At 42.1% G+C, this 144179-nt stretch overlaps 7 protein-coding genes across 7 annotated transcripts; 2 read left to right on the forward strand and 5 right to left on the reverse strand.

Moving 5' to 3' along the window:
- The first annotated feature begins 1425 nt into the window (after positions 1–1425).
- zbtb34 (zinc finger and BTB domain containing 34) lies at positions 1426–15690 on the forward strand. Its single transcript, XM_079161381.1, has 2 exons — positions 1426–1508; positions 9047–15690. The coding sequence occupies exons 1-2, from the start codon at positions 1491–1493 to the stop codon at positions 10607–10609; spliced, it is 1581 nt and encodes a 526-aa protein (XP_079017507.1). The 5' UTR covers positions 1426–1490; the 3' UTR covers positions 10610–15690.
- A 9885-nt stretch (positions 15691–25575) lies between these two features.
- angptl2b (angiopoietin-like 2b) lies at positions 25576–36385 on the reverse strand. The gene is made up of 5 exons (XM_079161816.1): positions 35824–36385; positions 30413–31309; positions 28062–28255; positions 26836–27106; positions 25576–26720 (listed from the first exon to the last, which is right to left on the reverse strand). Exons 2-5 carry the CDS (start codon positions 31287–31289, stop codon positions 26521–26523), a joined length of 1542 nt encoding a protein of 513 aa, XP_079017942.1. The 5' UTR covers positions 31290–31309; positions 35824–36385; the 3' UTR covers positions 25576–26520.
- A 22547-nt stretch (positions 36386–58932) lies between these two features.
- hmcn2 (hemicentin 2) lies at positions 58933–103198 on the reverse strand (the record flags this gene model as incomplete). Its single annotated transcript, XM_079162055.1, has 81 exons — positions 58933–60686; positions 60821–60947; positions 61036–61155; positions 61248–61541; positions 61629–61757; positions 62427–62552; positions 62782–62901; positions 63138–63272; positions 63380–63499; positions 63603–63662; positions 63773–64013; positions 64138–64259; positions 64650–64787; positions 65223–65375; positions 66175–66345; positions 66676–66757; positions 67438–67628; positions 68037–68171; positions 68350–68563; positions 68655–68845; positions 68934–69203; positions 69314–69448; positions 69683–69817; positions 69938–70045; positions 70162–70326; positions 70415–70536; positions 70639–70795; positions 71023–71150; positions 71283–71427; positions 71534–71675; positions 71764–71900; positions 72559–72640; positions 73139–73329; positions 73425–73703; positions 73800–73897; positions 74004–74187; positions 74274–74398; positions 74900–75059; positions 75177–75320; positions 75405–75536; positions 75619–75700; positions 75884–76080; positions 76274–76387; positions 76508–76669; positions 76828–76924; positions 77020–77207; positions 77311–77424; positions 77540–77755; positions 77976–78126; positions 78677–78819; positions 78901–79179; positions 79639–79796; positions 79888–80014; positions 80379–80523; positions 80686–80816; positions 80925–81116; positions 82888–82971; positions 84207–84458; positions 84647–84774; positions 87373–87532; positions 87714–87873; positions 89648–89760; positions 90262–90406; positions 90505–90632; positions 90766–90861; positions 91889–92083; positions 92168–92326; positions 92418–92531; positions 93177–93304; positions 93596–93737; positions 94169–94441; positions 94697–94818; positions 95278–95422; positions 95540–95803; positions 95899–96019; positions 96108–96214; positions 96331–96502; positions 100044–100166; positions 100686–100844; positions 101250–101320; positions 102940–103198. 81 exons carry the CDS (start codon positions 103196–103198, stop codon positions 60308–60310), a joined length of 12603 nt encoding a protein of 4200 aa, XP_079018181.1. The 3' UTR covers positions 58933–60307.
- Positions 103199–104645: 1447 nt separating this feature from the next.
- Positions 104646–119526, reverse strand: LOC306697625 (neuronal calcium sensor 1). The gene is made up of 10 exons (XM_079161632.1): positions 119413–119526; positions 118664–118784; positions 117555–117689; positions 114478–114502; positions 110544–110682; positions 107818–107896; positions 107387–107475; positions 107233–107310; positions 106353–106460; positions 104646–105883 (listed from the first exon to the last, which is right to left on the reverse strand). The coding sequence occupies exons 3-9, from the start codon at positions 117616–117618 to the stop codon at positions 106362–106364; spliced, it is 573 nt and encodes a 190-aa protein (XP_079017758.1). The 5' UTR covers positions 117619–117689; positions 118664–118784; positions 119413–119526; the 3' UTR covers positions 104646–105883; positions 106353–106361.
- A 5254-nt stretch (positions 119527–124780) lies between these two features.
- On the forward strand, positions 124781–135107 carry adamts13 (ADAM metallopeptidase with thrombospondin type 1 motif, 13; the record flags this gene model as incomplete). Its single annotated transcript, XM_079160916.1, has 29 exons — positions 124781–124858; positions 125172–125226; positions 125352–125485; positions 126723–126806; positions 126991–127115; positions 127203–127349; positions 127822–127956; positions 128103–128253; positions 128361–128465; positions 128572–128723; positions 128860–128923; positions 129228–129354; positions 129438–129586; positions 129697–129817; positions 129929–130009; positions 130097–130278; positions 130364–130520; positions 130999–131128; positions 131211–131390; positions 131503–131701; positions 131775–131877; positions 131957–132086; positions 132251–132427; positions 132511–132715; positions 133398–133668; positions 133751–133894; positions 133994–134173; positions 134654–134829; positions 134918–135107. 29 exons carry the CDS (start codon positions 124781–124783, stop codon positions 135071–135073), a joined length of 4098 nt encoding a protein of 1365 aa, XP_079017042.1. The 3' UTR covers positions 135074–135107.
- A 154-nt stretch (positions 135108–135261) lies between these two features.
- Positions 135262–140865, reverse strand: LOC306697156 (carnitine O-acetyltransferase). The gene is made up of 14 exons (XM_079160917.1): positions 140736–140865; positions 139325–139594; positions 139062–139180; positions 138530–138583; positions 138248–138413; positions 137940–138114; positions 137614–137792; positions 137420–137520; positions 137213–137332; positions 137001–137123; positions 136334–136469; positions 136192–136254; positions 135958–136095; positions 135262–135852 (listed from the first exon to the last, which is right to left on the reverse strand). The coding sequence occupies exons 1-14, from the start codon at positions 140760–140762 to the stop codon at positions 135637–135639; spliced, it is 1887 nt and encodes a 628-aa protein (XP_079017043.1). The 5' UTR covers positions 140763–140865; the 3' UTR covers positions 135262–135636.
- A 475-nt stretch (positions 140866–141340) lies between these two features.
- Positions 141341–142774, reverse strand: LOC306697629 (immediate early response gene 5-like protein). The gene has a single exon (XM_079161637.1). The coding sequence runs from the start codon at positions 142645–142647 to the stop codon at positions 141769–141771; it is 879 nt and encodes a 292-aa protein (XP_079017763.1). The 5' UTR covers positions 142648–142774; the 3' UTR covers positions 141341–141768.
- Between the last annotated feature and the right edge of the window lie 1405 nt (positions 142775–144179).

Below are 144179 nucleotides of genomic sequence, written 5' to 3' on the forward strand. Positions count from 1 at the left end.
ATATGTGCAAAGTGCTTAAAAATAATTATAGTTGTAGTGCTTGATTATTATATTCAAACAACAGTCTGCAGTCTACAAGTGCTTACAACAATAAACACATCTCTTTGTCATTGGGTGATGGCCAAACAACATAAAGCTCAATTTAAGTTCCGTTTCCTTAGGATATCCTGCCTGAGGGTTACACTTGCAATCATTTCCCATTGTGTTATTTTTGCAGTTTATTCAATTAATGAAAAAACTATGCAGACGATCTAAAATATGTTTCCACTGTGTTGAGGAAATACCTTGGTCTTTCTCATGAAGTTCCTCATTAAACCTCATTAAACCCTGCTGTGTATCCAACGTTTTCCTCATTTACAAATACCTAATCAATCCCGATGCGCAAAGTTAGATAATACTTCATGACCAGTACCTGAAAACCCGCACAAGCGGGTATTCATTGTGGTAAAAAAATAAAAATAAACATAATTTGACAAAATAAACATAAACAAGTTGATATATATTGTATAACGCAATCGGATTGGTTGGATACCACAGTTTCCTTATAAAGCTGGTTCACCTCAACCTTCTGAGAAGAATGGGACGCAAAGTTTATGTTTCGTCATCAGTTTAGTCTCTGGCGCCCCTTTGTGGTTTAAATGCAGAACAGAATTAATTCATTTTCGGTTCAGAAAACCCGATTGTGCAACTAATTCCAAAAACTTTCATGAAACACTGTAAATGACTGAAAAACTATAATATGACGATCAAAGCTTGTCATGGGTGTAGACTTGACCAATGCCTCTGAGGTTGTAATAGTGACATGACTTCTCTCTCTCTCTCTCTCTTGTACGTGCACGCGTGCGTGCGTGCGTTGTGGTGTGGGCACAGCTGCACAGGTGCACAGCTGGATAGCTATAAACCAATGTCATCTCAGATTTTAATGAAGAAACTCAAGTGATAAAACCCTACAACCCTACAACATTTACAAAACAGGAGAACAGATGCACTAAATAGTTCAATTCAATACAATTTGGCTTTATTGGCATGCAAGTTTAAAACGTAAAACAATGTTGCCAAAGTAAATACACTTATATTTAGTGTCCCTCTTGCTGTCAGTGTAAAGTGGAAGCAGATGACCCATGTATGCTACCATAGCATGGGTGTAGTCAGTAGATAAGAGTACGAGTATACACCTTAGCCATGTTATCTGTAGAAAAACTATTTGGAAACAGACTGTAGGTTACATCGCATTTATGTTTGCGCGTGTATACGTTCTCCATCGCGACGTATATTCAGAACATTATGTCTTAGTACATAACGCTGACATGAGCAAGGGAGGGGCTGCCGCAAAACACACTGATAGAATGAATGCAAAGAGCCAAAAGAACACTTCCTGTTGATGCAAAAAAAATTGCAGCAGCAACTGTCTGACACATCTGGACTGGAGAGGGGGGGAGGCCTGGCTGTAGTGTAAGCGAACTACTGAGGGGAATGGACAAGGTTTATTGATGCTAATCTGCAAGACGGTGAGTTTAATGGACTTCAACTTCTGCTCACACCTATGGCCATAACGCGTTTGCAATGTAGGCACGTCTTTTGCTCTGACAATGAAAGCCACGGGGATATAAATTGTCTGCGATCGTACGCTAGCAACTGAAAGCTAGCGAGCGTTAGCCGCTACTTAGCACTGGCTGACATGGGATGGTTGCTCGCTAAACTAGCGCTAACTGTTAGCATAAGATAGCTATAGCATAGGAACGTCAGCTATTTCATGACAGCCGACATAGTTTGCACCCGCGTTCGACGTTACTTAGCTACTAGACCTTTACAATGTTGGCAAGCTTTATCACAATCCGAGAAAGCACGACCAACCCGTAGAAGAATCCACACTGCGTTAAAGTGTGGAGTCTGTCTGAAAGTTGGGCTTTCTTTTCTGAAATAATTGCTCGATGTTAATATAGCTAGCTATAGTTAGCCTTAGTTAGCTAGTGCTGGTGTGCTGCTTGATGTTCGGCCCTGTGAGCCGATGCAGTTTTTTTAACTGACGTTAATATATATAACAGTTACAAGTTACCCTACGAATTAAAAATGGTAGAAACAACATAAAAAAGTAGGTGGATGTGACTGTCAAGGTAACGTTAACCTTTGCTGCTCAGCTAGGTAGTATAGCTCACCCCCCCTCCACCGACCACCACCAATAGCTAACTAGCGTTAACTACTAACGAAATGGTTGGCAATAAAGTTTGAGACACCGCACATTTGCTCCCAAAGGTATCGGCACTGTATGCATGTACGATGGGATCAACCGTGCATGCTGATGCATATGAGTGTCCATGCACGATGAGGCTAAAACGGGTAAATGCGAGTCTTCGTGAATAAGTTGACGTAGCGTTTAGGGAAGACCTGGAAAAACATGTTTCAACCCACTGTACGTTAATGCGGCGGCATCAGGCCTGTTAATATGCAGTGTGTCATACACTTAACATGCAACGTTACCTACTATTATTTTGCAGGGCATTTGTTATGCTGAAAGATTAAATATGTCAGCATTCCTAATGCTGTCGGCCAACAATGAATGAGCCGGTAAAGTAATTGGAGGTGATGTTATGGCAGGGAAGGACAAAGTGCAGGGACCTGGCATTTTATTCTGTACACCGATACTATCATTATGTCTGTGACATTCATTTGCTCTGAAATCCAACAATCTTCTACGGTTAAAAGCCCAGTTTGAAACCAACAGCATGCATTTGTATTCCATGATTGCATCTGAAAACTAGCCTAAATATTTTAACTCCAAGGCATGTTAGAACACAGGAGCCAAACCAATTACTGCTTTCACATGAGCAAACATTAGGGCTTTGCACCCATTCAACTCTATTTTTTTACTGTCCCATTTCAGTTTGGGATCAGCAGTAAAACTGTATTGGTTTGAACCGCCTGCTGAAATGTGTAATTGTGCAATACAAGGCATACAGATGCTCGGTGCATACAGTAATCTCTGGTGAAAACACGACTCTTGTCAGAGTTCCCACACATCCTGGACAACAGTTGACCAATTTTACAGTCAGGAAAAACTCAAGGAAAATTACAGAAAGTTTCAACATGCTCCTATTTTCCAATGAACTACGACTCAATCTATCAGAGCTCTGCAAAACGGATGTTCAGGATCATATTAACTTTCAATTGATGAGACAGAGACACAAGCATTTTTTAATTGGCTGTTAAATTGTGGAAATGCTGTGAACACACCCCCAAGTCACGTCTGATGGTAGCACATACAGGTTGGATGACATCACTACTTATGTGGCTGAAACTCTGATTTATGTAAGTTACATTATCCTTCAAATATAAATATTAGTTACTGCTGGCTGGTAACTGTCGTAGTTGTTATATTGTTCTGTGATCAATTTGTTATAATTTCAAAGCATGTAAGAGATGATTTCATAGATATTAGTGTATGGCACGATCCCTGCTTGTCATACCAGCTATAGATTATCACTGGAACAGTCCTGTGATCTCTAGAAAAGAGTGGGGACCCCGCTCTGTGGTCTATCCTGGTAAAAGATGTCATGCCTATGATTTTGTGATATTTCTCACTTAATTATTGATATAGATGTTACTATATATACATTTTTCTAACTCAAGTGGAAAATAAGTCGTCTCCAAGTATTTACTCTCTAGTGTGATGTTCAGTATTTGCTATACGTTTTGGAATCGTAGGAAACGTACCCGAATAAGACAGTAAAACTGACACTCGGTGAAGACGTTTGCCGGGCTATTCCTGCATGTCAGCAGCAAACAAATTATTTTCTACCATTAGCAAAATCTGACCATTTGGCGGTAATAAAACCTGTTTTAAGGGCATTGCATCAAATGCATCACTGCCATCTGTAATTGCAAGATCTAAGTGCAAAAGGCAGGATGATATCTGAATAATTGGTGCTCGCCATCAAAAGCACTTTTGATGCTGCCAAGATGTTGTAAATTCGTCAAGGTTGATTGTCGACAAAATACAGGATAACTGCTGCTCGAGGGAAAGGGTGATTTAGTGCTGGGCGATATGTGATATACTGTATATTTATATTGTGATATGTCACAGAATCTTCCATCCCGTTTTAGGTCATTTCATATCTCGATGATGATATCATGATAAAGTACATTCACTGGTAATTCAATACATAAATGTGAAATAATCACATTTTATTATTATTTTTTGTGTTCTCTTGTGTGAATTTGATACGTGACAAATGAGAAGTACTGATTTAAGACTAAACATTTCTAAGAAACAGCAAATCTAATATGAATCAAAAACAGCTGATGAATGCATTTTACAGGACAGGTGGCAGACATTCAGGCCCATAATCATAATACTTCATACATACGGATCTTGGTCTGAATCAACTGCATGTACGATGCATATTCACCGTAACTTCACTGATTGTTATATCATTAGTTACAATAACCGAAGTTAGCTGTAGAGAGTAGTTTTATGTACTGATTATAGACCTACTTTGTGGTAATTTTGTGTTGTTGCAATGTATTTGGACATGTATGGTGAACATTTATACCAATTGGAAATTTCCGCTATATATTTAATTATTCATCAGTTATCTGGGGTGTGGTCAGCATAAATATTTTATTTATCTATTAACCGTTGTATGTCGTACAGCATAGATACTGTTCCCACAAACAAAACACTGTGCTAACACTTTTCGGTGTATCGTAGTCTGTTTAAGGTGAAGAGGAAAAAAAAGTCACGTTGTGTCGGTTAATAACAACAAACTGCCTGCACTCCAAATAGGCCTATCGTGAGGACCAGCAGGGGGTAATCTTTGCAGACTTGTCTGACTTTTTAGAGCCAAACCACTTCCAAAAGACAGAAGTAGCTGCTATTTAGGTTTAGTTTCTTTATTATAGTAAAGTTACAACAATGAACTTTCATTTTGTGTTGATTTTGGCATCCCCGTGGACAAAAGCAGTAGTGCTTCCAAAAACCAGATTCCTTTTAGAAAACTTCTCATTTTACTGCAGCAGAGTTTTTACACTGGTTCTGGTTCTCCCGGGCCTTTCTTCCCTCCATACGGCCTGGGCTTCTAGCAGAGCATGGTGTTGGTGTCAGAGGAGGAGCAGCTGCTGCCGGGCGCTGAGCTCTCCACCTCCCGCCGGAGCTCCGACTGTAGGGAAGTCGAATCTTTTAGAGGCATCAATATTACATATAGACGGTTTCGTAACCAGTGTAGCGTAAGTGAAATCAACATACGACATTAAAACGACAGAACAATCTTCTCTCCCGCCTGCCTCGTAATTCCAATCACAATAACATGCCGTCATATTTACACAAGGCGGATCCTTTCTTGCGATAACCGTATCGCACATAACGCAGTTCGGACACTGTTTTTTTGACACCATGATAGAAACTATATTGAAAAATGTAAACAATAGATTTTGACACTATATACTGTCATATTGGCCAGCCCTAGGGCGAACTATGGAGGGCAGGGTCAGACTACTATTTTGGATCAAGTTACTAGTTCTTCTCATTTTGGATGCATCAGTCGTTGCTTGTAGTGGATGCAGATGTTGTATGGAACATCTGGAAAGATGCGGTTTGCCCGTCCTTGTGGACAGTACTGTAATCTCTTTTTCTTCATCAAAATCCCAGAACATACACTCCACCATTTTGCCATCTCTTAGCCTGGAGCAACCCCTTACAGCCAGGAAAGACATGACTGTGGGATCGTGGCAAAGTTACGTCACTGCACTGTACAGCAGTGTGTAATGCTGTTGAGTATGAATACGTTGTTGGAAAAGTATAAATGAAACAAGGAGGGGCTCAAGTCTTCCACAGGCTGAAATGAAAGATGAGCATTTTTTGGTTTTCCATTTGTTTAAGAGAGTAAGAGGACACACCCGAAGGCTCAGCATCCAATATTTAGCTCTGCATACTGAACATTTTATTCTCACACCAGCAATGTTCCTCATGTCATACCTTTCCCCTTCGTATCAGAATTTACTCTATTTTTATCTCTTTCTTTACTATCTGTTTGAAATTGCTCTCCCAACCTTTGCTTGTTAAGCAGTTCTGTTCCGGGTCTGGCCTGCCCCACAAGCTGTTTTTCAAAGTATGTGAAATGCTGCTGATGTTGAAGAAAGCATACAATGCTTGCTGACTTTGATTTTTCTTCTTCTTCGTTTTTTTTTTTTTGAGTGACGTACCTTAGTTATCGGCTTTAGGTGATGTCTTACCGCCAGAGTTTTGCTGACCGTAACTATCATAATGTACTCCGCTTGTATGGAATCTTTGAGCTGAGTTTAAACATTTTCAGTTTTTCCCCGATGTGAGCCAAGCATGTGACCCTCACCCAGCATGTGCATCTCAACTACTGAGCATACATTCTTTGGCTGCCCTTCAACTTGGCTCCATTCAGTATGCATGCTGTTGGCAGCCATTACTGATGTGTTTAGTGTCTGAACAGGCTGTATTTGAAAAGGCTGGTAATGGGGAGGGGGGGGAGTGAAAATAATACACAGTACACCTTCTTGCGATTCTCTGTTTTGCTACATCTTTCCCTCTCCTGTGCCAGGATGAGAACATATGGTGTGTAAGACAGGTGTCTTGGCAAGCTTTGGCAACTGGTGAAAGTGTTTATGTAACCAGAGTGCTGATAGGGACTCTGCGCAGAAGATCATGCTGAATTGCCAGGCAGGCAGGGAGGGAGGCAGGGAGGGAGGTGCAGAGGGAGAGATGGGAGAAGGGCAGATGGAGTGGGGGGAGATAAGGGTTAAGCTGGAGAACTGACACATGGTTTTGCAACACGGGAGTATTTGCTCTAAACGCAGAATCACACAGTAGGTACAGTACAATATGATTTCACAGTCGCTGCTTGGGTTTAACTAGTTGTGCTGAGAAGGAACGGTCTATGTCTCATTATTTTAATGAACCAGCTCAAGTCAGCGTACTGTTGTTTTAGGGTGGTATGGCATCACTTGCGCAGCAATGCCTTTCATCATTTTGCCAAAATGCGATTCAGTCAAGGCGTGAATGTTATGACTTGTGTGCCATGAAATATCTTATCAGGGAGGGGCAGTTGTCAGTTGGAATGAGGAGATTGACGAGCATTATCCAATTACAAAACTGGTTGTATTAGTCTTGGCTGTCAAAATTGGCCAAAAAGGACGTATGTTAACAGAAAATACCTAAAAAAGGTGGCGGCTGGCTGGAGGGAGATTGTCAGGAGATCGCCTGAAGCTTCCTACTTGCTGTTGGCTGTATTATATGTTATTATAGTCATTTAATACGTGTTTTTACAAAGGGTTTGTTAAGATACTTTTTAACAAAAGGTTATGTACATGCTCAACTGCCAAGCAGAACCAGATTTTCTTCTTCCTCTGTCAAATTTGCATAGCTTCTACCTTTTTAAAGCTTCTTCACTCATATCTGGTACATTGTGTTCCACCAATCTCAATTGTTTGATCGACTTAGACTCTCAGTTTCCTGTTTCGTAAAAATGGTGGTGGATCAGTGGCGGCTGGTGACTTTTTTTTTTTTTTGGTGAAATTAGATAAGACGGGAGGAAAACCAACCCACAGCATCATATTATTTATCACTTATTATTTAGCTACTTCTCTCTACTTTCTTTTCCCCCCCAACAGAACACAGATACAGAATACAGTGGGTTGAGAGAGCCAGGGGTATATCACACCGGACAAAGATATTATAAAACATATAGATATTAAGCTAGAGTTAGAAAGTTAGAAAGTAACAGAGGACTAACTGTCCATTATTGCATTACAACTTCCATTTCAGATCGATACAATCCAATTGATATCTAATTTAATTTCAGATATCCTAAATGAAAAAACATTCTAAAGATCCATAATGAAATTTAGAATATTCAAAATATATTGTGACTAGTAAAAATGTCAGTACGGACAACCACAATGACTTGAAAAAATATTTCTGATATCTAAAATTAGATTAGATAACACAAGTGTACTGTAGATATCTGTTCTGGATATCGAAAAATATTTAAATTCTTTTTTTGAGGTACTTTAGTATATCCATTTTATGCAACTTCATACTTCTAGTCCACGACATCCCAGAGGGAAATAAGAACTCATTTAAAAAAAGCGTTTTGCGCTCGTTTATGATGTGTGGTGTTTCGTCACGCACAAGAAGTTCAGCGGAGTGGAAGACAGACGGACAGCAGGGGAACACTTGTTGTGTTGCTGTGTGACAGCTGATATAAAACACAGGATTAAATCTGGCTCAATATAGCCGATACCAATCAGTTAAAAATGCCTGATTGGACCTGATACTGATCTTGGAGATGGTATGCATTCATGTATCCTACTTTTGTTGTTCTACATTTATTGACTAAAGTTAGCTTTCTGATGTTATGATTTAAACCGCCTACATTAAGGGCAACACACATCGACATACATGTTACCGTCCGCATACCCAGCCAGAATAAAATGTTGGTGACAGTCAAGTTTGTTAGCGTAACAACACAGAGCGTAGCCGAGGCTATTTAGTTTGCTGAGGTCCAAAGTTATTCTACGTTTAATGATGTCTCTAGTAGAGCTAATATACATTTACAGTAACGTTAGCGCTGAGTGCATGTTAGCAAAGCTACAGGCTGGGCTTCTGTCTCCCAAGTAACCGTGACCAAGGATTGGACAACCTTCGCGGCAGCCGATCTGACCTCACAAATGGCTTTGTGGGTAATTTGATTGATTGAGTGTTAGCAAAATGGTAGGTTCATTAAGAATCTGTCAGCCGTGAAGTGCATTTGTGCGTGTTGAAGCCGGGACAAATTATGTGAACTCATTCAAATGTACCTCCAACAAAATATATCAAATTAGTTAAGGCTGCACTTTATAGGCTACTCAGATGTAGTCTATAAAACGCTTCGCATATAAATTGTCATATACAGTACTGTGAAAAATAACCCTGTCATCTTTAACAACCTACTTTCTCATCTGTCTTATTAGTACGGTATAACGTTTTTGCGTTGCAAATGTGAAAAAACCTAATGACTTTTTTTTTTCCTTTTCTCATCAGGCAGCCAGCAAACTGGAGAAACACATCCAAGAAATGGACGACGGCAGCTACATCGAGTTCGATGTGCCGGAGTTCAGTAACACTGTTCTGACCCAGCTCAACGAGCTGCGGCTGCAAGGGAAGCTGTGCGACATCATCGTTCACATTCAGGGCCAGCCGTTTCGAGCCCACAAGGCTGTGCTGGCAGCAAGCTCACCCTACTTTCGTGACCACTCGGCTCTCAGCACCATGAGTGGCCTTTCCATTTCGGTCATCAAAAGCCCTGAGGTTTTTGAGCAGCTCCTTTCGTTTTGCTACACAGGTCACATGTCCCTGCAGCTCAAGGATATTATCAGTTTCCTCACGGCTGCCAGCTTTCTGCAGATGCAGGCCATCATTGACAAGTGTACCCAAATCCTGGAGAGCATCCACTCCAAGATCAGCCTCCCAGTTGGCGCCTGTAGCCCAGAGAAGAATGACTCGCAGACCAGCGGCAATGGGGTCAACGACAGCAACCTCTTTGTAAACCCTACCCAGATCTCCCCCCCTTACTACTCCCGGCAGTCTCAGGCAGGACACGAAGCGCGCTTCGAGCTGGCAGGAAAAGGCCTGGGCCGGGGCCGACAGCAGCCAGAGGAAGGCCAGTCGGACCGAGGCAGTAGTGACAGTGTGTCAGAGCACGACGCTCCCATGGAGGCCGAAACGGAGCAAGTGGAACTGATCGGCAAAGACGGGCAAGTGACAGATGTGCATGTGAAGATAGAGAAGACCGACAGGCCCACTTACTCAGATAGCTCCTCAGCCGGTGATGATGGCTACCATACAGAGCTGGTAGATGGAGAGCAGGTGTTGGCTGTTAGTGTGGGTTCCTATGGTCCTGTCATCCAGTCTGCTTCCTATTCTTACTCAGGGCTGTCCTCCCCATGCTTTGTCAACCTTAGCAACTCCAGTCCTTCCCGCTCCATACTCAGTGGCTACAGAGGTGGACGAGCCCGGGCAAAGCGCCCCCTGGCCATGCCAGCAGGAGTGCTGAGTCATGTCAAACCGGTCTCGGACGACAGCGAATCAGCCGTGGGAGCCACGGGGTTGGAGAATGACGTGCGAGAGCGCAGCCTGCGGAGCCAGTGGTACCCCTACAATGAGAGACTCATTTGCATCTACTGTGGAAAGACCTTCAACCAGAAGGGGAGCCTGGATCGCCACATGCGCCTGCACATGGGAATCACCCCGTTTGTTTGTAAATTCTGCGGCAAGAAGTACACGAGGAAAGACCAGCTGGAGTACCACATCCGTGGCCACACGGACAACAAGCCCTTCCACTGTCAGATATGTGGCAAATGCTTCCCGTTTCAGGGCACCCTTAACCAGCACCTGAGGAAGAAGCACATGGGAGCGTCAGACGGCAGCAATCATATAGACTCTTCAGAGACGACGGAGGGAAGCTCGGGTCAGAAGGACCAGGGGGATACGGCCGAGGTGATGGCCTTTGAGGCGCAATATGCAGAAGAGGCACCCGCCCCGGATATGGAGGAGAGTTCAAAGTGCAGTCCAGAGGAGGCTCAAGCGTCAAGATGTGATTTTTAGCTCTTGCTTCAGCTTAAGGAAGCTTTAAAAAAATGTTTATCTTAACTCAACTTAAAGGACTTTTTTCTTTTCTTTTTGAAATCAGCTCCCTCTACTATAGACATTTCTTGGGTTCCTGTCAATTTTGTGAAAGCTAGATGTTGAATGCGGAGAGTAAATGGGTGCTTTATAGAAATTTGATTATTTCAAGCAAAGGGAGTAACAACTTACTATTTTTGAGGAGGTCCCAATAATCAAGACCCCCTAATTGATTTCTCTTTTTATCTTTCCATGTTTTTTAAAACATATTTACAGAGTTATATAGGCATGTTGCAATAATTGATAATGTGAAAGCTCTGGTAAGATGCTTGTCATATCACCTTTTTACCTGACCTGTTTTTGCACATGTGGCCACAGGAGGTCACTTACTCACAAGGAATGATTTTTTCTGCCAGTGCAAAGCTTCGTGTGACATATCCGTTCAATACCTCATGATGCAACTACATACTCATAACAGACAGTATTTTAACTTAACTCACCAGGTTCTACCTCATAGCCAAGAACCTACTAGGCACAGATGTGTTCACCGTTTAAAATCCGTTTTTAGGTTGTGTGTGCATTATCTTATTGCCAAACCCTGTAAAGAATATTCTCTCAACACAAAGCCTTGATACTTAGGGGAAATATTCCTTGCTGATTGTACGGATCAGGGACACAGTCCTTGAAAAATGTTTCATGGTCAGCCAGGAGTAAGAAGGTGCTATGTTTGGAGTTCATAACATTTGCTAGCTTCCGTTTTTTAGTAGTAAGAAAATGGCCCTGCATATTTTCAAGATATGATTTTGCTGTCTTATAACATTTGTTCTACTCAACACTTAAGAATTGTGTCTCTGATCACTACTGGAGATCTCGCTCTGTTGGCCAAAGTGTGGTTGTAGATCCTGTCGTCCATGTAATGGGTGAGTTACGTCCAACCGTGAAGTCGTTTGTATTCCTCTATACTCTGATGGCAGACTTATACTGAATTATTGTGTGTGTAGATTGTTTAGTCCTGAGGAAGGCTTTTAGGTTAATACTGTCGGGAGACGGGAGTACTCATTGTCAACTCAGCACAATAAGAGCAGCTCTGTATCTGTTCACATGAATCAATATAGTATACTAGTCTGAATAATATGCAAATAGAAAGAACAAAGGAATCTCAGCCATTTGGACATGGTTTTTCTTCCATCTTTTTTCTTTCTGTCCTACCTTTTCTGACGGGACGATTGATCTGTGAGCTTTTTTTTTCCTCTGCGGTCAAATGCAGACGTTGGAACAAGTTATCCTCATTTTGTCGAAGCAAAGCCTAGACTTAAAGGCTAATGGGTAAATGTTGTTAGAGGGTAGCTGGTGATCCAAAGTATTGATGCACTTTGCAGAGTTTAGTGGGCGGGATGGGTGTTGTGCCATTGAGAAAAATGTGCTATTTTCTGTCTTAACACCGATGCAGTAGTGTCAGGGTAGTACTAGCTTCACAGCAGTGATCTTTCCTCTGAGTAAAAACGTAGTGAACTTTGATGAGACTCTGCAATCACATGAATACTATTGGCTTCAAGTCGTGCATGTTGGAACGCATTTAATCGATACTGTTTGAACCATGGGGCTCAGGGACGGGGCTGTTGTTATTATATAGAGACTTGGGTTTAATTGCATTGGGATTTAATTAAAGAAATCTGCTTTCACAGTAAATACATAAGAGGCACTTAGAAGGCCTGAATGGTTATCTTGTCATATTTAAGGAATTTAAAGCTCAGCTGGGTGGTCCTCTTTGTGCTATCCTGCTTTCTTATCTGCCATCCAGCTGTTTAATACCTTTTTTTTTTTTTTTTGAAGAGCACCTGCTACATGCTTGTATTTTGTCCCACGTGGTCCATGCGGTATTTCTGTCAATGAATTGGATTTTTTTTTATCATTTTACATTTTACATATAATTTTCTACTTTGTGTGCGTTTGGCAGGTGAATATTGTATTTTGTTGCTTCTGTCGATTGTCAAGAGCGCAGTCCCTTTTTATTCCACTGAATGTGCGGTCATCGTCTTCACTCATTGACAGTTAAGAACGCAAACCAAAATGTAGGAATATTTAGCAAAAATCTGTATAGCTAGCTTTACTTTTATCTTTGTATGTCAGGATTTATCACACAAACACACCCACAGTCTGTCAACCTGTTCAGTACTGTACAGTCGAATGTTTCCTACCTTATTTTTATTTCTTCTGTCGACCGCTGACGTCGTGCGCAGGTTTGGCAGCTGATCGGACCTCACCAAAATCTCTAGCTGACTAATTTCAATCTACCGATGATGATTCTTGCCCCTCACCTGGAAAAAAAACGGAGGAAATGCGTACCTTCTTGTCCGTTATGTTTTGTGCGAAATGGGTACAAACTGCTAAAAGGACTTTGTGCCAAAGTTCACACCAAAGACTGATAGGTGATTTTAAACCGTACATTTTGACTGTATGGCATAATTGAATGCTCATTTGGAAGACTAGGCTCTTAATTTAATGTAGGACTAGTTCATTGCTATTTGTAAGGATTGTACGTTTCCCAGCTTTATAACAATCACTTGTGTAAAATTTTAACAATTTGCTAAGAAGACATTAAGTAGTGGAGTCGTAAATAATATAATATATTAAGCCATACAAAAGCTGACGATATAAAAAAAAAGGTGTGCAATAGGTATTGTAATTGTTTAAAGCCAATGTAAACAAAAGAGAGAAAATACTTTACAAAAAAAGTGGCATCTTGAACTTAGTGCCTTGCCACAAGCTTTACATTTTAGATTCTGGCACTTAGATTCCTGTGCCTCGTTCATTTTGTAATGGATTGAATAGAGAGATTATAATAGAATATGGCCACATCTTTTATTGTAAAGTGTTACTGAGAATGAATAGAAATTAATTCATGTCATTCTTGTCCATGTTGTTGTTTTTTTCAGCTCAAGTCCTGCTCCCTCGTTTTTTTGCTTTTTATCATTTGATGATGTTTTTTTAATTTTTTTATTGTCACAGAATGGATTTTAAGGTTTAACTGATTTTGTAGCAATTGATTACAATCAAATGAGGCCGACTTGTTTCCCGACGAGCCGTCGCCCCGTGTTCAGAGACTACACTGTATCCCTCCTCGCCAACCACTGAGGACAATCTCATCAATGTACGGTAGTTAAAAGCATTTCGATGTAGGAAGGAGATGCATGAGAAACACAAATCTACTTCCTCTCTGTTCTCTCGGAGCATCTGTCAAGGGAACGGCTGCTTGTGTGTTTAGCAGATGAGAAACTCAATATCTGTGGAGGAGAAACAGAAGAAGCGTATCCCCATATACTGTCGCTGAATTGCACGTTGCTCAATCACAAAATTGTATGAAATTGCCAATGGATAATTCTGTAACTTTATTTTTGTATTTGTGTCATCGAATGTGCACTTACAGGATATTTGTTTTGTTTGTTTTTTAATAGTTAATACCAATTCCATCCGGGAAGTTTATCTCTGTAGTTACCCTGAAGGGATCCAGCTATAACAGCCTCTTTGGTAGGGACCTCTTCCCCTTAAATGGTGCTTTTAGACTAGTCCGATTATTTTATTTTTTTTAAAACAAGTCCATGTAATCATCATCGGTGAATGGAGGCGGAATTGTTTTAATGCTTTTCATGAGCTATCGTTACTTATGTGAAACACACCTACGCAACCAACTGAACTTGACACACACTCGAATCGACTTTGTCACCTCTTTAGTTCCACACAGGAGATGCATTATGGGCCACAAGTAATCAAAAGGAAGTGTTTACAGGGAAGAGGCTGTCAGACTACTTTTTGAAATTGCAGCTCGTCCTATTCTTTTTATAATAAACTCACTTCAGGTAGTTTACAAACACTGATACAGGCTTAGAAAAAAAAAAAATCTTAAGTCTTCCATAGCTTTTCTGTCAGTTTCTGTCCACTGTGTATTATAAGAAAAAGCAATAACCTTTTTAAAAAGTGGTGTATTGGGATCATCAAGCCTATTGAAATATTGGCCTGTCATATATCAAACAAACTGAATGTCAGGGAGCCGTTGAATGGAAATAGGACCAGGACAATTTGATATTGATTTATTTTTTATATATTTTCTGAAACTTTGGACAAGTTGACTTTCCTCTTCAGAAAAAAAAAAAAGAAATATATATAAATGGAAAAAGGCGGTGTTGCTTGCTGGTGTTCTAAATGCTCATCAACATCCAGTGGTAGTCATTAAATGGCAACACAAGAACTGATCGTGTGGTTCAGTCATCAATCTCAGTGGCACTGTTCAGAGTTGCACCTCCAGCTGTGTCGAATAATGAAAGGGATTTTGGGCTGCATAGCCACTGTTTTGGGAGCGGGCTATCTGTGGTCATGTTGAGGTTCAGTGATTTCCTTTGGCTCCACGGGCGCGGAGACTGTAGTTGTAGTTGTTCAGGTCAAGGGGGACGTTTTCAGTCGAGCTATTGTTCCTTTTTACTTTCACAACTCCCCTAAACTCTGCACTATAATGTCTCTGGCTCATATGTATTTGGTGACGAGGCCAAAAAACAAAAGCTTAGAACTCAGGGTATATAGTGTTAAAAGTGGTCTCATTGGACACACTGCTTATGTCCATAGTATAATCGTGCACTTCTCTTCAGGTGGGGAAACAATTCCTCAGTCGGTGGTTCCCAAAACAATCTGCCTCAAGGTCTCAATGAGCCCATACGTTCCACAGAGCTGAAGCTTGAGGAGCACTGGAGACCGTGAACTGAGCCATGATAGCAGAAATGCCCCAACTCCTGTTTTGTCCACTCTACACACAACCTCACAACCCAACTGTGAACCTCAGAACTCTACTGTTTTGTACATCTATGAAGTAAATGAAGCTAGCTAGAGCTGATTTGTTGTATCTATTGCCATTTATGAATTTATTTTATAGCATGAAATAAAATATATTTATTCAAATTATATATTTTACTCATAATCATTCTGTGCTGCTTCGTTTTGGTTTTTAAGCTTGTAAATTGCTTTTTTATTATATAAAAAATGTCAATAGAATAATGCGTTTGTAAAATAAAGACGCTCATTTGGCTCCGATTTGTCTTTTGTGTTTCTCAAAAAAATGTATTTATTTACATGTGCATGCAAACTCAAATGAGCCGAAGCAAAAAACAAACAAACAGAAAAGGCTGTAAAATTCAGTTATTGTGTTTTTGTTTATAATGTGTTGAACAACAAGGCATCCAAAATATGGTCCAATGTGTTTCTGGCACGCTGTACACATGAATATGTGATGTATGTGCAGCTGTGGCCCTCCAGAGGGAGCTAGAGCTTAACAAATACACCGTGGAAAGGTTGCTCTTCTTTAGTGCCAGGAGAGCTGCAGTTTAACTTAAACAAGAGAATATCTCGGAATCAGTTGGCCTTTATGACTTAAAACATGCTGTTAAATTTCACTATTAACTGTTACAAAAACAAACGGCCTTAAATGATAGGTCACTTTGTACACGTTTTGTTATGATAATTAGCAACCAGATGTCTGAAAAGACCTTTTCCAATTGTAATTTCTCTTGAGACTTTGATGTTTGTTTTTTTGTTAGTAGTGCTTTTGGAAAATAGCCCATTCACAAAAATCATAGAAGCTAAGTAGTATAATAAAAAAAAAAAATGAAATGCTTAAGTCTCAGATGGCTGGTGTTTATGGCATTAATGTATCACTAAACAGGCTCGTTTCCCTGCTGGATCTACAGTCAGATTTTCTGCCCAATCCTCAGCACTTTTATTGCTCCGGTCCCAACTGTTTAAAAACAAATGCATTCAAAGGGAGAACTATATTCATAAAGTGGCACAGCCTCCCATAGTGTTACCACTGTCTGTAGGTTTTTCCAAAAAAGTAAGACCATCAGGGAGCCAAATGACTAAGAAACCACCAAATTATGCCTCACTGACATTTTCTTGAAATAGTTTCCAACTGTTCGTTCAGACTGCATTTTGCAGTTTGTCACCGAGTCTATTAAGAAATATTCCAATGATTAGACTTAGATAATTTGTCAAATATATTGTCACTTGCTGATCAGTAAACAACATAATACTTGGCAACATGCGATAGGAAATAAGCATCACTCTTTGCTGAAAATGGTAATGACATGACTGAATTGTTTAAACTTAAGCATTATAATCCTAAAATAATAGGCTAAATTGCCCTGTTCCATAGAGTTTGAGAATAAAAGGACCCACACAAATACAAGGCCAGGAAACCTGAGGTTATCACATTTCCACAAAGATTCTTAAACTGGATTCTATGGTTATGATGTATTGTGGCTCTCTAAAATAAACTTTACCAGTTGGACTGGAGTGAGTACGTGATAGATAAAGCTCTTTCACGCATGTGTTAATAAGATTTGTTATTGCAGTTTTGCAACTAGGATATGGCTGGTGGGTCCTTGGCTCAGTCTGTCTCATACAGCAATCAATGCAACCACAAAGTCCTTCTCACACATCTCAAAGTGTCATTTATGCCCAAACAGGTTCTCCTGCATTATTTGAGTGCTGCTGGACTTAAGTTTAAGTGCCTTAAATTCAAAAATAGTAGCTAGATGTTTGTCCATAGCTTACTGTCCCTATAGGATAATGTTGAATTAGATGGAGCCTTTAATATTAATATGTTATGTTATTTGTCATTATTGTGATAGGGCTGCTGTGGAAGCAATTCCTTCATCAAATTGTGTCTGACAAATTAAGGATAATCACAATCCACCATATCATATGACAATGGGGCATGATTGGCCTGCTTGGCTTATGCTATGTTTTGTATTTCTCTGCTCCCTGAATGAGGTAATGCTGCCACGTTACAAGGGATGTGGGAGTCAGGAGTGCAGCTCGTTTAGAAGAAGAGGAAAACAGGTGGAGGTTTCCCACCTACACAAGATGGAAATACAATCCTGTGGTTTTAAATTCGCTTATTCGTGGAGGAATTCCTTCTAGGTAAGAAGCCACTGGAAACTGGATCTCAACCAATAGTGTGTTAACGGAAACATTTCAGAAATAAGAGGAGACGGCACCGAGACTCAGTTTCCTGTTTATGTGCCACGTGGATAACACCACTGCCACGCCCCTTTTGGACTCCTACGGCAAGTCCTGAGTATATTAGCTCCAATGGGAGAAGTGAACGTGAACACAGATTATGGCCGATTATTTCACCCCCATGGTCACCAAAGTACATAATTTTATCTTCCGAACATTCTGAAAATAGAATTGGCATTTTCAAACAGATATATCCGGAGAAAATTAACTTTGTTGGAGACCTTCTGCCTCAGCAACAGACTCTCGCGAGATCTGTCAACTAACGTTCGTGAACGCCATTGCTAACTCATCTGTGAATGTAGCCGCTTGCTAGCTAACGTTAGCTGCTTGTTAGCTAACGTTAGCTTAATGATATTGACCAACTGTAACACAAGGTATGTTACTAACGTTAGCTAATGTAGACGTTATTGATAACTGCTAAAAAAGTAATTAAAATGCCATATACTATGTTATTAAAATATATCGTTGTATAAAATGCCATATTATAGTATGTTACAAAAAATGTCTTAGTAACATAGTATAGTATGTCATGAAAAACTAATAAATTGTTACAGTATTGTCACAAAAAAGTCATGAAGATGCCATAGTTTAGTATCCCATACAAAATGTCATTGTATATACATTTTCATAGAATAGTATGCCAAACAAATGCAAAATTTAAAAGTATAGTCTGCCGAAAAATAAGACGTAGTATATAACGCCATAAAAATAGCATGAAACAGTCATAGTATAGTATGCTATATAAAATGTCATATAATAGTGTGGCATGAAAAAAATCAGAAAGAATGTCACAGTAGAGTATGCCATCAAATGTAACAGTATAGTATGTCATAAAAATATCAGTGTGTCACGATGTTCCGATGTGAGGGTCCTGGGACAGAGGACGTCGTATGTGTACAGATTGTAAAGCCCTCTGAGGCAAATATGTGATTTGTGATTTTGGGCTTTACCAAATAAATTGATTTGAATTGAATAGTATGCCTAAAAGATGCCAAAGATATCAGTGTAGTCTGTCAAAAAACAAGTCATGAAAATGACATAGTATACCATGCCATGAAAATAGCATAAACAAGTAATTGTATAGTATTGTATAAAAATGCCATCAAATGTAACAGTACAATATTTAATCAAAATGTCATAGTAGCTATGAGTATGTCATAAAAAGTGTAGTGAAAATACCATAGTATAGTATGCTTGTTGTAGTAGTTATTAGTAGTCGTATGCATGTATGTATTTAAGTCTTATGACGTCCTCCTCTTCTTTTTCCCCCCAGATGAATGCAGAGTTTCCGTACCAAACCTGAGGATGTCCGAGTTTGTGGTTTTGTGTTCCATAACCGCCCTGCCCGTCTGTCCCTCCAGGAGATGCAGACTCATACTCTCGTGGTGGTGTTCTGGACACTGGTGTTCTCACAACGGGGAGGATTTTGAACCCAGCCCTGGTGCCTTTCAAACCGAGCTCTAACCAACAATGAACCCATAGAACTATTCTCTTCATGTATTTTGCGTGTTGGATCACTTCCACCCAACTCTCAATCACTCAGCCCTGGAAAAACTATTCATTTGCCACAACCTTTCAGCATGACAGATTGGTCTGCACATTGCAGATATAAAAATCCTCTGTCGAAGCCCACTGGTTTTTCCCTAAACAGAGCTGGGTTATGATCCTTTCACCTCAGGTTTTCAATAATTATATGTATATGATAATATATTGAACAAATTTACATCCTCAAAACTCTAGAGTAAGAAGACATTTTAGTATATAGTTTTTAAAGATAATTTGTTGTCCTCATTTTCTCTCCAAGCAACTAATTCATACAAAATCCAACAAAGATACAGACATTCAATTAATGTTTCTAACTTTATTAAATCAACACTGGATCACAACAGCAGTGTTACACCATGAAATGAAAGGAACCAATGCACTGAACAAAGACAACCATTTCAATTACAAATATGTTTTTAGACTTTAACATCAAATGAATGACTTTTGGAACATTTTCAGTACTTGAAGTGAAGAAACTTCATCTCCATCCTCGGATCGAAGCACTTCTCTGTTTAGTGAAGAAAAGGACAAAATAAGAATTTGCATCACATTCATGTGAGCCTACGACTATAACAGCTAAAACAACATGGGTTCACAAAGTATTGAGATCCAGCATATTATTTAGGACACAAGGAAAGAGTATATACAGTATATGTTCTGGCATATATATACTACGCAGTCTACTACTACTGTGACCTTTATTTCACTTGTTTTGGTCATGCTAGCTTTTTATGACATAATATACTATACTATGACCATTTTAATGACCTTTTTCGACATTCTATACTTTGACTTTTAACTACATTTTTCAACATCCTACACTATGACTCTTTTAAAACATGCTATACTATGACTTTTTTTCGCGATACTACATATATACTATAACTTTTTATGACTTTCTTTGACATACCCTACTATGACTTTTTGGTGACGTATTTGACTTTTTCATGACATTGACTTTGACATTCTTCAACTTTCTTCTATGACTTTTTTGTGACTTTTTATGACGTACTACTACGACTTCTTGGGGAGAGTTTCGAGATACTATAATATGACTTTTTTCGCCAAGCTACACTGTGACTCTTATGATTCTTTTCGACGTATTATACTATGACTTTTTCATGACACACGCAAGTATGACTTTTTTTCCACATACTTTATTACTTTTTTATGACTTTTTTAGAGATACTTTACCATGATTTTTTAATGAATTTGTTTTGGCATACTATACTATGACTCTTTCATGACTACATTTAACATACTATATTAAGACTCTTTTATGATATTTTTAACATACGATTCTATTACTTTTTTAGTGACAATTTCAACATACTAGGCGATGCAATCGTGCTGTTGACTCCAAAAGTTTGGTTGTAACGTGTTCTAGCATCCAGCAGGCCGCGGTCTGCCCGCAGCAGACTACCATAGACTGTGGCAGATGATCGGGTGTAAGCCCAGTGGAAGATCCTACGGTGGCCCTGAGGGTCAAAACTAAACAATTTTAGAAAACACTGACATTTCACAAAACATGTGATTTGTGAAATGTTTTTTTTTTTTTTGTGAAATGTCATTGTATTTTGACTCTCAGGGCCACCACACTTTCAATATTCACTAATATTGAAAGTGTCACGTGCACAAATGGCAGTAAAGTCAACACTGTACACCCTTGGGTCAGTCACCAGCAACATTCTTGTCATATCCAAAAGACATCCCGACAGACAGACAGACAGACAGACAGACAGAGAATCGTCTCTTTATAGTTAGCGTTAGATGCTGGTATTTGAGCAAATTATTAGCAATTCTTAGCATAGACAAATTAAATCAGTATTTTCCTAAGTGAATTACCTTCAACATTTAAAATGACAGGCACTCACCTGGATGAGGAAAACACTTTGTTGAGTGAGGGTAGTGTGCCTTGCTGAGTTGGCATGACATTTTACCAACCAGAACCAAGAAGAAGAGGAACATCTGTCAGATTCTTTTCTTAATATAAGCCTTTTCGTGTTGTTCATATTTTCCTTTATTAAAGCTGACTCAATCTTTTGTACTGGAGTTGATCAATGCTCCATGAGTAATTTTGACTCCCAGGCGAGTAGCGTGATGATTTAGAGGCTCTTGGTGTACAGCTGTTTCTGTGTCGAGCTGTTAGACCACAGCGTGTTTCTTATGCTGACGATGAAGTTTGTTTGTGAGACTTTGTGTCTGTGTTGATAGAGCTGAGGGATGAAAATGCAGAGAGTTCTTCAAGGTCACAGGCTAAGATTGTTGTCTAAGAGTAGCTTAGAACAAAAGCTTAGTACAGTGAAGTGTCATCACGTGATGGTGGTTCCTAGTTAGACTGAATCAATAAAGGCTGTCAATTTGAGAAGTTTGAAAAAGAAAACTACAATCCCTCGGAGAGTTTGAGGAGAAGATACCTCGCTAACAAAGTTGTGTTGATGAAGTGGAACACTGGAAGAGCCACAGTAATACTTTACAAAATGAAAATTTCCATTGTACTGGAAAAATTCCTCTCGTCCATCCTTTAGAGATTTCCTGCAAGTTCCCGGCAGAGTACTCACAGACGGTTTGGAAGAACATGAAACAATGGTCATGGCATGTGGCCGTAAAGTTACAAGCAAATCTGCACATCTCCACAGTTTGAAATCTGTTCAAATGCTGAGCTTTTGGAAAACGGAAAAATCCCACATTCAATAGTTCCACTATGTAAGCAATAAACAATGAAGTGACTATTCTCTCACAGAGAAGCCTCACCACATTATGTGTTTCTATTTTTAAGCATCTCTTAATAACTCCCACATGCATCACAATAATTTCACAGCAATAATGGGGAGTCATTTGAATAAATTACTCTGGAAAAGATGTTGGTTACCGTTTATTGTGCAACATTTAGCTGAATCTCACCATTTAGTATTCCATGGTGTTTAGAGTTGTGTTTCTGCTGACTTGCAGTGTGAGTGTGACAATGATAGGTTGTCACCTTAGTGGAATGTCAAGATGTGACAGAGACAGAGAAGATATCCAGACGCTGAAATGATTGCAGTGGTACATCAGTATGTCTTCAGTCTGCGGTTAGTTATGACATAACGATGCACGTGATCACATTGGAGAAGGGAATGGAGTGAGGAAAAGGAGATGAAAGAGATCGATGTGGATTCTCTTTGCAGACAGATCATGGTTACTGTCAAGAGTGACACGTGTTTTGAGGAGTGTTTCCTTACAAGAGGAGGGATTCTGTTTAAAAATTAGTGTTAGTATTATCATTTAATTTGATTTCAAAGGAGTATTGGCAACATGCATGAAAAGTTTGCAGCATGACCGTGGCTCATAACCACTGGAAAATTGGAAAAGAATACGGTGGAAAAGCCACCTCCCCCACACAGCCCTTTCATAGTACTAGATATGTAACAAATCCTGAACACATGCGCTGACCTTGGGGTAGATTACCCCAACTGATTTATCATATTTGGTTTTAAAAAATAATTAACAATATATTATAAGCTATGTGGTATGTGTCATCTCTTCAGGGATGACTGCATTTGGTTCTAACAGCATGAAATGTGCGCGGTTAAAGTCCCCAGTGAACCATTTGTCCAGTGGTTTCTCCTGTATGACTACATTTACTCAAAAGGTGGAGTGAAAACGATTCGTGGGAGTACAGGAAAATAAAAATGGTTCCATTAAAAGTACAAGGACATGGACTTTTACAGATGTGAAACAACAATACAGGCCAGTTTTGAAGGTTCAGGTTTGAAGGCCCAGGAAATGCGGTTGTTTTTGTGCTGAGGGAGCAATGTGTCAGCTCATGGTTTTCCATGTTGGTTGAGGAGTGGGGGCTGCACAGGCCACCCTTACTGTAGGTTTTCCATCGTGGTGAGTCCTCAGACATACACGGCATCCAAGGAGTCTGTCGTCTCTGTTTATGGAGACGATGAAACACAGTCCTCTGTTTTACCACAAGAAGGTTAATTGACAAAGCAGGCTTGAACCGGTTTTAAGATAATTGCTATAAAATAAGTATTGACCTATCTGGGAAGACAGAAGATCAATATAAAGTGCATTTACTGTCCCATCCATTGTTTAGTAAAAACACAGCTGACAAGAGTGACAGTCGCAATGATGAATGTCTTCCTTTGTCCATCCAAAGCCTCTTTGTTATGAAAGCTTTTTAGCTTTTGACTCCTGTGCCAGTTCTAGCAGCCAGTGTTTGTAGATTTAATGTAGGACAAGTGTTTTAGCTACCATCACATAAGCATCCATCTTTACTTTGGCAGGACATAATGCTAACATGGTGAGTTAGTTTTTGTGTGGAGCGAGGGCGTTTAAATACACATACGTCATGGTTTGCTCTGTTTATAAATGGTCTCTTCAGACAATCTGAAGAGTTGTCAGTCACAGCAATTTATACTAAATTGATTTCAAATGCTTTCTAAACTTTCTAAAACCTGCTCTGTTCAAGCCTGGTCACAAAATATGACATTAATGGAGCTTGGTTCATTGCAGTGAAAACTCACTTTTGCTTAATTTTCCAGCTGTCTTTGGAAATCCCATCGACACACAGTAAAATAAAAGGTGGTTTCTGCTGTCAGTGGAGGGGACTGCTGGATGCATTAGTTTTACAAGCCTGTCACCTTTCATTTGTCATTCCCTGGTGCACTGACGCTATACGCCAACACCGCCGGGCCTGATGGTGTTTAAGACAACATGCTTTTATGCGACCAGTTCTCTCAACTTGGTGTTTGTGACAGGAGACACACTTAATGTAGTTTTTCATAATGGCATGTTAATTGTTACTCTACTGTACAAAAATAATGTAATTCTATTTCTTTTTTGTTTCATTGCGAATTAAAAGAACAAATAAAGGTGTTGCTCAATAGAACATAATTAAAACCAAAGCTGTGGTTACCGCATGGTGGAGGCATGCACTGAAAGCTGTATGCTTTCCGTAATATTCACATTACTCTAAACTTTTTTAGAGATTTTTTTAATGTCTTAAAAATTGAAGTACTCCAATTAATATTCATACAGAATTTATATACAATTCTTTTTCTATATTTTATATTACAACACTACATTTTCCAGTTTGCTTGTTAAAGTTGAAAGTATATCTTTCTTTTACTCAATTAAGATTCCAAAGAATAATATACAATATAGCTTATTATGGGTTTATATTCTATGAGCTTTCCTCTGGCATGCTTCGATATATTGAAGGGCATGTAGGCTTTAGGGCAGGGGTCTCAAACTCAAGGCCCGCCACGTCATTCTATGTGGCCCGCGGATCCGCCAGCAAAAAAAATAAAAATACATTTAAAAAAAATAAAAATTAAAAGTTAGATTTGATAATAAAAATATCCCCATAGTCGAAATTCTGAGATAGAAAGTCTAAGTTATGAGATAGAAAGTCATAATTCTGAGATAGAAAGTCGAAGCTATGAGATACTTAAACACACATAGAAGCAGCTCTTCATAGGTTACATTTGACATGGAAATGTATTGTGAGTACATTGAAGTAGACTTTAAATGTGCCTTTACAACACATGAAATACTTCACTTGGGTTTGTGCAAACGCACCCTTGAAAGGATTTTAAGCTTTGAACAAAGTTATTGCAATAACTTGTGTTTGATATTTGTCTTTGCTATTTTCTTTAAAAGTTTGATCTTTGATAGAGTAATGTGGGTTTCTTAACCCTACATTAAGGATTTTGATATAATAACAGAAATGTGCTTAAATATATTTTTACATTTATATAACTGCATGTACAATATTTTAACACTTGAATAAACAATAATCAAATGCAGAGACAGTTATTTACCAATATGTTAGGAGTAGTTACATTTACACAGTCTTACATTTACAACCGGCTCTTTGAGGGCGACCATGATGCTGATGTGGCCCTGAGTGAAAATGAGTTTGAGACCCCTGCTTTAGGGGGATTAACCAAAACAAGATGAGCATTAAAATGATGCAATGAGGAGATTACCTTCCTGCATTTGACTGTACATGACGAATAATTCATAGAAAAGCAAGTGGCTCTGCATGCTAAGTGCTAATATTAACAGCTAATAAAGCAGTTTCCCCACAGTGACAATTAAGTGCGTGAATCACAATAGTGGCTCATAGTCTGTCTCTTGTTCTCATGAGAAATAAATGAGAAAAAAACTGAATGTCACCACAGGGTGCTAAACAGAAAATGGAAAATCATAAGTCTTAAGTTATGAAAATTGATATGAACATGAATACAATTGTATTAATGTGTATGACTGTTGTCATTAAAGCACTACTTTACTATACTATGTATTTTTCTTTATACCAATAGAAGTCAAAAAAGAGAAAAACACAAGCTGCACATATTTTATTGCAATGTAATAAGGTTTTAATACATTATATTACAAATATCTTTTATGTACAAACGCAATGTGTTGGATCTATTGACATCAACAAACCACTCAATTTATACAGTAAATACAGTGCTTGGTTCATACAAGCAAATTCGTGGATACCTGTTCAAGCAATTCAAGATTTCAAAACAAGTTTTGTTGAGAAAAAGAAAGCAGGACTTTGAGTAGAGTGTACCTCCTCAAATGTTGGTGGCGAGTTGATTTTGGTCTTAGATCTATTATATGTTGAATAAGCAGGCTGTTTATAACTTCAGGTATTGCTAGCAGTTGTGTTTTTCTGTTAGAAAAGAAAACGGCACTGTTTTCCAATAGTATATTTTGTCGTAATTAATAAAACTGGCCAGAATATCAACCCTGTAATACAAGTCAATAAATGTTACTGTTATTAAATTACACATTTGGAAAATGTACTTAGAATGAAATTAAAAGTCACCGGATACGTTTCCTGTGTCAACCTCATTTGCTTGTTATTGCAAAAACAACTTTACATACATACTAAATATATATTGTAGGGCTTTATTCTCTAATGTCAAATTAGGTTCTCACTCAGGTCAAATGAGAGCACTGTCAACTAAACAGGTATTTGTTTGATCAAAGACAGTGTATTTAAAACAACTCCTGAGCAATCAGAACATGTCTTTACTGAATCATGTAAAAGGGACAAAGGTACAGACAACTGTATAACGGCGCACAAAGTGCAGGAGGTACCGGTATATCAGCTCGTTTTGATATTGCACTTTTAACATCCTCTGTGTTTCTGTCATCCGGCTTGGTGTGGTGCCACTTAAAGAAGAAGAAAAAAGACTAAAGATTGCATGGGTTTTAGGAGCGGTCAAGGCTTGTGTTTAGTTAGAGTTACAGTACAGTATGTGTTCCTCGGATGCTTAGTGGAAGGTGTTTGGGTTTGGACGGATCATCATGACCACTTTCTTAAGTGAATAGGCTCCTCCTCTGAACTCAGCCCAGTAGACTCCATCTTGGTAGCGGCTGCGGTAGTGTCCTCCTCTGTACCAAACTCCATTCAAATTTGAGTGGGCACAAGAGTTGTACCACCAGCCTCCCTTCTGGTAGTGGGCACAATTGCCTAGAAACATTGAAAAAAATAAGCAAATCTGTCAGGCTACATGCATAAACATATTATTGGTTTTAAGCTGCCAGTTTGTCTAGTTTAATACTTTCTAGCGTTATGCTTTTTTTACCTGTATATGTATCATGGTCTCTGTCCAGTGTTGTGAACTGTTTCCCATTGTGCCAGGTGAGGGAGTCTCCAGCATTGCCATGATAACGGCCCACCCTTAGCTTGTAGAAGTCGGCCTCAGGCTCCACTCTGAAGCTGGCGTACTCTGCAAACACCTTCCTGCCAGACCAGTCCTCCAGCGTGACCAGTAATTTGTAGTTTGCCTGGTTAGTCAGCCAGTAGATGTTCTCCAGACCCAGCCAGTACTCACCATCAATATTGCCAAAACCTTGCTGTGAAGGCGAGTGATAAGAAAATCAGATTAGGAAATCATTTCCACGCACTCGGGGGGGGCATCCCTGATCCGATTCCAGCCTTGGGACTTTTGTTGCACGTCATAGCCCTCTCTCTCTTTCCCCCATTTCTACACTGACATCTCTCAAAATAAAGTTGTTTATCTTTAAGGAGCAATATTATAAATGGACCCTCTGCGTCAAGTTTAAAGCTAGCATGGGGTGTTCAGATTTCCACTATTATTTTGTTATTGAAATCCCAGCAGGAAAAGTGTATACAGTTAGGAATCCAACATACTGGATGCTGTCTTTCTGCTTTGTTTTGGCTCCGATCATACTGTAAGTTGGTTTGTGGTATCCCCTACCCTACACATGCTTTGAATCACGGAGTCACCCCTTCAGATGAGTGCACAAATGCAATTCCAGATCTCCTGTGGTTTAAAGGGTTTTGTGAAAGTCTTGGATAGATCACAACTGTTGCCTTTAGCTGAGATTCAACCAGGACCCATGTGGATGATTGGCCAGCAAACAGTGAACTGCTTCTCCCTGTGTGAGGGGTTTCCCTTTCAAAAAGTTAAAGAAGTTCCCCTGAATAAAAATTAAACTACTCCACAGCCTTGGATATCACGTACATTGTGATGCAATATTCAGAGAATAAGGGTTAATTTTCCAGAACATCAGTAATGCTGACACAATTAATGTGCAGTCAAGTCCAATATGCCCACATTTCTATTACTGTGAACTCATTCATAAAGACCAACTGATGTTGCAGGAATTAATGACTCACGGCTTTGGCAGTAACCGAGGCTGTTACTACATCAGACACTTTGAGAGCTGAACAATTACCTATTCATTCATTACTGGTTCACATCTGGTTAGTGGCAAAACAACTAACATAAGCCACCTGCTTTCCCTCAAACGATGAGGTCTTTGATTTAGTGTGAAGTTGTCGCACCTTGTATGTCTCCCAGTTCCTGAAAAAGTTGACAGAGCCGTCCACCCTCCTCTGTATCACGGTCCAGCCACCTGGGTCGTGTCTCTGGTCACACCACACCTGCATAAGGCGGTTGGCATTATCTGGCTTCACCAGGTACATGCTGCTGGAAGTGTGGCCATCTTCCAGAGCCTGCAGACAATCCTTAAATGGCCCTAAAAAAGAAAGATGACAACAATACATTTACAGCATGTAAAATCCAGTCAGTTAAAAACAATATCTCAAAAAGTGAGAAAGGGAAACGGAGAGAAAGCCATAGTGACACGAAGAGCTTTTATACTCTGTCACAGGGAATCCCATTTTTCAGCAGAGGCTCTCACTTTAACAGAGGAATTGACTTTGGCTGCTCCTCTCACAGGGGAAATGGCTGCCGGCTGTGCAGCCAAAAGAAACACTGGCATGAGGGCAAAAGGAATCCTGACTACTGAATGATGAAACGCAAGAAAAACTTTCGATCATCTGGCGTGCTCTACACTGCAGGATCATTATTATTCTAGCTTCTTTCACTTAGGTTTTTGTACTTTATGATATATGTACACACACATCATTTTAGTTGGAGGCGTGCATATTAAGGGACTCACATCATGTTTAGAAGAAAGGATTTCTGGGACTAAATTAAATTACGGACAGTTTGTAAACCTTTGTCAGCCACTCAGTAAGTGTGCGGAAGTTTTTTCTGATATGACAAAAGTCGTGTGACGTAACAGTGAAGCATCTAAAACGTATGAAGATGCATTTCTTATCTACAGCTGGAAAAAAAACTGTGAATCAAAGAAGTAATTAAGCAGCATCAGCCATGCCATCTTCTGCAGAAAGAGAATTCATTCTGCAAGTGTTTTGATTTTGTGTAAGGTCGACATTGTTTTATTGGATTTTATGGTGCAAATCAGTGAAACCGGGTTTGCCTGTGTGCGATTATGATTTTACCCCAAATTTCAAACCTAGTAGATATGGAAAAACACTAATGGGACCACTGGCTCCCTGGCTTCAATTGACTGTGAAAGCGTTTAAGGTCCCACGATTTCACACTTGTGTGGTTTGCCAACTGGCCCGGATTACAAAGTGTTCAGATAGAATGGAAACCAATGAAAAGAGAATAAGGGGTCACGCAAAGGGGTAGAGGTGAGGGAGGGGTTCAGTTTGCAAAAGATAGAAAAAGAGGAGGTATACAAAAGAAGAAACAAAGCACCTCATTTATAATAGGAATAGTAAAAGTGTTCACATCATGTGAATAGCCAGAAGTTTGCCTCTCGGTAACTCTCACTTTTTTTTAATCGCTGTGGATGATATCTGTCTGTCGGCTCACTCTCTGCCATCCATTTACTCTCAGGAATGTCTGTTGAGCAGATACAAGCCAGAGAGCTGCCCTGCCCTGCCCTTCTCTGTTCTGCCTGATAAAGTCTGCTGCTCTGGTGGAACATATGACTGGTTCTTGCCTGGTGCAAATGGAACAAATGACATCACTGCCTCTCGGTATCTCTTTCTGTACGTACTTTACCGCCCCTCCCCTTTTTCTTTTACTTAGACTCCATCCCTCCGTTTCCCTCTGTTGCTCTTTCAGTTTTCTCTCTTCCTGCCTCTCTATTCCTGCATTGTGTGCAGCTCTCTTCGTGTTATGGGTTTATGTAACTTTTTGGGGTCTTAGTTGCATGACTATGGGCAGGAAATTACTTGTCGCCTTTCAAACATTCTGTACAAAGGCTGTTCACATGCAGCCGAGTGAAAATGGCAAGCAGTGGCACAAAACGTCAAAGGAAAACGCTCCCACTACTCATGTTGGGAATGGTTTGTTCCTTTTTTACACCATTTTAAAACTGAAGTTTCCTAATTAAATTCAAATGGGGAAAGGGAACGACAACAGACCACTCACAACTGATACCACAAAACACCCTTCACACCAATTTGGAAGCTTTATCATTCACTAACATGTGTTCAAGAGTCCCATGGGCTTGGATCCAGCAATCCATTTAGGCACATGTATTTGCTCTGCTAATATGCTTTGTGTTTTTGTGTGGGTTGAATCGTGGCAATTACTTGATATGCATCTCAAAAGGCTGTAGACAACAGCATTTCTGTTCTCACTGAGAGCCCTTTGCCCTGGGAAAGCGTGGGACGTATTTCAATTGGCATTGAATGGAAGAATGGGTACTTGGTGGTGGCTTGACATTAATGATGAAGAGGTTCACAACATAGTTAATTCAGACACACAATTCGTTGCTTGTGATGGCAACTGTTTTGGTAAGAATGCATCATGCCTCTTTGAAATGAATCTCTATTATCTAAAAGTTCATATTGCACTTTGTTAGACTTACCAGAGGGCTTGTCAGTGGTGGAGGGGCTGTGTGTGCCAGTGGGCATCGTTGGAAGAGGCAGTTGAGATTTTTGGTCACTCTGGATCTCGTTGCTGATTGGCTTGACAACTCGTGGAGGGACAGGTGGTTGGTAAGGCCTGTTGAGAGGTGGTGACGGTGGAGGTGGTTGAGACCGTGGTTGGGGGACCGGCACGGGACGAGGGGGAGGGCGACTCTGGCACTGTTGCTCCAACAGAACAATAACACTTGATTGGTTAGTGGCCAAAGAAGCCAAGTGCTGGTACTTGTGCTCGAGATCCTTGTATCGACTGGTGAGCTGTTGCATCTCAGAGGTTTGGTTCAGGATCTTGTTCTCCATCTGAGCCAATTCGAGGGCATTGTCTCTCTTCCTGATGATCTCATGGAGCAGCTGCATGTACAGCTGAGTGACTCTGGAGTTCATGTTTCGGCTCTCCTTCCTCAGAAGCTTGACCTCATTGACAATACCTCCGTCCACCTCTACCAACTGCTGCAGGGTCTCGATCTGCCTCTTCTGTTTCTGTAGCTCCACATTTAGCAGCTCTAACTCCTGTTTGTTGACCCGATTCTCCAGCATGGCCTCCGGCTCCCTGGAGTTGACACAGATGGCTCCGGTCACTTTTTTCTGAGGCACAATGAAAGTGTAGGAGCACTTGTCCTGCGGCTGCTCAGCTGGAGCACGCTTGGTCCTTCCAGCATAGAAAAAGTCTCTCTCCAAATCATCCTCACTACTCTCAAATTCTTGGGTCTTGTCCCTGCCATGGCTGCTGTCTGACGGACTCCCATGAGTCTGCTGGGCAGCACAGGCTAGTCCATAAACAAGAAGGAGCCGCAGCAGGACCATTGAAGGGGGCTCCATGTGTCCCAACTCACCAAAGCCTGAGGAAAATGGGAAAGAAAATAGAGAACATTATTGCGAAAGAAAAAGTCTTAAATGATTCACTTTGTTCTAGTTAGTAAGCAGAAGACTGTATGAGCACACCTATTCCGAAACATTTCCCATACTATCAGAATTGACAGCCCTCAGGAGTGGGCTGCATGCTCATTTTGACAGGGCATCAATGGAGTCCTTCACAGCTAGGCGGACTGAGATCAGAAGAAGGCTGCCCATCAGGTTACACTAGTGTTATCCTCCATTACCTACTAGGAGCAGTCGGTCACAGAAGCCCGGTGCATACACATCTATACCTAGACAGGGCTGGAGGTCATTACAGCTTTCAAAAATATGGGCTACTGAAAAAGATAAGATCTGAAAGAAAATCGCTCACTTACCCCGCTGAGCGCCACAGCAGCCGCTGTGACTTCCCATGACAGGAAACGAAATATATTCATGTGTTATATTTAAATCCAGAATTTGATGGCTGCTACACTGCAAGTATCACTTCTGGGATGAGCAAACACTGCTGTATTTACGTGTTATTCATTGAATACATCTGGTCTTGATCCTTTGTATAAATCAACTCTCCGCTATCAAAAGCATGCAAGACATGCATGTTTGAAAGTTACTAATCACTTCACTGCCCCTAAGTAAAATATTTCTTTTGTCTAATGATGTGCTGATCTCTTCAGTCAGTTACATAGCTGTTGGGGGAGTGTGTTTAGCTTAGTTTGCTGTGCTGGCTCAGGTTCTCTTTGGGCGAGTGCCACTGCTTGTCCTTGACACGCACGAGAACACTCCTATCTGCTTCCCTCTGCAGGCCTGGACATCTTTGCTTATGGAAAATATGAGACACTACCAGATGATGCTATTCAGGGAACTGCTTTAAATATCGATTGTGTTGCATCAGTCCTGTCCATAGCCGTTACCAAAGGAGGGAAATAAGTCACGCTCAGACAGTGAAAGCCAATTTCTTGTAATTTATGCGTCCACTTTGAACATGTGTTTCTGTTTCAACAGGATACAAGCTTACTGTAACCATAGCATACATAACATTATCCTTATCTGCCTCAGGATTTATTTCTGATAAATTGAGAAACTACATAACCCTGTCTAGATTAAAGTCTCTCTTACATTCTGTGTCCTCTATAACTAAACCTTGTGGCACAACCCATACATTTCCTCAAAAGTTAATGAGAATGAGATACTTAACTGTTACCCCCAGAAATCAAAGTGTAGACATTTTAATGAGAAAAAATAAGTGCAGGCAGTTTTTTTGTAGATGATGGTGGTGTTATTAGGGGATGCCACTGAGTGCTGAGGAGAATGTAACTCCTGTGCAAGGATAACAAGGCCTTGAACTCCTGGGGCACCTTAATTGAAAGCTGCTGCATATTGGATTACAGAGGGGTCCTCTGTAACACCTCCCCAGAGTCAGAAAGGGCCCGTCTAATCAGAAAGCATTATCGAGAGGCCTGTATTGGCTTGGTTTTGAAGATCCGTCCGCTCGCAACTCCTCACACATTATGTTATAGCCTATCTTGGTGTGAAAGATAATCTACCATCTAATTGTAAGCATAAACTTCGGGAAGAGAGCAGAAATGTTTTTGTCTTGTTAATCCGGGCGTGCTGCCAGCACATTAGGTAGGAGACATGGCGAAGAGAAATGCAGCGCTCTCCAAGAACATGACCCTTGGCACATTCGACCCTTTCAGTTTTATCTGTCTAGAGTAGAATGTGAACACATTTTTCCTTCCCGGGAAAAAAACAACCCCGAATGCTTCTATAACTGGTCGGTCTTTTTGATGTTACGGTTTACCTGGCCAGAAATATAATCACAGTCAGTGCAGAAGAACGTACAGTCTGCTTCTCGTTTGAAAGTTAGTTTTAAATTTAGTTTGATTGAAACTGTTTTCTGTCAGCACAGTAGGAGGTCTATAATTGCACTAATACTGCACACAAAGCCTGGCTGTATGACGTCACCTCAGCAAATGCTGATTGATTCAGTGTCATACATATTTTTTGCACCATGCAAAAGGATGCTTATCATGGAAATGATCTTAGTGTCTTCAAGCCGTAAAGAAACCACTAATAATAGCTTACAAGTAAGCCAATACCACGAATAAAGGAGCAGCCCAGAGCCTGTGCCTTGTAATGTGCTGATGACTGTATTTGGCCAGCGGCTCCTGTGGTTTCTCCCCCTGGACCATGAGCTCTGTCTCTGAGAAATGCAGAGTGATTTGCCCCTGCTGCGGAGGAGTCCCATGTTGGACGTCGTTAGCCCGGAATCTCCTGCTCTAGGCTTCACTACACTTCAAAGCTGAGGGGAAAATGTTTGCAGCTTGTGATGAAATGTGTGTTTGTGTGCGAGTGAATGCGGTGTGTGCGTGTCTGCGAGGGCTTTTAAGACAAATGGTGTTTTCAAATAACAACACTTGCTGGGCTTAGTATCCCAGGGACCTGAGAGAGTCCCATCTGCCCCGACTGAGACAGCCTGTTATTAACCCATCCCCAGTCTGCCAGAGGGAACAACAGAAAGCCTCCTCTTCCTTCGTCGCTTTTAACAGCCCCCATGGCGCATTGTTGTCCTAACATCAGTTCACTTTACAGGCTGCTATTGAGCAGCAAATAGCTGCAATGATTAACCGGTGTTGAGAAGTGTCATATGCGAGTTGTCTACTCTGCCCAGGCCCTGAAGATGAGCGAGTGGAGTGTGCAGTGAATAACAACTCTCATCGTAATTTGATTGGCAGCTCCTCTCGGGTGATTTCTTCAAGTCTGCTTCACACCAAAATGTTTTGGTTTTACTGTCTTCAGGTGGTTAAGTCTGTGTTTACACGACTCCTCCTTCTGGATTTTACTCGGTGTTAAATCAAGTGTGATGGGCGAGTGCAGCGGGTAGGTCAATGTGTCTCTGACCAGCGCTGTGCTCCAGCCTTTTTGGTCATGCTCAGCACATATTAATTAGAAGGTGGGCAGCCTCACTGGCTGATGTCTCTCACCCCAGCCCCTCTCATTTCAGTGTGAGCATGGCATTCCTCACATTCTTCGTCACCTCATTAGAGTGAGCTGCCATACACACATGGTGGCAGACGGCTAGACCCTCTCGACGCAGGACCACTACTCCCCTTATCCCCTCCGTTGCTACAAGACGCACTGTATCTACTGACGCAATTCATTCCCAGTGTCCTACTTTCTGTGTGATTGCCTCATAATCACATCATCATCATCCACAACAGGGGATCACAACACGACTACACAGCACCTAATTTGTCAGTAGCTGAAAAGGAGCGGACACTTTGGACAGGGCGGCTTTGTGTTGCATGTTCAAATTAGCGCCAACTCCGCTGAGAACTGGCAGTCTCCTGCATGACACCCAATATGTGTTGGATCAGAGTCAAATTCAATTTGCTCATGGTAATCTGCACTATTACATTGCCTTGAGGGTGACCTCATTCTTTCCTCAAGCATGTAATGCTTGTTAGCCTGAAACATGACATTTTGAACATGATCAACCTCAACTACCTGCTCAGTTTGATGGCATAGGACAATATTTGTTTTGACTCTCCATGGAGCAGGAGAGGTTTGAGTTTTTTGTTCAAATTTAGGTTTCGTTCTGGGTCTCATGCTGGTTGGTGAGTTCTTCCATACCTCACTTGTGATCTGTGTCAGACGGGGGAGGCAGGGGGTCTCGGGAATTGTTTCGATAAGTTCCAGCATTCTACCTCAAAGCCCCCTTATCCAAACACTACCCTGGCAACAGAAACAAAGACGGGATTCAACCGCCTGCTTCTCTGTCCTCTTGAGCCCAGGGGAACATCCTGAAGCTGCAGACGGCTTGACATACCGGTAGTCAGGTTATCTGTTTTTCTTTCTCTTTTAGAAATGAATGGTTCTATTTAGATATTAGAAAATAAAACCTGTCAGCATGTATCATACAAGGCTCTCGCTGTATATCATCTTCTACACACCCTCTTCAATACCCATGCCTTTATTTTGCCCCTTTAGGGTCCTGTGTTTTGACAAGCTGAGTGTTTTATCAGTAGTGAAGAAGCACTTAGCCCAGAGAGCCCGCTCTCCAGCATCCCCCTGCGCTGAATTAACCCTCCCCAACCAGAGTCATCTGTTCGGTTAGTCATCAGCAAGTAAAATGACCTTTTAGCACCAAACACTGAGTCAGATAACAGATGCTGCACGAAGACTGTTGACTTCAAGATCAAACAAAAATAATTATGTAAAGTGAAGCAGTTTGAGAGTCAAAGTCTGACTTCAATCAATTTAACTTCAGGACAAAATAACTGCCTCACCAATGATTCTGAGCTCACTAACAACTTCTGTTCGAGCCAAGAAAGGTCCTCATCTGCTCTGAGAGATTACTTGTTACAGAGAATTTATCAATGCAATGAATGGAAGTTATGCTTGATATAATGTAATATAAATGTGTGTTGTCCCTGTTGAATCAATCAATAAATAAGATGAATGTATAAATAAGTGTTAAAGGTTACTCAATGCTTACGAGATAGATAACTGTAGAGTATTGATGAGGCTCCCTCAGATGCCTTGCCCTCCTGGCAGAGCTGATTGAAGTTTCTCCCGGTAGAAAGTCATCCCAAGTGAGAAAGCTGCACCCCTGCGTCCTCCTCTCCCCCCTTCTGCGCTCTGCCTGTATAGTTACTCTTTGTCACCTCTGTCCATTCCAGCCGTGGAGGGGTGGTGGTGGTGGTGGTGTTTTAAAGCCTATTATTAAAAGTCCGTCATTAGCCCAACAGCAGCTTGACTTGCCAGAAACTCTTCAGCAAACATTGATTGTTTCAAGATCCACTGGAAAAAAAAGTTGGAGCACTTTCAGAAGACAAGTGGTAACTTAAGTTAGATAGTTTCCTGATAAATGGTGAGAGTCCAGGGCAGCATGTGTCCTGCCTGTGGCCCGTTAGGAGAAGACTGTCACTTTTCTGTGGGCTGAATCCATCACTTCTGCCTCACAGCTCTAAGAGGCTGTCTCTCTCAACTGCACCTCTCTCCCCCTCCCTCTCTCTCTCTCTCTCTCTCTCTCTCTCTCTCTCTCTTTCTCTCTCTCTCTCGCTTTCGCTCCCTCCTTGGTGCTTTTAAATGATGAAAAATCCTCTTGCAGTGTTTCACCAGGCAGACAAATTGAGCTCAGAGCCTCCCCCTCTCCCTTAAAAATGAACACATTCTTGTTTAAAGCAACAGCCTTCTTTCTCCACCCCTCCTCCCCATGGCACAAAGGAGATCCACAAGCAACACATAAGCCACACACACACACACACAGACACACACACATCTCAAATTTCCAACCCCTCTGCCCCCTGGTCGCTGGTTCAACACCACCACTATTTCTGGCTCGGACTGCATGGTTCTTCTCGCGGCGGAATGCCGCGTTGTTACACTGATCACATCCTAATTGGCTGTGAATGAAAGCTTGTCCCGAGAGAGATGGGAAGAGGCTGATAGATAGGAAGCAGATCCAGGTGTTTTGACCTAGAGCAGGTCTGGGTGAGCGACCACTGTGCCTGGTTTATAGTCTGGAGGGTAGATGTCTGAAACAGGCTGGATCTGAGTACAAAGCATCGTACTTGAGCTACATCGTGCAGGGGGATAATTACGTAATGTCATCAAAAGCAGAGCTGTGCTTACTTGTTCGTGTGTGTTGTGAGACAAAAGGATATGAAACACGATGTCATGTCAGAGTATGGACAATCCTGCCAATGCTCTATAAATTTCTCAAGCAAAGACTTGGATTTGGATACTGTTGCCATGGCTGTCTGTTGTTTTTGTGTTGTCTTCCTGTTTTCAAAACCATTTGAAGCCGTTGCCCAGCCAAATAATGCTGTCATTGGGTTTCCTGTTTCTGCTAAGATTATTAGTATTTAAAGGTTTTCTATTCACATAGAAACTTCAGAGTAGGATTTTCCTAAGAACTCAATTTCAACTTTTCTAGCAGCTACTAAAACCATTTCTCAATCTGGTATTAAATGCTTTGTCAGCTATTGAAATTATATCGTATAGACCCAACTTGGAGTAACACCAGACAGGCAACTATGTTCTTCAGTGTTTTATTATAGCTTTGCGTTAAAAATAAAATTTCTAAATTTGGCTGTCGAGCTTGTTTTACAACAACTAAGATGTGCGATCCCCCCTTTGAAGTATAAACATTCAATATGTTACAGATGGTGACTAACTTTATGTGCGTCAACTATAAACTCTGCAAGTGTCAACTATACGCACAAAATAGGAAAAGGAAAGGGTAAACAATTAACTATGAACTAGATATGGTTGCATGTCTCTCTCATGTGCATCACTGTAATTTAGGTGTTAAATACCAGGCAATAGTATAGCGCCTTTTTAAAAAGCGCAGAGCATGGTGCACAAGTCAATAGCTGAAGCCTTGCAGTTATAGTATGAATTTATTCCTCAAATTAGTTTTCTATGTGTGCAACTATTCAGGTGCTCATATATACTGTACAATCAGCGTTTTCCATCGTAGTATTTTAAATTTCCATCTACAATTCCCTGTAAGCCTATAGATTTAAATACTGGCCTCAGTGCATCTCTGATGTCCGACTCTAGGACAGTTTACATTCATGTGTTTTCTATCAAGGAACGTCATAAAACATTCATACTTTAGCTTTGGGGAAATGTTCCCATGCACCATAAACCAAATGTAATAAGACTGGGAAAGCTATTTGCAATAGGCATTCAACCTTGCTGATGTCAGTTGCTGTAACATCCTCGGGGCATGACTTAGTAGCAAGTGAAAAAAAATATTTAAACTACAAAAGATGCAACCAGCTTAAGTGAACGCTTACTGTAGTTTTCAAGAATGAAATATCTATAATGACGAACCTCGTCAGTGCAATAAACATAGTCCTTGCGTATATTACATAAAGGATTATATTAATTTCACATTCATGTATGATTTCCTTGTTCAGATCATGTGTGGTTCAGTATTTAAAAAGCAGTCGGCCATTGATTTGTTCCACGGTTCTTCCTGAAGTGAACGTAAGCGTCTCAATGTTTCCAAAGCGCCTAAATGTTTCTCCCGATGACACAGTGAGAATGTGCAACTGGCTTTACGAGACAAAGTTCCTGGCAGGAGATACTGGACCAGCGAGAAGTGGACAAATTCATTTCATAACATCAAAAGATTAAGCCAGACTGAAGGAACGGTCACACGTTTGACAAGCTAATCCCTTGAAAGAGATTTTGGATCAAAGAAAATGTGATTCAACTTTAGCTCTTTAGCTTATAATCATGCATCACATGTTACACTAAATTATTCAATTATTTACACCCATCTTTTTCTCTTACCTCTCCTCAATGACAACTGCAGCTGACTTTGCGGTTAACTGGTGAATGGTGCTCTTACTCAACGGCTGGGAAGCTAAACTGTGTTTCAATGTTGAATGTTTAAGTGACTCATTGGATGTCCTCCAAAACCACGGTTTTGGTGCAGTGATTAGTTCCCTTTCCATTTATAATCCTCAGCAGGTGGAGGAACAACAGATCCTAAAGATGTCAGGTGGAAAATGTTAGTCTCACGTTGAAATAGTAACCAATCAATCCATTTTAAAGCTGCAAGCACCACATGGGAGAGGATCATGGAAAGTGGCTTCACGTTGGAAATGTTCCACAGATGGGCTTCTATGATGGGGAATGAATGAGCATGTTGAGAGCGTTCTCTGGTTGCTTATCAATTCATCTGGGATTAGCAGGAGGAAAGCTTCTGTTATGAGTACAATTTGTGACGAGTTAAATAAAAACTGAGTTTAAGACGAGATTATATGAATTATTTTTATTCTCTTTGCTGTCATCCATTAAATATTAAACTGGCCAACTTGTCAAGTAAATGTCAGATACAATTCAAAATAATATTCAACTCAATAATAATAATCACATACAGGCAAGAGTTGCTAAACTAGTGAATTGTATCATGTATGTTCCAAGAGTGCATGTGAGTTTAAACAAAACAAGCTCACAACGATATGAGGAAGTGAAGAAAATGTGTATTTTGTGTTTTAAATATGTTTTAAAATATGAGAAGGCACTGTAACCTTAAACTTATGATCTGTCCTGATGTTCATGTTTTTCATTATGCAGCTCTCGTCGAAAAAGTAGAAAACAAATGTAAGAGCTTGCAAAGAAAGCAGGAACACTTCAGAATGACAGACAGGCATTATGTAGAATTGTTTCCATGAGCTGATGTTTAACGCTATCAAGGCAACTGTATGTATAACATTTTTTTTATAAATTAAACAAATCCATTTAATAAAACATTTTTAGAATGCAATTTTCTAGGCTAGAAACACAAATGAAGGGTCAATAAAGTAGCAGTTTTTAAGTGCACGCTACTAAAGGTGAAATACCTCTGCTAATGGTTAATTCCTTGTCTGTGCAAACAGACTTGGCACTAGGCCATTTCGGATTGTGTTTGTGTTTTGCTGAGTGTATGTACCCAATGTGAGTGGCTTACTGTGTGAGGCCACCATAGTGAGCTTTGTTTAAACATGGGTATGTACAAGGCCAGCATGTGTTCCCATCTGCCAGCCATGATGGATGGTTCTCTGGTGACCCGTATCAACCTTTTCACCCCCGGTCCACCGTTTTGATTGACGAGCATATTACAACTGTGAATCCACTTTAGTAAATTGTTGTTGTAATAGGAATTTTTTTGCAACACATTTATCAAAATAGAAATATTAATAATTTCCTCTGCAATGTGGCGTGGAAAGAGTTTTCTTAATTATTCCATGGCCTTGCTGTGTAGGACTCACTGTGCTTGGTGGCTGGACCTACAAGGGCTGTTCTGTTGGGAGGAAAACTTTGAGTTTTATGATCGAGTGGAAAGAATGGGACTAGCTCAGGATTTTGTCAAGCTCACCCCAACTGTTGCAGAAACCACCAAATGAGACTAGTAAATATGGAACGTGTGAGAATTCAGAGGAACAGGATTTCATTCAGACGTCATTAGTCTGATGTTGAAAGCACGAGCAGCCTGTGTGGCCTCGAAATAACTCATTGAGGGATTCAACAATATATCGCTAACAATGCTGACGCTGCCAATAACATTAGGAGATCTGGCCACGTATGCAGCAAGTGACCAACTCTTTTATTTGTGTTAGATTCAAATCAAAAGTTACTAAATGTCGCTCATTCCTTTGCAGCCTGTATTCTTAACAAGCATTAAACCCCAAAAGCAGCTCAGTATCCTGCATATATTAACTTTGACATCATGCCTTGTAGGATGGAATTTAAAGATCAAGGTTACAGCACCTATTTGTCATGAGTGCTAAAGCTTTAGCGTATGGTTTCCAGACATGTTTTACAAGAGGGCTGTCTTTACATCATCTGGAAGGAATCCAAAGGAACCCACTCAGTAGGTAAAGGCTTTTTAACAGGTGTTGTGATTTGGGATCCATGGAAGCAGGACAGAACAACAAATGAAGCCCTATGCCATACAAGGGCAACTTGAAAATGTAATGATGTGTGACCTAATGTGTTGGTGAAAAGCAATGGCAGTTGGGCTATATGTGTAGTAAGTGAGTGAGTTTAGGGAGCAGTCTAATGACCTGTCATAGACTCTTGAGGCCCGAGTTGTAATATAGGAGAGTCCTAAAGTTTTCATGGTAAACACAGTTCTGTCATCAGGGGAGCCCGTCAGTTTAGGTTTCAGAAAGCTGAGCTCTCAGTGAAGTTTATGACTCTGTGTGGATTATGTCAGCAGCATATCTGACCGACCTCCTCAGCCTAATGACCATTACTTGTGGAAATACAAAGAATTCCCTACAAAACTGCCCTAAAGTAGAAAAATACAGCATACTCTACACATTCAATATCATATGCATACTATATGGTGTCTGGTGCTCTTGAGACACTGTATGTTTTGCAATTGTGATCAGCCATGTACATTTATTGCAATTAAAGTTAGCATCTTCAAGTCAAACGTGGAGCAAATTGTGAATCTTGGATCCTAGTTATTTTAATATGGTCATCCCACATGTTTATGTGACAGGTTTGTTTTATAGAAGAAGTGGTCACTCTTTAAATGTCATCTACTTGACTCTGTCAAATCTTATTGGACATTTATTTGGTGACAGCATCATTTTTGAACAAGCCTGCCTCCCAGCCAGGTGTGACGTGGAGTAAAGCCATCTTAACACAGGAATCGTAGCTTCTTCCTCTCTGGTTTAAGCTGCTGGATGGTGGAGCACACAGTGTATTCTGTGTATTTAGGTTCAGGTCTGCTCGCTTTAATGAGTGATGTCCTGGGGAAAGGAAAGCCTAGGGAATGATTGGAACGGCACCCTGGCTCAAGGTAGACCGTAGCTCATTTCCCTACTGTTTATGGAATTACTGACGGCAGCAGTGCCACCCCTAAACCCCAGCTCAGTCTGACACTAAACACTCTCACTATACTGCCTGACACTGACCTAAGTAGCATTAGAGAATCATTATTTGGAAGAAATCATGAATTGACTATAAAAATGTAAATATGTTTATGGGTGAAATGGCAAATTCCTTATATAGCGTTTGGGGCCTGTTAGGAATTCTGTTTGATGATTTCTTGTAAAATAATACCCCTTTTATGCCAAAGACTCATTTTTGGCGAGTTCTAGGTATTATTTAGAAAACTAGTGCAGTGGCCGATCACGGAGTGCCCGTTCAGAACGGGCCTGTTGCTCGGCTCCGCGTACTGCAGTTTACAGCGTTGTCGGGGGGGGATTACATGTTAAGCTCCGACCCTGACCTTGATGTTGGTTTTCTTTGTGGTTTATTGGACACAGAACAGGTATGTAGGTCTGTTGATTGGAAGTATTTTAGAGGTTCAGTACTGGGAGAAAAATTGAAATATTGAAAGTCAGTTCAGCCTCTCAAAGTCTACAGACTTAAGTCAACTTGTTCCCTCTTTCTGAGAATATGCTTATTTAAAATAAGCATAAAAGCATAGAACTGAATCTTTGGAAGTATCTGTTTAGACTAGTACAAACCTAAATGCATGCATGCTTAATACAATCATTTAACAAAATGTTCAAGTAAACCTTTAATTACTATCCCATAGATCAAAGGCAGTAAACATGTTGGGATGAATCTTTTGTGCTGCCTTCATCAAAATCTGTTTACTGATTTCTGAGAGTATTTTCTGAAACGATCAAACAAAATAGATCAAAACTGATCCATGAACTGTGTCTCCTGTTCTCAATTTCATTCATCTTAGCATTTTATTACAAAATTCTCACTTAATGAGCAGGTTTCCTAGTGAAAGCCATTGACCTGAAACTCCCAGGGTGCTCCAGTTTATGTGACCAAATTCAGTCAAGTGTGGCCTTTCCCATCCCTGTATTTCAACAAAGCGCTTGTGTTTGCTCGACCCTGCCATAAATATTGAACCAACATTTTTGCCAAGAATTTATTAGGCTAATTAGTAACTCTGCTAATGAGCGCTAAAACACGTGACAATAAAAGTTACAGCATCAATTTTCATGTATTCCTTTTATTCCTAGGCTTTTTAGAGTCGACATCAGGTGACAAATATAAGGACAAAAATCAGCATAAAGTGTCTCGGGAAGGTGTTGAGCCTCCAGAACAGCTGTTCCATTTCACAAACTATCTTTGTGAAGCCTTCCGGAGGCTGAACGCAAGTGGGCTTAAACGGTTTTCTTAAAAGATTCACATTGGAGTTCCTGCCTCCTCACAGACCAGGACTAATGTTGCATTTGGTGGGCCTTAACAACTTGTGAAATAAGGAATGTCCACGTTAACTGTGGATAGTAGACCTCAAACCACTGGCTAAAGGCTAAGTATTAGTGGTAAATGTGGGCAAACTACATGATACACAACTTAATATGGTACGATCATAATAACTACAAAGGTGCTTAGTAGAATACACACCTCCAGGTGTGTCTGCAATGACCACTGCTGTATTGTGTGACTGAATATATACAACACATAATTGGCTAACCACCTGTCTAGACACCAATGGGCTTTAAGGCGTCGTAAAAAAACACTTTTTTCAAACTCAAAAACATGCAGTGCTGTATGCAAGCAATCGGCTCAAAGTTGTCATATAAGACACATCATACAATCTTGCTAAAAACAAAATAAAAATCTCCAAACTCTCCAAGCTTGCGGAGAGATACAGCAGTGTGTGTACTGGTAGTTCCATTAGCTGTTAGCGGTTAGCCAAACACACCATCCAAAACTATAAAAGTGAGCCAACTAACAGCGAGCGATGTATGCATCGAATTGGATGTAAAGATTAGTAAAACAAACTTCCATCCAAAGTGTAACTACATATCCATATTATTATCTGTTTGAATTCCGTAACTGCATGTGTGTTTATTAACAACATGCCCAGGCTGTTAACAATAACAGCGTATTTTATGCACGGCCTGCATCATTTACACCTTGCAGTGTTTTTTTATTGGTCGATTTCATCTCATCTGTTAGTGACTGCTGACCACCTGAATGCAAGCACCTGGCAAATATAACATGGCCACATGATATTTCCAGATTTAACGGGTTGATGGGGATCACATAAACACACCATGACTGGCAAGCTGTGGATTTTACATACTAGCAAGAGCTGCACAGGATACATCGGCCATGTGCACAGTTTGAGCAACAGAGGGCCGCATTTCTACAACATCTATTGCAATCTGACTGTTTTTTTTGTATGAATTAAACAAATGAGATATAAAGCGTTAAGTAGCCGGTAGAGTGAGGAAAACTATTCGGTAGCTGTGTATTTCGGTTCAGGTCTGCCAGCTTTAATGACTGACGTCCTGGGGTAAGGACGGCTGCGGAATGATTGGAACAACACCCTGACTAAAAGCAGACCATAGCTCATTTCCCTACTTTTAATGGAATTACTGATGGCAACGTTTCTACTTCACTGCTGTACTTTACTGCCGGACATTAACCAAGTAATTCAGAAGGAATCATGAACTGTCAACAAAATTGTGGGTACATCCCAAAATTAGATTTTTTTTGTGCAAGTAATACAATCTTTATTCTTTTTATAGAGTCTTGAGCCTGACAGAGAAGTTCTGTTTGATCATTTCCCATATGAGGAAACCGATAGGAAGTACAGTACAGCGGTGGTAAAACGATACCCCCTTTCATACCAAGGACTCATGTCGGACCAGTGTATGGTATCATTTCTTTTAACTTTTTGTATGCAGTTATTTCATTTTGCTATATTTGTCTTCTGAAGTTACACTTGATACGTCTTTGATAAGTTTTACCCAATCACGGTAAAGTAACACACGTGTAATCAGCACATAAATAAAAGTGCAGTACGTCCAGACTTTGTTTTGAAAAGCATGTCACCATAACAAATCGCTGCTTTGTGCAAATATGGGATCAACACACAATTTCAGAGAACGTTCCCGAACCCAACCCAACCGATGACCCCACAATAATCTTTTGTTAGGGCTTCTATGCATAGATGCCAACGTCATATGTGGATCAGGCAGTGCATTATGCCATGTTGTTGGTTGTTCTGTGGGCAGCCTGTTAACTAGTTCTTTTTTTTTAGTGTTTATGTTTTTTGAATGGAGATGTTTATCATGGTATATAAGATTCAAAGGTACAGTATTGCCATTTTTCGTACATAACAAATAATTAGTGATTTTTAATAATTAGTTAGCTGGGGAATGATTTGTATAGTTAAGTAGTTAAGTAATATCTAGGCCTGTCTGTTGACTTGGTGGCCATTATGTTCGGTGTACATTAGAAGCTTGCATGTGAGAGTCTATACGAGTACAATATGGTCCCGTAGATGGAAACGGACCACACAGGCAGCATAGCTATACTTTGAAGCTGCAGACTGTTTGTCTTGGATCATTCTAGGTCAAATAAGCAGCCAATGTTGTGTTTGAGGACTTTTCTGCTACCTTTCAATATAAAGTAACTTCTCAAAACAGGCCAGCCAAAACCAAGGCGTCATGAGTATTATCACTTCCCTCTCACATCATAATCATCTCCGTTAAATCCTATGGACCTTCATGAGTACAACACATATTGTACTTGAGTAAAAGTAGGTATACTCTTACTTTAAAGAAAATGTACTCATGTAAAAGTAAAAGTACTTGCGTAAAAAATGTAATTAAGTAAAAGTTAAAAAAGGTACTCTGAAGTAAACTAAGTCACTGCGTTACATTTAAAAAAGGAGGGGAATATGATACTACTGTTAAATCAAAAATCATCTTTAGGCTAACCAGTCGCCTCGGCCTCTGTGTCCCAGTATAACCAGTCCCCTCACTCGGCCTCGCTGGATGAGGCTCTATTAACACTCTCAAACAGCAGAAAGACCTCAAATACCTCACTGAAGGTAAAAGTTCCTCAGCGCCGAAGTCACCGCTGGAGGATCCACATGAGCATGTTAGCATTTAGCATGTGACCCAGCATGCGCCTACTGTAGCCTACAGGTCACGGGCATGGTGGGTGTGTCACTTAGCGTGCTAGCTTGGTGGTGTTTTTTAAATCAGTCATTAATAATGATAGATCTAACATTTTTCTAGCTGTGTCTAGGTATAATAATACTAATTATAACCAAACCCCCCGATGTGATCCTTAATTTGAACGTGCTTGATGTGAGCCCGGCCTGTGAGCTCGGTGGCCCGCCGTGAACGCAAACATTTATAAATTATCATTTCCGGATTGCAGAGTCTCCTCTCTGGAGCTCTTCCCTCCTGCGGCCACAGACAAACCTGCAGCTTCTTCTCTTCTACAGCTGCTTATTTATCTCCTGTCTTCAATTCTCACACCGTTTATCAGAGAGTAGCCCAATTGGAATTCGTTACTTCCACCCCTGTAATTAACAGTCAATAATTTACCTGTTTTTTTGTAACTGTTCAGCTGCTTTGTGTGACATCTTTCTTCTCTCAGTAGTCTCACATTTTTACGAGATATTCTACACAACTCATCACAGCAGGAAGCAAATGCAGATAAGATTTTCCGTTTACTGTCCCTGTGGGGATTTTTGTCAGACAACAGCTTACAAATCATTTGTTATGGTTTCCTCTGTGAAAACAGTAGTTAATCAGTTGCCGGAAGGTTTTGCTGTCTCAATGTCAAAAACAGAAGGGAATCATTCTGCTTTGAAGGAAGACCTACTTGCTCCATTTGCCTAAATGTTGTGATTACTTTTCCATGTGTGAAGAGGAAGTCCTTGACTAAACACGGGGAAGCTTTCCACACAGAGCAGCCGGACCTCATAACACACCAGTGTCATCTATTAAGACTCTACTGGCAGGAGGATGAGTCACCCGAAAGCTCAAAGCTGAATGAACATTCATCTTTGAAATGATCTGGAGGGAAGCCAACTTAGTGTAGTGCAGGCTAACGCTGACCAAACTGTTACCTGAGGGATTTGTTCTCTTCTTGAGCTGCTCTCCAGCCATTCTACTTCATGCACCAGCTCAAGACAAAAGCCCACTTTAGAGGGTGGTGGAAAAGAGTAGCAAAGGAAAGGGGCCAAGTGGGTAGTTGTGGTGAGCTAAAATTGCAGACGAAAGCATATTTTCAAATCACAGAGCCCAAAGGATGGAAGAGGAATCCTTCTATTGTTATTGTTTCCCATGTTCTTCCACCCTCGGTAATACTTTCCAGTCTAAAGCATGCTCCTTGCCCTTACTCCAAAGACAGACCCCAATTTCACAGGAGGAAGCCAAAGGAACCACAGAACGGGAATTGCTTTTTCCACTGAACATGAGATAATGTGTGTGAATTGTGTCTGGTTTCAGCTGCCAAACTAGAGCTTTATTTGTCTTTTTCAATGATCAGTTATTACGAGAACCAATGTCTGCTTGATAGTTTCATATCTGGAAGCCCTCAGAAATGAGCTATTGAGGGAGAGCTGGCGCTATCCTCCTATAGTTTATTGGATTCAACAGCTTGCAGTGACGTAATGTGAAAGTTTCACAGTTAATAGCGAGAAGCTTCTGGACCCTTTATAAGGGTCTTATACCACGAGTCTTATAGCGCGGAGAAATCTGCCTACAAAATGTTTACTACTATAACCTAAACATGCATAAAGTGGAGCAGTGAGCCATTTCCTGAACCACATCAGAGAACGAGACACTTTATAACCCGACACTTTTGAACAAACACATGTGTACACTTAGTGTGCAGGCTGCTCTTAAAGGTCAGTGCTGAGCTCATGATTTGGCTGAGTGTCTTCAGGCTCTTCGTACTCTACGGTCAGACTACGACAACCAGTCCTACACTCCTATTGGACACCACCAGCAGTCTTTGTGCGTTTAGTTTGTAAACTTATCTTGGGAAACATTTCTGAACATGTAAGCTCAGGCTTTTAGTTCTTCCACTTCTTCGGATGCCGTTAATGAACGAGATTACCTCAGATCTTTTGATTAGAGCATTTGAACCGAACAGACAAGACACATGCACAAAATATATCTTGAATTGACTACAACAGTAGCCGATCATTGGCCCTTACTTTAATCGAGGCCTGGGAAACCTATCTTGTCCCCCACCCTCCCTAAGGCAGCCCAGGGCCAATGCACATTCATCAGAGTGAGACATGATGTGAAACAGGGGTCACTGTTCACTATTGAAATGCTCCCCCTGTGCCACTGGCTCCCTGCTGATGAATGTGTACAGTGCACACTTTAGAGTGTCATGTGTTTCATTTCCTCCAAGTGGCAGAGCACGAAGTCCTAATTATTGTCCATTTGACGGATCGTTGTAAAAGTCACATGTCATTGCAGAGGACTTGACGTGGGGACATAAAATGCCTGCCGAATCTACCACAAAGTTACATTCATCTGGCAACAGCAATCAAATTAAACATTTTATCAGTTTCACTTTGCAAAACTGCCAGTTTTGCTTGGGAACAATAGTGTGCCTGTCAACTGAATTGTCTCATAAGTAAAACAGAGCAATGCGTTCTGTTCCAAGAGCCCCGTTCTTGTGCCTCTGCCTGGATGATATTAAGGTAGCAATTTGCAAAGTATTCACTCAAAAGCTTTATTGTTCTGCACAGGTTCAGGTTTGCTCTAGTCAGACAGTTAATCAAACCTAAGTGCTCATTTGCACGGCTATTTATGGTAGATGCCGTCCTTGATTACAGACCTATTTGTAGATAAGACCACAGTATATTAATTACAGAAAAATTGCCTTAATTAAAGATTGTGGTAAAAGCTGAGGATTACCCTTGTATTATGTTACTGCTCTGTCTAAATACATTCAATTGAAAGACAAAAACCACAGTTACCTAATGTTTGTCGGTCATAGCTTCCATGTACTTTCAGCCAATATTTAGTCTTGACAATTTTGTCAGTTATTTCCACTGGCCAGGCGAAGCGTTGCCATTAAAGGGCCAGAGCCCCAGACAGACGTTACTGCACTACTCTATCCAGTCAACGTTCACAGATGATGTAAAGTCAGTGTGTAACAGAGTGAGTGTTATGTCACCATGTAACTTTGGATCTTTATCATCACTGATAAACAATGATTCATCAGTGCGATGAGGCTCAAGGCTAGTTTCTGACTCTGGGTGAATTCAAAAGTTTGCACCCTCTCTGATTATGTCTATATATTACACAGTTAACGTTGGACATGTGCCATTAAACTTTACAGCGAGGCCCTACTCTGACTGAATATCCCCATTGTGATTCAAATGAATTATTATCCGCTGTATGTGTTATAGCTGCCTCACAAAAAGACTGCCAGTGTATTTACAGGCACTTAAATAACTTGTTATTGCCAGCCCTTGCAGTAACTTGATTTACTAAAAGTTCTTAAACCCAGTTCCCTTTTTGTCCTTTAAAGTAACCCAGGCACACCAAGCTGACAGTTAGGCTCACTTTTGCCAACCATTACTTTTAGTTTTTTCCAGTGTGTACAGCACCCTTTGGCTTTAGACGGCCGCTATTAGTGGCTGTTTGACCGATTCTTCATGTAGAATTAGTCCACGAGGAAGTCGCTGAACAGGAGCTGTTTGAATGGCTGTTCAGGCAAGTTACGCTGTGATTTCATCCTTTTAGTTGAATGTTTCCTTAATTATAGCGTGCACACTTTCTTTTCTTCTTCCACAAGCAAACCGCCATGTGCTGACACCACCGGAGCAGAGCAAACCTTGGTAAGGAAGCTTTGTAGACACACTCGGGGCAGAAGAAAAACACTGCACGCGATGGAATAATACCTACTGTTCCATCCGCAACATGTGTTCGGTTAAAAAGAGTGACAATGTGTTATTATAATTTATTCATAAAAAGATTGAATAGATTAAAGCTCTAGTTGTTAAAGCTGAATATTTATATGTATATGTATATGTATATAGGAATAATCATTGTTCAGAGTGGTTCCTGCATTTCCATTGTTCCTATTCTTTTGACACATAAGAGCCACAATGTTTAGCTCACCTTTGCTGTGCACTGAAACAGCCTGCAGTAGCTAGCCTTTTTGCTACCGGCTATAAAGTTAGCTCGTAGTGAATATAACGGAGAGTTCAAGTTTAAGATGTGAAAGTCTATACCTGAGTTGTTACAGCCTATTCCCCCATCTTTGAAGCTGCCACATGGGGTCCCAGACGGCAGGTTTGAACTACGGCCCTGAACAATGAAAGCTGGGGAGCTGATGGAAAAGTCATCTTCAGTGAGACAGATTTTACTGCTTTCCAAGCCTGCTGTCTCCTATGAGGTAATTTTGGAGGAATGTCCCAGAGCGTTAAGTAAAAGTCAGAGTACTTGACCTGTTTGTTTTGAGTCTTACACCGAATACTTTCCATTTCTTTAAACATACACAAAAGAAGCTTGAATTTCTTCACTTACTGGAGCTGGGACTCAGCACTAACCGGCATGGAGCTTATAAAAGAGCAGAGCTTGCGTCAGCACCTGCGGTGTATATTAGATGACTGTAGAGGACCGAGCTTCAGGCAATTAGAGTCGCAAAGTTGAGTCACAGACTTGTAGGGGATAGTACAATCATTCTTGGCTAAAACAGATCTGTATCAGGTTTTACAGATTATTTTTCTTACATGTGTCACAGGTGGGCCGCTTTTACTGAACTGGCTGAGCAAAGGATGAGGTTTACAGTAGAGTGCACTAGAGCTGAAACAATGAGTTAGTTGATTAGTCGAAGAACAGAAAATCAAACGGCTCTGATTTTGATTACCGATAATTGTTTGAGTAACTCTGTTGAGAAAACACGTCCAAAATTCAATGGCTTCAGCTTCTCAAATGTGAAGTGTCACTGTTTTATTTCATCTTTGGCATTTGTAGACTGAATTTTGGATTTTGGACTGTTGATCGGACAAACAAGACATTTGTAGATGTTAACTTGGGCTTTAGGATTGTGTAACCAGCATTTATTTACTTTTTAAGTGTACCTAGAATTTACAAAATGTTCTAATTCAAGGATTTTTAAGTTAAGCCACTTGCAAATGGTACATAGACATATTTCCAAGTTGGAATATGTATTGACTGATGATGTCAAGTACAAATCTACAGCATGTCCACGAGAGGTATTTTGGATTCTCTAACTAACCAATCGAGTAGTTGTCATCAGGTAAATTAAACTCCGATCATCAGGTCATTTGTTATTCTTCACAGTTGTTCTGTGACACAATATATTCGCCAACAGCAAATATAAGTTAAAAAGGAAAAATATGTTCATGAATTCTGTTGTAGCCCTCTGTAAACAGAGAGAGAGGGACAAGGAGCAGTAACGGGATCATAGAAATACCTTTGAGGTGAATAGTACAGGAGAAGAAGATGTCTGAGGGGTAGGATGATTTCTTCTTAAACATCATTTTGTTAAAGATGTATTTAGCTGTCCGACTTCATCAAAGATGTTGGCCAGTGTCGGTGGAATTTTATTTATTCATGTATTATTACAAACAAGGTGGTGGTGTCCAGTTTCAGCCTTAAATTCTCCCTCCAGCATGTGTCTGCTGTGAGGCTTAACTAAGCTTACAGAGTCTCAACGTGTTCAAGCTTACTTATCTAGTGCTAAATGTTCCCCTAAACCTACCATTGTATCGCCCTCAATGATTGACAGTGTGCCCTAAACATACACTGCAGCTCATTTGTAATAACTGCTGCTTTGGATGAATGCCATTGAGCTAAATAAATTAGTTTATATTCTATCAGACATGGATAGTCTGACTCTCGTAGATCAAACACTGGGCATGCAAAATGGTCCACTATTATAGAGGTGTGATCCACAGCTGCTCCAGTGGCTACTCAATGGGAAAAGGAGGAGGGAGGGGTAAACTGGGGACATGCAAAGTCTCAACACGTGGATAAATAAAAAAACAGGATAAATGCATTGTGTGTTGCTGAAAAAAGCATGCATACACACATCGTACAACAGAGAGCTTCTCTGTTTTCAAGAGATATTCTGGTGCTTACAACTGGTGAGCTGATCTTGATATACGATAGAGCTGATGAAAGGTTCCAGGCTTGAGCTGTATTAACCGGTTCTTTAAAGTATAAAATTCCAACATCATTACCCGAGTGTCTTGATTTACTATCCACAGCTGACTTTCATCTATCATTCTTTTTTAGTTGTTCATCTCTGTGGTCACCGAGCGTGCCAGTACGTGTTATTTGCAGCATCAAAGATACAGCAAATTAGTTACAGTTTGTTGCCATGGGCTGTAGTATTTCACAAACAAACTCTTATATCTCAAACGAAAGTCGAGGGCATTTTGTTGGCTCTGTTCGTGTTGTAAAATGCGGAATGGACAAGCTAAATATAAGTGTGTATTGGATTTCAAGGAGCATGAAATGGTCAGAGTTGACAGGAAAGCCAGAGAGCGCACTGTAGCCGTGCGCCACAGTGAGTCCCAGGGCACTGGCTGTGATGGATGGCTGTCAGCCCCTCCAGTACCACCCCATTTCCTGGGGTCAAACACCGCCGGAGGTCACGTCCCTCTGGAAGTCAGCCACCAGCGCGCTGAGTTCCAGGAAGAAAAACTGTGATCCAGTACATTCTAGACACTCATAAACTGTCAAATGGAGCCAGAGCAGAAAATATGAATGTTGGAAATGCGATAAAATGATGACTCTGCCAAGACAAATAGTGTGCTCAAAGCGTGGGATGGTGTCTATTAGGGAAACCAAAAGTCTTCTGCTAAAAACTCTACTGCATTGACTGACTCTTAGAAGTGGTAGAACATGCCTTTATTGGACTATTCAGGTTTTACTATAAAGGCTCATTCTTTTCTTGTGAGGTCATTCTGTGCTTGCAATTACCCAGCAATTAAGTCGATATTCACAGCACAGATTTGATGGTGATCTGTGTGTCTGACTTCTTATCAGAGGCAGGAAACCAGTTACAGCCACAACTGTTGCTCCTTAAGTAGAGTTTTTGAAGAGTTGTCGGATTAGCTACAATTACTGCAACATTTTATTATCAGTTTTTATTTGGGAGATGAGATTTCCTGCTATAAATGGTTTAAAGCATTGAAACTGAGTAAAATATATCCTCCTAATGATGGGAGTCAAATCGTAATGTGACAGGTCACTCAAAGTCACGAACCAGAGTTACTCCACAGCCGCTGTGTGGGAGGTTCGAGACAGTTGCAGGGCTGTATTTGGCTTTCCTTTTACCTCCGCGTTGCAAAACTATTTATGACCGTGATATTTCCATCTCATCCCATTCCAGGCCTGTGAATGAAGTGTGTTGCACTCAAGCCAGTTGCGACTTGCTGGTTTTGATGTACTGAAGCTTATCTTGCAGTTGAGAAACACTATAGTCACGCAAACGTCTGCAGATTGGAGAACAGCTGTTGAAAACACTCAAAAGGAACAACTTGAACTTAAAAAGTCATTTTACAACCGTGTGATTACAGACGGGGGCTCTCGGGGCATCTGGTTGCAAAGAGGAAACACAAGTGTGGTTTGGTTTCCCTGTTTTCAAGTTTTTAGCATGATTTCCATCTTGTCCCTGTTTCATGGTCCTTTTCATTCTTTTGTAATAGCATATATAAGACAATCAGAAATATAGTTGTACTTTAGAGATACTTGATTTGTACTCTTCATTTTAGATACTATATGTCTGTTACACAGATCCCACCACATAATATTACTTGGGAAAATGACATACAAAGGCAACAGTTTACCTGCTACAGAACATTATTTCAACTTGCGGTGTAGTTATGTGACTATTTGCCGCACTGGTATTTTTGTAGATAGCCTAAGGTGCTCTCGCTTTGGCGTGAGAAAGTACTTCTTTACCACCGGTCCTACACAGTATGGGTTGTGTCTGAGAGTAATCACTGGAGCAGGATTGACAATTACCTGTCCAACAGGGCAATAAATCTCAACAGAGTGATTAGTGAACAACTGCAGGTCTGGAAAATGGAGGCTTTGGCCTCACTAATGGAGCAGACACCAAATATCCTGAGGGGGCAGCAGACTTGCTTGCTCAGTCAAATGTTAAGCATGGTGGAGCAGGGGCAAGTGGCAGAGTTGCTGATGCAATAGTCATATTATTATGAGCTTATTATTTATACCTGCATTAAGAGATTTATTGGCCATGTGGGGGAACTAAGCTAATAAACACAACACTGACATATTCCTTCCTTTTATGTTCATATGGAAAACAGATTTTTACATCTAACAGATACGGAGCATCTTTAGCGTTCATTTGGTATGCTGAGAAGGTAGCATACTGTCTGTTTTAATGTTTTTGCTGAAAAACAGCTGCCTGCTGCTGCTGAATGAGAGCAGTGAGGGTGAACCAGTTATCGATTGTTGCAGCTTTAGCTGTGTTAATAGTTCTACTTAACATCACGTCTCAACCTAATTCCCAGTTTACACAGTAGTTACTAAATTATGCATGCTTCATTTATATTTCAGCATTTGCACTGCTGCCAGCTTGCTATGATTGTCTTATTGTATGTTAATGCTTATACAACAGTTGTTTTTCATTTGAGCCTGGAAACTCAATTTGTTTGGAAGAAATGTGTGTGAGGGAAAAGCGACACAGGGGTCTGTAGTTTTGCTGTAATGACGGGGCCGATGTGAATATCAACCGCAGAACCGAACCCAAAACAGTAGCTTTGAGACTGTATGGAATGCAACCAAAGAACTTTGCGGGCTCTCTCTTTTTAAGCCTCTGTTGGTCTTCTTACCTCTTTCCATAGCTACAAAATGTTAGGATTTGATACAAGTACCCTCTTCCCCCCCATTGGCATTGGTGGGGAGTAATGGTAGGAAGCAGGGCTTGGCTGGCAGATTGTGAAGCAGGATGGATGGAACTACTGTGGTAAGCAATGTGGCGATGAGATCAGCGTCTGGCCCACATTAAAAGCGAAGCAAGAGCATGCACTCACACAACAGCTGCACTTCAGCCAACATGTTTAGAACACATGAAGGTGTTATCCCAGATATCAACAAGCTGGTGTCTTCCTGCTTTCCTGCAGGACATTATTAGAACGAGGGAGCGTTGTGGGTGGTTGGCAGAAGCATGCTTGATCCCGCAACAGTTAGTGATGATATCATTGGCTGCATATTATACAGACATATGAAGTCTTATACTGGGTTGTAAAAGGTAAACACTGGTCCAAAAAGTCATTGATGTTATTGGCAAGCTGTTGCCTTACGTGTGCAAGAAATATCGTCAACCTGGCTGAAAAGAATGATGTCAAGGAGGATACCACACAGTGTGCTTGTTTTTTTATTGCTCCACTGAGAGAGGTGCTTGGAGAGCAGTGCTTCATTTAAGCAGTGTTTCATAATTGTAATGCATATGTCCATGAGCTCATGCAGACTGTGACACTTCTGCCCCAGATATCAGCCTCTAGGAGCATTTCTCCTTCAACAAAAGGCTTAAAAACAGATTCAATATTGCAACACAGAACACAAAGGGGACATGTCAGTGCACATGCATCATCAATAACCCTCCAGCCTTTTAACACACAAATTACCTCAAACGATGGTCTGTCTGCCGTGTCTGCATTATTCCACACTTTTTTTTTCCACTGGCCAGATTTTGTATATTGTCTACAACACTGCTGCCATGGTGACAAGTAAATATTACCATCGCATCCTTTTCATCTGTGCACGAGTTATTTCCAGCAGGGCATAGGGTAATGCTCTGGGTAAGAAAAACGCGCTGCATACGTATGTTGATTATCAAGTTTATTGGCAGTGCAGCCGTACGAAGCGAGAAACGCAATATGTCATCTGGAAAATATACTTCAGTTTCATAAATTTGTCTCCACGGTTGAGTGTAGACGAAGTGTGTGCTAGTAAATTCTGTTAATGGTTTTGAAACATGTGGCCAAAGTTTTTTTCTACTCACACACAAGTCACTGCAGTGTGCAGCCTGATCACATTTGCATCTTTGGCATTAGGCGAGCCTCATCTTGTGCGAGGTAATAAGGATGCAGGACTTGCACAAGCACATCTACTGTAGAGTACTGTTGAAGGACTTGGACCTGTGGTTGTTCCTCAATCAGTCAGTCCAAAAAGTACTCAAATCTCAACTTAACTTCAAAGAACCAATTCTGAACTTGAAATAGACATTTAAAAAAAATCTGGCAATGAACTATAACCGACAAAGTAAAAGATGCAAACATAGGTACACTCACTATTTTGCCTGAAGCTACACTTTGGACCTTGCTCATGGAGTCTTGACAAGCTCTCCACTTCCTCCACTTTCAGCATTAGTTCTCAGTCACCACATCATAGTATTACTCAATTTCCCCACACTTAGTCACAGACAGTAGAGCTGAGGCAGCATTACTCATATTCATTACTGGTTTGGATTCCAGATGGGGGAAAAAAAAAAGAGAAGAGTTTGATTCAGTGACAGCCCTTTGTGCAGTGTCAAAGAAATGTCTGGGAAATGTAATCCAACTTCTTCAGTGAACAAAAACTGACCTCATGTAAAGTTTATTTAGATAACGTTTTGTCGTGTTGATATTGTAACTTGGCATCTTTGTGAATCCGCCCTTTGACAGCAGATGGAAGAGCAGGAACATTATTTAAACTGTCCCACAACCCACATTCAAAACACTGAGCTGCAACATGCTTCGGTGTGCCTTTCAAATCGATTGCTACCTTGATTAATTGATTAATGCAGTGACGAATACTAGACAACAAATTTTAAAGCTGCAATATTAATATTTACTCTCCTTTTGCCTTGGTTTCCACCAACTCCTGAAGGCAATGCATGGCTCTTTAGCAGCTAAATACTTTACGTTCACCAGATAACTTTGTCTTTGTGCTGGTTTGTGGATGGACAGGTAGAGGACAGTATCTTTATCAAAGCTTGTTTTGTTGTTGCTGAAAACAGCTCCCTGCATGGATAAAAGGCTGATGAAAGCAGTGAGTGAACCAAAACAGTAAAGTTGCCTCAAAACATGAGCAACACTTTTCACATCAGACATCATCATCATTTGGCTGATTGTTTTTGTAAAAATATCAGTTCGTGCAGCTTTAGGATTTGAATATTCTGTGTTGCTGTGAGAGAAAACTGTGTGGTCCAACAATGCCTCATTTGGCATGTAAAGGGGCATCAGATCTCAGGCAGAATCTAGGACATAGTGAAATGTTTGACAATACTTTAACTTGAAGAATTCTTTTGTTTGAAGGTTTAATTTGGTCATAATGGTTACGCTCTGAGCTCCATTGCTTATACCTACTAATAGGCAGCAGTGTTGTGCTCATTAGTGAGTGGAGCACAGTAAGTCCCCATTTCTCCTGGCATGCTGACTGTGTAAAGCAGTAGGGGAGATAGTACTGGTAGCCATCTCTCAGCCTTAAGCGTTCATCCCCACTAATACTTTGTGTTTTATAGAAAAGAGGAAAAGGCCTCCAGTCTGCCTCACAGAGCATTTACACGTATTACAGGGAATTTGTGAAGCTTTATGAAACCTTAATGAATTACTAACTTCCAGTTTGGTGTGCAGTCCTGCTGTTTTTATCAGAATGTAAATGCTCGTTTCTTTTTCCTTTTTTTCTTTTTAATGCTATTTCTAATTTTTTGCAACCATTGCTTTTTCTATTCACATGTATCCAAAACCCTAACCCCATACAACTGCTGCTAGTTAATGCCAATGGTTCAGACTTATTAAAGACATAGCCCATATTGTTTTAATTAGCTTCACATGTACCCAAAAGAATAATGTTTAATAGCTGTTTGTCTGGAAACACTGAGTAGCTTAGAAATCCTCTCTGTGTTTACATTAATGGAAAACATGTTACATATATTATACAGGAACCAGCTGAACTGCCACCGTAACAATATTTAGCTTTATACATATCTACATTATATTTGTTTCAAGATTATAAGAATTTCTTTGTGGTACTTTTGTATGCTGGATAATTAAAAAAATGAAGTGCAAACTAGTTTAGCTGACTTATAGAACAACTTTGAGTAGTAACTTACTAACAAGTATTTAAACTCACACACAGTTGTTCTTTCACAATCACTTGTAATTCCTAACATCCTGGCTACGCTAATGACCACATCACAGAAACAGCAAAAATGAAAACAACTGGAGGCAACCTCCCCCCCAAACACACGTACTGAAGCATCAACAAACACACCCACTCAGCTCTGCTCAGGTCAGCTTTCCATGACCTTCTCTGTTAGTCATTTCAGGGAAATGTACAACAACAAAAACGAGTTCTGTATTACAGATGTCAAACTGTACATTATTTTCAACCCTCAGTTAAATTGTTAAAAAATAACCTAAACCCATATAACGGTGTCTACATAAGTGGACATTTTTGTCCATAAATGAGGTTATGCTCAAAATTCCCTCCTGCAGAGATTGATCTACTCAAGGTTGTTGGTTATTACAACCAGCAGCTCAACATATGACAGTGACGACAGCAAAGAGAGCAACAATACACACAAAGCACCGATGGCCCAACAGTTCAGATCTTACAGTCGGTAACAACCTAAAGCTTGCTCCATCTACTGAGCAGCTGAGGTATTACCTGAGGCAATGACCATCTACTCCAGATGTTTTCTAAAGTGAAGAAAAGTCAATAAGTGATATGACTTCCTGGCTAGTATTCAATGCAAAAGACTCTTGATTTAAAGTACATTATAAAATCAGATATCAGTCCTCTATGGAAACACATGCTACCTGTTAAGGTCGGGCAATATTGCAATATCGTAAGATGAAAGGAATCTGTCTACCTCCATATATTATGCACAGATTTGTCTTTACCAAATACAGAGCTGCTTTTGCCTTTGATGCTAAGCAAGATTTTAAAACACTGAACATTTTATATACTAATTTGCTTCAAAAGACAACCGATTGAATACGCATAAGTCAAGAGAGAGAGATCAAGAATCATAACAGAGCAAGAAAAATATTTTAGATTTACTCACGGCTTGGGTCGGAGTAGGCCAGGGTAGAAGTCAGATTACCTCAGAGTTAATACGTCATTCATTAACATTGTGGATAAAGTGTAGGTTGTGCGTAAACTCTCTCCCTGGTTAATGATACATGTTTGCAGTAGTACTGTTTGTCAGCTGCAATATGCTGTTTACAAAAGGTTAGTGCAGGTTCTACAATGAGATATAACTAAGACTGACTGAGACTATGGTATGGTAGTAACAGACGATAGCAAATTGTTGTCCAGTTTATTTCTACACATATTTGAGACTCATTTACAATAACAGGGACATATTTGTTCAATCTGCAGGATTAGGGCAAACATTTATACAGCAATTGTGGGCATTTTATGGTTTTCAGATCATTTATATTTGTATATTGATGGCACGTGTCTAATTACTGAACTATTTCAAATGTTGAAATGAGTATTACAATGTTGTGTATAGTAGGACTGCAACTAACAATTATTTTCATTATCAATCAATTTGCAGATTGTTTGTCTAGATTAATTTAGTCTTTGTTGTTTGGTCTATAAAATGTCAGAAAATAGTGAAAAATGTCCATCCCAGTTTGTCCAACTCCAAGGTGATGTATTCAAATGTCTTTTTTTATCCGTCCAAAACCACAAAACAATAAGTTTAATGTGATACAAAACAGAAAAAGCAGGAAAACTCCATATTTGAGAGGCTGAAAACAGCATCTTCTGCCATTTTGCATGAAAAATTACTTTAATAATGAATTGATTGTCAAAATAGTTGGTGATTGCTGTTCTTTCGACTAACTACTCGATTGGTCAGCTAACCGTTAAAGCTCTAGTGTATAGTGTCACGAATGCAGGAAAGACGTGCCATTTTATAGCTAATGCTACACTGCAGAAAGTGTAAGTGTAGTCCAACTCTGTGGAGAGTATTTAAAACACTCAAGTACATTCAGATTAGCACCTTTAAACTTTCACACGTGATAAAAATGTTATAAAAAGAGTACAAAAACACGACACGACAGATGAAACAATGTCGCTAGCTAGAAAGACTGATGTGTACAAATGACTTAAATAAATTAAAATAGTGGGGCAACAATTCTACAATTTCATAACTGTTGAAAGACTTGTATTGCCGGCTGCAAACATTTTTTCATATAAGAATGAATCTGTCCCAGAATAAGATAACATTGTAAAGTAAACAAACATAATGATAGAAAGCACAAAAAAAAAAAGTTCCTGATGGATACTAAATAACTTCAGTGCTTGGTTGACATTACATTTTTTAGCATTCTGCATTTTTCAGATAATGATTAGAAATATGTTTTCCTCAAATAGGGCATTTAGGGAATAAACTAAATATATTGTTCATCCAGCATGCTTGTCAGTTCAGAATTCTTCAACAGAGTAGGTTCTGCTCTATGATGAATTCAACAGAACCTAGTGAACATTTAACAGGATGTTTTCCACCATGACGTTTCAGTCACAGATGAGGGTATTCATCTTCATGAGATCCACTTACTAACCATGTGCACCTTCTCTTGTATGTTAGAGCTTCTTTGCGTGGCCTAATGTGTCCGAGGCACAGGGGTTGGGGGGGGGAAATGCCTTGTGGGTAAGAAGCATCTGAAAGGCCACTGGGAGGCAGAGTCATCTGTAAAGCTGCGCCGTGGCTCAGTATGGGTACGTCGAGATGGAGACGTAGATAATGAAGATGCTCTGATAGGTAATGCGGCCCTGCAGGGAGATGGTGGTGGCCTGCACCCTGAGGCGCACTAGTCCTGGTCCGTTCAGAGCCTGCAGAGTGAAGATGATCCCCCTGCCTGCCTCGTCTCTGATGCCAAACACCCGGCCCATTACACCCGTCACCGATTCTTGCTCAAGTACGGTAAAAGACGTACGCTCTTGCAGGACGCCTGACTCTGAGAAAGCCGAAAGTCGTACCACATTGTGATTGGCCGGAATGCCAGACGGGAGAGTGAGCAGCTTGTACTGCAGCAGCAGAGGAGAGCCTCCTGCGGCGCAGTCCAGAGTGCAGGGCCTGTAGCACGTCCTTTAAAAGGTCAACAGGAAAGTGCCACTGACACATTAGTAACAAAAATATTTTATAGCTACAAAATATTGCAGTCATAAGTGCAGCATGTACAGCCTAATTATTGTATTTACACTTTTAGTCATGCAATTTACCCAGGGCTTCGTCCACTCTGATAGGATGCAGGGCAGGGAGTATCCAGGCACTGGTATCCCCCTCGGGTATTAAAACACATCTGATTGTGTCCACATTGGATGCCTTGATCTACACATTCATCAATGTCTAGAGGTAGAGAAAGGGGATAGGACCTTAGCTGCAATCATTTAAAGGGAGGAAGAAGTTTATAGTTACAGTTTAATGAAACTCTTACCTTTACAGGTCCTGCCATTGGGTAAGAGCTGGTAACCAGGGGGACACAGGCACTGGAAACTGCCAATGGTGTTTCGGCACTCGTGTTGACATGGCTTTCTGAGCAGACACTCATCTACATCTGTACAGAGAATAATGTGTGAGAATCAAGAGGTTGACAAGACGGTATGACATGGACTTATGCTGTATTTGATAGTTTTGATACACACTCACCAACACATGTGCCGTCTCTGTTGGTGTAGCCCACAGGACAGCTCTGTCTGGTGATGCGAGACACTCCGTGAGAACGGGAGAGGATGGGCCTGCCGACAGACGACACCAGCTGTGGGCGGAGTCTTGCTCTGACTCTGGTGCCGTTGGTGAAGGTCTGACCTCTCTCCAGCCCCGCACAGGAGCGCCCGTCTCCAAGCAGCACAGTACCGGGAGGGCACTGGCACCTAAAGCTGCCAGGCACATTGCGGCACTGGTAGGCACAAGGGTTTGGTGTCTGCTGGCACTCGTTAACGTCTACAAAGTAGAACAAGGGTCAAGTCAATTCTCATGTGCGAGTGTCATTGGAGAGATGTATTATAAAAACAGACATAGATGTCTTACCCAGACATGGCAGGCCTACTCCCTGGGATCGGTAACCTCTGGGACACACACAACCGTAACCTCCGATTGTGTTCTGACAGATCTGAGTGTAGCGACACATGTGACTTCCATCCTGGCACTCGTCAACATCTGAAAAATAAATCCGTAAACAACAATATCTCACCACCAAACATCAGCATTACATTTGTATCTCCTGGTCAACTTGATCGACTTTTTAAAATTCTGAGAGTGACCTTGCAAAAAAGAGAAACTTTAGTAACTTGGGATGGTGGTAGCCTCCATCTCATACCAGTGGTGCTATTGGGACTATAGAGTTTCCTCAAATGAACACCACACTATCATTAACTGTGTTGCTTCCTGTTATAAAGAGGATCTTTGGGTCTTCGGTCAAGGGTTTTCTCTAAGTACCAATTAATAGACTTTTATACAAAAGCTTTAGCTTTCCTTGTGAAGAACAAGCAGCGACTTCTTGCTGTTTTGTGCCCTGAAGTAATCCTGTGAAATCTGACCTGGTGTTACGCAATGTAAAATGCAGTGTAGAGGTCTTTAGAAGCTGCCAATACTATCACCAACAGACCTGTTGGCTTCCACTGATTATAATCATGCAGACAAGATCAGCTTATTTTACCAACTGTCACATGTTCAATGTCCAAGGATAAATGAATCTGTGAACTCACAAGAGTTGTCTTCTTTGAGCCCTTCAAGACATGAATGACTTGATGCTGTTTCTCGAAGTGAATGAAATCATGACTTAATGCTACATTTAGCAACTATAGAGAGTGGATATAAGTCACTAACCCATGCAGGCTCCATTCTCTGATTTGGTCATGCCAGCTGAGCAGCTGTCGAAACACTGGTATCCTCCCTCTGTGTTGCGGCACTCCTTGTGAGCCGGGCAGACATTTCTCATGCACTCATTGATGTCTGTAAAAGTGCAATCATTGCAACAGAGCTGTTAGGCCTCAAAAAAATACATTTGGAAAACACAACAGCAATGTCTTTATCCAGAAATCATGACCACGTAACTCAAGATAATCAACAGACCTTGTTGTGAGCAGTTAGGCAACGCATGCAAGTACGAGGAAACATGTTTATTTTTGTGAATTGTCCCTTTAATAACCTGTGGAAGTCCCACCAAGTTAAGGTCACTAACCGAGGCAGCGATGTCCTGATAGCTGGTATCCAGGGTGACAGATGCAGCGGAAGGAGCCCAGAGTATTGAGACACTGATGCTGGCATGGGGAGAGAGCAGACTCCTGGCACTCATCCACATCTGAAACACACAATTGACACATCTTCATCAATCTGCTGCGGACATCCGGCATACTGTACAACATACTGTGTGCGTGGAAATGAGAGTCGTCTTAGTGGATTATTGCAGAAACAAATGTAATTGGATTCAACAAAAAAAAAAGGAACGTGCACAACAACTGCAGTTTAGGATAAGTTGTTATGCCTCCGTATGAAATGTTGTACAGACCGTTTTAACAGTGATTCAGAGTGACTTGCCTTCACAGCTGGTTCCTGTAATGCTGGGCTTAAATCCTGGTCCACACTTGGCCTGGCAGCGATATGTGCCCACTGTGTTGACACACTGCTGGTTGTAGTGGCACATGTGTGAGCCCTGGGAACACTCATCAATATCTGGTTTTAAGTGAAACACAAGTATAAGGCCAAATGGATTAGATGAAGATGACAAAGATAATTTATACCATTATATATCTGGTTATTTATCCCTTTTTTTGTCTTACCTTGGCATGTGTTGGTTTCCGTAGAGATGGTAAAGCCAGAAGGACAGGCACAGGAAAAGCCTCCCATGATGTTGTTACATGAGTGGGAGCAGGGAGACTGCTGCGCACACTCATCTTCATCTAATGAGGACACATTGAATCATAATATTAAAACTGGTACACAGACAACTGTTGGAAAATATATGAGACATTGAAAGAAAAAAAGAAAAAGGAAAGAGCATACCAGCGCAGTAGGAGGCTGTGTCGAGAATGAAACCTTTAGGGCAAGTGTCTCCATAACCATCTGCAAACAGAACAAATCAGTTCATGCTTCAATATTCAGATCCAGCATTTTTATGCGATGAAGCGATAGTGTTTTAAATGAACATTAAATCATTGCAACTCTCCCCAGACCTGGAATGAGGAGGCTGGCAGTGATATGGAAGTCCAGAGTGAGAGTGAACATGTTGTAGACGCTGTTCATCCCGGAGACCTTGAGCAATTGGAGCAGAGGGCCCTGGCGCTCCTCCTGGCCCTCGTAAATAATGGTGTGATTGCACCGCAGCACCATGGGGTTTCCTCCTCTCTGGTGGGTCTGCGATGACCACGAGTACAGCTGCCCATGGCCCGTCTGTACATATGATTCATCGAACTCCTGAGGGACACAAAGGAAATACGGTCAGAGAAATGAGAGAGGAGCTTATGTATGTCATCAAACTCTCTAGTGAGGTACGTTTGAGGTCTGTAAATTCACATCGTAATGACAGCAGTGAACTCACTTGTAGGCTCAGATGAGATGATGATAATGAAGGAGGCACAAATCCGTTAATCACGATGTCAATTAATAAAACTCCCTCAGAATCCAGACCTCTGGCAACATGGGTCAAACGAAGGATCTCCCCTGTTTAAAGAGATAAGACATTTACAAGCACACAAGAGCGTGATTAAACTATTTACAATCGCCTTCATGTGTAAACTAAAGTAATGTCAGTGGTGCCATCTGCTGGTTGTTTAGCAAACTACAAAGAACAATCGGAGAGAATCACTGATCACAGATTATGACTGAAACTCTTAAGTGTGTGTCTGTTTGTAGCTTGCACTGAAAAACTGAATACATAAAGGATAGATCTATCTGCATGATTTTAAATGCAATATTTTCATCAGTTGAGCAACTGGCCAAGCTCCAAAAAACCTTCTTGGAATATAAGTAACCTTAAATAAATCATAAGCTTGTAATATCCATTGGCTAAAACCTGTTATACATGTAAAACTGATTTAGGGCAGAACTTACCAGTCTCAAACTCCAGCTGGGACTCCTGTCTGAACTGACCCTCAGTGAGAGAGTAGCCATTTCTGGCTGCTCCGCTCTGCAACACAGTAGTCCAGTACATGGGAGCAAACGCAGAGACCAGCACCCGCAGCAAGGGACCTACAACGAAACAGGTTCAGCTCTTGGCCTCTAACAAAGCCAAAGACATACAGTGAATGCAGTCTACACAAGATTAGGACCACATGAAAATGATCTCCTGGTTTCACTTCTTAATTACAAAAATCATAAAGAGACAGAACAAGTTTTCCTGAAACTGAAAGTCTAAGTAAAAAACTAATAATGAATCGATACTTTTTTTATTTAAAATAAACCTACATTAGATCAGTAGAGTTTACTATTTAGCACCCTATTATATCAATCGAACCCATACTGTGCAAATTTAAAAAGTGAGTAACTCTATTCCAAGAACATGTTGGATTGTCCCACAATTTAGTTTACACACTTGACTGTTACAACACGCACTACAATGACTCAGAGACCTTTCTCTCCGGACATGTGACATCAACCCAGGGGCCATAAGGTGCTATCACTCACCCACACTGGGAGGGATGTTGTTCAGGTGTGCCTGCAGAGTGCTGCTCCCCTCTTCAACATTGTCTGTAATGTTGGCCTCCAGGAAGGACACGCCAAACTCTCTCTCGTTCACCATGCCGATCAGGCTGCCTCTGGTCCTGCGAGGAGTCTCTCCTTTCATCACCAAAAAGACATGCACTTGAATAATTCACAATTATTCATAAAATTACCTTTTGAGTTGATACATGGACTGTTTTTGTTACCTGCCTAGGGACTACGGATGCAAATCAGCATCTTTGCTAATTCCAGCTAAATTATTTAAAAGCTTGTATTTTATAATGATGTTCATTAACGTGCTTTGTCCCTATTTAATAAGTGGATAAATAAAATAAATAAATGTGCAGTGTATCTCTTTACAGATACTGCAATAATAGCCTTAGCTCACCTTCATGAATGTCCTTTTGATGTGTGTACACTGTCTGTTAGGATATTCAGAATATTCTGTTAATTTGTACACACAAGAGCTTGAGGATCGTAAAGTTGTTATAAAATTATGAAACAAAGCAATTATTTCATATAAAGTCTTCTGTCAAAAGTGAATGAGGACAAACTAGAGTTACCACCTCGCAGTTGTATGCCTCCGACATTCCGTCAAGTTGCAGTTTACATCCATGTCTGTTTAAAATTGTATCACTTCATCAATTTATCTTATTTGTGTGAAATTGTCAAAATTACCTCATAAATTCTTGAATTTTGGTCAAAAACGTGTTTTGTGAGCTCACAGTGACCTCTGACCACCAAAATCTATTCAGTTCATCCTAATCCAAGTGTAGGTTTGTGTGTAGGTTCCCTCCAGGTGTCCCCGAAAAATCAAGTTTACGTGAATGGACTGGATGGACGGACAATTCAAAAACATAATGCCTCCGGCCACGGCTGTCGCCCACGCGGAGGCATAACAACAATCTATTCATACCTGGACAGAGACCAGTTTGACATTTCCTGGAGTCGATACTGGGACCGCTGCATGATCGGCCCCCATTGGTTGGTTCTGGGTTGTTGCATAATCTGATTCGTTCTTGGAAGCCTTGTCCACAGGTGCTACTACATGGGCCCCATTCCTCCCAGCTCGAGTAGCCTCCATTGACTGTGTTGGAGAGAGAGAAGCAGAGAAGACAGCAGGAGGTTTGAGACCAGATGATTTGTAAAAAAACAAACAAAAAAACAATGAGCTTATAAAATGTCTCAGATGGTAGGGGAACAAAAGTGAGAAAACAAAACAACCAAACTTTGACAATGAGAAGAAGACAAAATGGCTGAATATGTGGAGGTCTGGCAAAACTAGTTATTTGAAATAGTTATTAGAAAGGGAAGCCAGCCAACCTCAGTGAGGCTACTGGCATGTGTAGTTGTGAATATTTTTGTAATTAATTTCATATCCCGTGACAATGTGTGTTATTATAACCACAGAACTCACTCTGAACCTTGAGTGTAATGGTCCTCTCAGCTGTTCCAGCTTCACTCTCAGCCACACACTGGTACTCCCCTTCATCTGCAGCCTGTAGATCAAACAGGTAGAGGAGGAGAGTTTGGCTTAATTGGCACCCTGAGGAACAATTTCCCCCCTGATGGGGCCACAAAGCTCCAAAACAAAACTGTGTCTTTCATCACATATAGTTTTATGGTGACAGAAAACTGACATTAAAGCAAAAAAAAAACCTGGCTTTTTCTACTGGCCAGTTGAGACTTTATTCCATTGAATTCTTTGTCATAATAGATATTACTGGGCCGGAGAGGGGAAATTTCACATTAGAGTACTCCGTGGGAAGGACGGTCATCTGTCTGTGATAAAGTCTCAACTGCAGGCTGTGCAATTACAGCAGCATTTAGAGACCTAACAAGGTTAGAGGCGAAGGAAAGTGGGGGAGAGTCTGGGAACATCCAGCTCTCTCTTCATCTCCTTCCTCTGTTGCTAATGCTGTTAGCCTTTCTGACTGAACTGAATCTGATTTAGGAGGGAAAAGGATGCTGCAGGACAGTCATACAATGCCCATCCACCCAAGGGGACTGCAGATGAAGCATGGATAGGAGGAATACTGCTCCATTGTTCTACAAGATGCAAGTAGTTTGCTCAAGGGGGCTCAATCATTCAAACTTGGTTTAACAAAACTTGTCAAGAGAAAGCTGCTTTAAATTGTAGGAAATACACAACAAAACATAAAGGGAGCTCTGTATTTACAGTGATGCTGTAAATGACCAAGGATCCGTTGTGAAGCGCTTGCATTCGGATGGAGCGGAGCAATGGTTTTCCATCCCGAAGCCAGCGGAGCACTGGGCTGGGGTCTCCGCGGACCGGACAGTCCAGCATGGCAGAGCCACCCTGGATGACCGTCTGAGACATGATAGCTTCACCCTTCAACACCGGAGGCTCTGGAGACACACAGCACATATTCACCGAGGTGATATCAGTACAGTATCTGTAGAAAGTTAAAGGCCCAGGGTGTGAGATTTAGGTGCCTGCAGTATTGTGTTGCAGATTGCACCCAACTAAATCTCCCTCAGCTCACCCCTCCCTTTCCAAGAGTTTTGGAGAACTACGGTGGCCTTCAGGTTTGGGATTTTAGTACAACTAGAAGCTACTCTTATCAATACTCTGCTTTTCTACATGACAAAATAATTGCTTTTTGCTTTTGTATTTCTAAGCTAGCGAAAACCCCTACGATGATTAAAACACAGTTATGAATATTATATTCCATTGCTGCCAATTAATCCCCCTAAATATCACACACTGTTCCTTTAAACGGATAGCACCGAAATAATCCTTGAAAAGAAGCTCACCTCTGATACGAACAAATGAGAGCGCTCGGATGGAGCCCACGCTGTTTTCTGCTATGCACACGTAGGTCCCAGCGTCAGTCATGGTCACATTCTCAACGATCACGGAGCTCCTGCCAGCCTCATCTACAGTGGCACCTGGAATGTGTTTAATCAGTCAGTGCATAACACGGTTCAGATTAAACAAGATTGATTGCTATTTCATCCTACTGCGATCTACAGAAGATGCCACCTTGATGCGATTTCTTTTCCACAATCGCACTGTAATACTTTGTTAATATTTAAGTGCAGCTCACCATGTAAAGCAAGAGAGTACCTGTGTAAGGACTGTTGTTGACAGTCCAGGAGATGACAGGAGACGGTGTTCCCTGAGCGTGGCAGGACAAGGCCAGACTCTGCCCTTTGTTCAGCGTTACATCACCTGGCAGCTCTTTGAAGGCAGGCCTCATGTTGATGGACAGGCGGATGTCTTGTCTCGCCGAGCCTGCTGCATTCGTGGCTACACATGTAAACACGCCAGCGTCCCCTGGCTGTCAGAAGAAAGCAATCAGAACTGATTTGTATGCCCATAACTAGAAAGAGACGGTGATTTGTAATGCAGTGAAGAATACTCCGGCTAACCTCAGCCCTCTCAATGATTAGCTCTCCGGATCGCAGGACAGTGAATTTGCCTGGAAGGTTGGGCACAATGGCGCCATCCTTCTCCCATGTCACTCTGGGCTCTGGTGAACCCTGAGCAGCACAAGGCAGCAGCGCCTGAAATCCTTGAATGACTGACAGGTCTGTTTGCGCAGGAGGAATCATGGGTGGGACTGAAATGCAACAAGTTGTTTTTTTTAATGCAACATAAACCTGCTATATTCAGTCTTCATATGATATGAAAATGCCCTCTGAACTTACCTTGAATAACCAGCCTCATGTCGTGGCTGGCTCTGCCGGCGATGTTTTTGGCAGTACACGTGTACAGACCTGCATCACTGCGCTGGGTAAAAGTAATTGCCAAGGTTCCATTGGCAAAGATATGTATATGAGCGCCGTCAATCACAGGCCTTCTCTCCTTGAGCCAAGCAACTTCAGGTTGAGGCTGCCCGTCAGCCACACACTCCAGACTGACTGGCTGGCCTAGCACTGCAGTGTACTCGACACGAGGCACACTCAGCACGGGGGGCACTGGGATGTCAAAAATACTTTTTTTTAGGAATTAGGAACAACCAGTTTGACTACGAGAAACAAATATCACCATTTTGTTCCAATCTGTGAGATTGAAAGTCCGTAACTACCTTGAAGGACTAGTTTGGTCCTGCCAACAGCTACTCCAGCTTCACTCTTTGCCAGGCACTGGTAAGTCCCCGCATCGCCAAGTGTGACACGAGAAAACTTCAGAGCTCCATTTGAGAGCACAGCAAGCCTGTGACCTGTAATCAAGCAATAAAGTCACATCACATGAGCATGAAAATCAGATCACGTCCCCTGAATTACAGTGAGACCTGCGGGATCTGATAATAATGAAAGTATTAAGAATGTTCTCACAGTAAACAGCCGCAGGCCTCATTAAAACTCCTTAAACAGATATCAAATGCTAGCATCTACCGTAACGTAACAATATGTTTGTAAAATAAGTGTTGTGTTTGGGTTTTATATGTCATTACCTGTTGCTATGGGAATTCCCTCTCTTTGCCAGGTGATGGAAGGTCTGGGGAAGCCTTGAACGTCACAGGGCAGAACGGTCCCATGATGCAACACTGCTTGTACTTCCTCTGCCATTGGCCTGATCTCTGGGGGTTCTAAATACATAGAAGAACAAATCCCTTGTTATATACATATATTTACATGTGTTGTCATACTGTATGTGTTCAAACACATAGTGTTTACACAGTAACACGCAGCTATCTATTAAAGCCTACCTTGCACAGAGAGAGAGATGTGTTTGTGAGCCACTCCAGCTGGGTTGCGGGCTGAGCAGGTGTACCTGCCAGCATGGCTTGGCACGGCAGCAGTTATCTCCAACACTCCTGCATTGCAATGAATAAGATACATAGTTTAGTGAGCAAAAATATATTCCATAGTTTGTTCCAGTTTACCATGATGCATAATGATTTAAAAAAAACCTTTAGACATGTTGTCTTACCAGTGGGAAGGACACGATAACTTCCTCCTCTGGCACCCAGTTTGGCACCGCCCTTGGTCCAGGTGACAGTGGGCTGAGGGCGTCCTTGTACGTGACAAGGCAACACCACAGGAGACATTTTCACAGCCGTGACTGCCGTGACATCGTCTTCAATAGATGGTGGGACTAAAAGAGAAAAGAGCAAATTCATCGATTCAATCATCTGAAATGCCTCACTACTGTCTGCTTATTGTACAAAGACCAAAATCAATACCTTGCAGGATGACCTCAATGACCCTGCGCTCCTCCCCAACATCATTGACAGCTGTGCACTCAAAGTAACCTTCATCCTCATCGGACGGTGTCAAAAGAACCAGGGACCCAGAGGACAGTAACCTGGACAGAATAGCACAATGTGGTCAGCTTTAACGGCTGTGTAATTCATAACGTGTGCATATTTTGTATTCAAAGGTAGTCCGACCATAGCTTTGTATTTACCTGTATGCAGCAGGCTGCTGGCTGATATCGAGTGGAGTGCCGTTCCTCTTCCAGGTTACTTCAGGCGGAGGTATACCTGTCGTCTCACAGCTCAGCACGGCTCTAATCCCCGTGGTTACTGTCACATTGAATGGACCCGGACTGATTGAAGGACCCACTGATAGGACACAGAACAGATTCACGTATGTTGACCATAGTCCTATATTTCAGTGTGCTTATAGAGTGTTTTAACACTATAAGATATCCTAAAAAGTATTTAAGCAAGACGATTGCACTATAATCCTAACCACAACCGACACAGGGACCCATGTGTGATGGTAAAATAAGGGAAAAAGCACCTCCAGAGTTATAGAGTAACTTTTTGTTTTTCTTTGTTATATTTACCAAACACCCGTAGATCCACTCCGCGGTGATCTGAGCCAGCCTGGTTGGACACAGTGCAGTAGTAGCGACCAGCATCACTCAACTGAACCGCATGCACACGCAGGGAGCCCTCTGACAACATAGTGTACCTGAAACAAGTACACAATAAAAAATACAAAAAAGAATGAATGGCTAGACACACCACGGTGTGTAGCTATGTCTATGTTTTGTGGAAAAGTAAAATATAAGTACAGATTGCGCAGGAAAAAGTTAGGACCTACTTATTGTTATCTTGAGTTACGGGGAAGCCATCTTTCCTCCACATGATCGTAGTTGAAGTGTCATCTTCAACTTCACAAGGTAAAACCGCATCCTGGCCAACATGTGCAGTCACCACTGAGCTGCTCTCCTTTATGATTGGCGGCACTAGAGAAATTAAAAGTGACAGTTCCATGTAGCGGCTTTGGTTTAGCATGTAGAACTATTTAAAAAATGTATTCAAAAGAAGATCATTATTGACAGGCCGACTTACAGAGAATCTCCACAGTGAAAAACAGACTGGTGCTTCCAGCTATGTTGGTGACCACACAGCTGTATTGGCCACTGTCCTCAGGCCTGACTTCCTGTATCTCCAGGTACTGACCCCCTGCCAGTCGCTGGATACGACTACCAAGCTGATACAACAAGAGGAGGGAGGGAAAACGTGTGAGTCAGAGGACATAGTTTCTAGTTCAATACCTGTTTTTGATTTTGACTCCGTACCTGCAGCTTGGCCTCATCTTTGTACCACTCGATATCGGGAGGGGGGTCATTGTCAGCCAGGCACTCCAAAGTCAAATGCCCATTAACTGGTACTGTCAATGTCCTCACATCACCAGAGCCAAGGAGGGTGGGTGGGACTGAAACACAACCACTGGTTAAAAAGCGGTGGACCTCACTGAGGCAACTTACAAAACGTTTACAGTGGTGACACACGCTTAAGCACCCAGAATGAATAACGTGACTAACAATTCCTCTAATAGGTGCTGCTTTTTAAGGACATGTGGAACAGATAAAGTCAGGCAGTAGATCAGAAGCCAACCCTTGTGTTTGCACTGAAAAATACATCCTTAGCTTTCCACACAGTGCAAAATGTATAAAGATGGATGTGCTGTAAGAAATGTGTTTCACTACATATGATTTAATGTTGCCTGAGTTGGGTAATCCAAAGAAAGAGGTTTACATCATGAATTTAGGAATTTTACTTGGAGCATTAATCTCAGCAGCTTAATATATCTCAACAGCATTGCGTGTTAATATATTTCTAGAGGCACCATTTTATTCCAGCGAGAACAAATGGTGAAATGGGATAAAGATGCTGCACAATATATCAGAAATCAAAGCGGCCTGTGTCATCAATCAACACACATGAAAATGCCTTTTTACTGTATACCTCATATTGCGTGCATAACTGTGCATGACCGTAGCTGGAAAATGTTAATGCCAGACCAAGTCTGTTTTTACTTTTGTGCAAACACCGAACACTTTAGAATGTACACGGAGAACAGCTTGTGTCACCTTGGACTCTGACCCAGTGGTTTTTTCCATCCTCTCCAGCTAGGCTGCTGGCCAAGCAAGTGTACAGACCTGCATCCTCAACCTTTAAAGAGACAACATTAATCAGCTTGAGTGGTTCTTGCATAACAATGCTGTATTTGCGTAGATTGATCCTGTTAAAGCTTCACTCTTGCAATTGTTTTTAAATCTGATTTTAGGTATACAAATTAAAGCTCATGCTTTTGTGCATCTTTTTTGTAACTATAATGTACACCACCCATATAAACAACCTATTAAGAACATCGAATTACATACAAGTAAACATAATGGTTTAGCTTCATTTCACATGCCTTTTGTCTTTCTGTGAAAAGACTGGACATGTTAATGCTGCAACAGGCACATCAGGTGCTTTTAAAAAAAAAGATGCACTTCTTTCTAAAAACCTCAGCAACCTGCATTTTCCTGAAAATACCGTTGCAGAAAGTTACACAATTATTCCTTATTCTAAATAGTGCATGTGCTCACAGCTACTCTGTGTATGAATTGACTACTGCAGCTTCAACTTTGCAATATCATCAGATATTGTCCGTTTGTAATTTACCTGAACTTTGAGTATCCTGACAAAGTGTCCATCCTGCTGAACAATGTCAGTTCCTTCCAAAGGGCGACCATCTTTGAGCCAGCTGAGGGTGGGAGGTGGGGCTCCCACGGCCGAGCACTCCAGCTCCAGTGGACTATTTACTGCGATGGTCAGCTCTTCTGGAGAACTGGAGCTAGATATCTTTGGAGGCTCTGGATTACAAAGCAGAGCGTTTTGGCTCAGTTGTTCAAGGAGTTTACACTCTTCAACACTATACATTTAACATACAGATTGTGTTTGGGATTACCGAGCACAGTGAGGTTAAAGCTCTTTGTGCTGCTTCCAGCCTGGTTACTAGCCACGCAGCTGTAGAGGCCCGCATCTGAAGGCGCTACATCAGGCAGCTGCAGCCGTGTCTCCTGTCCATCCAGCAGCAAGTTGCGGTGAAGAGAAAGTGGCTGGCCGTCCTTCAACCAATTCAGTGTCGGAGGGGGAATGCCGCGCGCTTCGCAGGTTAACGTCACCAAGGACCCCTGGACTACTGTAACTGGCTCCACTGGTTCAACATGATCCACACCAGGGGGCACTGCGGACCACACACACACATAACATCGAAATAAAACCCTCAGATCCAAAAGATCTGTTCAAGGGAAAATCAGTAGCTGGTATGTTATTACTGTACCTTGGACCTGGAGATCATAACTGAGCTCGGCAAGACCAGCTCGACTGCGTGCCACGCATGTGTAAAGTCCAGAGTCAGACAGCTGCACGGGGGAAATCCTTTTTCATGAAGGAAAAGGGAACACTTAGCATTATCTCATCTATGAACATTTAATCTCTTTAACATTGATCTCGTTTGTATTTGGCTTTCTCTCTCTAAACTGACCTCAGCACAGAGTCAGCAGATAGGAGGCGTGTACGAGGAGAGAGAAGCAGAGGACGTCCGTTCTTCAGCCAGCTGATCTGAGGGGGAGGGTTTCCTGCTGTCTGACACTCCAGAGTCACAACACTGTCCTGTGTGACCTGCAGCTCTCTGGGGACAGTGGTCTCACCAGAGATGGATGGTGGGACTGTGACAAGTCAAATCAAATGAAAGCAAATCTTCAGAAACCTATACACTAACACAGAAACACATCTGCAAAATGTTCAAACTGACCTAGTACGAAGAGGGTGTAGATTTTGCTCTCCCGTCCAGCCGGGCTGACAGCCAAACAGGTGTATGTTCCAGAATCCTCGGGAGTCAGCCTCAGTAATGTTAGAGTGCTGCCGTCCGAGGTCACACTGCCAGGTTACAAATACAGATGTTTTCACATTAACACCACGCTACTTGATCCATTTTCCCCTGTCGTTATTTTCTCTGAACGTTATTATTTTCCCATCATCATTATTATCATCATCGTCTCACGATTTTCTCACACCCACACACACACACAGACACACACACACACAAATTTACTTTCTCTGGCTGATTCAGTTGCAATGACCACAGAAGCTGCTGAACAGCTGAAAAACAGCTGCTCTTACCGTTCCTCATGTCGAAATTAGCCAAGAGACTATAAACGACTCCATTTGTCTGTCCACACATCCCTCGGTCATGGTCATTATCTTTGACGATGATTCACATTTTATTTTCCAAATCTATAGGGAATGCCGTTGATCCATGTGATGCTTGTGAAACTAATTCAGCCGCTTTGAACGAGCACAATGTGCTACTTAAAATGTACTATTATCAGTTATTATTCTTAAAGCCCTGGCAGTAAATGCGGTATGTGAATGACTTACGTGATGTGACGGGCGTTTGATCCGTCTAAAGTCACTCCGTCTTTCAGCCAGCTAAGACGTGGTGTGGGGATTCCAGTTGCTCTGCACTCCAGGGTCAGCTCCTCGCCCATGGGTGCACTCACATCAGAAGAGCGTTCAGAGTCCAAGATGGTCGGCGATACTAAGTAGGGCAAAGATAACAGCTAAATGCCACCGAAAATCACTACTTTTATGAATAGAAGGTAGAATTTTCTAGGTTGAGTATAATTTTTTTCTTAATTTTTTTATTTCTCTTTACCCTGCACTGTGAGTGTGTAGTCTTTCTGTGTGTGTCCCTCTCTGTTCTTGGCCACACAGGTGTATGTTCCAGCATGAGACAGCGTGAGGGGCCCCAGCTCCAGCCTATTCCCTCGAACGGACCACTGCCACTGCAGACTGCTCTCTGGACAGCAAACACAATCACTTACACTAGCCGTCACACATGGCACATACTATTCCAATCCCACTATCATTGCCTCCCTCCTACCAATAGGAGTTCCATCCTTGAGCCAGGTGATGCTGGGCACAGGGACCCCTGAGGCCTCACACAGCAAGGCCACATGGGAGCCAAGGGTGTAGTTTAGGGACTCCAGCAGAGGCCCGTCCAGGACAGGTGGAACTGTGGACATATATTTGAAGAATAAAACCACTCCCTTTTGAACAAAGCTGTTTAAAGTGTTACATAGGAGAGGTATTCTCACCATGAATGGTCAGTCTGAATGTCCTGTCCACCTGTCCAGCCACATTGGATACTTTGCATGTGTAGGCGCCACCATCTGCCATCTAGGAACCAAAAAAGAAGGCCAGTGTGGTGACGGAGGGTGCATTTTGAGTACAAGCTATAGGCAAAAAAGTGTCTCCTTCCTGCTATGCTAGCTGGTGCATGCATTCTAAAAGCCACTTTGAGTCCTTAAAATACTTTGTTTGCAGCCTCAAACGTATGACGTAAAAGCATTTTATCCTGACCTGAACTCCTATGATCTCCAGCTGATGAGGATCCATCTTCAGCCCGTTCCCTGCGGCCAGTTGCAGCCCATTCTTGTACCATGTGACCTCAGGCTCAGGAACACCATGTGCTTCACATCGCAAGGTGACCGAGGAGCCAACTTGCGGGGTGATCAAGTCTGACTCGACATCTAGACGGGGCTTCAGGGTGGGCAGGACTGAAGCACATAAAGACAGGGCCATGATCTCAGTTTGATTCATTCAGAATCGCTATGATTCACTCCTGAACTATCCTCGGCCACAGCTGGCCTGCGGTAAACAGATTTCTTTTGTAGCCTGGACAATGTTTGAGATGTGATCATCTGTATATGTAGCTGAATTGTGCAGATGGGTCACCATGTGTATGCTCACCGTAAACACTGAGGAGAATGCTCTTCTGGTCCTGGCCTGCTGAGTTGGTGGCTGTGCATACATATTGCCCAGCATCTTCCAGCCTTGCCCGGGGCAACTGAAGCATCTGGCCACCTATAATATATAGATATGTTATGATATGAAATGTTCCATATTGGCCATTATTAGAGTCAAACAAAGGAAATGCTCCTGACTTAAAAATCATTTGGGTATCACGGGTGGCCGTGATCTGACCTGGCAGAATGTGGATACCGGTGTTGAAGTGGAGGATCTGCCCATCTCTGGTCCAGGTGATCTCTGGAGGAGGGTACGCTTGGACGTCACACAGCATTGACACCATGTGGCCCTCAATCACACTAACGTCCTCCTCCTTAACGCCAATTATTCTAGGAGGCACTGAAAGAGATACAACAATGTTTTGTAGACTTAAAAGAAGTCATAAAAGGAAATCCGATAACATATATTATAAATAACCCAAAACACATGTATTGGTCCCCTTGATGGGAAATTGAATATACAGAGGTAGTGGTAAAGCCCTTATGGACTTTTCTTACCTTGCACTTTCAGACTGAAGAGCTTCTCAACTGTTCCAACTTTGTTCTCAGCTACACACAAATAGCCAGCCATGTCTGAAACCTGGACACTTAGGAGCTGAAAGATGGGATTGAAGTGTTATTCCTCAATAGAACATGTCACGGTTGGATCTGTTTACAAGCTGGTATTTGTCTCAAAGTCAAATGATTAACCTGGAGCCGAGTCCCGTCCTCACTGATTTGGTGCTGTGAGTCTGTGTGCACCGGCTGCCTGTCTCTCAGCCAGGAGATGACTGGAGTCGGGTGTCCAGTCACATCACAATGAAGGACCACGGAGCTGTTGACCACTGCTCCCACTTCCTCCATAAACTCCTCTAACGCCCCCATGATCACCGGAGGGACTGGGGAGGTAAACACGACAGACATTCCGTATCATTTCCAAATAAACACATTTTATTGCATATGTTATATTCACAACTACATTATGTGCAAGTGCTTGCTTACCTAAGATTTCCAGTTCAAAGTGCATGCGATCCTCTCCGGCCTCATTAACAGCCTGACATGTAAACTTTCCAGCATCTTCTTTCTGCACTCGGGTGATTTGTAGCACCTGTCCACCTGAAAGGACAAACGTACAACGGCAGACTTATCTATGAATGTGAGGCCCCCGTCATAGGTAACAACCACACTACTGCTTTTAACTGAGATCACACAGGAAGGAGTTCTCTCTGACCTGGAAGCAGTACCACTCCATCGGCAGAGGTGAGTTTTCGTCCATCCTTGTACCAGCTGAGCTTGGGAGGGGGGATGGCATTACTCTCACAGGACAGGCTGATTGGATGGCCCAAGACCACCTCCCGCTTCTCCACCATGTCCTCATTATCGTCATCCTCGTGTCCGAGACCCCAGGCTGCTTCTCTGTTAGTCACCCGGTGAAAGATCGGAGGAACTAGCAAGACAAGAGCATCTTTGGGTCAGTTCACTTTCTATTTACTGAAGATTTGATTTATTCCAAAACATTTTAATTATACAATAAAAAAAATCTACACGTCACCAAATAATTTACCTTATAAATAGTATGTGAAAATCAGTTGGCATTTCAATTTGAACTGAACGCCCAATCATGATACTGATTTGGTTATATCATACGCAGATTTTACCCAACATACCCTGAATAGTGACATGAAAGTCTCTCTTGTCCTCTCCTGCAGAGTTGGTGACCACACAGGTGTACTGCCCCTCATGAGACAGCATGGCGTTCTCTATGTGGAGGATGAAGCCACTCTCTTGAATGCCGGCATGGAGGTTTCCAGTCAGCAACTAAAGACAAAGAAAATACATGAACGGATATCGTGTTGTAATCAGTCTATATCAGATGTGGGTTTGAAAGGCTAGTACTACTAACTCAATAAAACATTTGGCAAGAGATAAAATGTCTGGCTTTTAAAACACAATTTCCCACCTGTATCGTGTTTTACAAAAAATACATGCAAGAAAACAATACGTAGCCCCCTCAGAAAAAAAGATGCACACATAGGTAGATGTTGCAACCATATTAAGCTGCACATAAAAATACATGTAGGTCAAGGAAAAAACACACAGGGCAAAGCAGTTTCATTACAGTATTTTACATCATGATATTCAAATCCCTGGATTCTTCTTCTACATCTTTGTTATAATGCACTGGCTCACTCGCAGCACAAAAACCTGGAGGGTGGAGGTGGCTTGTGCAAGAGGATGTAAATTCTGTTGAGGCTGTTGCAATTCTTACTGGTTGCCAGTAGAGGCTGATAGAGATTACAACTTTACTCTCACCTTAGAAGTACATGTTTGTGGTTTTAAGAGATGCTTGCAAGAATGAAACACCAACCTGTCCGTCTTTGAACCAGTTAACCGTGGGCTCTGGAAAACCTTTAGTCAGGCAGGAAAGAGTTAAACTCCCATTGATCCGTACTTTCTCTCCCTGACCACCAAACTTTAAGGATGTAGAGTCGCCTTCTATCTGTGGTGGGACTGATGAAACAAATAACAGGGGTTTCATTAAAGGTTCTGTCTCACCCACTTTAATGCGTAAGTGGCATAGATGTCTCTTACCCAGAACACTCAGAGAATAATGTTTGATGGCGGTGCCGGCCGGATTCGTGGCCCTGCAGGTGTAGAGGCCAGTGCTGTCTCCCTGTGCTGAGCCCAGTCGCAGCGCCTGTCCGCCACGGGTGTATGTCGACTGGGGACTGGACACGATGGGCTGGTTGTCCTTCAACCAGGTGATGCTGGGTGTGGGTGAGCCCTCAACATCACAGGGGAGGACTGTGGGGAAACCCAGGACCACCGAAACCTCTGAGGTCTCACTGGGGCCCTTGATGGTGGGGGGAGCTGGGGAGAGAGACAGACAACACGTTAATGTTTAATAGCCAGTATGATTTTTACTGGCCCACGGCACAGGATGGGTAGATCTTTGGGGAATTGGCCTGTTTTGTGCATGAGACCCTCTGAAACAGAAATGTAGTGTGCAATAGTTTGGGCAAAAGTCTCGGAAATCCCCAGAGCCCTGCATGAAGACAATTCAGTGTGTGCTCATAGATTAGCAGTGTTGTGTACGTCAAATCACAGAATTGTAGAGGCAAGGTCTACACATGAATTTAATATTATGTTCAGTATTTTTCTTTCTTGAAACAACACTGCTACCACAGCACCGTTGGAAAACAAATCAACTTAATATCCTGATGACTTTTAAAGGACTTTTTTGTCTTCCTTGTAGAAAATAAATGCGAGTACAAGCTGAATTCAGGCCAGTGTGGTTGCAAGTGTATGCGTCTTAGATAAAGTAGAGACCTTGCACTGTGAGTCTGAACTGGCGCATCTGAGTTCCTGCGTTGTTACTGGCCAGACACTGGTAAAGCCCCTGGTCCCTCAGTCTTACTGACTTCACCTTCAACACCTGGCCATTTTCCAGAAACTCAACATGGGGGTCTCCGTCGCGAGACAGAACCCTGAAGAGAGGAAGGAGTGGTGGATCAAATCAATGCTATGGGTGTGTGGTGCTGAATGTCACATTATTAAACTGTTGAGAGTGATGCTTACTCTCCGTCGCGGCTCCATTCCACTCTGGGTGCTGGTCGACCGCTTACCCGACACTGAAACTCCACCTCCTGGCCCAGTACCACAGTTAAGTCCTGCAGTCGGGATGCTCCTGAGATCACTGGCGGAGCTGTAAGTATGTGCACATACAACAGAAATACACTAGTTGGTATTTATGGAATCGGAATGAGATAATGATCACTTCAAATTCAAAATCACTGTTGTGAGGTGAAAACAGATATATTAAAGGAGGGACATAATGAGGTCATCTGCATTAACTATAATGGATAGTCTTTGAAGGTGTGGATGGAATAACATACAACTGTATTATCAAAAGTCTAATTAAACAGTTCTTTGGGAGCTTTAGACCACATCCCTATTAAATCTGTACTTGATGGAGTAGGTATCCTTCCATCTGTCTTTTCCCTCTTCTATTCTTTCATATACTAAATAAATACCAGTGTCAGCCAGTGACAGCTGGTTTATGAGCTCACCTTGCACCACAATGTGATATTCTCTCCGGGCCTCTCCAGCTGAGTTTTGAGCTGTGCAGGCAAATCTGCCTGCATGTTCTGGCTGAACTCTGTAGATTCTCAGCAGCCTGTTCCCATTCTGCAGATACACCCCAGGACTGTCCACCTGGTCGTACAAAAATCCGTTTAGTGCATCCTTGATGTCTTTTTGTAATTAGAGCAATGGCCACTTAATGGCATTGTACAGCTAGATATCAACAAGGTATATTAACATGCAGCCCAGGTTTTACATTAACTGAAAGAGGCAATTCAGGGTGAAAGAACTCACTGGATGACCATCTTTAGTCCAGGTGATAGTAGGGGAGGGGATCCCAAAGGCATCGCAGCCCAGAGTGAGAGGCTGCTTCAAGGTGACAGTGAGGTTCAGTTGCTGCCCGTCCTCTTGGATCTCTGGGGGAACTACAGAAGTACAAAAGGAAAAAAGGAAGATTTGTGTTTGCACTATATTTGAGTTCAGTTAAAGGTATTTTGTTCGGAGGAAAAAAATGAGGGTAACAAAATTCTCACCATTTACTTTCAGCCTAGTCTTTCTCTCCACAGAGCCTGCCTCATTGGTCGCCACACACTTGAAGTCCCCGCTGTGGCTGGCAGACGCTGTTCTAATTACGAGAGCTCCATCCCTCGCCACAGAAAGCTCTGATTGTTCAGGCTGTATCTCCAGGCCATTCTTGAACCAGCGCAGCTTGGGATGAGGTGTACCTGCATGTGCGGAGACAAGAAAAGGATTGTTAGGGAGTATAAACTGAGCTTTATTGATCACATCTGACAGAAAGAAAAGTTACTTCCATCTCTCTGCTTCTCTACAGGGGAACTTAATGGGCAAGCGGCCCAGACTAGAAAAAAAGATGGCTCTACATTTATCTGCTGGACAGCGGGAGAGCGGGGGAGACATTGCCAAAATGGATCCTTGTAGCCTGCGAGCCTAAGATTTCAAGGTCACATTAAAAAGTAAGGCACAGTATGCTGGAGAGATGCAAGATGCACGGCTTAAAACACTAGCATCAAGATTTATTGCCAGACACAGTCTTGAGCACTAAGAATAGGAGTGGTCGAACAAGCAGTTCAAAAGGCACTGGTGCGTACACTCAGGAGCCTGAAACAGATGTGTTCTGTGGATTACTGGGTGGGAAAGAGGTGATAACAGTCAAATGGAGAAAGGTGGAATAGGGACAATACAGAGAATTTCATACCCAAAGCAACAGGACAAACCAGCAAGTCGCAAAGAAAGATCAGTGCAGTGGAGTGATCCAAATGTCATGGCTCTGTCTATTTACAGAGGTGTTACATATACATAAACACCACAGACCCGGAAGCGAAATCAAACACTGCGCCCTTCCTCAATCCAAAAAAATACTAACCAAATGAGACGCAGCACCAGCAAAAGCTGATGTTATCGTCCGTCGCCTCTCTGAGCACATGTTTACAGTTAAGGAGCTCTAAGCAAATTCATTATCTCATTGCTGGGAGGAAATGCCTGCAGATGTTCTGTTTTAGATGTTAACAGATCTCATTAGTAGCTTTTGAATTTACTTGCTGGGGCTGATGAAGTCCTAGATTATCTCTTCCATGTGCTTCTCAAATAATTACCTCTATCAAATGTGATGCGCTTGTTGGTGAATTAATAATATCCTTCTGGCAGAGACTGCACTTTATCTCCCTCATACAGATGGATCTCAAGAGAACAACGAGGGGATCCTAGTTTCCTGCTTCTGTCTGCCTCTCTAGGATGTCAAGGGCATCAAGCATTTCCGTGTGAGCCCTCTGTGGCCAGGTACAGTCTGCCTGCCTGCCGGTATGACTTGGATGGAAGGAGGGCTAGTGTAGCTTCATCTTCCTGTTCCTGTGCTTCAAGGTGCGCCTCAGACATCTCTGTCCTTCATCAGCAAGCAGCAGCCTGTAATTAGGATTCCTCTCCCAGCAGGCCCCAATGCAGAGGAAAGCAGATGTTGCTCACTGTGGCAACATACAGGCTGATGTTCCAGCTGTTGCTCTACATTGGACACGACCCTCACCTCCTCTCACCGTGCTGGTAACCATGACACAGCTACACACAAAACAATACCTGTTTGCACGGGCTGTCAGAGCATTAAGTATCCATCAGTGCACCCACAGACATTCCCAGACACTCACTGTGTTTTGATAAAATAGGGAGCTTTCTGCGTCCCTCCAGGATGCTACCTTGTTTCAGACAGACACAGAGGTTTTAAAATATAGAGACAACAGCATACATCTGGGTGCTGCGATAAAAAGAGGATGCGCCTTTTAAGATGGCAAGGATCTTTTTTCTGGTTTGGCAAATAAAAGTCTACATTCACAGTGAAACAATCCTTTGATGGTGCACAAATACGCATATCTGTCCTACATTTAAAGTGGAAATTTCTCTTGTGTCATAAAGACAAACACATAGTTTTTAGGCTCTAAAAACTTCCTTCACACACTGTAAATTGTGTCTCTTCGAATCATTCCGTACCTTTAGCAGGGCAAGGGATGATGACCTTGCTGTTCGCTACTTTCTCCATTACGGCATCTCCGGGTTCTGCAAAGGATGGGGCCTCTGTGAGGACAGAAAAACATGTTATCTGCTTGTTCAAATGCAAGGGCAGTTGATAGAGGGACCCTTAAATCCAAAGTGAAATGAATTTTAAAACAGATTAATGATTCAGTTTAGGTAAATGAGTAAGTGAGAAGCCTTAAGAGCATTTGAGGGACTGATGTGGGTGTTAGATTTGAGACATTTGTACTCTCTGGCCAATCAAGTGACAAAGAGAATTAATGAAACTAATTACAACAACATGGGATGATACAGCTTTAAAGGCTCCAAGTGGAATAGAAAAAATGTATAACTTGAGCATATACTAGCTCTGCCATGGTTAGTACATACACATGTACTTGGCATTTCAGGGTTTTGATATCCAGAAAGCATCAAAGGCAGACTGAAGATCATTAGGAGCATGGGTTGGGGTGGAACCAGGGGCCTATACATCTATCATTTGCTTAGAAGTGGATGTTGAAGTACTGATTAGAAAGAATAATGTTGTCTGTGTATTAAGTAAATAGTAATGGATCAAGAACAGACCTCTGTGGCAGCCCATAAGTGATGGCACAAGTTGATAGAGGTTTAAAGGACTGCTTGAGGGGTGAGTGTACTCTATCAGAAGAGATGGTTGAATAGCTTTGGACAACCTTTTCCCAGACACCTTATCGAAGCCGGATTAGATGGGTGGGGCTGTGTGAATGCGACAATGTGGCATTCACACCTACTCCACAATGTGAATGGCCAGCTGTGCGGAGGTGAGAACGGAGCCAGGGTCTGAATTTATTTCTCTAGCGGTCTTCTTTTTATTCTACTACTGCAACAAAATCAGTCACTATTTATGTGAATAGCCGAGTGCAACACTATGAGTGTCTTCATGTACCCCTCCCCAGCTATAAAGGTCAGCTTTTAACTCCCTGCCTTTGAGTGTAGCCATTCAGAACAATTATAAACTCTTTCAATTTTTGATGTGGTAGGACAATTCGCCGTATGAAACATTTATTTTCTAGTACAAATGACACCTTATCCTCATGCAGCATGTAGCTACTGTGCCTCAGAATGTACCTCTAGACAGACAGGGGAGAGCCTAAAACTGGGACACTGTCAGTATATATACATCTTCATATTACTAGTGCTAGGAAATGGTTTAAATAGGTTTCACATAATTCACAATATGCTGTTTATACTGCAGAGTTGTGTTAAATATTGTCAAAATGAACAAAACGTGTTTTAAGTGCTGAACCGCAGATATTCACCAAGAATTTCCAGCTTGATCTCCAAGGTCTCCTGTCCAGCGCTGTTCCTGGCCACGCACTGGTAAGTGCCCTGGTCAGTCAGGCTGACCTGCTGGATCTTGAGGGGCGTAGTGTTCTTGACCCCAACAGGAAGTCCATTGTGAAACCAACTGACCTCAGGGCTTGGCTGTCCTTGGACCACACATGGCAGAGTCACTCTTTGGCCAATCAGGGCTTTCAGGAGGGAAGGTGCTGGCTGAATTCTAGGCTTAGCTGAGTACAAAAACAAACATCCTAAATGCATGTCTTATCACATCTCTTACACACCTCTATCTATTTACAAATCAACATTTTTTGTTAGAGGTGACGTGTTCTCATTGGAATCTATCAACTTGACAGCATTTTGAAAACACAAGTTTTAAAGTTTCTAAGAACTTTCTAATGAAGCCGCAGAGAGTTACCTTGAATGTGTAAATTGTAGCTGAGGGACACGTTGCCTGCTGGGTTTTCCGCAGTGCAGGTGTACAGTTTACTGTCAATCAGGCGCACATCAGTGATCCTCAGAGAGCCTGAAGACAGGACAGTGAACCTGGAGAGTGGTTAGGGGCAAAGGGATGGAGAAAACACTTTATGAGTCACTGAAGATCTACAGCCACTGTGTTTTGGGAGATAAGTGTTCCTGTTTTGAAGTGATATTTTCCTCTAATGTCCCATTTACATTGTTGAGAATGAATACTATGAATGAATCTATACGAGCAGATAAATATGTATAAAGGCTGGCCAGTGTTTATAGTATTGGTAAGCCTTGATAGTCTGTGAGGATTTTAAGTTTCATGTTCCAGTTTTGCTTCTGTTACTATTTTTAGTAGGAGATGAGTTGATGAAAACAGTTCCTGTAAACAGATTCAAACAGTGAATTCCCAGTACAGCGACAGTCAGAAGCACATTGATAAAGTGCTTCATTAGTATGTAGATTAATTAGATAATATGTTCACATTTTGAGCAATTTGTGAAAGGAATGGAGCATAACACATCCATTGTATTGTGTTTTCTTTACTTTAAATGTAATTCTAAGTTACGTTCAAAATACAAAACAAAGCATGAGAAATAGTGACAGCAACACAGACTTGAAATACATTTGGAGGCTGCTGATGGCGTCTTTGCATTTGTGTTGTTGTCTGAAAGAAAAACGGATCTAGTGATGGATTAAAGCTCTGAACAAGAAAGCACTTTGTGGAGTCTGGACCTTAGCCAGGGCCTCGTACTCTCCCTCGTGAGTTCTTGTGAGTTGTTATCACAGTTACCATTGTCCAGGGTAATTACAGTGTGAAAGGGTAACCAAAGTTTGAACTGGTGATGTCACCATAGAAAAGGTCATAGGCTCCAAAAAAATCAATGCATATCTTCCTGTTGGGAACAGAAATGTGCACAGCAGCTGTTGTGTGTTTTTCAACAAGGGGTCAGAAAATACAGATGATTTGAAAATCAAAAGGTCGTCTTGATGGTGGAGTCAAATGGAAGGTTATGCAGATCTCCGTTATCTTGAGAACATCCATGCGGAAAGCAAAATGTATAGATTATACAGAAAGCGTGCCATTGGTCTGTCCGTGGGGGAGAAGGGAGGAAATCGGGGGTTTAGAAGAGGAGGAGGAGGAGCAGGAGGAGGAGGAGGAGGAGGAGGAAGAGGCAGCGGAAGGTGTACTCTGTATAGAGTTATAGATTCCAGTAGACAGATGGAGACGAACACATGTACTGCCATCCACTCCAATAACATGATTTGTAGCAAAAACAAGAGCGTAGGTTAAAAGTACTTAAATGTAGGTCAGCAACTTTAAAGGGGCGTGTGGCAACCTGAATAGCACCAGAAGCTATCCAGCTGTATAAATGCTTAATATGCACAAATGTAAACAAACTTCTGTGATTTATCCTAGATAAGTGCGTCTGCTAAGCAACTGAATTTTAACAATAACATGTTTGTGTAAGTGGAAATGAGTTTGAAGCACAAAGAGCTCTCTATTTCAGCTGCACATATGGTGTAACGTCGCTCCCCCACCTCCCCAAACAGCCTGAGGAGAGGCAGCAACATCTAACATTGGAACCAAATGTGGTCAATCGGAGCTGCTCAGGCTGCAGCGCGGCAATGCAAGAGTGAAGGCTGACACAAGCTCAAGCACACGAGACATGAACCACCCCTCTCGCCCATCCATCACACCCCACATTGGTGTCAAGTCATCTGTTTACACAGTCTGACACAAAGACTAACTGGGACAAATTGGCCTCATCAGGATTACGTGTAGAGTGAATAAACCCAGAGGGTTGAATAGCTTTGTGTCTTTTTGTTAGTGCAAGCCTATTACATAGCTATGGCAGAAATCTTACTGCCCACTGATTTCAACAATCAGCACCCCTTGTCATTTCCTCTGACCCCACAGAGTGTAGCTGGAGGGAATAAATCTCCCTCCTTCACAGAGTGCTTGTTTCTGCAGGTCCTGCATATGCAAAGCCAGGGCTTATGTGGGGGCTGTTCACAGAGATGTGTTATTCTCATCAGACAGGACTAGTAAAGAGTCAGCATGTTGTTTTACTGCTGAAGCACTCCAGGGAATCCGAACATCAGGCAGACAGGGCTTGTATCTCTTCCTCTGTCAGTTCGTTTTCCTCCCCTCTTCCTGGCATCCCCCCCACTCCACTCCACCCCCACCCCTTTCCTTCTTCCTGGCCCCACACAAGTCATACTGTATCTGAGTCACCGCAGCTTTCAGCCCACTCCGTCATTCTTCTATCTACCCCAAAACCATTCGGTCTGGTGTCTGGCCCAGAGAGTCTGTCTGTCATCTGTCCCCAGTCTGTCTGCACCCAGAGTGACCACACATGAAAGCCAGGAATCGGCGAACCATGTTAGACCAGATGTTCCTCCTCAGTTTATCCAACCAGTGAGGCCCGCACACATCTCTCTCTGGCAGACTGCTGCTGTCTCTGCCTAACTGCCCTTCAAAAGTCATCACTAAATTAACTCCAAAACATTAGCAGCAGCTTGGAATGGCAGCCAGCTTCAGTCAGTGACCCTTGTAAAAACGGAGTCAGATGTTAGCTAAGTCAGATGTAAGGCATGGTGAGAAATGTTGGTACATGATGTTTAACTAATTTTACTCAATCATTTCCAGAACGAGGTAAGACTTCCTCTTACCCAGCTGTGACGGGGGGGATTGGGTGTCCATTTCTGCTCCATGTGACAAGTGGAGAGGGACTGCCTTGGACTTCACATGGGAGAACAACCTCTGTGCCCACCTCTGCAGCCATCTTCACTGTGTTGTCATGGCCACTCACACCCACTATCTTAGGCATGGCTGGAAAACAGGGAAAGAAGTTGTAAGAATACCATGTATATACAGTACCTTCCCTAAACAGGAAGATTTATCATACAGTCCAACATCATACAGTCTGTGTAGACAGATGTCAGCCTCTGCTAAACCAAACACTGCTATGTTTGGGTGACTGTGGTGTTAACATTTTTTTTTTTTGCCTTACTGTTGACACTGAGCTGGATCTCTCGGCTAGCGTAGCCCACAGGACTGGTGGCAGTGCAGATGTAAATGCCTGCATCCTCATTGGTAGGGTGGGGGATGAGGAGGTCTCCATCAGGGTCGGACAAAAGAGATGAGTGGTCCCTGAGCAGAGGCTGCCTCCCCTGGAGGAACAGCAGGCATAAGACCAGACAGAATATACTTTAGATAAAAGCTGTCCACACAACAGCGCAGGGACACTAAGCTTGGTTTAAGGTTTACAGCCCAACCTTTGATGTCTAATGTAATTACAGTGCACGCCATTAACTCACTCTCTATCCCCAATGCACAGAAACAAGAGAGCAGCCTGCTGCACACACACTTGCTTTGAACATAAAATTGCTTTTACAGATTCACTTTTAACTGACAAGAAAAGAAAATTTACTCCATTCTCGAGTACTCCTCTGAAAATATTTGGGGAAAAAGAAAGGAAGAAAAAACTGGCTCAGTTCAACACTATGTATATTGACTTCACTCAGTGAAGCTGACTGTAATAGTGTGGGGTGTTTATTTCTTCATGGGAAGTGACTGCTTTTAAAGATTGTGGTGGCAACATCCATCTATTTGTCTATAGTTGATAATTTGGTGGAAATGTCATGAATGTGCCTTTAAAGATCATATTGTTGTCAATCAATCTGAGGATAGGCGTCATTCATTTAGCATTCTGGGCGGGTCAAGCATGTTGACTTTGCAGCGGTTCTGCCTGGTGGCATATAATCTTTGAGGATTTCTCCTTGTGATGTCTTTTTTACTCAAGTGTTGTACTGGAAGGTGCTGCAAGAAATGTTTTAAATAGATTCTTCGGTACAGTACAATCTTGAGTGATTCCTCACAGTCAAGCAATAATATGGTTTTATACTTCCTGCTCAAGTTAAATCAAATCTTGATTGAAATACAAAGTGTTACTGTTGGTGGTATTTTAAGAAAAATAAGGCCAGAGGGAGAAACCATGTTGTGGGATTAATATGCTAGTAGGAAACTGAATATATATATATATATATTCTTTAAATCAAATTGTATCTTAAAGTGACAACCTGGAGGATCTCCGTTTCGATTTCTTTATCAACACCTATGGCGATAAGTGGTAACTGCAGGTATGTTTTGGGATTTTACTTCCCAAAGATCACTGCTTGGGATTTTTTCCAGACACCCAGTTTGTAATACCACAAATGCAAGAGCTTTCATCAATGTGCCATAGGCGCAATCTCCTTTGTGTTACCTCATTCGGTGATAGATAGTGGCTTAAAGCTTGGGTAGGCAACTTTGGAGAAACCAGCGAAAGTAAGTCAGATTTTCAAAGTAACCAACCAAAACTTTAGGCCTCCCTCCAAAACTCCCCAATAACACACAAATGCACACTTCCTGACTAATGCTGGAGTCCACGAGAGCGCCATCATCACTAACCATATTCAACTAACTCAATGAGTGCACAGGCAGAGTGCACGCAGGAAGGTACATAGGTAGGCCATCAAATCATTTCATGCAAGCGGAATGAAATGATTGGACGGGGTTATTACAGGTCTGCTACAACCACGGATACCAGATGTTTCCTTTTTTGACATGATTTAAGTTTAAGTAGTAAATCTTAAGAGAATGCATTATAAGATGAAGATGGTTTCCATTACCGTCACTGTGGTTATGCTAGTGCTGATTACATTAAAAGCTGGTTTGGCTCAACACTTCCAGTAGAAAACTCTGGATTCCATTACCATTGCAGAACTGCATGCTGATCTTTTGTTTGATTGTAACATGCTTGATATAGCTACCACTTCAACAAGTATTTAAGGTGAATTAATGCCAAGTGTGATCCTCACTAGATAATGTAGTGGGGAATAAGAACTATACAGCCAAAGCCATCACCAATAAAAGTAGATTTTGACAACGAGTGTGACATCCTACCTTGGACCAGACAACTTTTGGCTTGGGAACTCCGCTGGCTTCGCATGATAGTGTGATGGCTACACCCTCATTGGCTATGTAGTGGTATGGACCAGCGTTGATCTCAGGAGGCACTGTGGAAGAAGTAGGTCACAAAACACAGCTGTTTGACTGGTCGTGAAGAAGGGTGCCCACAGAATTATCACTAGTCTTAGCCAGCCAGCAGTGTCAGCGCTCAAGGTATTTCTTCATTACAAACTGATGATGAACCGTAATCTGGCCTGTCATTACGCGCCTATGAACAAAATGACCCTTTCATCAAAGCATGCAATAAATGAACCCTCTCACTGTGATGACAGCAGGTGGTTAAGTTATAGACATAATGTTGTTTTCCATGCTGAGTCAGCACATAGTTGACCTGACCGTCCAAACCGTAATATTTTGTCCAAACCTGCCAGTGTCTCTAGCATTGAGAAACTGAATTCAGGAATTGGAACTCAAAGGAATAGTTACCTTTTTGCTTTCTTGCTGACAGCTAGATGAGAAGATGTATACCACTCTCCAGCTCGGGTGAGGTATTGATCTTTCCACCTAATCTCAACATGTCTGACATATCCTTCAACATGGGCTCTTACCGTGAACCTCCAGGCTGACTGTGATGTTCATGGAGCCTGCTACATTCACAGCTGTGCAGACATATGTCCCAGCATCCCGTGGGACTACTCTTTCAATGTACAAACTGCCATCACTCCTCAAGAACATCCTCCCATTCAGCTGAACCTGTGCAGGAGAAAAGCAACAGCTGTTACACAGGAACATGGAGATTATCTGTAAGACGTACTGTACGCATTTGAAAGCTAAATACTAGTCAGTCTTACAGGTTTTCCATTTTGGGACCAGTGTCTTTCTGGAAGAGGTATTCCATCCAACAGCATGCAAGGAATACTGAGGGACTGACCGATGCCAGTGGTGATGATTGGGGCACCTTGGGCCAGGAGAGGGGGCTCTGCAGGAAAAGGTCAGAGCATAAATGGAAGGAAAATGTATGTATTTTAAGGCCACAGTCTGTTTGGAGTTGCTGCTATTGTTTCTGAAATGTATGGTAGTGCAGATAGAAAAGAGAGCTTAGACAAGCCTACCCAGTCCAGTGACACCAACTCTGGCCTCCGCTTTAATGGTTCCAAACTGGTTCTTGGCCTCGCAGATGTACAGCCCTTCATCATCTAGCCAGACACCTGCAGTCAAACACAGAAAACAGACACTGAGCAAACTCAAATCGAATTCCTTAGAAACACAGCACAATCTTTACATCTGAGATAAACCAGCGCCCCTCTTGCTGAGAAAGAAAACAATAAGTCCATGTTGATAGCAGTTAATAATAGTAAGACTGTGCTGTAATTAAGAGTTAAAAATAGAAAATAACGGGATTAATGGGTTTGCCTCAGCTGCCAGCCCCCTGACACATATGTCCCACTCAGTAAATTCCCTCGAGATCACATGTTGGAACATCAACATATGATTCACTTTGTGTTTGGATAGTCAGGCCTATGTTTAAATAGCTGATGAAAAGCAGAAAGTGAGGAGCAGAAGGGTGAGGGATTGGTGGATTTTGTGCGTGACACAATATGGATAGAGGCATTTTCTAAAACAATGTCAGGTTAAAAAAAAAAGTAATCTGCAACAGATTGAGGTAATTAGGTCAGATGGCAGCCAGAAATGGAAACAGTGACAGAAGCAGCCCATGCTAATATGTCTGGGCTTCTCCAATAAAATATTACACACACTATAAACATTTAGTCTCAGGAGCACAAAGGATCACCTTCAGTGGCCAAGATTAGTCATATTGCAGTCTGAAAGGCCTCCAGAGTTCACAACTTTAAATTCTTCTTTGCCCTGATGGGAATACAATCCCACAATGAAGAAGAAATACTTGAACAATACACTTCCTCTTGCAGAATTATTAACAGCATTAAGGTCATGTGGTACTTTTTCTTTTCGGTAAGTCTTTCACCAACCAGAAGAAGTGCTTTTAGCAGGATAGACACGTAATGGTTTGTGATATATACTGACTATATAATGTACTTTTACTGATGGCAATGGCATTCTGTTGCCGCCCCCCTCTCTTAAGAAAAGCTGAATTTAATATGAAAGGCTGCACCTCTTCTATATATAATCACTCAGTGCAAGGCAACCATGAAGCTGTTTTAGCTTGCACTGCAGACCAAAGCTCTGTGCTGTGTTAGAGTTTCATGGATAACTCACTCTGGATTAGAAGATGTCCGCTCTCCAGCTGCATTGTTCTACTGTGGCTGTCTGTCCTTGTAAGAATCTGTCTGCCGTCCTGTCTGCGCCAGGTCACCATCGGTTGCGGGAAACCTCGGGCAGTGCAGGGGAGGGTGATATTCTCCCCTACGTTAGCCGTAACGTCAACCGGTGCCTCCGAGAACAATGGGCCCGCTGTTAAGGGGAGAGTGAATTTTCCTTTTTGTAAATTTTGAGAGAAAAATAAGCTTTATATGGAACAACAAGGTGTGGTCTCACCTCCAACCTCCAGACTGACGGTGCCAGAGGAAGTTCCAGCAGAGCTGCTGGCCACACAGCTGTACTGACCAGCGTCGACCTCCTGCACCCCTTTAATGTGCAGGGTCCCGCGGTGTTCATCCTGCTCAACGAAAGGAGCTGAGCCCACCTCAAGCTCACCTGGAAACACACATAAAACAAGCCCATTGCTCTCTTAGTAGATATTTCCTCATTTGCTTGTATGTACACATTGTTTCTAACCTTAACATACCTTTAAACCAGTGGACAAGAGGAGGGGGAATGCCTGTGGCTTGGCACTCCAGCTTAACATCACCACCAACAGACACGAGTACGACCTGCTGTGCCACTGTTATTCTAGGCATCTCTGGGGGACAGAAAAGAAAGCTTACGAAGCAATTTGATTGTGCATTCAATTTTCAAACTGCAAAGTAATGTTGGCTTGAATCAATAAAGGCTGCAGAATAGACCTGAGGTGAAGATAGAAAACTAAGCTTACATTTCACACACATTCTCAACAGAGCAGGGATAGATGCTCTATGGAACAGGCAGACAGCCGAGCTGAAAAGATGAGATGATCTATCTCACAAGGCTCTCGCTGCCTTGACAGATCAATGTTGTTAAAAATGACATTCAGAGACAAAAGTGTGTGTAAGACCAGCACACCACAGGAAGAGGCTGCCACAGTCCATCAGTATTGAGGTTTCTGTCAACCACTAGCTGACATTCCATGACTGAAACTTCAGGCCGACAACTGTCAGCACTCACAAAACAAGAGGAGAAATATACTGTTGTGTGAGTCGGAGCAGCATGTGGCCAAACTCACACTGGATATCATTCACACATTGATTGAAAACGAATGCTTCTGAAGAATAGTCAACAACACAGACAAAAAAATAGTCTGAAAATGAATGCTACCAGAAATGATAAATAAAAGGTAAAAAGGATCATTCCAACAACAGCATCTTTTCACAATGGCACCCTTAACATCTGTTGCAATTACTTGACTTACCTGCAAAAGTAAGTGACACAGACTGAGAGGCAGTGCCAGCCTCATTGGTTGCCAAACACGTGTAGTCCCCAGCATCCTCTGGGAGGGCCCCTCTAATGGTCAGAACTCCATGTTGGTCTTGACTCAACCTGTATCATGCAATCCACAAAATTCATGTTTGTTGACTCTTCGTGATTATATTTGCAGATGTAAAACGGCACCCTATTCTTGGGTATCATGAGAGAAATATTTCTTTGAATGTGTATTTTACACAGCCATATTAAGTACTTGTGGTTTGGAAAAAAGATTTTACATCAGTGGATGTAAATCTCCGAAGTGATGCAAACAAGATGTGGCAATTACGCATGTAGTTAAAGTGGAATGTAATGACTCTGAGTCCTCTGTGCCAGAGGTGTTGAGTGGCCAGAGAGTTCCCTTACCTCGGCTGATTAGTAAGGAACATGTTTCCGTGGCTCCAGAAGAGCTGGGGAGGAGGGGAGCCGGACGCCGAGCAGACGAGGCGGATCTCGTCCCCTCGGGAGAAAGCCTGGCCCTGAGGGTCAACTACCACAGAAGGAGCCTCTACAATTGGAGTCAAACAGAGGCAAAATGCTGTCGATGACTCAGGGCCTTGGCAGTGCTGCATGATGTAATTTACAACTTCCCCATTACATGTTTAACAACAACAGACTTCCAATAATGTGGGCTACAGTGAAATTACCAGCACTTACTATGTCTGACATCATTGGTACAGAATTTTTACATTTAATTGGCTATTTTTAAAATCCATTACAAACATCTGAAAGTGTGCCCGCAGTAGAAGCCACACTTTTCAACAAGCATTAGTTCTGGCTGATGATGAACATTTTTTGACTAGGAAGTGGCTCAATCCGACAGCGAGGAGGTTAAGCCAATAATGGAAAACAGATGATGGGGGCCAGAGAGGAGCTATGAGGCCCTCGGAGCGTTAAGTTTTTAAGCAGATGACCTGCAGGGTATCGTTCCTGCCGTACCTGGGACGAGAAGCCATGCGGTGATTCTACTGTCTCCGTGGGCATTGGTGGCCACACAGTGGTACTCCCCAGCATCCTGAGTCCGCACCTCGCTGATCTGCAGGGACGCGTCGGACAGCAACTTCACCCTCCCCGCGCGGGCCCGGATGGTACGACCTGCTCTGTACCAGGTCAAGTTGTGGCGCATGGAGCCTTCCACCTGGCAGGAGAGCACAGCCACACCTCCCACAGAGGAAGTCGCATTCACTGCGGGCTTCAAGACCGGAGGAGGCTCTGTTTCAGTTTGGAAACACAACCAAATCATCAAACTGGTGTTATCACTGATGAACTAACAGTCCAGAAATAGTTTACTCTTAAATACAAACGTTTGCGCTGGCATGCTTTGCATCGTGTCAGTGTTTTAGCCACTGATCTGAGACAAAGAATGGCTGGAACTTATTTCAAAGCCTTGCTGTGACTGTGATGTATGCAGGCAAGACGACTCAGGAGGTGTGTGTGTTTGAATTGTTGTACGTGTGTGTGACATACCTCTAACAGTCAACTGTGTTAAGGCACGTCCCTGTCCTGCGCTGCTCTGCACTATGCACTCATACAGGCCTTCATCCTCAGATGACGCATGGGCAATCTCCCATGATGCCATGGCAGAACCCCTGATACAAAGACACGGTTGGTTCGTTGACTGGAGTATGACAATAGCAACAAGATCTCATTTTACATCACATTCAATTAGCATCACTGGCACACACACACACACACACACAATAAATAGTTTTCACCACAAGTCAGCATCACTTCATGAATGTAATTGAAAGCAGAGCGTCAACACAGAGAAAGAATAGGCGCTTTGTTTATTTTTTTAAGATGACACCATCGAATACGTAATGTTTACAAAATTGACTGTATACATGTTTCCTGACAGATGAGCCCATAAAACTCAACAAGCAGCACTAATGCTTTACAGACATGCTCACTGGTTAGAGTAGTGAGTGACCTAATTAGCCTTTTTACAGCAGGTAATGGGCGAATTAAGCTGAAGCATCTGAAGGAATCTGAATACGGAAGACGTGCCAAATGTTGGAGAGCGCTGAGCTAACAGAGGAAAGACTTACTGAAAGAACTTCTCCTCTCCCAGTGTAATCCCACTTCTGGTGAATCTTAGCTTGTAGGGAATGTCACTCTCCACCGAGCAGCCAATCACAGCGGGCTGCATGTAGAAGCCCTTCACCACATCAGGCATGCTTACAGCAGGGGGATCTACACAAGGGAGGAAACAAAGAATAAAGGTCACCAGGAAGATTGATGAGGTGGGAGAGACACTGCACTACTGAGTGGCTTTAGCGAGGTGTGTCTGCAGTGAGGGGGATGTCTTGCCTGGAACGATGTTGGTGTAGGAGACACTGGACAGCCTCTGGAAGCGGTAGCCCTCCTCGTCTTTGCCCGTCACCTTGATGAAGAAGCTCTGTGAGGGGGTGCGGAACTCCGGGAGACTCCACAGTCCTTGTTGGCCGAGGTCAGAGGGCAAAGGCACGGGGATCGTGCGTAGGGAGCGGCTTGAGCCTGACATGAGCTCCACATGGCTTAGCTGACCAGGAGGCTTCAGGCCTGTACATTTCAGCAAAACATGGGCTGGAAGTCCTGAGAGACAAAGACAGATCATGTCGTGAAGTCGTCGTCTGCACATGTTTTCAGTCAAATAAGAATAAAGAAGATAACAGAAACACATTCGGCACCTTTTATTGGCCTCCCTCTGGTGTGGTTGAACTCTGAAACGGGTATACTGGAAAAGCCGGCCCGGAAGTCTAGATTGCTGACTCCTGTGACCCTCAGAGTATGGCGACCACTGCAGCTCACCTATAGAAAGAAAGTAAAGCATTAAATTAGGCCATTGTCAAGAAATAGTCAAAGAAACATATTCATGGTTATTTCAGCAGAGCAGTACCTTCAGTTTCCAAGCCCCAGGTCTGGGAAACTTCAGGTTAACGACACGAGCAGAGTTGGGGATGTTCAACAGCTCTTTCAGGCCCTGCTCCTCACCAACTACACGACCTACAACACAAGAACAGGAGCTTTTCAACGTAAGATTATCTTCTCTTGTTTGGGTGCACTGAAAATATTGTTAATCACTATAGCAAGAAAGAAAACAGTAATAATGGGTTGTCTACCGAAAGGATCTCTGAGTTCGATTTGTGGTGCTGGTCCACTGAGTGACACGGTGACCTCTCGAAGGCTGGGGTCGAAGGGCACTTCCCATTTGTTCTCCTGGGCACTGTCATGGTTGGAGGACAGCAGGTGGACTTTCATGGCTTGAACCGTCTCCTCTACCCACTTTAAAACCTGACAGCAAGAGAAAAACAGAGCGACATGTCACTCTGGAGGAGACACTTTCATCGCTGGGTGAGGCTGGGATCCATCAAATGCAAACTGTCGGGGATCGCCTCTCAACTTAAAGACAGGAAGAGGACAGGAAGGACGCACTTGTGCCTCCCCCCCACCAAACCCTTCCCTGCTCGAGCAGCAGGCTGCACTTTGTCTTCGGACTATTCTTTCATCGCAAAAGTATTCCTCTGAGGGATTTTGCCTAAACAAAGGAAAAGTGAAACAGCTCAACTGTCAAACTGATAACATACAGTTTTCTGCACTCTCAAGCATGTATTCCCAGAGGACTGTCTCTCACTGTGGAAGTCTGTCAGGCAGCAATCCCTCTCCTGCAACACAGCTTTCATGAATCATGAGGCTTGTTCCTCAGAATAGAAAGCAGTGGTGCCTTTGTTTTAGAAATACACTTTAACTGTGTATTCCACAGCATGAACCTGACTAATGTGTTGGATCATTTATGGACAGAAACGGCTGGCTGTTTCACAGCTCTTCTGTGGAATCGAATAAAACTTAAGAAGCCCGATGAGGCCAAACACCAACACATTAGGATTACAGGAGATTCACCTCATAAATGAGTCATTCCAAAACGCAGAGCAAAGATTACCCAAACTCTGAAATAACAGTGGACAGTTTGATTATTTTTAATGGCAAAAACAATCATGACATAGACTATAATGTCTTTCAGAGGCTCTCCAGGGAAATATCAGACAGTATAGAATTTCAGTTTTGACAGGTGCTTGACCTTCTTGGTATAATCGTTACCATGGTGTGAGTATGAATACAGTTTTCCTTTTGTTTCTCTAAAATGAAAACAGAAGCAGAAAAGCCCACCGGTATTTTGAAGAGTTTCATTACAGAGGCCGCACTAGACCAAAAGTCTTCCATCTTCCAAATGCTTAACAAGCAACTGCTGTCTAGTATTTGTTTTGACTTCATATGGAAAGGCATTATGGCTGAGCTGGAACAAACTGGAAACATTTCTTTAGTGGGCCTTTGGAGACGGAGCCAAAGGCAACACATTTTAAGACATTTACAAAAACGAACAAAAACTCAAACAAGGAAAGACTTAATTATCAGCCCTCCGCTTTTTGTCTATCAGGTTGACTGGCTGCTGACAGCAGCTGGTTCCTCTCGCCATTTTACAACTGGAAACAGCTGTAATGCCTGCCACATGTGCAGACATCACCAGCAGAGCAGGAAACTGCGAAGAAGTGACCTACATCTGCCTCAGGATAGAGTCCATTTCTTATGCAAGAGAGCAGAGAGGAGTAGGCATTACTCAGACCACAGATAAAAGGAAGTGGAGCGCAGAGAGGGGACGCCTTGCTGTCCGGGCCGTGGTAGGTCTAGAGGAGCACGCTGAGTTCTGCAGCCACTCCTTGTCTCGACCACTGGGAATGCAGAGGATCTTAAGTCCTGTGAAACCTCATCTGGCGTGTCTCAGTCAAACAGACTTACAGGGCTGTTACAGGAAGGACCCCCTCTGCTATTCATAGAAGCATGGCAGATGGGCCAGAGAAGAAGGGTTTGTTAAGGCTGGAGTGATGCTGTATTCCCCTCACTCGTCCAGGTGCTTTACCTGCTCAACAAAAACGTGGCCGTGCACTAGTTAAGCACAACCGCTTGATTGTATCTCTACAAATCAAGGCTATTAGTGTGAATGGACCCCATGCTCTCTTCTCATTGGGAGTTTCGACACACCTGCCGAGGCTTTGCCCGTCACAAGTGGCCCTTGATTTTAGAGGAGGCAACTACACCAAAAACGGCACCTTTGTTTAGCGCACTCAGGAAAACAAACTGAGGATAAATGTTGCCTGGGCTTCTGGATTTTATGTCTGACAACCATTACTAGCCCCTCAACTTAATACTGCATCCCCGTAATGAGAAAACCATAAGGGCCATGTTGCAAATGACTCTTCAAGGCACTTGAGTTGAGTGTATGTGCAGCTTGCCAGGTAGAAACACACAACCACTGGCCATATCCTATGTTATAAACCGCATCTACATTACATGCATGTTTAAAACCCTGTTTATCCGTGAGCAGACATCACAGGAGACATTATCTGGAAGCTTAAACATCATACCATCGAAACATCATCTAAGGATGGCATCATTACCACAAAGAGCACAGATCATGCATGGTCCAAGTTTGACAGCACATTAACGAGGCTTCGTCTACGCTCATTAGCGGATACTCTAGTTGATCATAATCGGTCAAATTTAACAGAGCATAAAGAGTGCGATATGTAGAACTGACAATGAGTTGTTGTTTAAGGACTCGGAGCCAACTCCACTGGGCAGCTGTGTTGGAACGAGGGAAGCCGTGACAGATCGTATCCTGGGATTAGAGACTCAAATAAGCAGTCTGTTTTCTCTCCACTCTCCCCCCAGAGACCGCAAAAAGATTTTGTATATTTTTATTTGGCCGCACTTTATTAAACTGCTTTTAAGAGGGAATATTTTGGTTAGATTTGTAGTACTTCTGAGGTTTTTAAGGATTAAAGGATTTGCATTAATTTGGTAAAAGCATGCCACCCGAGAGCTATGATCACACAGGTCGAGAAAAACCCACTGGCATACAGTAATTCAATGTGGATCCAAGATCAATGTATTCATAAGTGTGCACATGTTTACATGTAACAGTACACTAAGAACATGCCAAAGGCTGCTTTCGCACAAAGTCATCTGGGGTGGAGGTGTGAGGGCAAAAGTGAGTTTGGTCTCCTAGTCCCTTAATACAGCGACATCACATTCAAACACTCCTTAAACAACTGGCAGTATTATGGAGTGATAATGAACCGAGCTGCCCCCACACCGGCATTGTATAGCTACATGCATGCATGATTTAACAGGAAACAGACCCCCCCCCCCTCCACACACACACACACACACACACACACACACACACACACACACACACACACACACACACACACACACACACACACACCCACACCCACACCCACACACACTTAAACACATCTGAGTTCAGAGGGTCAGTGGGCCACCAGTGAGCAGAGCTGTTGGCCCCAGCTCAACGCTGCTGCCCAGCCATCTCCTGTGTTGACATGCAGGATACCAGTGTCTCTTCCAGAGGAAACTCTGGCTTCTTTTACATCTGCCAAGGAAGTGAGCCCTGCTGTCTTTGGCTTCTTAGACAGGGCTTCTGTTACATGCTGCTTCTAACATAAAACAGTCACTCAACCGTATCATATGAACAGGAAGTTTAATATCAGCTTTGTAATCATTTGATTACACCAAATGAAATTGCTATTATTACATCAGTGGGTCAAATAGTGGGTTGTTGCTCTTCTGCTTCTGCAGCCCTTCATTATTAGGAGATATAAGCTTTATTCATGTAAACTGTATTCTACTTTATATTAGTCCGATCAGTAGGATTTATTTGATACTAATACACTTATTATGTGTATACAGATTTAATGAGGGTTTGGTGAAGGTAACAGCCATTGCACTGCCACGTACCCCGTCATGCTCTTACCTCGTTGACCTGCTGCTTGTCCAGGTGAAAGATTTGTCCGGAGGAAGTGGCAGCGATCTCCTCATATGCCCTGTAGCCAGGCTGAGAGCGGTCTCCACAGTCTCCAGTCAGCACAAATACCACCTGGGAACGGAGGGGTGGGGTGGAGTGAGGGGGCAGGAAGAGTTAAGAGGATTACTACAGTTCAGTGTTTGTTTTCTATGATCTCGCTTTTCAGTTGACTCCAAAGTGACGCTAATGCTCATTGTCATGCTTCATGTAGAGGCTGAGACTAAAGTAACTTTGAAGAGACTTTCCCCTCCTTAGCTGAGCGTCAGGAAGCTTCATTGGAATGTAGATCTAGCCCAGCATGCCACTGTATTCCTTTTGTTACAGCGTGTGATAAATGCAAAGAAACTCAAAACTCTGTGGGCCAGCACTTGTTTTTAAACCTTCAGATTTAACCCTTTTCCTGTTAACATCACCTAAACAGCATTGAGATCAGTATGGGAGAGTTAAACAACACTAATGAAATGTTTGAATACATGTTTTTGTATTGAACCTCCCTCATATGTGGGATAAATGACAGTAAACAGCCAACATTATCTCTACAGCCCTGATTCGTGAGACGCTCACAGCCTGGTCCAATTTCTAGGACTGCACCTGTGATTGCCGGAGCTGCACCAGCTGCAGAACATCTCTCTTTAGGCGGTAGTCTTTGGCTCTGGCGTCAGTGAACACGTAGATGAAGGATCCAGGCAGGGAAACCTCCAAGGCTTTCTTTATGGCTCCTATGCTCATCTCGGGGCAGTCACCCCCACCCTGGATGATAGAATCACACATGATCAAATACTCCTGGAAGAAATAAAGTCTAAATATCTTATTTTAAACACAATTTTGCTCAATTCCCTTAGGGGTTTTACCACTACAGCCTTACTTGGTCTGGTGTGACCAGTGGCCTATGGCGGCTAATGTTACCAAACTTAAGATATATATTGCTGTGTAACTGATAATCCTGAGCCGGTTTGCTGACTGTATGACTCTCCTCTTCACTATGTTATACCGTTATTACATTATTGGTCCCTTGTGGCCACAGTTGCTGCTGTTCGGTAGAGGTTACATAGGCTTGCTTTAAGCAATGGCAGTTCACACAGCTGTAGCTTGGGTTAGTGTGGAACAATACAATGGTCCCAGGTCCAATATAATAATCATGTCACGTGTTCCCACCTGGACAAACAGCTCTTGCAGATCCTGCTGGAACTTCTTTGGGTCGGTGGTGATGGACACAGGGCCGATATCTGCGAGATCAGAAATGTATACCGTAAAAGAGACTCTAACAACATTGAATCTGGTCAGCTTAAGAGAGATGTTTTGGTTGCAATACAATACCGTATGGCAGAAAATATTCATCCCAATAGAGTCAGGGCTTAGGTCTATCTCTTCTGAATGTTTCTTCAAACAAATCAACTATATGAGAACAAAGGAGGCAGTTGTTCTGCCTCTGTGAACAGAGACAAAGCATCTACAGCATGAAAAGCCCAAATAAGCCACAGTCTACTTTATCAGAACCAGAGTGATGCCATGTAGCTTTCGTGCGAGACATGAATATCAATCACACACAGCACAAGAGTGGCTAAATTGCTGCACTGACAAAATTACAATGTTCAGGTTTTCTTTCACACAAATCACTACAATCTGGCCAAAGTTCGGATCACACTTTTCTGCAGCTGTAGTCAGCATCTTTAGTGTTCTTCAAGCAGCAGCAGACTCCAGTATGATGGATAAGGACCTGCCAGGGCCTGACACTTTCTTGGATGCCTTCTGGGGCCAAATACTGGAACAATAAACATTAACCAATACACAGAGGTCGCATTGATTTAGCTATAGAACACTGCTGTCTATAAACACAAGCCTTTCATTTTAGTCAAGACAAGACCCTTATCAGGTAGGGTGGAGCATCATGATGTCTGTGTGCGTCTGCGCTTGTTATTCCGGCTGCGAAATACTATTCTGAAGTATCTTTGTGAGACTAATGATACTGAGCTTGCAGACAATGCGTCAAGTTGATGACATTCCTAACTCATTCATCTATTTCCCAACAGCGGAGGCTTTTATTAAGTCCTTGTCTCCTCGTCATGAATGACTGTAAAACACTGACAGCACTGTCACGCTTCTTCGTCAGCCACCGTGGCTTCTTTGCAATCTTGGAAGTTTACAAGGTACCCAAGGGCAGGGCACATTAAACACAGACAAAATGTGTGGTGTTAGTGCAGTCCCCTAACACCCCCCTGACTGGCTAAACTGGGGGGCTACGAGGGTTTTCCGGAGGCTTGGATGGAATTGAGGGAGGGGTGGGGTGAGTGGGGTAATTACACACAAGCAGACAGCATATGCTTCTCATCAGTGCTCAAACACCCTCCCCCATTAGAGCACTCTTATTTTCAAGCTGCAGCTTTCTCATGTGAGGGTAGATGCCGGGGGCGAAGAGCCTTACCTGTCCCACAGACTCCTCATTCTAAAAGCTCACATATACTGTATATACTCCTGCTTGATGTCTTTGACTGCAATGTGCTGCTTCTGAAACAGCAAACATGTGTAACAGGTCCTGAAATGTGTTGCAGTTTGCTGTGATCTGTTCAAGTACATCTAAATAAATGATAGCTACAAACGAATCAGGGGCAATGTATCCTACATGCTGAGTTTGTTTATAATGCAAAAAGAAGGCTACAGGCTGTGTTGCCTGAACCTTTGGCAAGACACTTTGGCCATTCTTGGCTGATTTGTGAAAAGCAAAAATCTGTATTACATGCATTTATTCAGAAACATATTAAGAATCAAGATTAAACACTTACAGCAATAGGTGCCTACTGTGCGGCTGATTATTTTGAGAACAAAGTGTGTTTGGTTAAAAAAGTACCTGGGTCATGGAAGGGGACCAGGACAAAGTTTTTGATGGGTCTGGTCCTCCGGTTGAGGGTCTTCTCCAGGATCCGTGAGGCGCCGTCTATCACCTGTTTTAGATCGTCGTACATGGAGCCGGTAACATCGAACACAAAGGCCAGGGTCGAGGCGCTGTCACCGGATCCATCATCCTCCTCAGCCCGGGGGACTGCCAAGAGCCTGTGCGCGCCGATACACAGCGCCAAGACTAGGCACTTTAATAAGACACCGGTCATTTTGTTTATCGACTTACTGCATCTGTCTGCCGGAATAAGGCGAATCACATAAAAAAAGTAAAAAAAAGTTTTGTAAACTTTTTAAAAGTTTAGACTTCAAAGCTATTCTATGTATGGGACTGCTTCCAATCGGTAGAAAAGATATGTGGAACAACACAGCTCAGCTGAAACACTTGAAAATCCAGAGTAAAATGCTTCCACAGGAGTACATCCGTGCGTAAAGTTTGAAGGAGCGTGTGGACTGGCTCTGTGTTGGAGTGCCCCTGAAGAGATGGTGCTCTGACGCTTCAAACGGGGGCGGAGATGGGTATTAAAAGGTTCCCGAGACTCAACCTGATTTTTTTTGTGAGACCGCGTGCTTGTGTGAGTCTACCTCAACCCCACGGTGACTTCCAGACTTTAACCCTATCCAGGGCTCCCCCTTCAATTCAATTTTCTCCGTAATCGATGTGGGCCCCGAGAGACGCGGTTTTTAACAGCTTTGCGCACATTACCAGCGTAGTCTGGAGCATGTATTTTGGACACGCCGAGAACATTGTCTCAGTAACAGCCTCGTTTTTATAAATAGCCATCGTTTATATTCAGCTGACACCAATCTAATTTTATACATAGTCCACCCTGAAAAATCTCCCCTTGGCATATGAATGGGTGGAAAAGCTTAAGGTGTCACACTTTTTACGGTGTTGCTAATCTGGATTTAAATGGGTTATTGATTATTCATTAGTATTCACTCGATGTCTAGCTCTGGCATATGAGATCAGACCGCACAGAGTAATCCAGTCTAGATTGTATTAACGTAAATAATTCATTGTTTTACAAAGTTTAAGTGGCAGGGGCCCAGAGTATTTGAGACTAGAAGACGGCTGTTAACTTCAAAACTTCTCCATTTGCTGCAATAAGTAAACAGATATTATAGATATTACTTCCATCAAATACAAAGTGAATCAAAGATGTACCCAAGAGACAGAGCAGCCTCGGATCAAAGCTCTGGACCCTCCTGACCTCCTCCTCTTGATATCACTTGAATCCGTCCTTGAGTAGAAAACAGAAAGCAGGTCTGAGCAGGCCCAGTGAGCAGACTGACCCAGAGGCTTCTACACAAAAGCCACTGAGCCTCATTAACCCACCAATCAATGTCAATACATCACCGTTTTATGCACTTCGTTACACAACAAAAAGTGCAGACTTTCATCAAAGAGCGAGTTTAAGCTGTGTTTTAAAGTATGACACACACACTCAACAAGACAGTACTCTATATTAGTGAAGCAACTCTGTGCAATCCTGGAGGGATCATCTCTTATGAATACTATGCAACCAGGTGTGTGATTGTTGTCTTGAGAAGTGATATATAAACCACATTAGTCTTTTTTAATCAGTTTCAAATACAAAGACCAATAATGCAGTAATAGAAAAGCTTGCCCATTAAATGCATTTTATTCTGTGCTCTTATACTGTTAATCAACAGGTAAATTACATTTATCATTCAGTAAATTATCATTTGCATAAGGCATAAAATCAGTGACGCTGATAAAACATCTTAATGCTGAAACTAAAACAATTCAAGACTGGAAAAAAAAAAAATGGCATCACATGCTTTGGCCTCACTCAGGACAAAAAAAAAAAAGTGAACAATTGCAACCACAGAGCTCGCAAAAAAGCTTTACAACCAGAATTGATGTCTGTTTGTGCCTCTCAATGACCAGGGCTTTGTGTGTGCTGACTGAGGGTGGAGTTCGATGCTCTCAAAAGAAATAATGAGCCTCGGTTCAGATGCAAGCTGTGAGAATTCGTTGTGTTGCTTGGTCATGTCGTTCAGGATGCGGCTTTGCAACACTGCAGACACTAGACGCTAGTGCTAACGGGGAAGTGAAAACACAATAGGATGCAGAGAGTGCAAACATAGTAAAGTGATCCATAGAAGACTCCCGGCTCCTTCAACACTCTTCTTCAAATAAAAACCGGTTCTCTCAGGAAAAGGAAACCTCAGCATGTGAGAAAAAAAACAATCCCACAATAAGGAAAAATACAGTGCAATACATTTGAACACTTTTGATTAAAAAATAAAACTTCATTCCGTTCTTATGAGGAAAGTCCCATAAACGCAGCAAAGCAGAAAATAAATTACCATTCTATTTACATTATACAATGTACACTATACTGTTTTGTAACTTGAAGTTAGAGTTCACATTATCACCAAGTCACACATTTTTGCAGATTCTCCCGGGTTTAGAGTCTCTGCATCTGGTGGTGAAGCAGCAGCACAGTTCCTCTGAGCGGTTTATGTGCATCCCTGGTTTACAATATGTGAACAAGACGCACACACTAACATCTCAGGGGGAATTCAGTTCCTTTGACTGTCCATGGGGAAACCACAACACTGCGTTTGCAGAAATGCTCGGACACAGTCCACAACACTCAAGGGTGTAACGCGGTGCCAAGTGAAGCACGGATAAATGAGGGCTTTGCTGACATGTTTCTTCGTGACTTCTTCGTCACATTAGAGGATATATTTGTTTATAATCCGAACGGGAAATGTAGATTAACAGCTACTTGACACGAATGCCGTACGGCCGGGCAACAAAAAAGTTTGCAGTCCACATCTGGGTGAAGCGAGTTAAATGTGGCTTCCTCCCCTGGCAGGTGTGATGGGGTTGGATTGGCGTGTGGATGCAGAGATGGATCCATCTGAGAAGTCATAAGAATGATCACCATTGAATAGATGACAGTAAGTGGTGTCATGGCATGTGGGTGTGCTCATGCAAGATAAATCCCCTAACAGAGCCACTGCATTACTAAAATATGTCTTTGCGAGCTCACTTCGCAGTTGACAAAACGCTGAGCAGGATGTCAGCAACAATTGGCAGTGGCCGGTGCATTACATTAAGCAGTGAGAGCAGAGAGAGCTTTTTCGCTCTTCACTCAGCACTCCAAGACTATTTGATTGCCAGCAAACAAGTGGGCCATTTGAATAATTCATCGAAACAAACTGTTAGCAGAAAGTGGTTTCTTCACTTTGGTTACAGCCCACAGACTGAATTTTCCTTTTTTATTCTTTCCTCTGATGAACAAAGAATTAGACAGTATTATCTTGAGCATGACCTGGGATTGAAAATCGCCCAAGCATGCATGTACTAGCTCATTAATACCCACTCACCTTACATTCCTATACAAGTCCATCATAGAGAGACAATGCCTGAACAATAGAAGGGTCTGCCTTTGAACCTTCCTGAAACTCCTGCAGAGTCAGCTTCCCATCTGCATTCTGGAAGAGGAACATGAGACAAGATGAAACTGAAGCCCCTCAATGCTTTAATACGGAGTTACCAGCAGGGGGCAAAACAGGCTCTAAAGCTAAATCATGTTACTCCTGTTCTATACCGATCTTTGTTTCAGTGCACTTGGATGGCAGCCACTCTCTGCCAATACAAATCACTAAGTGCTGCTGTGCTGCACAGCTAGACCAACGGTCTGATCTTGGCAGTGGTGAGCTGACAAACACACCCATGCAGGCTGCATCTCATCTTTCACTAAAGCTGAGTAGATTCTTGGAGCTGCGGGAAAAGGCATTAGCACCGAGGGCTAGTGGTGGAGGAGACTATATATGATGTTTATAGACTGCGGGCGGTGTTAGTGACGCTGTCATGGTCGCAGCTCTAAACTTAACAGTGTCCATTTCAAAGCCCTGAGGGTGGCAACAAAGGCAGACTCAGTCCTCTTAAAGGTAAACTAATAATCATTGCTGCACTTTGTTTCAGTGTCAGTCAAACTTTGATGTTATACTATAGTAACATCAAATGGTACAGAAACTTGGGCATTATCACATCAGTCTTTTGATATTATTTTGATAATAAAATACTAATGTTAGGGTGACCTCTAGCTCACCTGGTAGAGGGCGCCCAATTTAGGCTGAGGCCTTGACAACGGCCCAGTTTAAATTATGACACTATACTGCACGTCATCTCACCTCTCTCCCCCCACTTCCTGTCGTTCTCCTGCTGCTCTTATAAAAGCCTTAAAAATAATAAAATACTAACCTTGTCCATCATTGCAAAGATGCGGTCCACTCGCTTTTCTGGTGTGTTTTCTTCTTCTGGCAGCTCCACGGTGTTCCCCTACAATATCAAATCATTACACTTTGTACCATTCAAACATTTTTGATTCATATGTCTGATGTCTGGTAAAACTTACCACCATCTGATATATGGCATCTACGATGTTCAACATCTCATCTCGGGTGATGTAGCCATCATTATCAAGGTCATAGAGTTTAAAAGCCCCTGTATAGAGAAAGATGTTAAAATACATGTTGGTAGTTGAGCACATACTGTGATCAGGAAGCTACTGTGACTTTATTAAATTATATATTTTTCATGGATTACAAAGCACACATGTTCAACATGACTTCGGAAGTGGTGAAAACTGAGTGAAGATTAGTCAATTTGTTTCAGGTTTAAAACGTATGGTTACAGCTAAAGTTGCAAGTTTTCTCTCAGAAAAAAGGTTGGCAACATATTGACCCCCAGGTTTCATGCCTACTGTATATTACTAATAATCTACTATTTGCTGTTGTTTAAGAAATCCTGTCAATTAAATGTAAAAAACAGAGTGCTTCTTCTTACATCTCAACTTTTCATCAAGAGTCCCACGGGAAGTCACTGACAAGGCCTGGATGAACTCAGAGAACTCGATGCGTCCATCCTACAGTGAGAAAAAAGGAGGGAGGGTGGAAAGAGAGAGGGGGGGAGGGAGAGAGAAAGAGAGAGAGAGAAAATGGCCCAGAGACAAGATGAGGATCTTGCTTCACACTTGCTGTAGTTCTTTCATGATTTCCTTGCTGTTCTTTCATGAAGTCCTTGCTGTATTCTTCTGAAAACGGGGCCAGACGTTTGCTCCACATCAGCTGCTATTTTAGCCCTACACCTGGCTCTCTCCTGAGGCAGAAACATGTCACCTCTGGTCATTAGTAAGATGGATGCGACTGGCTCATCGTCCAAAAGTTACAGCACACAAACAACCACAAACAACTAATGTTTCACATTTTCTCAACGATTCTACATCACAAATGGGCATGGCAGATAATTCTGTCTGACAAGGTAGAAAATACTCTGAGACTTATTTCCTCTTAGCTTCGTTGGAATCTCATGCTCTGCATATAACCACAGAAGCTCGAAATTTCCAATTACCCTCCCAAAATTGTGGCCTTCAGCGTTCCTCTGTGAGGCCACACTCAGCAGAGAGAAATGTGTGCTAACATGGATAAAGAGAGGCTCAAAGTGGCTCAAATGCTGCCAATTCAGACTGACTCACCAAGTTGTGACCTCCAGCTTTTATCAACCGCATGAGACGTACTCAAATTAAATGCTCAAGAGGCTCTGCATGAAAGACGTGCCATTGACACAGTGAAAACAACAGCTTCTGGACAACAAGAAATGTTTATAAAGCGACGCCCTGGTAGTGGAGCCTTCAGGCTTTGGTCAGTTCATACAGTCTTCAGATACTAAAGGGTTGTGTTGCATTAAAAAGGTTTTTCCGACATTCTGCTACAGCAGCTGCTTACCTGTAACGTTCAGCCACAGCTCTACTTACAGAAGACAGACGAGCGCTCTTCATGGCCCTGGGGTCAGCCAAATGTATCTTTACAAGACATCTGACCAGCCAGACAATGCTGAAGTCATGCATTGCTGATTATACAAGTCATAAATACTGTCAAGATCAATGCATTCTCTAACTATGGGGGGCCTAACGCTAATGAAGGTTACAGATAAACATCAGATGGAGGGGTCGTCTGATCTTCCTGACACAAAGCCTCTTAACTGAGTCATTAAACCTACAGGGGCTCACCACCATCCCAGGAGATGTTCATCCATAGTTTGTCTTCCTTAAACACAATTTGAATAATCTGGTACAGCTGCAATGGGAGGGGGGGGGGGGGATTACTCCATACAAATGTTGCTTTTAACAGTTTTAACAGGCTTCATTCAAACATGCTTTCTCATCATATCTTCAAATCCTGAGAAGATGCGCCCACATAACAGAGACAGGAGTTTCATTAAAAAAGAAAAAACATGCATGTACACCTTTTGAAAAATGAAATGGCAAACACTCTTAGAAATTGATTTTCTGGCACAAAACTAAGAGTTACAATTATGTGTTACTATTAATGTAATGACTCATCTTTTTTAATGGGACTGAATCATTTGCGCTGCTGAAATACCGACTGACAATTTGTGAGCAGAGAATTATTTCAAAAGATCTATTGTGTTTTGATGTAAAAATCCTTCAACACTTGAGAAATATAATAGGGTTCTGTCTACCAACATTACAGTTAGGAAAAAATACAAAGCACAAAAACATGGCAATCATTTAGCTACACACTGACAGGCAAATTCACAAAAAATGGACGGCGGCCGCTGATGGCACCATCACAATATGTACCCCCATCTCAAGGTCAGACATTTTTTATTGCGGCAATAATATTACAGCGCAAACATGGTCAAAAAGTTTTTATTTTCCCAGTTTGTCAGTCCTTCAGTTACCACCAACTCTTTAAAAATGTTACTAATTTCCCTGTAACTGTGTGTGGCTAACATTAGCACTGGTCTTTGTGAATTGGAGGCTTTTGGGGCTAATTTGCATAGAAAGGGGCCAATTCGGTGCTAAATATGCATTTTACCGAATTTAAAATAGGTGTATATAGCAAAGGAGGACTGAGACACTATTTGCTTAGTAGCACAGTTACATTTCACCCTTTGTGGTTTCTTTTAAAAATTACACAGCTTCTTCCTGTCTTACATGTGGAGGTTTAGCGGCCACAAAAGCCGCGTAATCCTTCTGTAAATTTGACCATTCCATTAAACACAGTTTAGTAAACATGGAATGTCCAACATGTCCGTTTACTGTAACACTTCGGCGAAGAATTTCAATACAATGTAGGTGTCTGAAACAGCTTTCATTCAAAAGAGATTGAATAAATCATTTTCTGTATACGAACCTGATAGTAGGCAATTTCTGTCTCTCAAAAAAGCAAAAAGGGCTATGGAATAATAAAAGCAGAAACATGAATAGGATCCCTATACCACGTTGCTCTGTTATTCTGTGAAACCTCTGGCTGAGAGAAATAGATTAGCTCCATCCTCGGTCGCTTTTAACATCATATTCCTGATCTAGCAGCAACGCCAGACAAAAAGCCACTGTCAAACTATTTATTTGTCATTTTACAAAGTAGAGTCAATTGACTTTTTTTATTATTATTTTTTTTTAATTATATTGTATTATTATTATTATTATTATTATATTTGTTCTGCCTTGTCATAGGATAATTAAACATATGAAATTGTTTACAAACCTTATTTTCATCAAAGACATTGAAGACAAAGGAGGCAAACTTTGTGGGATCTCCAAATGGAAAGAACTGCTTGTATATCTTCTGAAAGCCCACAGCATCCAGCTGCCCACTGGGACAATCTTTAATGAAGCCTTTGTACCTGAAAAATAAAGCACAGATAGAGTATTTAAATTGTTAAAATAGCATTAATGATGGGATGACAATACATAATCAAGACAAGACTGGAAAACAATGACAGACTGAAGTCACCTCTACAGCATGCAAGATCAAAAAGGTAAAGGGCAAAGCTATTTGCCTCATTCACAGATAAAATGATCGCCCTAATCTAATAGCAAGCCAAGAGTGGTTAACTCTAATCAAATTACTCTCTGGTCTCTTTTGATAATATGCTAGGCTGATGGATAAGTCTGTGAGCTTCCTCTTGCCCCTAGAAATGACACATCTAGAGAGTGACTTAATATCTCTATTAGCCTATATATAGACGCATCTCATAAGCAATTTCAAGCGCAGTCACTCAGACGCAGGCAGTTTCCTTGTATGTCTTCATAAAAGGAACACAGCAGCCACAAAGTCTATCTAGACTGTAACAGGTCAGGGAGCTAGGAAGTGAACTAGGAAGCCTTTCTAAAAATAAATGCTAGATGAAAAGTAGGAGGAAATAGCAGAGAAATAATAACACTCTAGTTATAAAAAGAATTGCAAAAAGCTCTTTCTCTTGATCAACAGCAAAAATTACGCACATTCACACAAGGGAGCCCTGCATGTTCGTCTCTGATTCAGAATAAGGATGGGCTGTAATTACGGCCAGAGAGAAAGAGAGACAGAGTGCTCTGATGGGGGATGAAGGCCAGGACAGATCTTTTCCACTCACTCTCTGGCTCCTCACTCCTCTTAAAACTCTTTACTTTTAATCTGCCTTCGAGATAATGAAGCCAGCTCCAAATAGTTAAAAGAGATGGAGAGACGCTTGGAGGAGAAGCTGAGAAAAAGTTCAGCAAGAAGAAAGCAAAACCATCTGATTGTCACATTTGAATTACCTGAAGATATGCAGTCAAATTAAAGCCTTACCCACTACAATGCATCATACAATCTAATTGGTATTCAAAGTGCAGAGCACACAATGCGTATAATAATCCAACGCAGACCCATTTCACCTGAATTCTTCAGTCATTTTAATCTGCGACGATGGAATATTATATCCAGCAACCAACATAAAAGGGTAATGTAACATACTGTATAGCACAGATATAGAGTTTGGATTGTTTACTGAAAAAACTATATAGTATTTCACAGTGAATAAACAAGCGGTCATCAAATGGGGGAATACTGATCCAAATTCATTACTTCCATCTGCTAACTTTTAGGTTTACGAGGACAGGCTTTGTCTTATTCAATACTTTCAGGTGGGTCAAATATCAGCACATTGTTTTTACTTGTCATGAGGAGTGACACTGGGAGTGGGCATTTAGGTCTATGGCCGACACTCTTGAGTTGCAGAATGGTAAATGTTCAGGTTAAAAAGACAAAAAAGGAAATCTTGGCCTCTGCTGCTTTGATTATGACCGCTTTTTAATCTCAGGGTCACAGAACATTATGGTTCAATACTAGATCACTTAATGTTCCTCTGTTATAGGACTTTTTTCCTTGCCTGAGAGTGCCTGAATATTAGTCTAATTTAAGACCCCCTTAAGGACTTAAAAATTATGAAAGAGAGCTCATCATTTTCGCATTGCACTTCTATAACTGTCAGACTCACGATGGAGACTTCTAAAAAAAGTACCAAAAGTGATGCAGAAAAAACTGTCTTTTTTCATTCCACACATTCTTCTTGCTTCTCAAAACCTGGCACATACATTACCCACAATGCAACTAGACTCACCGACCCCAAATCTCAATATAGGGCTAGGGCTCCAGTCAAATTCTTCAATATGCACACTGAGTTTTGACTCAGATACTTATTTTCCCTCATCAGCCAGTCGATGGTTGAATGAATGTGGTTTATTAAGCATACAGTGATAAACATGTCAGGCTGACTACCACATTAACATACTACCAGTGGAGTTACATAAGCAGGAGACACATCTACAGCACAAAGCTACTGCCCTCGTGTAAACATGTTTGCCCAGTGTCAGCTATTCGTCAGAGTCATAATCAGAATCACCTTCATTTGCCAAGAACACACCATGTTCAAGAAACCTGACTTGGTGACACTGGTGCTAAGACACATACACACTGAACTCTAAGTAGTGCAATAGTTCAACTACACACTGTACTTGCAGGAACATAGCAGACGTGACATCGTGCATCAGACCACAGTAGGGGGCGAGCATGAAGATTAGCATGAAGTATGTATTACTGGCACTGGCAACCTACTCATTGGCATCTGCCATGGTGGTTTGCTAAAGAGTTGCGCAGGATGTCTCTCTTGCTACTGCCTTTTCTGGCAGGGACATCACTGAGCTATGGCATTTTGTTATTGATTTCAGGTGAGCCTCGAGCATACTAATGATGTTTCCTTTGAGGAGAATTAGAAAAGGGGACAAATTTAATGCACAACACGGGCATTTATCTAACCCCGCTAATTCTTCTATGTCTGTGCTCTAATTACACGCCATCTGGCATTTCCCCTGGTAAAATTCCCTTTCATCCCTCACACTCAGCCGTGTTGATTGCTGCTGATCTTCAAGTGAGGACTCATGCAAACTTTGCTGTGAAAGACAGCGTGAGTGATGGTGAGTTAGCTGGCTGCACAGCCGGAGGGGTGGAGGTTTAAGGGAGGTGGGGGGGGTATTCCGCCCCAGTGCACTCATTCAGCTCCAGAGACAGGCCACCTAGGAGGCTCTTGACCTGCCGATGCTCAGGGATATCTAACGCTGCAGCTATACTGCTGCTGCTGAATGGCTGCGAATGTGGCTCCTTCCCCACGTAAACACCCTAACAGGGGATAAAGACAGCGACTAGCGCCGGAGACAGAGCTCTTTTCATGCGTGCATAATTAGGCCATGAAATGCAAAACCAAAGCAGGAGAACTGAAGTGTGAACATGGAAGAGTGATCGCTTTATTGCAGCGCTCTCTCCTGTGATATACACTGTTCTTTGCTTTTAATTCCCAAAGAAACCGCATGCGGCAAACAAAGGCGATGACTACGCTCATGCTTGAATCGTCTCTGTAAATGAAGATGCATTGTCTCTTGTCAGTGTGCCAGCGACTGTAAAATTGTGCCTTCAGAAAGACATTCAGAAATTCACATCTTAGCAGTAATGATCCCTCTCACCTCAGTTCTGCAACTTATCATGGTCTGAGGCGTCTCGGTTTCATGGATACATTTCATTTTGATGTATGTAAGTACGTGTTAGAGCGCTGGGAGTTCAGGCTGGGATCAGACAAAAGGTGAGACCTCTGCAAGATGATGCCGGTGCAGGTCACACTGAATAATAGGTACAGAATCCGACAGGGAGGATTACTAATCGGCAACCTTATGGAGGCGCTGTGGCCATGTAGTGATTAAGTGCCTGAAAGTGAAACAACCTTATGCATCCGGCCATTCTTTTGTTATCAGACATCCTTTTCGCATTTAGATGAAGAGAGGTTGAGGAATGCATCATGGCTATGTTTGCATCAGTGTTATCAGCCTTCAAAGTCATTCAGTCTCAGTAATGCTTCCAAGTCACTCTATTTTCAGAACGCATCTGTCTTCAGGGTAGAGGGAGAGAGATGGCTTTAAATCAACCGTGAAACTAAATGTTAATACAATATCCATGGACTCAAGGAACCAAGTGTATCAACGTGGCTTTTGCAAGTTTTTAGACAAGAAAAGACCCCCACCTCTCATTCCTGTGAAGTTTGCCAGTAAAAACACAATAGCTAATATATGACTAGCTTCACATCACGAATGGAAAACACATCTAATTAAAAATGAATGCACACACTTACCACTGCTGCACCTCTTTCTCTGTAACTGTAAGAGAAAAAAAGAGTGACATTAGCTTAAAAGGAAAACTTTGGCTGTCCTATAAAAAAAAAAAAAAAAGTAGCATGCCGTTAGAGGAGCCAAGTAGTTGCATCGTTAATCATTATGGCCCAATCCTCTCACATATTCACACTCAACAGTGTCAACGTGCAATTGCAATGTTTTCAATTCATCGACTCTATAGCATACGATCAGAGGAGACGAATAATAATATCTGCTGGCCAGGATAGTAGAGGACAAGTAAAAAAGTGAACCTCCGGGGAGCCACGAAAAGATAAAACAAGACTGAGGGAATGAAGGTCAGCCATAGAGAAGAGTTTAGGAGGCAGGATGTGTTATAATTCCCGCACAAACACCATTCTCTGCCAGTGTCTAATCAACCAATCCCTTATGGCTCTCCCTTGACTGTACTTTTTCTCAAGTAACCACAGCAATTTTCAGCCTCTCGGCACCTGGGATAGCTAATGAACACAAGGGCTAAAAATCACTAGCATTAGTTGAACCAGGTTGAGAGAGAGACTTTCTGAATTCATACCACGGTAAGATGCTGTCTACTATTGTACCACTTCTGTTAAGCCTGGGGCAAAGCAATAGCCTCATTTGTACAGTAAACAGCTAGTTAGTTAACCGATAATATCTTCTACTGTAATGTTTAATCTTGTGCAGCTCATAGTCATGGTTACTGCAAAGGTATACAACCAGAGGAACCAAAGAGAGCTTCATGTCATGCACTTGTTACAAATAAAACGTTTTAGGTAATTAAACTGTGGAATTATCAAACATCTTGATATTGCAGAAGACTGGTCGGGAAATGAAAATGTATACTAACGACAAATATGTTCTTTACCATGAAATCTACATGTGTATTCCATAATGTGACTCCTGCAGCGCTGGAGCAGAATCATACAGAGGCTATCGATGAGAAGGCCAGGTCAGGTAGCCCTCGCCTGCATATATCTCGGCCTCAATTTGTTCCGCTCATCATTTCACCAAGAAAACCAATCATGTGACCATTTCCTGGGCAATGAATGTCAGGGTCAATCTCATGACTGTCAACCAAGCCGAGCTACCATTAAATTGGCCACAAAAGTCAATGTAGTCAAAAATTGAGGCCATTTTTCATGGCTTCGAGTTAATAAAACATTTTATTACATAAGTAAGTCGGAAGCGACGGGCAATGATACAATCCGAACATTGCAGGACAGTGCGGGGCATACTCTGCTGGTTGATCCTGCAGGGTCTGCAAGAACACATCCAGCGTGCACTCTGCAACACTGCTCACTGTGATCCTCTTCACGGCTTTGACAACTTACAAAATCCTCATGCCATTACATGGACCTAGCCAACATCCTGCAGACATTTTAGTAGGACTGCTGGCATTCCCGTGTGATGCCAGAACAGAAAGCTTTCTGGTTTGTGTGGCTGCAACCATTTTTCACAGTTTTCACTAAGAACAGGAAAAACAGCAGCAAGCCAGAGCCTTGGTACAGCTCAATGTTGTCTTTGGCCAGTAAGGGTTTTATCTGAAATACAAAGTCATAAAAATGTTCTTCTGAAGAGGATGCATTTTTAAACCTACAACAAAGCGGAAGGCAGACTTCTTATGAACTGAACAGGTCTTATTTTCGGGGCCTGGCCTTGTTAGCTGCCTGTCAACACAGACGGCATCATTTGCTGGGGAAAAAAAAAACACCCAAACTCTTCTTCCACTGAAAGAAAGAAAAAGACACATCGGCACAGAGAAATGTACGTAGTCCCCAATCTGTCAAGAAGAGTAGGTAAGCGCAGACTACAATGGCAGATCTTCAAATCTTCTCATGGGAGAGAAAGAGAAAGAGGCAAGCGAATGAAGGGAAGCAGAAATGATAGTCTCAAGTCAGGCAACAACAGAGAAAGGGAGAATGATCATGCTGTGAGAGAAGCTTGGTGCCCCTCTCAGCGATGCTAACCAGATAATACTAATTATACTATTCCATTCCCAGCTCAAAGAGGGCAATTAGGGGATAAAGCGAAGAAGACAGGGCAAAAGGGGGAGAGAGGGAGAGAGAGAGAGAGAGTAGAGGACAGTAGCAAGCAGCCCAGCCCAGCACGAAGCCCAATCTTCCTCCACAGCAATTTCCTGCCATAACAGTCTTCCACGGTTCTGCTGTGGAGGGACCCACCACACAAATAACACTGTCATTAGGCAGCCAATGGATGTCAACTCCCACCCACACCTGCACACTGTACTGCTCAAATAATAATAATAATTCTGCACGCCAGAAATAACAGACAAATGATAAATATAGTGTCTTACGAGCAGACATCATTGTGGTAAGTATAAATGTGATCTCTGCTGAAATTTGATTGAAAACGGTGGGGGAAGGAAATATTTCTTTTGTTAAGCAAAAGATTGTCAACTAAATTAGTGCTAGCAAGGTGAGAAAAGCAAATGCTGTTAATTTGCAATGTCCTGACAAGTCGACAAGAACAACACAAATCCGTGTACTTGCAATGTTGCAGATCCGATCACACCATTTCACTTGAGACTGTTTATATATCTATCCATCTCTGTATTCACATAATAGAGGATCCATGATCAGCGTATAAACCCACATCCTCATGTTAAACTCCCCCCAGCCCCGATAACAAACTAAGCATCTCCATATTCATATATCCCTTCAGCAGGATTTAAAGATGCTGATTTCAACTTCTGCCAGACCTTAACCAATCACAATTCGAGACAAAACATTTCAATGTAAATTGATATAAAACATGGAGCTTATTCCCAGCTGACATTTAGTTGTAGCTCTGTTTTCTCGACAACGAGGAACTGGTTTAGAATCCCGTTACATCCCAGCAGGCAGCGTTCTATACTATACAGCCTGTATGGAACAGGGTGGAAAATAGGATTATTAATCTTCGGGATTCCTCACACAATATACAGTCTTTTACCTTTGGCCAGAATGTTTTTTATTCTCATACAGGCCAGCAAAAAAAAAAAAAAAGAGTTTATGTCAAGCAAAGACAAGCAAAGAGAAAAAGACATGAAGGTACTCACAGTAGGTTTTCCTTGTCAACTCCTCCACCACCTCTGGCTTAAGCTTGCTGTTTGATTTACCCATGATCTTCAGCTCTCCTCCACACCTCCACGTCCACCTTGGCACGCAGCACCTGTTACTACCTCCTCTCCGGTCTGCTCCTCGGCCAAAAACATACACAAAAGTGGGCCAGTTTAGGTGCAAAGACACCGGTGAAATAAGAGAAGGAAAGTCCCTTTCAAGCTAAACGAGTCTAACATTCTGTGTAGTTCACTCTAGCTGCTGTCATGATCCGCTCAGTCATCAGCCCCGGCACTCCAGACAGGCAAGTCAGACCCCAGGGGCCCTGTGAAGACGGGCCGGCAGGTTTGTTATGTCTATATGAGCGCTGCTGAGTGCCTATGTGTGCTCCTCATATCTCCACAGCAGTCCGTGGGCGCAGAGTGGCGTTTGGATGCGTTGCTACCTTCGTCCTTGGAAACAAGAGTCACTCAGTGGCTGAGTTAAGCACGTTCACTCCCTCACAGTCATCCTCTGTTCTTCTCACTCCTCCCACCCCTCCTTTCCCACCACTATCTCTGTTGCTCGGAGTAAGTTACTGTAGAAAAGAATCCTCCCTCTTGACAGCTGAGATAAGGGTGCGTGTTAACTAAAATACAATGAACAGAGCTCGCCTTGGATGCACCCCGCTGCACTTTCTTTGTGTCAACTCTAATCCCTGGAATGTATACAGACATAACAGTTTAAGAAAAGGTAAAAAAAAGGGTTCAGCAATAATTGATGGACAGGCCAAAATAGAAGCAAGGTCTCCACGTAGTTCTACAGTTCTAGATGCCAGCTGAGAATGGATCTGGTCGTGGTCTTAAAATAAGTGTGTGAGCTGTCTACCAAGCTTAAAGGCGGATTTGAAGAGTGACAGTTTTCTTTTCTTCTCCATTCTGACTCATAATTCCCCCCCCCCCCCCTCCTTGCCTCACAACAGCATGACATGGTGATTTCCTCCTCTCTGTCACAGCAGACAGGAGATGAGGGATAATGGAATTTCTTTGTACCAACCAGCCTAGCGCTGGCATGCACCGACGCCTCACACGCAGCAGCTGTCTAAGCCACGAAATAGGAAACTAGGCACCTTCACTGCAAACATCTGTTCTCTGTGTCCATGGCCAGTGATGTCCTTCTGAGGGATGCCACACTGGTAATCACCATCTTGTGTTTGCTCAAGCCTTGTGGTCCTGGGTGTTACTTAGACACTATGAAAGTAAACAGACAGACAGCAGTCACAAAGGGAATGACAAGCATTTGCTGTGTTCCAGTGGAAATGGACTGTGTGGTCACCTGGAGCCACAGACACATGAGGACTTTGACTGGAAAAACTGTTTGCCAAAGCAGCGGAATATATCCTACAGACGAGGCACAGGGTGGAGTGTTGGTAATGTCTGTTATCAAAGTCAACTGCTGTGAATAAGCACAATGTAAATGACTCTAGCCTAAGTCTTAGGAATGATCGACTCCATGCAAGTCTTGTGCAAAACAGTTGGCTAGGAGGAAACAGCACGGCTGAAAACACATACGCACGCACACATGAATTCAAGGCAAATGAATGGCTGAATTAACACATATGAAGGAGCGCTCTGTTTCCATGTTTTCACATTTGTTTTGGTTGACAGGAGTGAAGAAACAAGAGTCGCAGCAGCAGGTGGGACGTTGCCTGGCAGTGCCATAGCAACACACAGTGTATGGCTACAGTACAAACAGCTACCGTGCCGCGGAAGCTTGCTTAGTCGTTGCACTCGCAACGTTTTGGCACCCACGCTGTTCCTTATAACGAAAATAAACACACATAAAACTGTCCTCGACATGAATAAAACTTCGGTTTACCTGAGCTATAATAGCGGGGAAGTCTCAGCCCGTCCAGGCAGTTCCCAAAGCCGTTGACCAACGCAGTCTTCCTCCGCCGAGTTCCGGAGCGACTCGCTGCTGCGCGGATGGCCCCGTCCGTGCTGCTCTGATGCCGCCGTCAAGGAGTGACGTTGCTGCTGGCCCCGACCAACTCAGCTCAGTGCCGGGAGAGACACTGACGTCGCTGTACCATCGGTCATACAGGGACTCTTTGTATGCTTTAAGAGCCGTTACACGTGTCATCGCGTAATGCAGTGAAGGATTAATGTACCCAAACTCACTTCTTTTTTTTTGACGCACAGTCTCGGTTTCAGTTTTTGAGACAGTTTAAAGGCAGAAATGGCACTTTAGTTATAGCTGGTGTGATCTGTGTAACATTGATGTCTTTAGTAAGTAAGTTCTGGGATAGTCTTTCGACGGGGGTTCACTAATAAATAGCTTCTTTTTGTTCATCATTATGTTAAGACTTTTTTTTACAAATTGGCCTGTATTATTAGGGTATGTGGCCTAATGTCTAGGGCTGCCCCCTCTCTGAAGACTAGTCGACTAATTGGTCTTTTGGCCTTAGTCGACTAAGATTTCTTTAGTTGATTGGTCATTTTTGATGCTTCTTTTTCCATCTGGATGACTCATTTCCAAGAAACTTAGGCGCACATCTCTGGTAAACACAATATTCAAAGTGGTACATCTGTGTGTTTCTTGGTGGAGAAACTCAGTTTTACAGATCTGTCAATGAAATCAACTTATCGAGTGTTATTCGACTAAGGTTGAGGACAGCCATATTAATGTAAAAAACAATTCTGAAAACAATGAATGGTTATCCTTATAGGGCATAAGGTATACTGATTGTTGACTTCACATGTTTTCTTTCTTTTTTTTTATTCGAAGCTGCTATTAAAAGGGAAATAAAGGGGTCCATCTCCAAAAAAAACACTACAATTCCCATAATGCAACACAATCCTATTCAGTTAGAGCCTCACTGTGTTCAAAATTCCACACTGCCTAGAAAATTAACAATTAAGTATGCCATTACCAGCAGATTGTTCACACTGAAGTATACTCAAGAAATACGTCTTCTCTACATCACATGACAGTATCAGCACGACTGTACCAGTCCGAGCTACTATTGAATGACAATCGTTTATTGCAATTGTAAATTCAAATGACCACTTCCACTCAATTCAATATTTTTGTGTTGAATACATGTATCCAAGAGTTAATAGTTTTAAAAAGATCATTGGACAGTTTGAGGAGTCGCAATGCAATTTGGAGCAGTTGATTATGTCTAAGCTGACATTTCACACTCAGAAATTCTTGCTAATATAACATCTGGTCATTTCTCGCGTACAAAATATCGTGTTAGTATGCAATTTAAAGCAGACCCCCAGTTTGTAAAATTCCCAGGTCTTTCAAACTCAACCCACAACTTGAAGTCTCATTTAGAAAACCCTGATGACATCATTATCTCCACACAATGGCATCATCAGTGTCATTTTCTCATACCTTAAAAAGCTACAAAAGGCATCCAATCCAAGTTATTTCAGAGGTTTGCTGTAAATCATTTTGGTTGCCAATCGAAAAATCTATCAGGTATCTTGCAAGTCTGCAGACTGAAAGAGAAGTCTAAAATGCTTGAGAGTGGGATATCAAATTGAGAAAGCAGTAATATTCAGGTTGAGTTTATCTAAACATAGCCTGCTATAATTACTGATTTGGAGAGCACAAGGCCAGCTGAAAAACATTGCAGCATGGGAATGAGGAAAAATGATTTCAGATACTACATCTGCTGAAGGAGAAGGAAAGTAATTCAGATTGGTTCAAAGCAAAAGATGAATGTTCTGCAGTCTCCACAGGTATTGATTGCTCATTAGGCTACATGAAGAACGCAAGGACAAGTCATTTTGCCTCGAGTCTCATTGGTTACTCACGCTTGTTACTCATGTTACTTGTGCTCGAGTCCAAACTTTGCAATCAGACCGTTTCATGTGCGGCATATTAAAATTCTGGTCCCATCAGCTGCATGCCGACAGATGTTCAGTAATAGCATTTGTCCACTAATAACTGCTACCCTATCATTCTACAGCCCAGTAGGAGCTGTCTGCCCAGTCATGGGAGGGCTGGATCAAAATGTACTGTGGGCTGTGTGTCTTAGCCATCTTGGTATTCAGTGCCCTTCCCTGCAGTCCCTTATTACAGTCAACTGCAGTATGTCTCACAGGATTAGAGAGAACAAGGCTGAGCACAGGAGAAAGAGGCCAGAACAAAATGAGGTAAATTAATGGAAGGTTTCTAATCGTTTTATGCTGTAGACCTGAGAGAAGTCGTGAATCTTTTTAGGAACATAAGTTATCTTCAACTCCAGGTCTGTGGGTTGTTGTCAAAGACAGTGGGTAACCTGAGCTAAACTTAGATTACTCACTTTATTTTCACAGTTTACCACTAAGCATGATGTCCAATATCTGTCTTAATTCCACAAATTTGGACATTTGCGTTATCAACCAAATTAACTATACGTCACTACCGAGGGTGTTTCAAGGTGCTGTTTTCTAAGTGTTTGCTTAAAGCTTTATCACTGATAAATGCAACATATTTCACAGTTTCTATTCACCAAAAGATCCACATTTACAAAATGTCAAAGTTGCCATTAATCCCCAGTCTTTTTAGCTTTGTATCCAAGAGTTGTATACATTAGAAAATTTGGAATTTCCACTGCAGAGCATCAAAAACATATTTTCCATTTTTTTTCTCTCCCATCATTCAAATGCACATTATAAAAGCACTTTACCATTCAACAATTCAGTTCATTTATTTGGAGATATTTGTACATTTATTAGAAACCCCACACTGTGATCATTAGAACATAATCAGCACAGGGGCATCAGCACAGGGGCATCATCCCTGCAGCGTCTTTGCATCACCATGAAATGCTGAAATGTGCTAAAACAGCTGGGGGACTACTGGGAGGAAACCACTTCCTGGAAAATATCTGTATACTTTGTTGTACCACCGAGTTTTAGCACCGGTATTGCATTACAGGCTGGAAAGTCAACACCTCAGGGTTGACAATATACCATCAACACACTATTTTGTTTTCATAGCAGCAAAAACCCAAGGTAGTACAATCTCCATCAGCAGGAGGACGTATTCTTGAGTTTACTGGTTTTCTTATACAACCTGAAGACAGAGACATTCATACATAAACAAAGCAAGATAACGAGGGGAACATCCATATATTTGAAAAACGGATGTTTTGACCATTTGGTGGTGATATTTTTAAGTATGGCTGCAACTTCTATTCAACACCTGATCCATCACTCTAGCAGTTTTATAAATAGTCACATACCTAACAGAAATGCAGCTTCAATGAGTCACACATGAAAGGCGTGCTAGATTTAACCAAGACAATTGATATTTTGCACGATAAGAAGAAGCAGTCTGTCACTCTGTGCTTAGAAAGCAAGATTGCTATGCCAGTGCCAGCTACTGAAATTAAAATGTTCTACACTTTTCTTTCAAACCATTCTAGCAGGATGCTTGTCCTCCATACATTATCTGAACAAAGAAAGTTTAAGTGATGGGCTGTCATAAAGAGGCAGGTGAACATTTATCGTTTTTGCACACATGAATCATTTACAACAGTGTGACAGATGGAGGGACGACGAAGGGCAGCACATGAACAAGAATCCTTTTATGTGCCACTCTACTTAAATGCATCTCAAAATGAAACACTGAGACAATAGGCTTCACAATAAAAAATGTAGTTTGCCTGATGTCTATCCAAAAGGCTATAAAAAGTAGCATACAATTGGAAGGTTTTAAAGAATTTTAAATTATAGATTGACAATAATGTAAGTATATTAAAAATGGAAATGACGTCAAAAATGGGGCCGTATCTAACAGAGTAACTGAGATCAAAAGGTTTTCAACAATGAACTTTATTCCATGGGCAACTTCCTCCTTCTTCAATAACCACAACCAAACAACACTTTCCCGAGGCGTCATCTGTTGCACCCACTTGAGTATCCCCCATATGGCTAGATATATATAATTTAGGACCATAAATATACAATCCGTACCCTCCTCTGAACAGACATGGGTAATGAGGATCCAACAACACTTATCACAGTCTGTTGTGCTCGATAAATCCAGCAGGACATTGAGGTTTTAGTGGAGCAGCGATGCTGGTGTAATGCCTGTGACACCCAGCTGTTGGTTCAGACTGACAACAGGCAGATATCTGGCAGACTAACGGCAGATGGGGCTTGAATCCTAGCTTTGTGGAGATAAACTATCCCTGCTCGGGAAGGAAGGGGATGGAGAGGAGCAGAATGAGGGTCAAACACTTTTCGTAGTATGTTGAAACAAGAGTGGAATTTGTTTTTCCTGAAAGGTGGAAATATTCTGGTTATTTATGAGCATTCATAATCATAGCAGGGGGGGGACATGTTTTCAAGCTGTAGGGCCCATTTTTACAGTATTTGTATCATCAAAAGCAAATAAAGAAGTAAATTATAATGATATATTTAAAATAACTTCCCCGTCAACAAGTTATTAAAATGAAATCTCTACTAATTGTTTAATCTAGAGGGAATAGTCCTTCATCTGGCCCAGATTAAGGAATACAGGGACATTATTTTCACCATGACCCAAAGGATAAAGCTGGTCAGTTTAAGCTTTATTGTTTTTGTTTAATTGTTTCCACTAGGAATCCTATGCCTTCCAAATAAAGCAATGAGCTTTAGACAAGGTTGTGTGTCTGCCATGGACATAAGGGATGATATCTACACTCTTGTGGAGGAGTGTATGTGCTTCTGTTTCCACCCAGTTTCTTATACAGTCCAACCACAGGATCGTGTCTGCCCTCTAATGGCTAAAACAAGAAACAGCACACAACATTATTTATGATGATTGGGATTAATTCAGCAGTGATTGCAGCTGTGAAAGGACTAAATATAAATAGTGCTTGTATCCAAAAGTGGATTTTTGTTACTAAATAAAGCATGCAGCTGCCATCGCCGATTATCTCTTATCATCAAAATGTTTTAAACACCAAAGCGTCCGACGGATTGTAATACTTTTCATTGTTCAGTTACGAAATGCAAGAATATACACATTAGTCATAGTACAAAAAAAGAAAAACCCAACCAATGAGATCTGTCCTCTTGGTCCCAAAGGGGAAAAAAAACTAGCAAGTGACGTATGTCACCTCTCAACTTTGTCCCTACTGTTTACATAAACACGCGTTACTCATACCCTCTGAGCTGGGCTCTGTCCTGCTGATAGAGGAGGATCACATATTGTCCTGGTGTTAAAGCAGAGCAGGTAGACGCACAGGAAGAGAGGAAACATGTTTTTTACGACCGTGCTCTGTCTGCTGTCCCTGTGGCCTGGCTTCGCCGCTCTAATGAGTTCTCCATTGGATGAGGTAGGTGGAAAGCGGTGGGTGAACAGGAGCACGGCGGTTAGTGATTCCACTGCTCGGGACTTCTGCAAAGTACATTGAACTCTTCAACTTTAAACTGTTTATCATCCTGTGAAAACCCACGACCAGCTGTCATAACTGGATTTACATGGCAGTCACTAAAAAACAAAAGCTCTAAAATACTTTTGTGTTTTCATTCAGTGTTTGGGCAGACTAATCTAAATTTGGTTACACGGGTTTGAAGCTGTAGTTTCTAAAGAACCTAAAAATTGTGCTTAAAAATAACCTAAAAACGAACGTTTGTGTCCTCTTAAAGCAATTTCATCACTCCCCCAGTCAAAGAGACATAGTTCCATCTTCTGATGCCTCAGGTATGTCTCCATAGAACTGTAAAACAATTGTAAGACTCATACATAATGCAATTAATGTGTTCTCTCTGTGATACTGTAATTACTGGTGTCTGTCCCATACTGTGTCTCCTTCTCCTTGTTCACAGTGAATGGGCGGCTGCGTCGCTGGGCTCAGATGCCTGATATCACACATCTGGAACTGCTGGTAGTGGTCGGGCCTGACGTCCAGCAGGTCCACAAGCAGGACACAGAACGATACATCCTCACCAACCTCAACATTGTAAGACTTTTGAACATTGAGCACAACAGCCTTTACTTTCTATCGATAGCCGTTTCTAGGCCTTAAATAAATGTATGAGGAAATGTACTGGAACCACAGCAGGAAAGAGTCCTAGAATGTTTTACTGAAGTCACTTGTGTAAAATGTATTAATGTAAAAAGGGACAATTAAATGTAAAATTTACTACAACGTTTATGTTACTGCCTTACATATTTGAAAGGGGAAACTAATATCTATATCTATCAAATCAAAGAATGTGTTTAGGCTACAAAATTAAGTGCATTAACATGTCAACTTGTGGTTTACACATTACACCAGAGTTCTTCTGTCCAAACCAACGAGATATTCCTTTTCTACTGTGCAGCCTGTGTGCATACAATCATCAATTACACAACCAGAATAGAGGACAGCACACAGACAGTTACACAGTCACGACCGACAAAAAATACAAATGGCCTAATAGGCCACACACACTAAATAAGATGACACTTCTTATAGGATTAACAGCAGAACAAAACATCAACAAAGCAGACAACAGATAAACATGGGAAACCCCACCGCACCACAAACACACATATTAAAGCAATAAATAATAGTTTTCTGTGCATTTGTTTCACAAAATGCACACAAAGCTGCGACAGTCTCTTCTGCAGTTACAACCATCATCACAACCGAGTGTCGTACTCACCTGTTTGAATGGCAATCTGCGAATCGTGTGCACCGCTAAATACTCCACAATCTGTTCTAGGTTCAATGTCTCTGCTCGTTCATTCTCAATCAATAATAATAATAATAATAATAAATATACTAATAAAATCCCTCCTTGCATTTTTGAGCTGAATGAGTTCATATCACATCAGGGATTAACAGTTTTAAACAGCTGAACGTGTTCACACACCTTACTAAAGGTGGATCCACCATGCGCGTGTTAGCATTTAGCATGTTAGCCAGACCCAGCGTTCCCTTGATGGTGATCACGTGTAAATTGGGTGCGTTTGATTTTGGTCAGGCAAACTTGCTGGGTGGAGCAAGTGATTGATTAAGTAAGATGCACAGGATAGATGCAACCTATGTTAAAGTTTATTTCAACAATGCCAACGAACCTTAACCCATAACGACATCATTATGCCTATAGACGTTTAAAGTGCACTGCGATACTAGTCCCATTACACTCTGAACATCCTGCTGATGTACTGTGTATTCATCTGACTTTTTTTTCCTTCCAATTTCCACCCAGGCCTCAGAGCTGTTGAGAGACATGGCCCTGGGTGCCAATATGAGGGTGCACCTGGTCCGCATGATCATCCTGTCAGAGCCAGAGGTAATGGCTCCCTGTTAAAAGCTCAATGAATCAAGTATAGCTACATATAGCTATACAAGATGTGTACCTGTCATGTTCTCCAGGCTGACTTTAAGTGTGAGCAATGGTAAAAATGACCATGAATTCAGTGTCTTTATGTTTTATTATCCCCACCTTTCTTTTGTTATTGTGGTCACTCTTCTAGCCAGAGATCCAAATGTCTCCCAACATCACCTCCTCTCTCAGAAGTGTGTGTGACTGGGGCCGAAGGATAAACCCCTCAAACGATACAGACCCACTACACGCTGATCTTCTGTTATACATTACACGGTGTGTTACATGTAGCTGGCTGTATTGCGAGGAGATGTTCTCTTGATATTTTATGGAGCCATGTTTTATGTCTACCATCACTAACAGGTACGACCTGCTGTTGCCCGATGGGAACAATCAGGTCCGGGGTGTAGCGCAGCTGGGTGGGTCTTGCTCCAGTGAATGGAGCTGTGTGATCACAGAGGACACGGGCTTTGACCTGGGGATCACCATCACTCATGAGATTGGCCACAGGTAAAGCAGAGTCACACACATGATCATCGGGGAATCTGCAATATCTATTATATAGGTTTTAAGTTTTCATCACAGCTATTAAATCGTATTAGGTAACACTTTCTTTTGAAGGTCTGTAATTTCAAAAATTAATTTCCAAGAAGTTTCCGAGAAAGAAGTATTTAATTTGGCACTAATTATAGGGAAAGAAGAGACAGTATTCAATTGGTACACTTTCAATTAATTAATTCCACATAATTGCAGACATAAATTGTCTTTAAGTCAGTTCACAGCAAGTTAGATAAACATGCAACGATGTAATATCTGATCACAGGCAAGCATACAATTACACATATATGTCCAATAATAGATATATAATGAAATCATGTTACTTTTGTTTTTAAAGTTTTTCCTTTGAGGACATTACTCATAATTAGCATACTAGATGATATAGGCGTGTTCTAATTGAAGATGTCAATTTTCTTTTACCCAGTTTTGGAATCAACCATGACGGAGTAGGAAACACCTGCAGCAGGAGTGGGTTCATGATGGCCTCCGATGGCGGCTACAACAGTGTGGATCTGACTTGGTCTCCCTGCAGCAGACAGCAGCTGCTCACATTCTTCAGGTGGGTCAACCAGTTCAGAGCAGCTGTGCTTGGAAGTGCCTCTCATTCACCATGCAGACCTGGGACTCATTTATAAGATTATTAGATACAAATCTGTCATAGTCTGGACATGATAATGAGATGTCACCTGTCACTCATGTTCCCAGTGAAGGGAAAGCTGAGTGTGTAAAGGACCTGCCTGCACTGGGAGGCTCCCTACAAGACTGGAAGCCTGGTCTATACTACGGAGTTGATGACCAGTGCCGTATAGCCTTTGGTAGCGCTGCAAGAGCCTGCTCTTTCACCAATCCTGACCTGGTTAGTCACCTGTAATAGCAGCTTGATACCACCAGATGGCATTTCACATCAAAAATGAACACACCACCACCCAATTTTTAGTCCTTTTTGGTCTTCTTCTCCATCAGCCAGCTTGTCGTGTCCTGTCCTGTCACATTAACCCTGATGATAACAGCTCCTGCAAACGTCTCCTCGTCCCACTGCTGGACGGGACAGAGTGTGCACCTTATCAGGTACTGCTCTGTTATTAGTGAGTCATTTAGGTGCAACCGTTCTCCCATTGAACCAAAAAGTAGGCCCCACGCATGTTTGTTCATGAGGTGCATTCCTCTCCTCCAGTGGTGTCTGAAGGGGCGTTGCGTTTCCTTAGATGAGCTCAGCTCTTCTGTGGTGGTGCATGGCTCCTGGTCCAACTGGTCTGAGTTCTCCCCTTGCTCACGGACATGTGGAGGGGGAGTCACTCACCGCACACGGAAATGCAACAACCCAAGGTAACAAATGTGACGCAAGCATCAGTCATAGTCGGAGCTGACGATCCCGTGTACTTGTACTTTATGTGATATTGATGTTTGAAAGTGAACAGCTTATAGATGACTTTCTGAAAGTGTATCATGTTTAATTTTTCAGACCTGCTTTTGGAGGGAATGATTGTGAGGGATCGGATATTGAGGCTGAACTTTGTCACCAGCAAGTACGTTCTGACTATTTACATTGGGCCTCCATACAGTAGGTCAATACTATTTACTCAGTGGATCACTGTACCCAGAATGGTCCCACTGTTTGTTGATCTTTTGTTAGCAGTTTGCAGCCTGTGCCCCCATAAAAAAGCCTCCGAAAACACAAGTACTGATAGGACAACTTGGAGAATTAGAGGCAAAGTAATTGAGCTGGGGTCAAAGTGAGCCACGAATACCTCTATAGTGGTTTGGGGGTTGAAAAGGCAAACAGACACCATTATTATGCTTTTCTTTGTCATACCACACATGTTGTTGCAGCCATGTGAGCACACTCAGCTGGATTTCATGGCAGAGCAGTGTTCCCAAACAGACCTCCACCCCCTCTACCTGTTACCAAACACTGCCACTTTCTACACCTGGATCCCTGCTGTAGGCTTTGCACAAGGTGGGCCTACATATTTATTTTTCTCTATGTAAAGAAACAAAACTAACAGTTGTTTTAATGTGAACTCTTCTCATCATAACCAGCGGATGAGCAGTGCAGATATGTGTGCCAGTCAAAAGGAGAAAACTTCATAGTGAGCCGCGGCTCTCAGTTTGTTGATGGGACTCGCTGTGAGTCAGACAGCACGCCTCACTTTGGATCCACATGTGCTTGCTTAAGAGGGAAATGCCGGGTAAAAAAGACTGAGTAGATGACAAAGCAGATGCAATTTGACTCTTTCACACTTTCTTTTTTCGCAGTCAGTCTAACAGCTTTTTAAATGCACCGTTTGTCTCTGATCAGCTGTTTGGCTGTGATGGTATGCTGCAATCTGGGAAAGTGAGGGATGTGTGCGGGGTGTGTGGTGGAGATGCATCATCCTGCAGTCTGACCTCTGACTCCTACACGGGCGGTCAGGCCAGAGGTAACAAACAACAGTGTACAGCTAATGAACACATGCAATGAATTGAGAACTAATTTGGTAATCTATTACTCATTTAAGTAAGACATTTTTTCTTATTTCTTTCTTATTCAGAGTATACCACTTTCCTGTCTCTGCCAGTGAATGCCACGCAGGTTCATATTGTCAACAGGGCACCTCTCTTCACTCACATGGGTGAGCCTCATCACTTTAGAAGAGATTTCTACACCAGGATTAACAGCTACTAAAACTGGGAATTGTTTTTGGCGTTTATGTCTCCAGCTGTAATGGTTGGGGATCGGTACATTGTTTCCGGGATGGGCAGCATGGCACTGACTACGACCCACCCTTCCCCGCTGGATGATAACCGCCTAGAGTACCACCTCCACCTGACCCCTGACCTTTTGCCCGAGATGGAAGAGCTGCTGGTGCCAGGACCGCTGTCAGACGAAATAAGAGTACAGGTCAGGAGAGGAAACGTGAGGAACAAATACTTGCAGGAGTAAAATGGGAAATTTGTGTTCAACATCTGAGTGTTTTTCTTTCAAGGTCTATCGCAAATATGGAAAAGAATATGGAGAGAAGACTAATCCAAACATTAGCTACCACTTCTATGTACCTATCAGAAACAGCGACTTGACAGACATCTCACCAAACGGAAAGTGGGCCGTCTTCACAACACCCTGCTCTGTCTCCTGTGGATCAGGTAACGAACTGTTAATCACGAGTCCTATTGAAAAGCACCACAAGAAAACCAGCATAATAATGTATTTGATGATAGATGTCATTATAAATTCACAGGCTGATTGCACATTATAGTCTTCGCTCTCTTGTTTTAGGAGCCAATGGGTTTTACAAATGAGACGAGGCATTTGTATGATAATGTGCAGCAGAATTGACCTTTTCGAGCAAGCTTTTATCCCACACTTACAGTGTCTGTCTATTATACGGACAGGCAGTGTTGAATATGCCAAATTCATTTGTCATTGTTCTGATCGCACATGTTTTCAGAAGCAAATACCATAAAATGTCAACTGAACTGATTAACTAAATGGTCACATACAATACAACAAATGCAATAATATGAAACATTTTGGGTTTAAAACTCCCCCTTAATCCCTCTAACTTCTTTTAAGGTGTTCATTAAGTATTTCTTTCTTTCTACACATTAACTTTCTTAACAGGTGTACAGAAGCAGGTGTTTGTCTGTGTAGATGAAGACACCAACAACCATTTGGAGGAACACAATTGCGAAACACCTGCTCCACCCGTACCCCTCCACACAACCTGTCAGCTGTCCCCCTGTCCCCCCAGGTTTGGTTCACACTCAACACTGTTTTATGTCCTTCTGTACTCAGCACAAATGGTTATACATGAATAATTTACTGTTTTACAGCTGGGACACAGGGACGTTTGGGTCTTGTAGTGCCTCCTGTGGTGGAGGAGAAAGAGTGCGTCCTGTAAGATGTGTTCAGATACATGGAGCCGATGTGGTAAAGGTTTCAGATTCTGCATGCCCACCTGATACGGCTCCAGATACTGTTGAAAAATGTAACCTGCAACACTGTCCTGCTAGGTATGAAGTCTACACTGTACTGTTGATCATGATGTTCATGGGTCAAATAACTTCATATGACTACAGAGTATGAAGGCTTTGTTAGTTTTTTGTTTTTTTTGTGTGTTCACAGATGGCGAGTGTCGGAGCCAGGGGAGTGTTCGGCACTGTGCGGGCCAGGAGAAGCAAACCGCAACGTGTCATGTGTCCGGCCAGAAGGTGGTCAAGATGTTGAAGTGGATCAAAGTGTTTGTTCTTTGCAGATCAAACCGACTGATTCTGTGCCCTGTGTGGTAGATGTTTGTCCCATTGGATGGCAATCTAAGGGAGAGGTACAGTAGAACATGACTAAAATCTCTTATTTCAAAAGGTGCAGGGTGTCTAAACATTGTCTTTCTTGACCAGGAACAACCACTGCTAAAGTCTGGTGTGTCGCCACGCTCTAAACAGGCTCCTGTGTATGTCTGGAGTCCTGTTATCAGCCAGTGCTCAAAGACCTGTGATAATGGTAAGTGAAACATGTACTCACCTTCACTCAGAAACAAGCCTCATCAGATAAGGTCAACCAAAGCTTGATGCTTGTGTAGGAACCCTGCAGGTCTGGTTCTCCTGCGTGGACCACCAGACCAGACTCAGGCTGACGGACATCTACTGTGATGCTTCTACAAAACCTCCTTCTCAGTCTGAGACCTGCAACACATTTTCCTGCCCCCCCATGTGAGACACTATACTTGACATCCACATGCAGTATTTATGTATAATATAATGAAGTGAATCTCAGATTTGTCTTCAGTATGCAGTCTGCTGTGTATCCATTTTAGAGAAAGAAATGATGTCGTTTAAAATAGGGACAGCAGCAAAATATCTTTTGTAACAACCAGGTGGCGCTCTAAGCAAGGAGTCTGCAGTGTAACGTGTGGAGGAGGGGTGGCCAACAGGGTGCTGTACTGTGCTGTAGAAACAGAAGGGGAGGAGGAGGTGGTGGAGGATTCAGAGTGCAGTGAGTTTCTCAAACCCACAGCAGTGGTTTCATGTAACGACCACAGCTGCCCAGCAAGGTGAATCACAAACAAACACACATCGTCTAACTCTATATTTTTCTGCAAAGGCAAAATGATTTTAAATACTGCCATTCATCCAGGTGGAAGGTATTCGGTGCATCGTCCTGCTCGGCGTCCTGTGATTTGGGTGTAGCTCAGAGGACTGTGTCTTGTGTCCAATTTGTTCACGGCAAGGAGAGTGTGGTGCCGGAGGAAAGCTGCTATGCAGCTGTGAAACCAGCCACCACAGTGCCCTGCCTGGTGCAGATCTGCACCTTCAGATGGGAGGCGAAACCATGGAGCCAGGTACATGGACTGGGCTGTGAAGACGAGATTAGACTCAAGATGAAACAATCAGTTGATCAACCATCAATGAATGGGACTTTTTGACAATCTATTAATCATCTAAATTGTTTTTCAAGCAGAAATAACGTGAATGTCAATCTATTTTATGAAGACATATCATACAGAATATGATTATCTTTATATTATTCAACATCGGAAAGAATCACTAGTTGCAGCCCTGCTTAAGATAAAGACGTAATAATAGAAGATAAGAACAAAGACAAAGGATTGTTACCCACTTTCATTATTATTTCATTATTCAATTTGTGTGGTTTAATATACGTCTTCAATAGTCCCGTTTAAAGGACCGTGCAAGACTTTTCAAATCAGTCTGCACTTAAACTGCATTACCGTGAAATAATATTGCAACACCAAATGATTTTCATATTGTATGGAAATAACGAATAACCATATATAACCATAATTGCCATCTGGAATTGACGGAAAAACAACAACATCCCAATCTTAAAATCTGTGCATTGAAAATGCAGAATATGAATAGTTGCCTATTATAGAAATGTACTTGCAAACACAGTGGTATGGCCCTTTAAGAGCAATTTCTTTCCCAGGACACAGAACTCCTCTTCTTGTTCCCAGTCATGTTCATGTGAATCAGGTTTATTGTGATATCTTGCCAATCCAGTGTTCAGTACCGTGTGGATACGGGATCCAGTCCAGAGCCGTGTCCTGCATGGGCCCCTCTAAGGCGGAGCCCCTCAGCCCTCCGTTTTGTATGCACATGCCTAAACCCATAACCATCCAGGGCTGCTATTTGGGCTGCTGCGTTCTGCCCACCTCAGATGTCCCCACTAAAGTTACGCCACAGCACCCATTGGACCATCTTTCTCCAAGTCCAACGGAGCCAATCCCTGTTCCACAGGCCAGTACAACCACCATCCCAGCACCTAAACCCAGTGAGTACACATAAACTACCCATTCTCAGTGAGCGCTGCCGGCAGCTGCAGGAGTATCATTACAGTGTCTGCTTTTGACCAGGTGCATGTGGACAGCTACTCCTGGAGGAATCCGGCACGGTGTATTTGAAAGACGTGACCGGCCGCTGCACAGTAATCATAGGTCGACCCCTCGATGAGGTCATTCACATTAAAGTGGAATCTGGCTCCTTGAATTGCAGAAAAAGTACGTTTGATCTACTCTGTAAAAGGTTATGTCCTATGTCGTGACTATTGCAGATAAATAAACGACTGTCACTCTGTGAATGTGTTTGTTTTTTTACAGAGGAATTTGTTGCATTTTTTGACCGACTGGCAATTGTGAGGAAGTGCGAGCGGGTAGCGGGTAGTGAACTGACAACCAGAACCAACATCCTGCTGGTGCGTCAAAAACTGCTCACCCCCGGGAACGGGGTTGTGTTTACCTACAATTCACAGAAAAACACGAAGAAGAGCCACCATCAGGGTAAGAGTGCTCGTGTGTTCAGCACGATTCCTTTTCCTTCATTTGAAAAGATCGGATGAGAGGAGGCGTTACTTGCTTTTTGGAATAGTTGCAGCTGTAAGTCAATTGAGCCCAATGTTGCAACATAAAGGTTGAAAACTATAACTAGAGAGAGTACGCAACATTGTGAACACTTGCACCGTCTAATGCAATCCAATACAAAAGCCCTGCAATAAGTACAGTGAAGCCGAAAATATCGTAATAACAATATAATACAGCTGCAAAACTTTGTGTTGTATTGTACTGCGCTTCTATTGTGTCCTCTCACCTCCCCTATGGATTTTGAATTAACATTTTAGCACTTTTAACTGCCTAAACTCACATCTTTGGGCTTCTCAAATGAAATACTCACAGCCTGGCCATTGCATTGGTTTGTATTTGACTTGACAGGTGTTCATAATAGTTTGTTGAGATGAAATGTACAATGGCTTTGCCCCACAGATTGTGACATTCAGCTGTTTTCCCCAACCGGTGTCTTTGAGAATCCAACAACGTCCAACACAAACCACACCTGTCGAGTGCTCATCAACGCCCCTCCCTCAGTGAAGATCAGAATCCAAGCGCTACACATTGGATCAGTGTTCAACGCCACCAACTCGCAGTCTACATACATCATGGTGCGGACACGTTTTGTTCGCTTTTGTTTCAAAATTGTTTGTTTGTATGTCATAGTATAATAACGACTGCCTTGTGTTACTTGCTCAGATCCGGGACACGGATGTCTTAGCGACCAACGTGTTTAAAGGCCGACAGCTGTTTCAGTGGCACTCCTCTGGAAATATGGCTGAGATTGAATTTCATGGAGAATACCTGCATTCCAAAGGGAGCTTCAGAGCCGAATATTCCTTTATTCGTCTTTGATAATTAACTATTATTGTTGTTTGAGGAGTTTTGGAATTTACATTCAACATTTCTTTAGTTTACAATACTCACATATTTTTAACTTCTACTTTGTTCATGGAAAGACTTTAAAAAACAACAACATTCTCTTATTTTTGTTTTCGGTTGTGGTAATTATTTTGACCCGAAATAACTAATCAACAAACCAAAGCTCTCAAAATCTTTAAGTCAAGCGAGGACAGTATTATTTTGAAGACTGCACTAGAGACGTGTAAAGTATAAATCAAGAATAAATATTCTACCATTACAATCAACAAAGTATGTTAATGTAAAATGAAATAAAACACAACGTATTAAAATATAGAATTTCTATTATAAAGAATTACTTCACATCACAAAGGCAGTCACGCATTGCACTTCCCACAACCCGTTAACAGGTTCCCCCCCCTCAGCTCCAGCACACTCAGTACATTGTGCGTCTGTGTCAGTGTGGCTTTCTGCCAGCGACGTCGCCGCACCGCTTCAGTTCCAGCTCCCGCACAGCCCGCCAGGACAAAAGCACCATGCCAGGCCCCAGTGTGGGATCACTGCTCGGCTGTAGCTGTGTCTTCCAGGAGAGCTCTCATGTCCAACAGAGCATCCTCTACAGCCTTGGCAAACTTGGCCGCGTTCGTCTCGTCACAGCTGTTGAAGGCCGTGATGGCGATGTTGATGTGCTCATCCATGGGATTGTAACACACTCCATAGCCATCTGGCACCATTGGACCGAAGCACATCACACAGTCTGACTTGGAGCCAACCTGGACACAGAGACGGGAAAGATGAGGGCGAGCAAACAAACACGACGACAAACAAACATTTGCTCAGTAATAATAGACTGTTGATTGTCTTAGGTACAGATGTACCTGGCTGGTGGAGAGATTATAATGCTGAGCCACAGCAAACGAGGTATCCATGAATATCTCAGGCATGGAGGTCAGCTCGTCAATACTCAGCATCTTCAGTCCGAGGAGGTGTCTGTCGATGGCTTGTCCATGAATTGCCTGAAATAGAGTTGAATGTGTAGAGCTGTCATTAATCAGATGATGTATTGATAAACTAAGATTTTTTTTTTTATGTTGATAAACTCCAGTTCTCACTTTATACGTGTTGTCCTTATGTGTCTGAGCGGCCGCCTGCAGCAGCGCCAGCCTCTCTGTGTTCTGTTGACAGTATTTTCTGTTCAGTCAGACAGCTTCATATTCAATACATTTATTGAGAATGCTGGTGGTTCAACAGTACCTGTTCGGCCGGGTCTTGCATTGCCTGGACAAATTTAAACGAGTCTGTAGTAGTTGCACGAATTGCATCTGTTCGCCCATATTTAAACATTCGTAACGATGCGCTCTCATAGGTGGAGCAGCAAATATTATACATCCTGGGATTCAAAAACAGGACACAGAATATTTGATGTAATACATAAAAGGGGACATATCATGCTCATTTTCAGGTTTATACTCGTATTTTGGGTTTCTACTAGAACATGATTATATGCCTGAATATACCTGTATATCACCCTCTGTCTGATTTTAGCACCTGTCTTATTGAACCCTCCTGATAAACCCAGTCTGTTCTGATTGGCTTGCGAGAAAAACATGGCGCACCTTTGCAAAGTTATTTCTCAAGCCGAGGGTGGAGATACTCTATGCATGTGTGTGTGTGTGAGTCTGTATGTTCTGATGAGCCTGCAAGTACGATAGGATGGGAAGCCAGTTCTGAATGGCTTGTTGAATCACATGTTTTCTGATCTCGGCTGCCCACAAACAACTGACTGGGTTGGAAGGTACACCAGATATCCAAATGTGTGTGCACAAGCACTGAAAAAGTGTGTTTTTCATGATGTGTCCCTTTAATGTTCATGTTCATCATTTGAAAAAGGATTCGGCAACTATGAAAAGGGATTTCTTACCTGAAGTAGGCCAGTTGAAGAGCCATTTGCACAAAGGCATCCGGACTCAGCTTATGTTTTTGTGGCACTTTTCTTCCAAAATGAGAAAACATAAGCACCTTCACATCCAAGTCATGAACCATTCTGATGAAACAAAGAAAAGAGTGAGTTAAACAAAATGACTGACATCAAAGATGAGACAATAATAATGATCACTACTGCACTTTACATACATGTTCATATTTTGTTTGGCGTTCTCAATGTCTCTCTTGACCTCAGGTGTGATGTTAAAACGTAGTTTCAGAGGCATGGCCAGGGGAATCATAGGAGTGCGAACTATTTCACTCTTCGACCTGTTGAGAATACATGAAACATTTTGTCAGTTTGAGTTCATTTAAAAAAAATGTCTGACTCTCATCTAAGAATTGAAAGAAACTTACATGTATCTAACAACGAAATCGATGAGGAACACAATGGGTGGACCCTCAGCAGGGGCGTGTTCATACACTAGTCCGCTGGTGCCGTCTTCACCAACAATGAACTGAGGAGGATGGACAAGCACGTTCAAATTCTCACCCATTACCACAGTGCAGCTGATCATTTTGAATGTAAAGTCATTTTGTCTCACACTCACCTGCAATGTCTTGTCAAACCAGCGGTTGCCGCTGTTCCAGCGAGCTCCGCCTCCGTGCAGCATCTGGGCAGCCACGCGGCTCCGATACAGCTCGTCTGACACCCGCGGCATCGGGGCGTCCAGACAAACCGTGAAGATGCTTTTCTGGATGGCACGGACCGACTCCTTATTTGTTTTATCTGAGGAGGAATATAACCGCCTTTAAGATAAACATTTTCCGCAAAATATTTTCTCTCAAAGACTTGATTCATTCTAAATAAGATAGTAAATCTATGGATACACAGCGTTTCGACACAGGCTCTTGAGGTTTCGGTTTCTCTGCTCACCCTTAATCAGATTGTTATAGGCTTTTCCCCAGGTGTTGCGGTGCTGTGATGTGAGGATGCCAATAGGCTCCTTGTTAGTCTGCAAAGAGGAGTTCCAGATCTTCTCCAACTGCATGTAAATCTGGTCTACAGTCAGCGGGGTGCCATCGCTGTGGTACACATCCAGGACAAAGAACTGGGGGGGGGGGGAGACCAGGTCAGGTTAATTCAGCCATAGATCCAGTATTTCTTTAGCCACTGGACCAGTGATGATTATATTACAAAATGAGTTGCAAGAAGGAGAAGAACAGCAGCGCATTCTAGAGTACCTGGAAGTTGTGGACCACAGTGATATGAGTGAATGACGTTTTCCCGATGCTGTGATTAACAACAGTGTCTCTCTTTGGACCGGGGATACGACAGGAGGACAGGATCTGGTAATACTGGTCCATACACAGCGGCTTCCCACTCAGGTACTCTATAGGCAGGGTGTCACTAGGACACAGCAGCGCATATTAAACATCTGCAGTTCTGTAAACCAACTGAAAGTCATGGTGATAAGGAGCTCTGATCAGCAGTCTGATATTTGAATTAGTTTCAAGCAAACTCACGTGTCAATCATTTTTTTAAACTCCAAAACTCCTGCAATCAGCTTGGCAGCAAACCTGCACAGAAGACGTCATTGTGTTACTGACAAACATATGTTGATTGTGAACATCAATTATCAGTAGTTAGCTCTGAATGGAGACATTTCCAAGTAAATGTCATTCCATATGACCTACTAGTGTCACTGGCTGACAAAATGTGGGCCTACTGTACCTGGCTGGTCCTAAATTCAGCCACTGGCTTCACTGGAGTATTTCTCTTTGGGACTACTGTGTCCATGGCATATCCCATAGGTCACGGTAGACAAAAACAGCTGAGCAATGCTATGAGCGGCTAAAGGGCTTTAAATAGCCAGCATGTGGAGGGAATCCTGCGCAAAGGTCGGCTTGAAACTCCAGCTTCATATGAGCCTGTTTACACTGCACTTCAACACAATGGAAATCGTTTTTTTTTTTGGAAACAACTGTGTGCATAGAATAAGACCATTTGATTTGTTTTGTAAGACTGTGGTTTTTGCAGTGGATCCCGGTTTCTCACCTCATCTGTCCTTGTCGATCGTGGAAGTGCATGCGAGGCAGGACAACCCCAGGGCTGGTGTAGACCGCCACCGGCATACGGCAGTCGAGATAGGCTGACTGCATCCACCATTCTGACAACTTAAAAAAAAGCAGAAGTCAGAAAGCAGGATAAAAAAAAATGCTTCTTTACAGTTCTCCAGTGCTTGTTTAGACTACAGACTTCAGACATATAGATGTCTTATATACACCAAAATATTCAGCTAAATACTGCCGGATATCTACCCAGTTGTCTGTCTTTTGTGCCCGTCGCTCCAGGCCTTTCTGCAGCCTTTCCCCAACACCACCTGTGAGGAACTCCTTCACCAGCTGCCGGGTGTATTCCAGCTCCTCCTCGCTGACGATGGGCTCCAGAGCAGCCAGGTACTGCTCACATGTCTGCTTCAAAGGCGCCACGGGCAGCTTAGGCAATCCCTCCTGGTGCACCAGGGACCTCTCTGGGATCCGTGTTACTGGTCTGACCAGGCGACATGGCTTCACCAGGCCGGGCCGCAGCTGGAAGACACGGTCTTAATGAGCACAAACTCTCCTCATCCATAATTGTCAGAACTGCTCTTTGTTCAAATATTTCAATTGCCCACGTGACCATACTGTAGACTTGCTGCCTTGATATAATAATCAAAGAGTGTAGCGATAATCTCTCTAGTTGAACCTTAACATTAACTGGACTAAAGAGTTGACTGATGCTGCCTCACAAATCCTAGGTGTCAACATGTTGTAAAATATGAAGTGCATGCAATCAAAGCCTCAAATAGTAAATGACTCGATGGTTTCAAGTACAGGATTAAGTGTTGTGAACAACTTTTCTAATTATTTTCAAAGGCACATACTTTATAGTGAGGTGATTTAAACTGTGAAAACGGACACCAAAACAACTGCAAAACAGCTAAACTCGTTCTTTGGACCCAGTGGTGTCAGCTCTGCCAGGTTATAAATAGAAGACTGACACAGTTGAACCTTTGAAATGGAAGCTACATCAAAACACACATGAGAGCACGTTGTCTAGGCCTATCTGTGCCCTCGTGCACACTACCAATAGTTATCCGATTGATGATAAGATGATCCATTTATAAATGAGTGTTTATAAATTAAAAAAAACAGTCATAATATTCAGAAATAATGATATAAATCATTCACATTAACGGGCTTCGTTTTCATCTGTGCCAAGTCTACGGGCGCAGGGAAGGACTTCCGGTAGACGCTTTCAAAATAAAAACGATATGAATCCCGTGTGTTGCAGTGCTGTTGTGTGTAGAGAATATAAATAGAGGGACAATACTGAAGGGGACTCTGTCGCCAATAAAACTATGTCAGCATCCGCCACAAGTCGAGGTAACTTTGTGCTATCAGCTAACCTTAAGCTAAGCTAATGTTATGCGTAACGCCAACGTCTAAATGTGGGGCAGCTAAATGACGCTCTAAATCAACACTATTCCACAATAAATATCGTGCCAGGCCAGTAAACCATGGTGAAACACGAGTTATATTTAACTTATATTGTCACCTTGTTGCTGTCCAGTACAGCGCCCCACCCCCGTCACTCAGTCTGATGCCGTAAAGCCAAACGTAACGTTACTGCGTTTGTTGATACGCACTTAAAACACATGTAGTTAGGCTGAAAAAGCAATAGACTCACCGCGGCCTTGACAAAAACACCCAACATCTTGTCAAACAGACGCGTTAAAGTCTTTGGCTGTCCCGGGAATATAGCAGGGAGACCTTCGGGCAGTCATGTCTCAAGGACAAGCTCGGTGCATATCTCAGAGACCCGCCCCCTCCCCGGACCCACCGAGCCAAGATAGCTGCGAGCTCTCCACTGAAAGTCCTGTTTTTTTCCAAGTGGAGAGAGGCACGTGCGTGCCTGTCGTCTCCAAATATTGTACACAAAATCTTTCAGCTATGATAAGCTGCCTTATTTCATCATTGTATTTATTTTATTAGAAGAAAAAGCCATAATTGATTCCAGTAATCCATAAGAACCATTCATGTTTATCTTGTAGTTTCAGTCAAAGCATTGTCATGAAATACAGATAACCTGTATGAAGTCCCACACGACTGGTAAAATGATAGCAATAGAAAAAAATACAAGGTCACTAGCACCCTAAATGTACATCTATCATTAACCCACTCTTGTGCACACATAACAAGTGCAGTGATATCATTCATCAGGAGTTGAAGTCGCGATTTAAAGCCAATACATCAATGTTTTTTAAATAATGTAAGTTTTATTGATTAATAAAAGCAGGCCCTGAAATGAATAATACATTTACAGAATGATATTCTGCGTTGAGATGGTGCACCAGGCTGCACAGATCTTTTCTGGCCACATGATGGAGCTCGTCCAACGTCCTTCCAGAGAAACTGAGCGTTAACTCATTTCTTCAGGAAATAGGCTACAAACCAAAGACTGACTCCAGTACCCCAAATGAATCACCAGAAAATAAGGTTTAAATGAAAGGTACAATTCATGTATACCGTGTGAAGAAAGTATATCATTGGCACGAGAAATGTTACTGTGCAAAAGTAATCCAAAATGAACATGGTTGCTCTTTAAAATCACATTTCATCAACATTTTTCAATAACAGAGGAGAGAGGGAATTGCAGTCGTGTCATGGTTTATTTGAGAAGCAATAAAATAAAACAATACAAAGAAAAACAATCATACAAATCAAAATGCTTCAATTGCTCTGGTCCACCCACTGCCTGTTAACAGTGTATGTTTTAAACAAATTGTTTGAGCGGCGAATATTTGTTCAAGGTCCGTCTGCTGCCAACTCACAAACTCAGATAGTCCACCTGAACCCAGCACTGAGATCAGGTTGGAGATGTTTGTGCTGTCCAACTGGTCCGAGTCTGAATGAAAATCATCCTCAGTCCTCATCCTTTTACATGGCACTGGCCCAAAGTCTGGCAAATAAAACTCTGGATCAACAATATGATAACTTGTGTCCATCTTTCGCTTTTTAGTGTAGCACTGCGCGCCCTGCGGCTGTTTAGACTGCGCGCAACAGTCTGAGTGGAAGTATCCAGTCGTGACAGTAGTCACCACATGCGTGTCCAAGTCCAGGACAGTCTTTTGGTTGGCTTGTAGGTTTGGGATAGGTAACTCCCAGGAGGATTTGTCTGCACAACTCCAACAGGCTTCCGAAACCATGAGGTCAGAGTCACTTGGTGAAAGCATTGCGCAGGCAGATGCGTCTTGGTGCGCCACTTCTGCAGGCTGGCCGTTGGGCTGGTGCGCTCCGCAGTGCCAAGTCTCCGACTCAACCCCAGTAAAGTTGCAGTAGAAGTCATCAGCCAACTCCGTTAGGCTCCCGCTCAATTCAAAATAGTCTTGCCTTTCACGGACTGCCGCTACATCCTCATATTGATGCGTCCTCTGCGTTTGCGACACGTTTTTGCTCATGTAAAACTGCCTGGCGTTTCTCAGTACGTACGTTACCAGTAAGTTCTTGTGGAGCTTGATGCCTCCTCTCTGCGTCCTGGAGCTTTGGATTTTCCTCAAAGAAATGGAGATGAGGTCCTGTGCTTCAAATGCACACTCCATCCTCAACTGGGCCAGCCGTTTTTTCCTCTAAGTCTCTCAAATCGGTTGTTTCTTCACTGAAGAAATGTGTCTTTAGTTGAGATTCCTACTGGATTCGTGTAGAGACTGTGTCCATAGCGCTCCATGTCTTCCCAGTAAGGGCATGGATTTGCAACTCTCATCTTTCCTTGCCACGCCCTCACATAGACATTGTCCAATGGGAGGGAGGCGGTGCTTCTGTTATACGCAAATATCACTAACAGCCTCATTCAGAATGCACGTAGGAGCGGGCATGCTGCATTTCACTAAATGTGTTCTGAGCTTTTTAAATCTCAGTGCAGACAAAAATCACCACAATTATTGTCCATGTAGAAAAGAGCAGAGTAGAATAGAATAGAAAAAGAGGAGTGGGACAGAATAGATAGAACATAGTTAGTAATTGCAGTAGAATATAATAGAGGGTAATACAATAGATTAGAAAAGAAAAGAATGTGGTCACGAACAAACTGAATACAATAGAGCATATTAGAGAGTAATAGAAACAAATAAGATCAGCATATACAATAGTAAAGAGTTACAGAGTTGACTGGAATGGAACAAAACAGAATAGAAACAGAGGAGCCAAATAGAGTAGAATAAAGCAATAATTACAATAGAATGGAATAGAGTAGAGAGTGAAAGCAAAGATATAGAACCCAGTTAGTAACAATAGAATAGAATAGAAAGTGACAGAACATAATAAAATAACATTGGGAGTAATATAGAAGAACATGCTAGAGTATAAGTGTATAGAGTAAAAGAACACATAAGAAAATAATAGAATATAACCTACAGTAGTAGAGGATATAATAAGAGTAGATTAGAGTAGAACATATCAGTTATAATTACAATAGAATAGAATAGAAGGTCATTGAGAGTAATAGACTAGAATAGAACATAACAGAAAGTAAGTAAAAGGAATTTAATAGAGAGTAATGTAATACAATAGAACATAATATAGAGTAATAGAAAAGAACAGGATAGAGTCGAGAGTAATAGAATGGAATATAATAGAATAGAGAGTGATATAATTGAATAGAACATAATAGAGAGTAATAGAAAACAATATAATCGAGTAGAGAAAAATAAAACATAATACAATAGCGAGTAATAGAATAGAATGCAATAGAGAATGACATAATAGAAAAGAACAGAATATAGAGCAAATAGAATACAACAGAGCACACAGGATAGCAGTTTAATATAATAGAAGACAACAGTAGTACCATCATAGTAGATAATGATAGAATAGAATTTAGAAAAGAGTAACCAATAGAGCAGAATACAACATACAGTATTAAAGAGTAATAGAATGGAATTGATTTGAATAAAGACTAGTACAGGGTTATAGAATAGATTAAAACAACACTATTAGAGAGTTGGATGGATTATAACAAAACAGAATGGAAAGAGAGAAGTATAACAGAGGTGAATATCGCAGTTAGTAATTACAATAGAATGGAAGAGAGTTATAGCATGGAGATATAACTAGTTTGTAATCACAATAGAATATA

Source organism: Pholis gunnellus (genome assembly GCF_910591455.1).
Source record: "Pholis gunnellus genome assembly, chromosome: 6".
Taxonomy (NCBI): domain Eukaryota; kingdom Metazoa; phylum Chordata; class Actinopteri; order Perciformes; family Pholidae; genus Pholis; species Pholis gunnellus.

What these genes read in the sequence shown, in the direction of transcription:
- angptl2b (XM_079161816.1), bottom strand. Translation starts at nt 31,289, where the DNA reads ATGGAGCCCCCTTCAATGGTCCTGCTGCGGCTCCTTCTTGTTTATGGA. An exon ending in CACCACTGACAAGCCCTCTG is followed by an intron (nt 28,256 to 30,412) that starts GTAAGTCTAACA and finishes TTTCTTTTTTAG; the next exon opens with GGCCATTTAAGGATTGTCTG. An exon ending in AGACCATGATACATATACAG is followed by an intron (nt 26,721 to 26,835) that starts GTAAAAAAAGCA and finishes CAATGTTTCTAG; the next exon opens with GCAATTGTGCCCACTACCAG.
- LOC306697625 (XM_079161632.1), bottom strand. Translation starts at nt 117,618, where the DNA reads ATGGGTAAATCAAACAGCAAGCTTAAGCCAGAGGTGGTGGAGGAGTTG. An exon ending in ATGTCTTTGATGAAAATAAG is followed by an intron (nt 107,897 to 110,543) that starts GTTTGTAAACAA and finishes TTCTCACTGTAG; the next exon opens with GATGGACGCATCGAGTTCTC. An exon ending in ATGCCATATATCAGATGGTG is followed by an intron (nt 107,311 to 107,386) that starts GTAAGTTTTACC and finishes TTGATATTGTAG; the next exon opens with GGGAACACCGTGGAGCTGCC.
- LOC306697156 (XM_079160917.1), bottom strand. Translation starts at nt 140,762, where the DNA reads ATGTTGGGTGTTTTTGTCAAGGCCGCG. An exon ending in CTATAACAATCTGATTAAGG is followed by an intron (nt 137,793 to 137,939) that starts GTGAGCAGAGAA and finishes ATTCCTCCTCAG; the next exon opens with ATAAAACAAATAAGGAGTCG. An exon ending in ATAAGGACAACACGTATAAA is followed by an intron (nt 136,096 to 136,191) that starts GTGAGAACTGGA and finishes ACTCTATTTCAG; the next exon opens with GCAATTCATGGACAAGCCAT.
- LOC306697629 (XM_079161637.1), bottom strand. Translation starts at nt 142,647, where the DNA reads ATGGAGTGTGCATTTGAAGCACAGGACCTCATCTCCATTTCTTTGAGG.